The sequence below is a fragment of the Amblyomma mixtum genome, chromosome 4, assembly GCF_055824585.1.
Source record: "Amblyomma mixtum isolate Tamu chromosome 4, ASM5582458v1, whole genome shotgun sequence".
NCBI lineage: Eukaryota > Metazoa > Arthropoda > Arachnida > Ixodida > Ixodidae > Amblyomma > Amblyomma mixtum.
In genome coordinates, this window is record NC_143015.1 from 22,148,120 (window position 1) to 22,292,298 (window position 144,179).

The 144,179-nt window shown below is 49.0% G+C and overlaps 1 protein-coding gene and 2 pseudogenes across 1 annotated transcript; 1 reads left to right on the forward strand and 2 right to left on the reverse strand.

Annotated features, from left to right (window-relative positions):
• The first annotated feature begins 7,884 nt into the window (after window positions 1-7,884).
• On the forward strand, window positions 7,885-9,311 carry LOC149345850 (uncharacterized). Its single transcript, XM_089541210.1, has one exon. The coding sequence runs from the start codon at window positions 7,885-7,887 to the stop codon at window positions 9,235-9,237; it is 1,353 nt and encodes a 450-aa protein (XP_089397336.1). The 3' UTR covers window positions 9,238-9,311.
• Window positions 9,312-58,484: 49,173 nt separating this feature from the next.
• LOC149345851 (uncharacterized) lies at window positions 58,485-97,078 on the reverse strand (annotated as a pseudogene).
• A 36,116-nt stretch (window positions 97,079-133,194) lies between these two features.
• Window positions 133,195-136,896, reverse strand: LOC149345852 (uncharacterized; annotated as a pseudogene).
• Between the last annotated feature and the right edge of the window lie 7,283 nt (window positions 136,897-144,179).

Here is a 144,179-nt window from a genome sequence, read left to right on the forward strand (position 1 = left end):
TCGGATCGAACGTGTGAAGATGGCCGAGACTGGCGTCGGAGATATGGCGCTCGGAGATGACGACAAAAATGGCGGTTATCCGTCATGTAGTCGGTAAGGTTGGGACTTGTGGACGAATCGGTGCATAAGAAAAATTCATCGGGAAGACGCAGAGGCGAGCCGAAGACAAGTTCTGCCGGACTGCAACGAAGATCTTGTTTCATTTAGAACGGATGCTGAGCAGAACGAGTGGTAGGGGAGGCAGTCTAGTGGGTAGTGTTGAGTTGGGCTTTGAGGGATGTTTTTAGCGAACGATGGAAACGTTCGATCATGCCGTTGGCGATGGGATGGTAAGCAGCAGTTCTAATTCGGGAAGTTCCAAGTAAATTCAGAAGGTTATAAAAAGGGAACATTCAAACTGGGCACCACGGTCAGTAGTGATGGTCGAGGGAACCCCTTACCGGTAGACCCAGCCGGCGACGAATGTTCTGGCGATGGTGTCACTGGTGGCGTCAGGCAGAGGGAACGCTTCGGCCCAGCGAGTAAACCGATCGATGCAAGTAAGAAGATATGGATGTCCAGTGGACCCAAGATAGGTTGTCAAAACGGGCGGACGGCGGAGGGAGCGAGCCGAAGGGAGAGGTTGTGTGTTGCTGAGTTTTAGACTGCTAGCAAGCCAGGCAGGCACGGGCCCAGGCGCGCACGTCCTAGTTGTTGCCGGGCTAGGCGTAAGGTTTTGTGAGAAGATGCTGCGTGGCGCGAATTCCGGGATGGGAAAGGCCATGGAGGGCATCGAAGACAAGCCTACGAAAAGCAGAGGGGACCAAAGGACGCGGAGTGCCGGCCGAAGTGTCGCAGATGATGGGGACGGAGCACGAAGGGAGGAGAATTTTCATAACTTCCAAAAGGTCCATAACTTCCGAGTCATGCTGCTGCGCTTTTGCGAGAGCGGCAAAATCGATGTTCGGTGATGGAGCAGCAGAGGCGAGGGAAGCAGTAACACGCGACAGAGCGTCCGCCGAAGCGTCCTCAGGGCGCGGATGGGCAAGGAAGGCGAGGTGGGATTGTTTCACTTTGGCGGCCTGGAAAGAATCCAGAGCAGCTGAAGATCATGTCAGTTGTGCAGAGTTCGTTTTCTTTCCTTGAAGGATGTCTCTCAATGGTGTGAGGAGTGCAGCACAGTGAGGGATGAAACGGCGATGAAAATTGATAAGGCGGAGAAATTCATGGAGCTTGCGGATTGAGGTAGGCTGCGGAAATTCGTGAATGGCATGGACTTTTGATGGGAGAGGCCGGATGCCGGAGCGGTTGACACGGTGACCAAGGAAGTCGAGCACCGACTTGCCGAATTCGTATTTTTCTCTGTTGATGATCAGGCCGTAATCAGAGAGACGTTTAAACAGCTGCCGGAGGTGTTGCAAGTGTTGCTCTGTGTCGCGGCTGAATACGAGGAGGTCATCGATGTAGGCCATGCAGAAAGGTAGACCCCGTTTAACTGTGTCAACGAAGCGTTGAAATGTCTGCCCAGAGTTACGGAGGCCAAATGGCATGCGGAGGTATTCGCAGAGGCCGAATGGTGTAATGATTGCAGTTTTGGGCACATCGGATAGTTCTACAGGGTTTTGGTGGTAGGCTTTGACGAGATCGATTTTAGACAAAATTGTGGCGCCATGCAGCGCAGCGGTGAAATCCGCCCTATGAGGTGGGGAATAACGGTCCAGAACTGTAGCGTTGTTGAGAGCGCGGTAATCGCCACAGGGCCGCCACTCCTCTGGGGGTTTCTTCGGTACCATGTGTAGAGGGGACGGCCATGGGCTAGATGAAGGTCGGATAATGCCGAGCGCCACCATGTGTTCGAACTCGTTGCGGGAAATCTGTAAACGGTGGGCTGTAAGGCGGTGGACTCTAGCGTCTGTGGGCGGGCCAGTGGTCACGATGTGATGCGTGACCTGGCGTTTGACGGGCAGTAAGAAGTTGGAAGGACGGAGGGGAGAAGGGTATACATCCAGGAGGATCTCGTAGGCGGACCGGTGCGGGTTGGGTATACTGGCAAGCGGTTCTCGAAGACGGAGGCCCTGAACACAGAGGTCCGTCGCGGCGTCCACGAGACGCTTGCTGTGCATGTTGACCAGCAGACTGTAGCGGCGCAGGAAATCAGCTCCGAGGATTGGGTAGCGTACGTCCGCGACGAGGAAAACCTATCGGAACACACGTCGGAAGCACAAATTGAGTGTAACAGCATGTTCGCCGCACGTAGCGATGGGGGTGTGGAGCGATGGGCCAGAAAGCGAGAAGGTGATGATGTAAGGCTGCACGGGAGGATGCTCACCTCTGCTCCGGTGTCAACGAGAAAACGGAGGCCCGAGTTCTAGTCGCGAATGAAGAATAAGCGGCTGGTCCCTAGGGTGACACCACTTGCCTCTTCTAGTGGTGTTGTGGGAAGTTTCCCTGGCAGCGACAGGGTGGGGTACACCGACGCGCTGCTTCACCAAAGGTGCGGTGATACCAGCACTTAAAACACCTCGAAGAGGTGGGGTAGCACTGTATCGGCGAGGTGACGTCTGGAAACTGGAAGATGAGAGAGAGCGAGAAGTCGACAGTGCGGCGATTTGGTCGGAGATACGTGCGATCTGGGCGTGGAAGTCGTCACGGAGGCTCTGAAGGTCCACGCAGGAGGGAAGAGATGAGGCGGAGTGGCAGGCTGCGAGACTGCATCGAGAAAAATTGCGGAGTAGGAAACGTCCATGACGGAGTCCGCCACCTCAGCAAGCTTCTCCAAAGACAACCCCTGAGTGGGCACAAGCACCATGCGAACCGACGACGCCAAGCGCTGAAGGAAAAACTCACGCAGGGAGGCTTGGTAAAAGGTAGCAGCCTTGTCACCCAGGAGCTGCTGTGTAGGCAACTATGTATGCTTGCGGTCCCCTATTTCTTCCGAGGATATGAGCTGCTACTGGCGGCGATGTTCCCAGACGGCTGTTAGCTTGATGACCTCAGCAGCCAACGGGTCAAACGAGGCCGAGGCGGGCGGAGTTATGAGGAGGCCGCGGACTTCGGCATCAATCTCAGGTGGTAGCGACAGCGACGTGATGAGACTTATGCGCCTGGCTGGTGACGCGGCCAATAGTGAACTGGCTGTTGACGTGAGCGAGCTAGAGCTGAGTATCGGCGGCCGAGAACAGGGAAGGCGAAAGGACAGCACGGAGGCTGCGCTGGAGGATCCGTCCCCGGGCATGTCGGAGGCGTTGTCGTCGGCTTTGCCCATGTGACGGATTACTTTTCCTTGCGCCCCCTTTTGTATATTATCGCTGTTTGTGAAATAAACCTCAGTTGAAGTCCGGCGTTCGTCCTGTCTCGTCTACCTTCGTCCCTGTCTTTTTAGCCGCTGGAATGTATCACCACCAACCAACTAGCCCAACTTTATACGCTTAATGACATACTTTCTAGTACAATGGGCCCTGTGACCCCTCATTTTTTGTGTGTGAATCCTTCTTCGACGCTCGTCAATCTTCTAGCCGTGACCACTTGTCGTGCAAGGGAACTCACGTTTGCTCTTGACCACCACCTCGTTCTACCTGGCGTCAATTCGCTCTTCACACCGTGCTTTCCATCTGCGCGGCATGCTAGAAGGATGATGAAGGTTCTGCGTTCCGAGCTGTGGAGACAGATCAGGCATCTGCAAAACCAACTGCGCAGCTTCACCGCTTAGCACATGTCTGGCCAGAATGGTGAACCGCTTTTCCGGACGCTTACTCGTGAAGCCGCAAGGACTACGGATTTTCTGTGGAATGTGTGTCTTGCAAATTTGTGCGCCTTGAGGAAAGCACAAGTGCGGAAGAAATCCGCAGCTAACAAAGTGACCTGCATCGGTGAGTGTTCCTTGCCTGAAAAGGTCGAAGCAGTGCTAAGCCAAGGCCCAAAGTTTTGTGTTGAGCCTAAAGAAGATGCCGTGCGGTTCCTGTCCACTGTCAGAGATGTGGCGGCAGCAGCAAGCCCAGATGACCAGGATCGATGTATTGCAGAAGGAGTAGATTGCTTACGACATAGGGGCGTCGCGCTTGCCGCCAATCTCCCCGTTAGATCTACCGTTAATTACCTGATGAGCGAAGATATTTCTCTCTTGGTTGCGGACAAACAGGGTGGTTTTGTTGTAATGCCAAAAACATTGTTTACGCAAAAAGCAAATGAGGCAATGTGTAAAAATTTCGTTCCCAGAACAGCGTCGCTAGCTAAAGCGAAGAATATGGCTACTGTTTGATGTGAAGAACTCAACCTGGATTCACTAAGAAAGAGCATCAACGCTGCAGATGAAAAATCACTGTGTGTTTTCTTTTCGGCAAAAACACATAAAGAATGTGTACCGTTTAGGGCTATTGTGATAGAAAAAGGGTCTTGGCAGGGCAACCTGTCCAGGTTCCTGCAGAAGCACCTTAGAGATATTCCGCTAGAAGATCCGTTTCTGGTTAAGAATTCTAACGATGTTATTGATTATTTCTCTCGATCTGAAGCTTCAGGCAAAGAAATGTTCGCGTTTTCTATTGACATTGAAGAATTGTTCTATTCTGTACCTCATCCTGAACTTTTCCGCGCTGTAAGGAATTTTATTGAAGACACTGGGCCGGTGGCCTTTCAGAACAGGACAGGGTTATCCACCGACAACTTTTTAGAGCTTTTAAAGTTTTACTTGTCATCTACCTTTGTCACCTTTAATGAGCGCCATTTCATCCAAAAAGAAGGAGTGTGCATAGGCTCCTGCCTAGCACCACTTTTAAGTGATATATTTTTATCTAGTATTGACAAGCGTATTCAGGCGTCCCTTTACAACGCCAACGTGCAGAAAGTGTTTAGGTATGTTGACGACTACCTGGTGGTAGTAAATGTGATTGATGCTCAGGATAGAGGTATCGATGTGAACAACATTCTGGAAATATTTGCTAATTATGCATTCGGAATGAAGTACACTCACGAATTACCGCAGGAAGGTCGCATTCAGTTCCTTGATGTGTGCCTTATTTTTGAAGAAACGCGTGTGTGCTGGCAGTATAAGCCAGGGTCGAAGAAACAAATTCTGAACTATGATTCGGCCCATTCCAAGCTCGTGAAAAGAGCTATAGCAAAAAATTGCGTCCGGTCTGCTCTTGCCAAGTCGTGCGAACATCAAGTGTGTGACAGCGTCCATGCCCAACTAAGGCGATTGGATAAGGCTGGGTATCCAGGAGAAATTGTGGCATCTGTGGTGGAAACCCAGATTCGCGAGGTGAAATCTGGTGGGCGGTGCAAGCCAAGGGAAAATGCACGTACCAAACAGCGACCTGTCGTTGTGCCCTACTGGCATCAGGTCTCACACCGCCTCAAGAAGGTCGGCAACAAGTGTGGCGTGCGTGTAGTATTTTCGGCCCCGGAAAAGCTGGAACGCATGTGCCGCCTGGTGAATGACGCCAAAAAGAGGCCTATGTGCAAAATTAAGCACATCAAACCTCTTGTCCAATGTGAAGTTGGTGTTGTATACAGTATCCCCCTCGCCTGTGGCAGACGGTATATCGGACAGACGGGACGCTGCCTCAACGAACGCTTGCTAGAGCATCGCCGGACAGCTCATTCGTTATCTGGCGGAGGTCACCTAGCTGACCACATTCGCCGTTGCTCACACAAGCCAGCATGCAAGGCGTTTTTAGAGAGGACAAGTGTGATGCGCAGATTTAAGACTCAAAAGAGCCGAGAAATTTTTGAAGCGTTCAGTATTTTCAATGATAAAGAAAACTGCGTCAGCAGCCCTTCTGTGGCGCTACACAAAAAAGAAATAGATTACCTGAAGGCAAACGGGTGGATTCAGCCGGGTAGGCGATAAATAGTAGGTGCGCCGATGTGGAAAACATGAGTGGCATGGCAAAGGAGCCTTCTGTATTTTTTTTTTGATTATGGGTTAATCTTGTCACGGATTACTTTTCCTTGCGCCCCCTTTTGTATATTATCGCTGTTTGTGAAATAAACCTCAGTTGAAGTCCGGCGTTCGTCCTGTCTCGTCTATCTTCGTCCCTGTCTTTTTAGCCGCTGGAATGTATCACAATAGTACTACCAACCAACTAGCCCAACTTTCAACGCTTAATAAAGCCCATGGAGGGGCGGGTGTTCCAGCGGACGTCCAGGTCACCAGTTTGTCGCACCCGAAAAGTATGAGGCCGGCACGATGAAGCAAGTGACTGATTTTCTGGCCGGAGTGCTAGAATGTAAGATGGCATGCAGCCGAACGGCGTGTCCCGTCGGCACGAGAAGCGAGCTCCATAAGCAAACACGTAAAAGCGCAAAAAAACATGGACAGAGAAGAGACTTAGACAACACGAGGTCTTCTCTGTCCGTGTTTGTTTGCGCTTGTACGTGTCTGCTATGAACCAACTAGCCCAAAAGGTGTGTGCTCCTGAGCTCCATAAGAACCACCTTGACTAGGAGAAGACCTCAACACTCCTCCTTTGACGTCACCACACTCAGCCCGTCCACCTCCTTTTGAGGTGCCATCGAAAGAAATAAAAGCATGTTCGTGGGTATACCTCCAGAATTTATTTGCATCCAGTATAAATTGCGCACTGGCGTGATTTAAATAACTGAGGCAATTTCTTTCCACGTCAACTTCGACAATTGGAGCAAAGCTGACAATGGCCCCCACTAATCAAAATGCACTAAAGTATTTGGGACTAGAAAGGCGATGCGGCAGAAAAACATATTTCTCTTTTCAGTCTTTCACAAACAGCTGTACGCCGCCGCGGTGGCTCAGTGGCTATGGTGCTCGGCTGCTGACCCAAAAGACGCGGGTTCGATCCCGGCCGCGGCGGCTAGAATTTCTTTGGAGGAGAAATTCTTGAGGCCCGTGTACTGTGCGATGTCAGTGCACGTTAAAGAACCCCAGGTGGTCGAAATTTCCGGAGCCCTCCACTACGGCGTCTCTCATAGCCTTAGTCGCTTTGGGACGTTAAACCCCATAAACCAAACCAAACCAAACAGCTGTACAATTCATATCACAAATTTTATATTGGTTTCCACTACCACAGAATATCATTCGAACACACAACACTCACATCAATAAAATATGACATACATCAATCTCACTAGCTTCATAAGAAAAATCTGTTGAACTTCACAATTCTGAATAATGTTGAAAAATTCCAGAGAAGTCAAGACAACATAGCACGCAGTTCATATATTGAATGTATTATAGCATACTCATTCCTGAAAAGAGCACACGTCATTTTCACTTGAGGGTAACTAACTTTCTCTTTTTCCCATTATTCGTTTCTGTTTACCTAGTCGTTTTTGAAGGCTGCGTAATTCTTCAGCTGATTAAGGATGCTGCTGGATTAAGGATGTTCTTTAACATTGAATCTGGACTGTAACCAGTTGCACAGGTGTCAGTCTTCACTGTCACAGAGCAAATACTTCATCACACTTAGAGAGTGCAGCTCTCTGGTGTGTGATAACGCTGGTGATGCATGGTGTATCTGGGTGCCTTGTACGCGTGCGCATGCGCTGCGAGTGCAATATATTTCGTATGCTGTCCCTTGATTAAACAGTTGGAGTAAGCACCCGTGTTGTCGTCTGTATTGTGTTGTCTCCCCGTTGAGCAAAAAATCCTTTATCTCTCTGATTACTCTCGGCACGAAACATATTCTAATATTCTTTGCCTGCAATATATTGGCGCGTGCTCATTGGAGCGCGCCGACGATGAAGACGAAGTGTGCGTGTGTCGGTGGACGAAGACGAAGTGCATGTGTGGTTCGGACAGCCATCTTGTGAGTGCCCTGCTGTGCGCTGAACATCGCTGAAGCTGTGATCTGTGACGGTCCTGTCCTCGTTACATTTTTGGTGGAGACCTGCTGGGTACTTTCCAACATCTACGTGCCCCGAAGGGTGTCTATGAACACGGATTTGACTCCGATTCATCGCAGTGTGAGCCGCCGACTCCAAGGTCAGTCACCAGAGTTCGGCCCGTTATCCTATAAGACCAGGGCTCCAGCCGCGACGCGCAGGACTGACGCGGCACCTATGGCTAACAACGGAGACGCGGCAGCTATGGCTGACAACGGAAACTCAGCTGCTCATTTCCTGGTACTCCAGCCGCGAACGCCGCCGACCTTCCATGGCGAAGTGTTTGAGGACGCGGAGGACTGGCTTGACCAGTTCGAGCGCGTTGCCAGGTACAACGGCTGGGATGCGGAGCGGAAGCTGCACAATGTTTACTTCGCTCTTGACGACTCGGCGCGGACGTGGTACGAGAACCACGAGACAACGTTTCCTTCTTGGGAACGGTTCCGTAGCCAGTTGCTGGCGACCTACGTCAACACCGACCGTTGGGAACGAGCTGAGTCGGCACTGCAGTCAAGGAACCAGCGACCCAATGAGAGCGTCGCAATGTATTATGAGGACATGACACGACTGTTCCGAAGGGCAGATCCAAACATGGCCGAGGACAAGAAAGTGCGCCACCTGATGCGCGAGATAAAAGAAGAACTATTCGCTGGGCTTGTGCGAAACCCACCTAACACCACTACGGAGTTTCTGTCGGAGGCCACTACCGTCGAAAAGACCCTGCAACAACGCGCCCGCTATTACAATCGCGCCGTGAACACCGTATGTACTGCGGACTTTGCGCCAGCCTCCAGCGACTCCGCTGACACCCTGCGGGAGCTGGTTCGATCTATCGTCAAGGAAGAGCTGCACAAAATGCACCTCTCTGCCCAGTCGCAGCCGCAGTGTCCGTCGTTAGCACAAATTATCCGAGAGGAAGTGCAGCAGGCGGTCCCTGAACCTGTTGCCCCTGCTGCCCTTACACCGACGCCCCCGCGCCAGACGTACGCGTCGGTACTCCGGCAGGACTGCAACCTCAGCCCTTGGAGCGCAAGCCCATCTGCTTTCCAGCCGCGGCCCCCGCCTGTCCCTGTGTTGGCCGAATCGAGGCTGCGGAAGACGGACATGTGGCGGGCACCTGACCAGCGGCCCCTTTGTTACCACTGCGGTGAGGCTGGCCATATCTTGCGGTGGTGCCCTTATCGCCGAGCTGGAATTCGTGGATTTCATCCGCGAGTCCCCTGTCAGCTCAATGGCGAACGGCCCCGCGAAATTGAGGAGCACCTGTCAACGCGCCGGGATCACACTGATTTCCCTCGCCCTGACTACCGCCCACCAACCTCTACCCGCTATCGTTCGCCGAGTCCCCGTCCGTCGACAAGCCGTTTCAGCCGCTCACCGAGTCCTCGCCGGGGAAACTAGACCCAGCGGCCTGCGGAGGTAAGGCCGCTGACAAGCGAACAGCCGAACATCCTCCATCGCGTTCCCGACCAGACGACGGCTATCAAACCAGGACACGTGACGATCACAAAGGATGTGCAGCTTCGGGCTTACCGGTCGATATCGACGATTTAGCAGTTACGGCATTGGTTGATACGGGAGCGGACTATTCGATTATGAGCAACGAGCTAGCAAAGGAACTGAGGAAGGTTTTAACCGCGTGGACTGGGCCTCAAATTCGCACAGCTGGTGGGCACCTAATCACCCCTGTTGGCCGGTGTACGGGGAGAGTCACAATCGACGGATTTGTTTGTTTGTGACTTTGTTGTTCTACCTCACTGTTCGCGCGATGTCATTCTCGGCCTGGACGTTTTACAGACTAACGGCGCCGTTATCAATTTAAAAGAGCCGCGCGTGACGTTTTCGCCGACGCAAGCAATTGAAAGAGCCAACCCAGACGACACCAGGATGCCCGCCCTGCGTATTGCTGCTGATGACGTGACGGTGCCTCCGCGGTGCAGCATGATGGTCCCCGTGCAAAGTGACTCGCCCGGTGATCGAGACGTTATGGCAGAGAGAAACGCCAGCCTTCTACTCGAGAAAGGAATCTGCGCTGCAAGAGGGCTTGTTCACTTACGGGATCGCTCTGCGACACTCTTGATCACCAACTTCGGAACCGAGTTCCAGCGAAAGGAACGGCCGTCGCATACATTACCGACTTCGTTGAGCCCGCAGAAATATGTGCTCTGGAGTTACCGTCGCCGGACGGACGCGATGCAGCAGCCGTTCTGTCTGCCGTGGACATTAATTCCGGCTTGTCGGTGGGTCAGAAGCAGCGCTTGTTAGAGCTCCTTCGCGATTTCGCAGAGTGCTTCGCCATGACATCAAAGGTAGGGCGCACCCCGGTAGCCAAACACCGCATCATCGTCATCGAGGAGACTAGCCCCATATCCCAACATCCGTACAGAGTGTCGCCGATGGAACGGGAGGCTATACGATCCCAAGTGCAAGAAATGCTTGCAGACAACGTAGTCCAGCCGTCCACGAGCGGACGGCTTCGCCTGTGGTATTGGTGAAGAAAAAAGATAACACCTTGCGATTCTGCGTCGATTATCGGAAGTTGAATCGTGTCACGAAACGTGACGTTTACCCTCTTCCACGTATCGACGACGCCTTGGATCGACTGCGTGACGCTAAATATTTTTCTTCACTCGACCTTAAGAATGGCTACTGGCAGATCGAAGTGGACGAAAGGGACAGAGAGAAGACGGCGTTCGTGACACCTGACGGCCTTTATGAATTCAAAGTGCTACCCATTGGACTCTGTTCTGCGCCAGCAACCTTCCAACAAATGATGGACACCGTTCTTTCTGGGCTGAAATGGCAGACATGCCTAGTGTACCTTGATGACGTTGTCATTTTTGCCCCTAGCTTCGAGGAACACCTCAACCGGCTGCGAATGGTGTTACAGGCGCTCCGTTCGGCACAGTTGACGATAAAGCCACAAAAGTGTCACTTCGGTTTCGAAGAGCTCCGTTTTCTTGGTCACGTGATAAGCGCTGACGGAGTCCGTCCTGACCCGGAGAAGACTGCCGCTGTGGCACAGTTCCCGCGCCCAACCGACAAAAAGTCCGTTCGTAGGTTTCTGGGCCTCTGTGCCTATTACAAACGTTTCGTTGAAAACTTTTCTACAATTGCCGAGCCCCTTACAATGCTTGCTAGAGACAATGTATCTTTTGTGTGGCATGATGATCAGGAAGCTGCCTTCAACGAGCTACGCAGCCGCCTACAAACTGTCCCAATACTCGCCCATTTTGATGAACGAGCTGCCACTGAAATTCATACTGACGCCAGCAATGTTGGCCTTGGCGCTATTCTCGTTCAGTGGCAGGACGGCAACGAGAAAGTCATAGCGTACGCCAGCCGCTCCCTCGCGAAAGCAGAGGCAAACTACTCTACCACAGAGAAGGAATGCCTTGCGGTAGTGTGGGCGATTAGCAAGTTCCGACCATATCTCTATGGTCATCTAGCAGAACTTTTTGCTGGGCTAGTTGGTCCATTCTGACATTGGTGAAAACAGCGCGAAAGAAGAAACCCGAAGGCGAAACGAGGAAGTGACAGGAAAGAGCGCTGTTTATAAACTTTGTCGCATGTAAGCGGAATCTGGTAAATCACACCTTCCCTACACCTGACGAACATGTTGGCATGCTTTACGCCACAGGTTTGCTGTTTTGGCTTTTCGTTATTTATCCTGTGACACAACGTAGCTAGCTTGCAAGGGACAGAAAAGACTACGGGAATCTCATATTTATTTGCAACCTTTTTCAAATTATGTGCTACCCGGTGGGAATACGGGATAACGGCTGGCCTCACCCTCCTATTGCTTTCCTGAGTAACGTTTTTCTTCTTGCCTTTAACTTTCTGAAGCAGAGCTTCTGTCACTGCCGAAATCACAGTCTGCGGAAAACCTGCCTGTATTAACCGTGCGGTCTGCAGTTGGAAGCTCTCTTGCATGCAATGCTCGCATGGTCGTCAGGTGTAGGGAAGGTGTGATTTACCAGATTCCGCTTACATGCGACAAAGTTTCAGCGCTCTTTCCTGTCACTTCCTCGTTTCGCCTTCGGGCTTCTTCTTTCGTGCTGTTTTCACCAATCTCTATGGTCGCCCGTTTCGAGCTGTAAGTGAGCATCCTTCGTTATGCTGGCTAGCCAACCTCAAAGACCCTTCGGGACGGCTTGCGAGATGGAGCCTTCGGCTCCAGGAGTACGACATCACAGTAGTGTACAAGTCCGGCCGTAAGCACAATGACGCCTATTGTTTGTCACGAGCACCTGCCGACGTTGCTCCTGCCGACACGGAGGACGACTTCCCGTTTTTTGCTCTCGTCACGTCGTCCGATATGGCCCGGCGTCAACGGGCTGACTCAGAGTTACGTCCGCTCGTGAAGCATCTGGAGGGTCTTAACGTCACTGTTCCTCGGCTTTTCGTTTGAGGTTTGGGTTCCTACAGTCTCCGAGATGGTGTCCTTTACAAGAGGAACTTAGCCCATAACACAGAAAGCTTTCTTCTGGTTGTGCCATCCGAACTCCGTCCAGAAATCTTGCACGCCTGCCACGACGAGCCATCGGCTGGCCATTTGGGTGTTACGCGGACGTTTGCCCGCATTCGTGCGAAGTATTACTGGCCAAAGTTGCTCTCATCTGTCCAGCAATATATGAGGACCTGCCGTGACTGCCAGCGACGAAAGACACCGCCAGTTAAACCCGCAGGGCTTCTCCAGCCCATCCCACCGCCTACAACACCTTTCCAACAAGTGGGCATGGACTTGCTGGGCCCTTTCCCATTGTCTTGCTCTGGGAACAAATGGATTGTTGTGGTGACGGACTACTTAACGCGGTACGCCGAGACACAGGCGCTCCCCCACGCTAGTGCTGCAGAAGTGGCTCAGTTTTTTATGACATCCATCGTCTTGCGTCACGGTGCGCCATCAGTCGTCATCACGGACCGTGGAACCGCCTTTACGGCGGCATTAATGCAATCTCTCTTCGAACTTACCCACACCAATCACCGAAAGACAACAGCCTATCATCCCCAAACAAACGGCTTGACTGAACGCCTCAACCGGACGCTTGCAGATATGCTTGCTATGTATGTCGACGTTGAGCATTGCACGTGGGACGAAGTTCTTCCTTATGCAACCTTCGCCTACAATATGGCAGAACAGGAGACTACCCGTCTTACACCTTTCCAGCTGGTCTACGGACGGTGTGTCACTACCATGCTGGATGCTATGCTTCCCGCTGCTCACAACGACGGAGACATCGGCCCCTACGCTGACGTTGACACATTCGTCCAACGGGCTGAAGAAGCCCGCCAACTCGCAAGGTGTCGGATTCGACACCAACAACAACTCGACGCTGGTCGCTACAACCTTCGACACCGACACGTTCGGTACGAGCCCGGCGATTCTGTGTGGGTATGGACACCTGTACGCCGCCGCGGACTCTCCGAAAAGCTCCTCCGACGCTACTTCGGTCCATACGAGGTGGTTCGTCGTGTAAGTGATGTCACACACGAAGTTGTTCCGCGGGACATGACCTCCTTAACACGTCGGCGCCATCCGACCGAGACTGTCCACGTGGTGCGCATGAAGCCCTACCATGACAGGCTGCAACCCGCCGCTTTACCAGCTTAACAGCTCTCTGTGTTCTCTGCGCTCCGCCATCTATACCGAAAATTACCTTTGCCGTCCGTGTTCGTTTCCGGCGTCGGGCCGCCGCTTTGATGGAGGGGGTAATGGCGCGTGCTCATTGGAGCGCGCCGACGATGAAGACGAAGTGTGCGTGTGTCGGTGGACGAAGACGAAGTGTGTGTGTGGTTCGGACAGCCATCTTGTGAGTGCCCTGCTGTGCGCTGAACTTCGCTGAAGCTGTGATCTGTGGCGGTCCTGTCCTCGTTACAATATTGCCACGTATCATTGTAGTGTTCGCTCGTTCGCGAAGGCCGCAGAAAAGGGGTGTTATCATCTTTGTTCGTGACACGAGAAGCGACCGGACTTATCTCGATTGTTCACAGCCATGAACAGCTCCATCTACGTGTTTCTAGATTACTCTAGATGATCTCGACCTGTTATCTCGAAGTTTCCTTGCCGGCTTTAAATTGAACGATGCAGCGAGCAGCGGGCATTCGTAGTTCGACGACCGCCGAGCACGCCTGTTGCTTACGCCGCCGCCGAGTGATTCAGTTCTTTTGAGGGCGCAAGTCAGCCCAAATAAAGAGCTTCGTTTACAAGTATTTCTGGTGTCTTCCTGACCGCTGGACTGCCGTCACTACAACGTGACATCTGGTGGAGGCGCGGGGTATCCTTCCATGTACCGGACACCCCCAGCAAGTCGCGACGCCAGCCCTTCGAGTCATTCACCGCAGGACCTGAGTCCAGTCCACCGCGCAAGCCGACGTCTGCTAGGAGACGCACCTGAGTTCGGGATTCTGCCTGACCCTACCCGGAAACGAAAGCCAGCAGGAACGTCCACCATGAGCTTGCCCCAGCCGACGGCTCCAATCATTCTTCACCAGCCCCGGGTGCCACCAACCTTCGACGCTTCGCCTGGCGCCGACCCCGAAGAATGGCTGGAACAGTTCGACCGTGTGGCTGCCTTCAACAACTGGGATGATACTACGAAACTTAGGTACGTCTTCTTCGCCTTGGAGGGACCAGCAAAAATCTGGTTTGAGAATGAGGAAGCTAACCTCACGAACTGGGAAACCTTCAAGGAGCAGCTTCTAAAGACCTTCACGAACGTTGTGCGAAAGGAGAGAGCCCAGCAGCTGCTACAGTCTCGCATACAACACCCAAACGAGACCGTTGCTGTGTACACTGAGGAAATGAAGCGTCTCTTCCGGCGTGCCGACGCAAACATGAAGGAAGAAGAAAAAGTAAGGTTGCTCATGCGAGGAGTTAAAGAGCAACTCTTTGCCGGCCTCGTCCGAAACCCACCGAAAACTGTCGCGGAATTTGTAGAAGAGGCATCCACGATGGAAAAAACTCTGGATGCCCGAACCCGCCAGTATGACCGCCAGCAGCGCATTTTCTCAGCAAGCTGCCTGGACACCGCTAACAGCAATGACCTGCGGGATGTTATACGTCAAGTTGTGCGAGAGGAGCTCCGACGATTGCTGCCAACGGGAACGCAGCCGCAAATTTCATCGCTCACTGACGTCATCCGGGACGAGGTTCAACAGGCCTTGGGTGTGACGCCGACACCCACGCAGCCTCTGCAGCCGCCAGCCGTGACTTACGCCGCAGCTGTGCGCCTTCCTGCCCCTCGACGACGGGATCCAAGCCCCTATCGCCCTCAGCCAGCTGCGTTGGACCGCCGTCCACTCGCCCCAAACCGCCCGTCCTACGAGCGACGCGCGCAGCCGAGGAAATGCGACGAGCGGAGAACTCCCGACCAGCGCCGCCCACTATGCTTCCACTGTGGCGAAGCCGGTCACGTCCTCCGGCACTGCCCATACAGAAGACTGGGCATCCGAGGGTTCTCTTACGACGCTCCACGACCCCGACCCGGCCAGCGACCAGCCGAAATTGAGGAATTTTTGCGTCGGGAAGAATGCTCACCACCCCGCCACCTATCACGTTCCCCGTCGCCTTCGTCTCCGCGCTTCGTATCTCCGAGCCGAGGCTACGCTGTGCGTGGACGCTCCCCCAGCCCCCGAAGGTTACACTGAATAAAGCAGCCTCTGGAGGTGAGGTTGCTTCTAAGCGCAAGGACAAAGATCCTCCACCGACGATAACCCCGACGACCACCCCGACGACAACTCCGACGACACCTCCGACGACACCTCCGACGACAACTTCGACGACAACTTCGACGACAACTTCGACGACAACTTCGACGACAACTTCGACGACAACTTCGACGACAACTTCTACGACAACTTCGACGACAACTTCGATGACAACACCGACGACGACGACGACGCGACCAGACTTGACGCCTTTACCGCTGCCCATAGAAGTAACGTCGGAGTACGCCCACCGCAGCCTCACCACCCGACGAAGCCGAGATCGTACACCGAAGACCACGTGTAGCACGAAAACGCGAACAAGTGACCTTGAAGTTACGGTCGACGGTCACGCGGTTAGTGCCTTGGTCGACACGGGAGCTGACTACTCAGTCATGAGCGGGCCATTCGCTGTTCGACTCAGGAAAGTGACAACAATTTGGGATGGCCCGTTGATCCGCACCGCAGGTGGTAACCTGATTACGCCGTCAGGACGCTGCACCGCGAGAGTTACGGTAAATGGGAGAACCTATGCTACAACCTTCCTGGTTCTACAGCAATGCTCGCGAGACGTGATTTTGGGAATGGACTTCCTGAATGAACATCGGGCGATCATCGACCTTCGATCTAAGTCGATCAAGCTTTCCACGGAGAATGCCATACCTGCTGCGACGAACGCAACTCATCACGTTGCCTTAAACCAGGGTGTCGAACCGGAACCGAACCTGAACCCGAAACCGGAACCGAACCCGAATTTTCACCCGGAACCGGAGCCGAACCGAACCCATATTTTTTTCGCCATCTTGGAACTGAACCCGAACCGGAACGATTCAAAGGAACCGCTCCGAACCGGTTCGGGACTCGGTTCACCCCCACTTTATTCCAACCAGGCGCACATTTTTTTTTTTCGGGCAAAAAGAATAGCCTAGCGTGTAGGTTTACCCATCCGAGGCTGTCTGCGCTAGAAAGTGCGAAAATGGCCCCCAGTATAGGCGACAACAGAATTGAATGAGGTGTGGTGTCTGTAAAGAAACCCAATTGACGCTTCTGCAGTGTATTGGCACCAATTCTAGAGCATTTATTTATTTATTCGCATGGCCGAAGCATTACAGACAGGAGTGGGTAGTAATAAGAAACATACAAGACCAATATTGGTACAGCAAAATTAGAATATATAATCACTAACAACATTCTTAAGTAACTCGGGAGTTTGTAACGTTCGTTTTTTTCTACGTTTTGTCCTTGTCTTCCGCGCCGAACAACCCTCCCGCCGAAGCGGGAGGGTTGTTCCATTCCTTAGCTATATTGGGGATAAATGAGGAAAAATGAAAGTTGGTGCGACTGCTTGGCACTTCAACCTTGTACTGATGGTCGCCGAGGGAATAAATATATGAAGGCGGCAGAAGTAGCGAGTCTCTGAGATGAGGGTTATAAAAGTAAATTTTGTGAAACAGACGTAAACATAAACATAAATAGACATAGACATAAACAGACATTGTACGTCTGGTTTATATGAAATCTTCAGTTATTACTTTGCCCCCTTTACATGTTTGTGTATGGTCGTAATCAAATTGTTAGCACTGATCTAACTCAATAAAGGTCTATAGACACCAATTTTTTGCTTGCGTGTTTCCTTCTTTCAAACGATGCTTTCGACATTGGTGCTCATGAAGCACTCCGTGGTATTCGCCTACGACCAACAAATAAATTATATTTGAATTTCTTCTTGACGCTGTTCTGGTTTTATCAACACAGCGATGGCTCTGACGTGTAGTGGAATTCAGGTTACATTAGGCACGAAAAAAACGGCAATATAACTGCTAATATGTAGTTTGTTGTAATACTAGCCTATAAAGCACTCTGGTTTAAGTGCAGTAGTGACTCAAAACAATGTATCAGCGCTCATATCACAGTTTTCCTGCGCCTCACATGACCTACAGTTCAACTACACGTTATAGCACTGTTCGGTTGACGAAACCGAGACCGAAACAGCATGGGAAAATAAATTCTTTTCTGAATTATTCAGCGGCCGTAGGCGAATACTACGCGGTGATTCACGTATTCTATTATCTAGTGCATCATTTGAAAGAATAAAACACGCACAATAAAATTAGTGGTGCATAGTACATTAAACACCTATTGAGAATACTTTACTTTTCCGTTCTTTGCGTCATTTACCACAAATTTATGAAACGTTAGCGCAACGACCCAACAACGTTGTTTTGATAGATTTTGAGGAAAGGAAATGGCGCAGTAATAGTCTCACTTCTCGATGGACACCTCAACCGCGCCTTAAGAGAAGGGAGGAAGCTGGGAGTCAAAGAAGAAAGAGAGAATAGGGTGCCGTAGTGGAGAGCTCCGGCATAATTTGGACCAACTAGAGACCTTTAGCGTGCAGTGACACCCCACAGCACACGGGCGCCTTTTGCGTTTCGCCTCCTTCGAAACGCCGCCGGATTCTAACCTAGGTACATTGAATAATTAGCCGAGTGCCCTAAAGGCTGAGCCACCGCAGTAGGTAGTGCAACATTTACTTTTTAAGCGCTCGTTGTCTCCGACAGCTGACGACACTGAGAGTAGGGCGGCAGAAAGTTAGTCCCAACAATCCGCCTCACAGGTGGGCGATGGGGCGTGTGGGGGTACGGTGAAGGTTATTGAAAGTGCATTTTTACCAGTCTGTGCCCGGATGTGCTCCCACTGGGGTGTGGTGTGCATCAAGGGTGGAGGCTGCACGCACACACACGCACGCACGCATGCCCCCCTCCCCCCCCCCCCCCAAAAAAAAAAAACAGTGTGGTTATTTTTGGTAAAGGAGCCTATAATGTTAACGCAGTGAAAAAAACAACTAAAACAGTATTCATACTCCGAGTTGGATTTGTACTAGTGGCGGCGGAACAGAAAAGCTCCGTTTAGAGATGCCTTAGGCTACTCGGCCATGTCCTAGGCTTCTTGTTATCTTGGTTGCATGGCATATTAGGAACCTTTCTGACCCTCCTTGTGCCTCGCTTGATCTCGTCGATTTCAGAGATATCGGTAGAAGTCCTTAAGCCACCAAGACTCCCTTACTCCGCCCGCACATCAAAATTCCGGAACCAGTCAGGAGGCTGAACTGGCTCAGCATGTTCCTCCTGCGGTAAATAGCACTGTTCTCTGAACAGTGGCTTCGTTGAACGCGGCAGTTTTGCGTGTTCATCCATCACGCGGGTTTTCCACACGCTAAGTGGTCCTTAAACACGAAAAGTTCGCACGGAATTCCGGAGTCTTTTATCGCATACAGAAATGTTGTAGTGAAGTGCATTATTTCAATGTACTTTTAACAGACTGCTGAATTATGTGAAAAAAAAAACACAGCATTACAACAAAAACGATCATTTTGTGGCTCAATGATTTCTCGTTGCTCGCACAGGTAGCAGTTCACTGACCACGGCACAAACGCCTCCTTGGCGCGAAGGTACAGCCTAACGCGTAATGTCCATGTTTTAAGAGTGAAAAAGGTTTTACCGGCCGTTTGAAACTACACAGTCGAGCCCATTTATAACCAACCTGACGGTCACGCGGATTCCGTTCGTTATATCCGATGCTCGTAGTAAGTTGACTCTCCGTATAACAGCCAAAAATACTAGGGCCGCTAAAAGTGGCGTTTACTTCTTATAGAACTGAGTTACGCGTGCGCACTTGTGCAAAGCAGAGCCTGCAGCGGCTCTTTGCAGGCTATCTAGGGCAGCCATTTAATCCTCGTCGAGACCCTTCCTGCCAACTATCAAACTTAGGGACAATGTATTGGTTGAAGTGTCCATGGCAGCTGGTGGCACGCCGGCCACATAAATAAAATTCCTGGCAGTGCGGGAGGGCTCGTACTTGGTGTTCAACGTCTTAGAGCACGCGCCTCTGCGATTTTGTGGTCCGCAGGAACTTAGTTATCCGAGGAAACATCTCGCCAGCTATGGGTCAACGAAGCGTTTTCATAAATCTACATGCGTCTGGTCACGTGTGTTTCGAGCTTCTTGTTCCGTTCCTGGGCTCATGCAGCGACGAAAGTAGCGCGGCGCTCGTGGCACAGAGTGCATCAGTTGCACTGCCCGCTCTAAGACGCTGCCTGCACTTAGTAGCAGTGCAAAAGATGAAGCCGACTGGGGCAGGCAATGCATACCACGTGGCCAGCATGTCTAATAAGGGTTTCAAAATTCTCAAATCACTGCTGTTAGTTGATCCATGACCATGGTCAGTAGCTTCGCTTTCGGCGATGTCCCTTTACCACGCGCACCGCGCTTCTTCCACCTGGGATGCTTTGGCCAGCCAGCGAACACGCAGGAAATAATGGCCCTCGTAGGCCATCGACGCGGGCTTGGCCGGCGGTTACTTACTGCTTCAATAGAGTTATACCATACCGTTACCGTGTTTACGCTACCGTTTACAGTGTTTCCAGACGCCGGACTGCCCGGTTAGCGCTGCGCACTGCAGTGCCCCCTTTTATTGCATTTTTGGGTCGACCTATTCTTTCCTGGGCGGTGTCGTGTAGGTTGACAGGCGGTCTCTCATATCCGCGCTTACTGGAAGGACGATCACTACAACTCCGGGGGTAGTTTACGGCGCCTCCTCGTTCGCTATAACGGAGTGGTGCGGCCAAAGTTGTTCGCTGTATCTGCGACGAATTGCCATTGCCTTTAAGCCTATTTTAACGGTAGCACCATGCCCGTTCGTAATAAGCAAGCGTATATCTGCGGCCGTTATAAGTGCGGTCGACTACATCCACTGAATTCGCTTTAATACACAGGTATAAAAAGGCTAGGTTAGGCTGCAGATATATGGGTAGAGGAATCAATGACCGATCACAACCTTAGTTATTTCCCTTGTGGAGAGGTCGTACAGGTATTCTAAGAAAAACCGAACAGTGCGAAAACCGAATGTATTAGCATAAAGTTCTCTCACGACCATGTCCAGAAAAGACAGACGAGCACATAGTCGCCTATTTAGCACAGCGGCAACAAAGGGCTTGTTTTGTAGTTTTGAAAATAAATCCCCTGAAACAAGTTGGTGGACCAATAGTGTACGGCTGATTCACCAGACTCTTTTAAGGGTCCAAAAAATCTCTAGACGCACAGGCTCTCTTTGATATCGCCCCAGAAAAAGTTACAAAAATTCTATGTAGTGCAAGCATACGTTCTTCTAAGCAGAATGGTGCACTTACAAGAATGATGCAACGCAACATCCGAATGAAGATGTTACCAATTTGCATCCGTGCAGAAAAGAAGCGTTCTCAATCAATCCAAGAGTGTTTTTTTATCGAACTCTTTTTATCAGAACAAAAGACGTCGACGTCATCATAATAAGCTAAAGTTGTGATCTGTCTCTGTACTTGAGAGAAGCCACGATTAGCTGTGTTTTTGAAGATACTGAGCCATAGGGGCTCGAGATATATAAAGCGAGTCACAAAAGGCGATATCGAGGAGGTGATTGAATTAAAATATGTTCGGTAAGCTCTGGATGGGGAGAGCCAGTGCTCCCAAAAGGCTCTCGTTGGGTGGGGGATGAGCGGTTGAAGGGTTCTCGCATATTCCCGTGCCATGCAGGAAAGGATGGTGGGGAGGTGACTGGCAAGTCGGTTTCGGGGTGACAGAAAGGTGTCTGTATACAGGTGCCGATACATGACAGCTTCGTTTCGGAATAGTGCGCGGGAACGCAGAGGCCGCGTGCGGGGGTCCTGTCGGCACCCGCGTAAGTGCACTGCGCACAAGAAATTCCTGACTGACTCCAGCTTCAGGATGACCAATCACTCGCGCGACGGGGTCTCCGAAAGTGCTCAAGCTGGTGGGTTTTGTAGATGCGAAATCCACTGGCTTTTCGCCTTATACCTAATCAGACGGATTATACCGTACACAACCTATATACATTAATTTCGATTTCATTGCATGTTTCGGCTCTTGCCATAAATACGTCTTTTTGCCACGGACAAAAAACAAAGTGGGTAAAATGAGAACATATTGCATTACACAAGTTTTTGCATTTTTATTTTATATATCGATGTTCCAGAAAAAAACTAAACAGCATAAAAAGGTTCATTAAAGCCTATCTACGTTCTAATTTTTTTTTGTCCTGAACCCGTGTGAACCGGTTCAGTATGGTCCGAACCGGTTCGAACCGGAACGGAATGTCGCTCTGGAGCCGAACCCGGAACTGAACCCGAAAGGTGTGAACCCGAACCTGAACCGAACCCGAAAAAATTCCGGTTCGACACCCTGCCTTAAACGTCCTCGACGAAGCATTGAGCGTGCCGCCCCGATCGAGTGTCCTCGCCTGCATAGGTACTGGAGACGTCGAAACTGCCGAAGGCGTCATCGAGGGGAACACCCAGCTACTCCTGGATCGAGGACTCGCCGTCGCAAGGGGAGTCGCCCAAATCCGAAATGGCCAAGGCCAGGTGTTGCTAACCAACTTCACTGAAGAATACCGGCATCTAAACCAAGGCACGACGATCGCTTTCCTCGACGAGCTGGCAGACATCAGTGACGTATTTGCCCTACCCGACCAACCCGCAGAACCATCAGACCAAGGCCGTCAACCCACGTTCGACATCAACCCGGCATTACCCCGGAGCAGACAAGACCAAATACGCAGTCTTCTTCAAAGGTACAGCGATTGCTTCTCATCAGCATCGAATGTGCGACGAACCCGGCTTCCCAAGCACCGCATTGTCACAGACGAACACGCCCGACCACTGCGGCAGAGCCCCTACCGCATATCGCCGATAGAACGCGATAGAACGCATATCGCCGATAGAACGCCGCAAGCAAGTAGAGGAAATGCTACGTGACGACGTCATCCAGCCATCAAGGAGCCCCTGGGCAGCACCAGTTGTCCTAGAGAAAAAGAAAGACGGCACCCTTCGCTTCTGCGTCGATTACCGCCGCCTGAACAGCATTACGAAGAAGGATGTCTACCCCCTCCCCCGCATCGACGACACACTGGATCGGCTATGCAACGCTAAGTACTTCTCATCGATGGACCTGAAGAGCGGCTACTGGCAAATTGAAGTCGACGAAAGAGATCGCGAGAAGACTGCGTTCATCACGCCAGACGGACTCTTCGAGTTCAAGGTGATGCCATTCGGCCTCTGCTCTGCCCCAGCGACGTTCCAGCGAGTAATGGATACAGTGCTCGCAGGCTTGAAGTGGCAAATTTGTCTAGTCTACTTAGATGACGTTGTTGTCTTCTCCACAAGCTTTGAAGACCACCTCAGAAGGCTTCGGACAGTGCTGGAAACAATCAAGTCTTCAGGCCTAACACTGAAACCAGAGAAGTGCCACTTCACCTACGAGGAGCTGCTGTTCCTTGGTCACGTCGTAAGCAAGGATGGAGTTCGCCCAGACCCTCAGAAGACGGCTGCGCTCGCACAGTTTCCGCAGCCTAATGACAAGAAAGCTATACGAAGATTTCTTGGATTGTGCGCTTATTACCGGCGATTCGTCAAGAACTTTTCGCGCATCGCTGAGCCTTTCACACAACTAACCAAGGCGGACGTGCCTTTTAAATGGGAAACGCCGCAAGAGGAGGCTTTCAAAGAGCTAAAGCGCCGATTACAGTCCCCTCCTGTGCTCGGGCACTTTGAAGAAAACGCCGAAACCGAAATCCATACCGATGCAAGCAGTGTGGGCTTAGGAGCGGTGCTCGTTCAGAAAAATGGTGGAGATGAAAAAGTTATTGCGTACGCTAGCCGTTCACTGTCGAAAGCCGAAGCCAACTATTCGACGACAGAGAAAGAATGTCTCGCCATTATTTGGACCACGTCGAAATTTCGCCCCTACCTGTACGGACGACCATTCAAGGCTGTGAGCGATCACCATGCTCTGTGCTGGCTAGCCAATTTGAAAGATCCCTCCGGCCGCCTTGCCCGTTGGAGCCTGCGTCTTCAAGAATTCGACATAACTGTAGTCTATAAATCTGGCCGCAAGCATTCCGACGCAGACTGCTTGTCGCGAGCCCCCGTCGACGCAGCAAGCGAAGAAGAAGACGACGACGCTTTCTTAGGACCGGTAAGCGCCAGCAGTTTCGCGGAGCAGCAGCGCTCGGATCCTGAATTGCAAAGCCTAGTTGATTACCTGAAAGGCAAGACCGCATCGCCTCCCCGAGGGTTCAAGCGCCAACTGTCGTGCTTCGTCGTTCACAATAATGTCCTCCTGAAGAAGAACTTCGCGTCCAACAGGACAGAACATCTTCTTGTCGTGCCCAAGAAACTTAGGCAAGAAATTATGCAGGCATGTCATGATGAGCCGACTGCGGGGCATCTCGGGATTGCTCGCACGTTGCACCGCATCCAGGAGAAGTACTATTGGCCGCGGCTAGCTACCGACGTTTCCCATTATGTGAAAACGTGCCGTGAGTGTCAGCGACGCAAAACGCCTCCGATTAGACCAGCCGGACTCCTGAACCCCATACCACCGCCAACTAAACCCTTTCAGCAAATCGGGATGGACCTCCTCGGCCCCTTTCCGATTTCATCATCAGGTAACAAGTGGATCATCGTGGCCACCGACTACATGACCCGATACGCCGAAGCAAAAGCGTTGCCTAATGGTACCGCAACAGAAGTCGCAAAATTTTTTATCGAACAAATTCTCCTGCGACACGGCGCCCCCGAAGTGCTCATCACAGACAGAGGGACGGCATTTACAGCGGAGCTGATGCAAGCCATTTTAAAGTATAGCCAGACAAGCCATCGGAGGACAACTGCCTATCATCCGCAAACCAACGGACTGACAGAGCGTCTGAACAAGACCATCGCAGACATGCTCTCCATGTACATCGACGCCGAACACAAGACGTGGGACTCTATTCTGCCCTACGTGATCTTCGCCTATAATACTGCCGCCCAGGAGACTACCAGGTTTACTCTATTCCAGCTGGTATACGGCAGGAAGCCCACGACAACACTCGACGCAATGCTTCCGCACGTTTCCGACGAAGACAACCTCGACGTCGCCGCCTACCTTCATCGCGCCGAGGAAGCCCGAAGACTTGCGCGGCTTCGCTTTCAAGACCAGCAGCACACCGACGCCCGACGCCACAATCTGCGCCGACGAGACACGCATTACAAGCCAGGTGATCGTGTTTGGATATGGACGCCAGTTCGCCGCCGTGGATTGAGCGAAAAGTTGCTGCGACGCTACTTTGGCCCGTACAGGGTTCTCCGTCGCATCGGTGACCTCGACTATGAAGTCATCCCCGACGGCACGACAGCATCTTAGCGACGCCGCCAACGCCCGGAAGTCGTACATGTCGTACGCCTGAAGCCATATTATGAACGCTAAAGGACTCGAAGTTTCATTCTCCGTGTTTATTTTCATTTTAAAGCATCGAGACGATGCTTCTTTGGAAGGGGGGTAATGCCACGTATCATTGTACTGTTCGCTCGTTCGCGAAGGCCGCAGAAAAGGGGTGTTATCATTTTTGTTCGTGACGCGAGAAGCGACCGGACTTATCTCGATTGTTCACAGCCATGAACAGCTCCATCCACGTGTTTCTATATTACTCTAGATGATCTCGACCTGTTATCTCGAAGTTTCCTTGCCGGCTTTAAATTGAACGATGCAGCGAGCAGCGGGCATTCGTAGTTCGACGACCGCCGAGCACGCCTGTTGCTTACGCCGCCGCCGAGTGATTCAGTTCTTTTGAGGGCGCAAGTCAGCCCAAATAAAGAGCTTTGTTTACAAGTCTTTCTGGTGTCTTCCTGACCGCTGGACTGCCGTCACTACAACGTGACAATATTGTAGCACAATGTTGGTGCACAGCACCACATGAACGACACAAGGCTGTGGAAATTTCAAGCCGCCTCTGCTCATATTATCAATCAGCACATGCTCACTGCGTTCAAGCTCACTCTCAGTAATTGTGAACAAATCACAGCATTCACTGCAAGGCTGGTGCTTCAAAGCAGCATAGGCACAGTAGCCAGCGATCTACACCAATGCCGGCATGTCTTCTCGGGGCTTCTTTGGTAACAGCTTCTTAGCTTTGTTATATTTGTCGATCAGCATTTCAGCACACGGCTCTTTGCAGGTGTGAGTAAATGCTGGCATATCTGGCAAGATCAGTGTGTTCTGGAGGCGGATATTTGCCTCAGCTTCACCTGTATTTTATGACTGCACTTTGTTAACGCTGTTTTATTGATTCTACTCTATTGACTGCATCTTGTTCTTGCTGGTCAGCGTATGCCACAAGTTTGATGTTGTGTCCACTCCTATCATGGTCCAGGTTGGACCGATGGTATGTACAAATAAATAAATAAATAAATGCCTAGGTGGTCGACACATTGTAATGAGACCCACACAGCTTCCGGTACTTTCCAAACCGAGCTTCGAGGTGATCGATTTGAAATTTTCCAAGGAGAACGTACGTAAAATCTAGCTCCTCCAAACAATATCTTCACACCTCGATCAAGGCGTATGCGGAAAGCCGGAGAGCTGAGTGGGACTCCTTTCTCAATGCACCTGCGTGCACACACCTGTATACTTTTCTATTCGTCGAGCCAGGTAACAAATGCGTCAAGGAACTGCAGCTCCTCACCACTGATTTCACTCACTGGTGCTCACCACACATCTCTCAATCTGTGTCCCTTACGGGGACGATGCTTCACCGTCACACAATCAGGTAATTTAAATCTGCAGTACCATCTGCAAGCTTCAGATGCAGGGTTTCGCCTCTTATCCTCAAAGCAGATGAATCGAAAGAGTTGAAAATTTGCACCACAAGTTTCATGTTGTGCCTCTCAATATTTGTGGGAATTAATGATTTATACGTTAGCTCAAAAGCCACTTTCACAGTATCACTTTGTTCAGCTTCATGTGGTTCCACAGGGAAAAGGTGGGTAATATAGACATTAGTCAGGATTTTTTTTGGTTTAGCCAATTGTTTCTGATAGATTTCAGCAAAATGTACTGAGTCAACAATATGAAAGAGTAGCTGCTGCGGATTATCTCTATGGGGCATACAATTTCGAGCTTCTGGGCCTCACTGGACGCAACCATTACTTTCCGATTAACGGAAATATTGTCTGTGATGACTGCAACGATATGAAGATTCGCTTCTTCATGCCTCAAGACTACTTGTTTACAGTTTCATGCAGTTCCTCCACAGCAAGTTCTGACACTGGAAGGATGTGTGCAAAGTCTCTGAACGGTGACAGGAGAGACTGCACCATAAATACATGCGCTGTCTTAGCAGGTTCTTAACAGTTCGCAGCAGCCCCTGTTATGCTGCATCTTTGTATTCAAAGAACTGCAGTAAGTGTTTTTCATCTACCATTAATGTTGCATTTATTTCAAGAGCTTTCAGCAGACTTGCCCTCCTTTTCAAATACCTTAGGAAGCTACTCAAGTAACACTTGTTGCTGGGCTGGTTGGTGTATTATTCTTCGTACAAAAGCTAGCGCAAAACACGACACACACAAGAAAGGTAGACAGGACAACGCGCTTAAAGCGCGTTGTCCTGTCTACCTTGTCTTGTGTGTGTCGTGTTTTGCGCTAGCTTTTGTACCTTAGGAAGCCCTTTTCATTTTACTCCTTTAAAGGACTAACATCATGTGCACCACAGACACGCTTGATTGTTGCTGTATGAGGCAGCACTAACTTTCCACTTCTCCTCAGAAACTTGCAGCCATGCGGTGAAGCAAGTGTACAAAATGCTACTCAGCACCAAATGTTCCGCAGTGTTACAAATGTTCCATGTTCCAAATGTTCCGCGAACAGCATTGTTCCTCTTCATGAGGAGATGACAGTGCTCTTTGAGGAGCATCACAGCGCCCACCTTTTCCTCCTCCAGAAGGTCTGCACTTGAAATGACTTCAAGAAATGAGATCACCAGTTTCAGTGAAGCCTTTCCTTTGCCCACTTGTGATTTCCCTTTCCTCGATTTTCTTCGATTTTCCTCGACATTATCCAAGAGCTGAACAAGCACGTGGAAATCGTGGATATAATCCGGGATCTCAAAACACTTGTCCGATGTCAAGACACAAGCACAGACGACACAGTCACTGACACACAAATCTCGGGAGCATCTGTTGTCACTTTGACGTCAAACGCTCTAGAGGTAACTAGCACGAAGGTTGATCTAATTTTCAGTGACTCCAAAACGGCCATCTGCAATTGCGCGAGGGGCAGGATATCGGCTGCGGCATCTCGGCTTTTGAGCCCAGTCAGCCGTGGAGGTATCACAGAGGTTGAGGTAGCGTGGGCACCGACCCACTCCGGAAACCCGGGAAACGGGGTGGCTCACGCACAAGTTTGAGGTTTCGTCAACCGAGCACGTGAGCTGCCTGCTCCGGGAGCGTTCACGAGAGTTGGGCTGGTTGGTGTCCTTCCATGACATTACAGAGCACTAAAAGTTGAACTGAAGGATTTTCCCGCCGCCGGATAAGACATTGGTCAAGGCAAGGAGGAGGTGAGTGTTTAGAGAAGACTCCAGACGAGATCATTCATTAGTCCTGATATACTCAGCGATATATATCCGCAAGAGGTAACGCCGCTGTGTAAATGGTGTAGGGACCCAGCGGCTTATGGTCATATCCTGTGGGAATGCAAGAACGAGCTGCCCCCTGTGGCACGGCTGTAAGATCCTTCTCTTGAGCACTTGGAGGCCGTGTTGGCCAGCTCAGACCAGGCCGTCCAGGTCCGGGCCGCCCAGGTCGCCGCCAGTCGAGGACTGATGGCCATCTAGAACGCAACCATCTACAGGCGCTTTTGACGAAATAACGTTTTTTCCTCCTCTTCCTCCTTAGCCAGCTACTAACATTACATACTAGAGTAACTGAACAACTTCAACAATACAACACTTGATTACAGCTAATCAAGTATTAATTATGTCTGCAAAACGTCCACGTAAACTTATTAAAGTAAAAAGATAGTTTTATTAGCCTAGGCTACAGGAGGTCTCAAGATTTTGGACGGCAAAATAATATCTTAGGTATACTTCTTTAAGACGTCAAAACGGCTTGGTGCAGATGACTTTTAGATCTCCGCTAGCACCTTTCCTTTGTCGTGGGTTGTCTCCCGATATTTCTGTGCACTCCATATCTCCAGTGCGCTCTGCATCGTCGAAATGCGCTGTAGTGCGAAAGCACTTGCATCCGCACTCTCTGTGCTTCAACGATGTCTATGTGAAACTTCTGAGTTGCAATTGCAACTAGTTCACTGGGTCAATGGAAATCTCATTCGCGCTCAGAGTACGCGGTGGAGTAGGCGGTTGTCCACCGGCATGCGGGAGACAATTACTGTGCCGTTTCCCTCTCCTTAAATACCAGTTTTCAATTTTGCAAACTTTGTTCATTTTGATGAAAGGAAGGGTGCATAACCTGGGTCAGTGGACACCTCAGTTGTGCTTTGAGGTATATGGCGGTGGGGTACACCAACAAAAAAATGTGCTTTCGCACAATATCTCGCGCTTAGCAATGCAAAGCCGCCAGGCATTTTTTTTTTGCAATCCGTTGTTCTCTGTCGACAGTTGGTTCTTCACAGCATACCATCAATTGTGACGTTTACTAATAAATGCAAGGATGCATTTTGTAGTAAATGTAGTAAATTTATTCCTCGCCCTAGTTTCCCACCATGGTGACCAGTTGATTGAAGTAATCGGCGTCCAACAGCTCCCCGCTTCCTGCAACAGAGACAAAAACTCATTATCATGCTAAATCCGAGTCCACGTTTTGCTGTTTTAAGACAACAAAATCTAAACAAAACACGTCACGGCATTCAAATGACCCGCCGTGGTGGTTCAGTGGTAAGGCGCGCTCGTCTACCTAGCCGGTGTACCCGGGTTCGAACCCGACCGCGGCGGCCGCGTTTCGATGGAGGCGAAACGCAAGAGGCGCCCATGTGCTGTGCGATGTTATTAAAGATCGCCAAGTGGTCGAAATTATTCCGGAGACCTCCACTACGGCGCCTCTTTCTTCTTTGACATCCACCTTCCTCCCTTCACTTACGGCGCGGTTCAGGTGTCCGCAGACATATGTGAGACAGATACTGCGCCATTTCCTTTCCTCAAAAACCAATTTAATTTAATTTAATTCAAATTAATGAGAGAGCTCAATCTATTTTTTATCGCGTCAGAATCTTAGTGACTGGAAGACCCACATGGCGTCTGAAACTGGTACGGAAATTTCAAAGCCAGTGGAAAAGACCCGGCGTGTAAAAGAGGCGAGTGCCGCATCTCTGCGTTTGCATTGCCTCCCTTGTGTGATCACAAAATGAACAAGGGAGGGGAAAACCTCAGTTTGCTAGAGCCAACGAACGTTTCGACAAGGGGACTTGTCTTCGTCTGGGCAAAGCGTTCATCATCGGCAGGGATTATAAGGGCCTTCGCTCCGAGGAGGAAGGCCCCGGGGGTGGGGAAGGAAAGCGGTGTGGGAGGGGATGCGTGTCAGGAAGGGGAGGGAGGTGAATCATCATTCGCTAGGCTGCAATAGTGCAACAACCTATATCCGGGGGGTATGCAATGAACAAAAGGCTTTGAAGGGGCTGCGACGGGGGGGGGGGGGAGGCGCAGGGGTGAACCTGCAAAACTCAGATAAAAGGATTAGTCAGCGTGGTACAGGGAAATGATAACAAGGGAAAAAAAAAGAGGGGGGGGGGGGGGGCTGGCACTGGAAGGAGAAAGGAAGGGGGGCATTTCCAAGGAAGGACTAGGCAGGGGGGGGGGGGGAGGGAATGGCTCGTTTTCAGAGAAAGCCAAAAAGTGGGGGCAGAGGGGGTAACAGGAGTGTCATGGTTTCCGAGAACTGGTAGCAGGGGATTAGGGGAAAAAAAAAGAAAAAAAAAAGGTGAACAAAGGAAGAGGGTGACAAGGCCGGAAATGGGGTGGAAGATATGACTTGGGAAGGGTGCAAGGAGCGACAATATACTTATGTGAGGTTCTAGGAAATAGTCTGACCACGTGCAAGACATTTGTTAATTTAAAATTATGCTGACCCTGGAATGTACCTGAGAGATTCCAGGTTTCCTTTGGACATGTTGATCCCTGTTGGTTGCAGTGTTTTAAATTTGTGGATTAGGAATGCTTCTCTGTATTTTCTGTCCCTAGTCGATTTGAAGCCTGACTGAAGAATGAACAATTTGAGTTCGTCGAATTTGTGATGGCGTTGATTAAAATGGGTCGACACTGCCTTCTGTTCATTCCGTGTTGTGTCAGCCCGGTGCCCGTTTAATCTGGCACTCATTGTTTGTCCGGTTTCTCCGATATATTGTTTCTGGCAGTAGGAGCACTGGAGCATGTAGATAATATTGGACGATGTGCAGTCAAAACTGGTCTTTATATCGAAACTGAAATCGCTTGCCGTACTTTTAACCGTAGTGTCCCTTTGTAAATGTTTGCATGTCTTGCATCTGGGTCGAGAGCATGAAGTTACTGTCGGTGGTGGTTTCTTACTGAGCCTAGCATGCACCAGGATGTCCCTCAGGTTTGTGTTGCGTCTGTATGTTACCCTTGGTGCGTCGGGAAATATTTTCTTGAGACCGTCGTTACCAGTTAAAATGGGGTGGTATTTCCGCAGGATATTGTTTATGTTTGGAAGCGCGTTTGAGTATTTCGTTATAAGTGCAGGAGGTCGTTGACTGTTAGCTTTTGTTCGTTTTTTAAGAACTACATCTCGTTTCAAAGTGGTTGCTCGTTGGAACGCATTATTAAGGGTTGCCTGTGGATGGTTTCTGGTGATTAGTGTGTTTTTTAGCGAGTGGAGGTGTTTCAGGTAGTCATCGTCGTCGCTACATATTCTTCTTAGTCTCGTTGCCTGTCCTACGAATATACCTTGTTTGCAGTGTCTTGGATGATGGCTAGTGAAATCTAAGTATTGTTGTCGGTCAGTAGGCTTCCTGTAAAGTGTGGTTTTGAGCTTGCTATTTTCTAAATGGACAGTAGTGTCAAGGAAATTGACTTGCGTTTTCGAGTTACATACATCTGGACAGTTTAACAACCGCCCTCCAATTTCGATACAGACAAAAGATGCGTATTTTCCGCCGCAGGACACTGACAGCAACATTGTCGATATTTCCAAATCCCTAAGTGATAGCGACAAACGGATTCTGAAGCATGGCCTTACATTTTGTCCAACTAACAATAATTTTAACGAGTATGAACTTCACAGAGACCTCACAGAATTTGCGCGAAGATTGCGAATTAAGGAATTCTTTGCCGAAAAAGCAAACACCCCAATTACTAACCTAGCTCTTTCCTGTAACACGTGGTCAACACGTGCTCACCCTACTGCAGTAACCAGCCTTAATCCCATCCCTCTCAAAGCCGAAAGCACGTGGACGCCGGAAGCGCAGCAGAGTCCCGAATTAGACTTGTACATTAAATCTGTCTCGAAAGAAATTATAGACCAAACAAAGCAAGCTCGAAAACGCAGAAACGTTACCCCAACGGAACAGGCTACTCTGAACCACTTAGCTTCTAGAACCGATATAGTCATTAAACCTGCAGACAAAGGAGGTAGCATAGTTATCCTGCCAGCCGAAAAATACAAAAAAGAAGCTTTTAGGCAACTTAACAACCCTTGTCATTATAGGAAATTAGATTCAGATCCCACTTCAGAGTTCTGCAAATTGATTCTGAACAAACTGGCAAACTTACTATCAAGAGAACTAATCACGCAGTCCGATTACCACTTCTTAAATCCGCTAAACAAACAGGCAGGACGCTTTTACCTACTTCCCAAAATCCATAAGGTTTCCGCAGAAGACTTGTTTACCGCAGATATCCCCGGCAGACCTATCGTTTCAAACAATAACACGCCCACAGAGAACTTATCAATTTTCCTGAACAACTATCTTGCAGATATTCCCACCCACCTCCCTTCCTTTGTCGAGGATACACCGCACTTTCTCCGCATAATAGAGTCTCTGAATGACGCTTCCATTATCCCAGCAGATAGCATACTTGTCACACTTGACGTCGCCGCTTTGTACACAAATATTCCCATTAATGAAGGTATCGACGCCCTCTTAAAAATTCTAACTCAAAGTCCTCACCCGCACGAAACTGAAGTGTACCTCACGCTACTTGAATTGGTACTAACACTCAACTACTTTGAATTCAATTCTTCTTACTACCTTCAAGTATTTGGAACAAGCATGGGCACTCCCTTCGCACCCACCTACGCGAACATTTTTATGGGGCTACTAGAATCTAAACTTCTAAATTCATTTCTAAAAAAACCACTCATATACCTGCGGTACATAGACGATATTTTCATGATATGGGAGCATGGGGCTGAGACCCTGAAGGCATTCGTCACACATTTCAATTCATTCCACCCCAGCATTAAATTCACCTTCAACTCCTCGAAAACGCAAGTCAATTTCCTTGACACCACTGTCCATTTAGAAAATAGCAAGCTCAAAACCACACTTTACAGGAAGCCTACTGACCGACAACAATACTTAGATTTCACTAGCCATCATCCAAGACACTGCAAACAAGGTATATTCGTAGGACAGGCAACGAGACTAAGAAGAATATGTAGCGACGACGATGACTACCTGAAACACCTCCACTCGCTAAAAAACACACTAATCACCAGAAACCATCCACAGGCAACCCTTAATAATGCGTTCCAACGAGCAACCACTTTGAAACGAGATGTAGTTCTTAAAAAACGAACAAAAGCTAACAGTCAACGACCTCCTGCACTTATAACGAAATACTCAAACGCGCTTCCAAACATAAACAATATCCTGCGGAAATACCACCCCATTTTAACTGGTAACGACCGTCTCAAGAAAATATTTCCCGACGCACCAAGGGTAACATACAGACGCAACACAAACCTGAGGGACATCCTGGTGCATGCTAGGCTCAGTAAGAAACCACCATCGACAGTAACTTCATGCTCTCGACCCAGATGCAAGACATGCAAACATTTACAAAGGGACACTACGGTTAAAAGTACGGCAAGCGATTTCAGTTTCGATATAAAGACCAGTTTTGACTGCACATCGTCCAATATTATCTACATGCTCCAGTGCTCCTACTGCCAGAAACAATATATCGGAGAAACCGGACAAACAATGAGTGCCAGATTAAACGGGCACCGGGCTGACACAACACGGAATGAACAGAAGGCAGTGTCGACCCATTTTAATCAACGCCATCACAAATTCGACGAACTCAAATTGTTCATTCTTCAGTCAGGCTTCAAATCGACTAGGGACAGAAAATACAGAGAAGCATTCCTAATCCACAAATTTAAAACACTGCAACCAACAGGGATCAACATGTCCAAAGGAAACCTGGAATCTCTCAGGTACATTCCAGGGTCAGCATAATTTTAAATTAACAAATGTCTTGCACGTGGTCAGACTATTTCCTAGAACCTCACATAAGTATATTGTCGCTCCTTGCACCCTTCCCAAGTCATATCTTCCACCCCATTTCCGGCCTTGTCACCCTCTTCCTTTGTTCACCTTTTTTTTTTCTTTTTTTTTCCCCTAATCCCCTGCTACCAGTTCTGGGAAACCATGACACTCCTGTTACCCCCTCTGCCCCCACTTTTTGGCTTTCTCTGAAAACGAGCCATTCCCTCCCCCCCCCCCCCTGCCTAGTCCTTCCTTGGAAATGCCCCCCTTCCTTTCTCCTTCCAGTGCCAGCCCCCCCCCCTCTTTTTTTTTCCCTTGTTATCATTTCCCTGTACCACGCTGACTAATCCTTTTATCTGAGTTTTGCAGGTTCACCCAGCGCCTCCCCCCCCCCCGTCGCAGCCCCTTCAAAGCCTTTTGTTCATTGCATACCCCCCGGATATAGGTTGTTGCACTTTTGCAGCCTAGCGAATGATGATTCACCTCCCTCCCCTTCCTGACACGCATCCCCTCCCACACCACTTTCCTTCCCCACCCCCGGGGCCTTCCTCCTCGGAGCGAAGGCCCTATATAATCCCTGCCGATGATGAACGCTTTGCCCAGACGAAGACAAGTCCCCTTGTCGAAACGTTCGTTGGCTCTAGCAAACTGAGGTTTTCCCCTCCCTTGTTCATTTTGTGATCGCCAAGGACCATCTACCGCACCCTCTCTCTACCATGGACTTCAGTCAACGGAAGATGACGGAACAAGGTAAGCCTCTCCCCCTTCTTTCATTGGCACATGTAGCGTTGATAGGTGATAGTCAATACAAGCACATCCACAATCACTTTCCTCCCGGAGAACATGCACCATACATTAGGTTTCAGAGCGGCGCCAAAACCAATGACATAAGGAAACTGATAGCCGCTGCACCACAGAACATCACGCACTTCGTCATTCACTGCGGGACTAATGACCTGAAACACAGCAGTGCGGAACAGACCATTGAGGCCATGAATACACTGGTACACGAGGTCCATGCCAACAGACCAAACACGAAACTGCACTTGACAACCGTGCTTCCTAGGGTAGTCAACCTGCACCACAGACACATGCCACAATTCCACCAACTCGCAGCTCACGCACAGGACTCGTTTAAGCTCAACAATTTTTTGCTGGACATGGAACATTACCAAAAAGACGTTGAAATCATCCACCACGCTCAGATCCATCATGACCCCGAGGCACTCCTGGCCAGAGATGGACTTCACCCTAATTTTTTTGGCGTCCAAGTAATGGCAGACAACATAAAGTACCGGCTGAGAAACACATTTAGGCGGACGCTACAGCCCACTCATGCTCCCTCTCATACTCTGGCCAACACTCAACAACAGACCACCCACAAAAGAGACAACACCCCTGAACGAACACAGCCTGCCCCCGCTAGGACCCAGGACACCTCCACACAGTTCACTCCAGAGACTCGCGACGCTGGCACACAGACGGTAACCGTGGATCCCACACCAGCGGAACAGCACGTAGGAATCACACCGAAAGTAGCCACTAAACAACAAAGCGACCACTTCACACAGACACCTAAGCGATTAGTGACGCACACTAGCACCCAGATTGTCACCGACGCGGACCTCGACACCGATACCACCCCCAAACAGAAGTCCCCTAAACACACAACACCCGTCAAGAGGTCCACTCGGCACAAGCGCAGATGACTCACATCTGGCAGCACCAATCGCCCCGAACCCAAAAGACGAAATTTCCTGGTCGCCAGAAAAATAGCCACTAAACAAACTAACTACCGATTCCACCTACACACTTACAAATCCTACTCGCAGCGCAGGACAATACCCAAAGGACTTCGAGTTAATGTTAGGTGCTCCCTCGGTGCGCTCAGGCCTGAACTCCTCGCTCGATGGGAAAAGATTTCAAATGACGCATCCCTTTCATTCATAGCTATTTTAAAAGAACATTGTCAAGAGCAGTTAAATTCCCTCGATGATCAACTTAGTAAGATAGAACTAAATTCGGGCGAAAGCCAGGCACTAGCAGATTTTGTAGCCAGAAAGGAACGCAAGCTGCACGATAAACAGCAGCATAAACAAATTAGAGATAAATTTCCGCTAGATACGAATACATCTGGACAGTTTAACAACCGCCCTCCAATTTCGATACAGACAAAAGATGCGTATTTTCCGCCGCAGGACACTGACAGCAACATTGTCGATATTTCCAAATCCCTAAGTGACAGCGACAAACGGATTCTGAAGCATGGCTTTACATTTTGTCCAACTAACAATAATTTTAACGAGTATGAACTTCACAGAGACCTCACAGAATTTGCGCGAAGATTGCGAATTAAGGAATTCTTTGCCGAAAAAGCAAACACCCCAATTATTAACCTAGCTCTTTCCTGTAACACGTGGTCAACACGTGCTCACCCTACTGCAGTAACCAGCCTTAATCCCATCCCTCTCAAAGCCGAAAGCACGTGGACGCCGGAAGCGCAGCAGAGTCCCGAATTAGACTTGTACATTAAATCTGTCTCGAAAGAAATTATAGACCAAACAAAGCAAGCTCGAAAACGCAGAAACGTTACCCCAACGGAACAGGCTACTCTGAACCACTTAGCTTCTAGAACCGATATAGTCATTAAACCTGCAGACAAAGGAGGTAGCATAGTTATCCTGCCAGCCGAAAAATACAAAAAAGAAGCTTTTAGGCAACTTAACAACCCTTGTCATTATAGGAAATTAGATTCAGATCCCACTTCAGAGTTCTCCAAATTGATTCTGAACAAACTGGCAAACTTACTATCAAGAGAACTAATCACGCAGTCCGATTACCACTTCTTAAATCCGCTAAACAAACAGGCAGGACGCTTTTACCTACTTCCCAAAATCCATAAGGTTTCCGCAGAAGACTTGTTTACCGCAGATATCCCCGGCAGACCTATCGTTTCACACAATAACACGCCCACAGAGAACTTATCAATTTTCCTGAACAACTATCTTGCAGATATTCCCACCCACCTCCCTTCCTTTGTCGAGGATACACCGCACTTTCTCCGCATAATAGAGTCTCTGAATGACGCTTCCATTATCCCAGCAGATAGCATACTTGTCACACTTGACGTCGCCGCTTTGTACACAAATATTCCCATTAATGAAGGTATCGACGCCCTCTTAAAAATTCTAACTCAAAGTCCTCACCCGCACGAAACTGAAGTGTACCTCACGCTACTTGAATTGGTACTAACACTCAACTACTTTGAATTCAATTCTTCTTACTACCTTCAAGTATTTGGAACAAGCATGGGCACTCCCTTCGCACCCACCTACGCGAACATTTTTATGGGGCTACTAGAATCTAAACTTCTAAATTCATTTCTAAAAAAACCACTCATATACCTGTTGTACATAGACGATATTTTCATGATATGGGAGCATGGGGCTGAGACCCTGAAGGCATTCGTCACACATTTCAATTCATTCCACCCCAGCATTAAATTCACCTTCAACTCCTCGAAAACGCAAGTCAATTTCCTTGACACCACTGTCCATTTAGAAAATAGCAAGCTCAAAACCACACTTTACAGGAAGCCTACTGACCGACAACAATACTTAGATTTCACTAGCCATCATCCAAGACACTGCAAACAAGGTATATTCGTAGGACAGGCAACGAGACTAAGAAGAATATGTAGCGACGACGATGACTACCTGAAACACCTCCACTCGCTAAAAAACACACTAATCACCAGAAACCATCCACAGGCAACCCTTAATAATGCGTTCCAACGAGCAACCACTTTGAAACGAGATGTAGTTCTTAAAAAACGAACAAAAGCTAACAGTCAACGACCTCCTGCACTTATAACGAAATACTCAAACGCGCTTCCAAACATAAACAATATCCTGCGGAAATACCACCCCATTTTAACTGGTAACGACCGTCTCAAGAAAATATTTCCCGACGCACCAAGGGTAACATACAGACGCAACACAAACCTGAGGGACATCCTGGTGCATGCTAGGCTCAGTAAGAAACCACCACCGACAGTAACTTCATGCTCTCGACCCAGATGCAAGACATGCAAACATTTACAAAGGGACACTACGGTTAAAAGTACGGCAAGCGATTTCAGTTTCGATATAAAGACCAGTTTTGACTGCACATCGTCCAATATTATCTACATGCTCCAGTGCTCCTACTGCCAGAAACAATATATCGGAGAAACCGGACAAACAATGAGTGCCAGATTAAACGGGCACCGGGCTGACACAACACGGAATGAACAGAAGGCAGTGTCGACCCATTTTAATCAACGCCATCACAAATTCGACGAACTCAAATTGTTCATTCTTCAGTCAGGCTTCAAATCGACTAGGGACAGAAAATACAGAGAAGCATTCCTAATCCACAAATTTAAAACACTGCAACCAACAGGGATCAACATGTCCAAAGGAAACCTGGAATCTCTCAGGTACATTCCAGGGTCAGCATAATTTTAAATTAACAAATGTCTTGCACGTGGTCAGACTATTTCCTAGAACCTCACATAAGTATATTGTCGCTCCTTGCACCCTTCCCAAGTCATATCTTCCACCCCATTTCCGGCCTTGTCACCCTCTTCCTTTCTTCACCTTTTTTTTTCTTTTTTTTTCTCCTAATCCCCTGCTACCAGTTCTCGGAAACAATGACACTCCTGTTACCCCCTCTGCCCCCACTTTTTGGCTTTCTCTGAAAACGAGCCATTCCCTCCCCCCCCCCCCCCCCTGCCTAGTCCTTCCTTGGAAATGCCCCCCTTCCTTTCTCCTTCCAGTGCCAGCCCCCCCCCCCCCCTCTTTTTTTTTCCCTTGTTATCATTTCCCTGTACCACGCTGACTAATCCTTTTATCTGAGTTTTGCAGGTTCACCCAGCGCCTCCCCCCCCCCGTCGCAGCCCCTTCAAAGCCTTTTGTTCATTGCATACCCCCCGGATATAGGTTGTTGCACTTTTGCAGCCTAGCGAATGATGATTCACCTCCCTCCCCTTCCTGACACGCATCCCCTCCCACACCACTTTCCTTCCCCACCCCCGGGGCCTTCCTCCTCGGAGCGAAGGCCCTATATAATCCCTGCCGATGATGAACGCTTTGCCCAGACGAAGACAAGTCCCCTTGTCGAAACGTTCGTTGGCTCTAGCAAACTGAGGTTTTCCCCTCCCTTGTTCATTTTGTGATCGCCAAGGACCATCTACCGCACCCTCTCTCTACCATGGACTTCAGTCAACGGAAGATGACGGAACAAGGTAAGCCTCTCCCCCTTCTTTCATTGGCACATGTAGCGTTGATAGGTGATAGTCAATACAAGCACATCCACAATCACTTTCCTCCCGGAGAACATGCACCATACATTAGGTTTCAGAGCGGCGCCAAAACCAATGACATAAGGAAACTGATAGCCGCTGCACCACAGAACATCACGCACTTCGTCATTCACTGCGGGACTAATGACCTGAAACACAGCAGTGCGGAACAGACCATTGAGGCCATGAATACACTGGTACACGAGGTCCATGCCAACAGACCAAACACGAAACTGCACTTGACAACCGTGCTTCCTAGGGTAGTCAACCTGCACCACAGACACATGCCACAATTCCGCCAACTCGCAGCTCACGCACAGGACTCGTTTAAGCTCAACAATTTTTTGCTGGACATGGAACATTACCAAAAAGACGTTGAAATCATCCACCACGCTCAGATCCATCATGACCCCGAGGCACTCCTGGCCAGAGATGGACTTCACCCTAATTTTTTTGGCGTCCAAGTAATGGCAGACAACATAAAGTACCGGCTGAGAAACACATTTAGGCGGACGCTACAGCCCACTCATGCTCCCTCTCATACTCTGGCCAACACTCAACAACAGACCACCCACAAAAGAGACAACACCCCTGAACGAACACAGCCTGCCCCCGCTAGGACCCAGGACACCTCCACACAGTTCACTCCAGAGACTCGCGACGCTGGCACACAGACGGTAACCGTGGATCCCACACCAGCGGAACAGCACGTAGGAATCACACCGAAAGTAGCCACTAAACAACAAAGCGACCACTTCACACAGACACCTAAGCGATTAGTGACGCACACTAGCACCCAGATTGTCACCGACGCGGACCTCGACACCGATACCACCCCCAAACAGAAGTCCCCTAAACACACAACACCCGTCAAGAGGTCCACTCGGCACAAGCGCAGATGACTCACATCTGGCAGCACCAATCGCCCCGAACCCAAAAGACGAAATTTCCTGGTCGCCAGAAAAATAGCCACTAAACAAACTAACTACCGATTCCACCTACACACTTACAAATCCTACTCGCAGCGCAGGACAATACCCAAAGGACTTCGAGTTAATGTTAGGTGCTCCCTCGGTGCGCTCAGGCCTGAACTCCTCGCTCGATGGGAAAAGATTTCAAATGACGCATCCCTTTCATTCATAGCTATTTTAAAAGAACATTGTCAAGAGCAGTTAAATTCCCTCGATGATCAACTTAGTAAGATAGAACTAAATTCGGGCGAAAGCCAGGCACTAGCAGATTTTGTAGCCAGAAAGGAACGCAAGCTGCACGATAAACAGCAGCATAAACAAATTAGAGATAAATTTCCGCTAGATACGAATACATCTGGACAGTTTAACAACCGCCCTCCAATTTCGATACAGACAAAAGATGCGTATTTTCCGCCGCAGGACACTGACAGCAACATTGTCGATATTTCCAAATCCCTAAGTGACAGCGACAAACGGATTCTGAAGCATGGCTTTACATTTTGTCCAACTAACAATAATTTTAACGAGTATGAACTTCACAGAGACCTCACAGAATTTGCGCGAAGATTGCGAATTAAGGAATTCTTTGCCGAAAAAGCAAACACCCCAATTATTAACCTAGCTCTTTCCTGTAACACGTGGTCAACACGTGCTCACCCTACTGCAGTAACCAGCCTTAATCCCATCCCTCTCAAAGCCGAAAGCACGTGGACGCCGGAAGCGCAGCAGAGTCCCGAATTAGACTTGTACATTAAATCTGTCTCGAAAGAAATTATAGACCAAACAAAGCAAGCTCGAAAACGCAGAAACGTTACCCCAACGGAACAGGCTACTCTGAACCACTTAGCTTCTAGAACCGATATAGTCATTAAACCTGCAGACAAAGGAGGTAGCATAGTTATCCTGCCAGCCGAAAAATACAAAAAAGAAGCTTTTAGGCAACTTAACAACCCTTGTCATTATAGGAAATTAGATTCAGATCCCACTTCAGAGTTCTCCAAATTGATTCTGAACAAACTGGCAAACTTACTATCAAGAGAACTAATCACGCAGTCCGATTACCACTTCTTAAATCCGCTAAACAAACAGGCAGGACGCTTTTACCTACTTCCCAAAATCCATAAGGTTTCCGCAGAAGACTTGTTTACCGCAGATATCCCCGGCAGACCTATCGTTTCACACAATAACACGCCCACAGAGAACTTATCAATTTTCCTGAACAACTATCTTGCAGATATTCCCACCCACCTCCCTTCCTTTGTCGAGGATACACCGCACTTTCTCCGCATAATAGAGTCTCTGAATGACGCTTCCATTATCCCAGCAGATAGCATACTTGTCACACTTGACGTCGCCGCTTTGTACACAAATATTCCCATTAATGAAGGTATCGACGCCCTCTTAAAAATTCTAACTCAAAGTCCTCACCCGCACGAAACTGAAGTGTACCTCACGCTACTTGAATTGGTACTAACACTCAACTACTTTGAATTCAATTCTTCTTACTACCTTCAAGTATTTGGAACAAGCATGGGCACTCCCTTCGCACCCACCTACGCGAACATTTTTATGGGGCTACTAGAATCTAAACTTCTAAATTCATTTCTAAAAAAACCACTCATATACCTGTTGTACATAGACGATATTTTCATGATATGGGAGCATGGGGCTGAGACCCTGAAGGCATTCGTCACACATTTCAATTCATTCCACCCCAGCATTAAATTCACCTTCAACTCCTCGAAAACGCAAGTCAATTTCCTTGACACCACTGTCCATTTAGAAAATAGCAAGCTCAAAACCACACTTTACAGGAAGCCTACTGACCGACAACAATACTTAGATTTCACTAGCCATCATCCAAGACACTGCAAACAAGGTATATTCGTAGGACAGGCAACGAGACTAAGAAGAATATGTAGCGACGACGATGACTACCTGAAACACCTCCACTCGCTAAAAAACACACTAATCACCAGAAACCATCCACAGGCAACCCTTAATAATGCGTTCCAACGAGCAACCACTTTGAAACGAGATGTAGTTCTTAAAAAACGAACAAAAGCTAACAGTCAACGACCTCCTGCACTTATAACGAAATACTCAAACGCGCTTCCAAACATAAACAATATCCTGCGGAAATACCACCCCATTTTAACTGGTAACGACCGTCTCAAGAAAATATTTCCCGACGCACCAAGGGTAACATACAGACGCAACACAAACCTGAGGGACATCCTGGTGCATGCTAGGCTCAGTAAGAAACCACCACCGACAGTAACTTCATGCTCTCGACCCAGATGCAAGACATGCAAACATTTACAAAGGGACACTACGGTTAAAAGTACGGCAAGCGATTTCAGTTTCGATATAAAGACCAGTTTTGACTGCACATCGTCCAATATTATCTACATGCTCCAGTGCTCCTACTGCCAGAAACAATATATCGGAGAAACCGGACAAACAATGAGTGCCAGATTAAACGGGCACCGGGCTGACACAACACGGAATGAACAGAAGGCAGTGTCGACCCATTTTAATCAACGCCATCACAAATTCGACGAACTCAAATTGTTCATTCTTCAGTCAGGCTTCAAATCGACTAGGGACAGAAAATACAGAGAAGCATTCCTAATCCACAAATTTAAAACACTGCAACCAACAGGGATCAACATGTCCAAAGGAAACCTGGAATCTCTCAGGTACATTCCAGGGTCAGCATAATTTTAAATTAACAAATGTCTTGCACGTGGTCAGACTATTTCCTAGAACCTCACATAAGTATATTGTCGCTCCTTGCACCCTTCCCAAGTCATATCTTCCACCCCATTTCCGGCCTTGTCACCCTCTTCCTTTCTTCACCTTTTTTTTTCTTTTTTTTTCTCCTAATCCCCTGCTACCAGTTCTCGGAAACAATGACACTCCTGTTACCCCCTCTGCCCCCACTTTTTGGCTTTCTCTGAAAACGAGCCATTCCCTCCCCCCCCCCCCCCCCCTGCCTAGTCCTTCCTTGGAAATGCCCCCCTTCCTTTCTCCTTCCAGTGCCAGCCCCCCCCCCCCCTCTTTTTTTTTCCCTTGTTATCATTTCCCTGTACCACGCTGACTAATCCTTTTATCTGAGTTTTGCAGGTTCACCCAGCGCCTCCCCCCCCCCGTCGCAGCCCCTTCAAAGCCTTTTGTTCATTGCATACCCCCCGGATATAGGTTGTTGCACTTTTGCAGCCTAGCGAATGATGATTCACCTCCCTCCCCTTCCTGACACGCATCCCCTCCCACACCACTTTCCTTCCCCACCCCCGGGGCCTTCCTCCTCGGAGCGAAGGCCCTATATAATCCCTGCCGATGATGAACGCTTTGCCCAGACGAAGACAAGTCCCCTTGTCGAAACGTTCGTTGGCTCTAGCAAACTGAGGTTTTCCCCTCCCTTGTTCATTTTGTGATCGCCAAGGACCATCTACCGCACCCTCTCTCTACCATGGACTTCAGTCAACGGAAGATGACGGAACAAGGTAAGCCTCTCCCCCTTCTTTCATTGGCACATGTAGCGTTGATAGGTGATAGTCAATACAAGCACATCCACAATCACTTTCCTCCCGGAGAACATGCACCATACATTAGGTTTCAGAGCGGCGCCAAAACCAATGACATAAGGAAACTGATAGCCGCTGCACCACAGAACATCACGCACTTCGTCATTCACTGCGGGACTAATGACCTGAAACACAGCAGTGCGGAACAGACCATTGAGGCCATGAATACACTGGTACACGAGGTCCATGCCAACAGACCAAACACGAAACTGCACTTGACAACCGTGCTTCCTAGGGTAGTCAACCTGCACCACAGACACATGCCACAATTCCGCCAACTCGCAGCTCACGCACAGGACTCGTTTAAGCTCAACAATTTTTTGCTGGACATGGAACATTACCAAAAAGACGTTGAAATCATCCACCACGCTCAGATCCATCATGACCCCGAGGCACTCCTGGCCAGAGATGGACTTCACCCTAATTTTTTTGGCGTCCAAGTAATGGCAGACAACATAAAGTACCGGCTGAGAAACACATTTAGGCGGACGCTACAGCCCACTCATGCTCCCTCTCATACTCTGGCCAACACTCAACAACAGACCACCCACAAAAGAGACAACACCCCTGAACGAACACAGCCTGCCCCCGCTAGGACCCAGGACACCTCCACACAGTTCACTCCAGAGACTCGCGACGCTGGCACACAGACGGTAACCGTGGATCCCACACCAGCGGAACAGCACGTAGGAATCACACCGAAAGTAGCCACTAAACAACAAAGCGACCACTTCACACAGACACCTAAGCGATTAGTGACGCACACTAGCACCCAGATTGTCACCGACGCGGACCTCGACACCGATACCACCCCCAAACAGAAGTCCCCTAAACACACAACACCCGTCAAGAGGTCCACTCGGCACAAGCGCAGATGACTCACATCTGGCAGCACCAATCGCCCCGAACCCAAAAGACGAAATTTCCTGGTCGCCAGAAAAATAGCCACTAAACAAACTAACTACCGATTCCACCTACACACTTACAAATCCTACTCGCAGCGCAGGACAATACCCAAAGGACTTCGAGTTAATGTTAGGTGCTCCCTCGGTGCGCTCAGGCCTGAACTCCTCGCTCGATGGGAAAAGATTTCAAATGACGCATCCCTTTCATTCATAGCTATTTTAAAAGAACATTGTCAAGAGCAGTTAAATTCCCTCGATGATCAACTTAGTAAGATAGAACTAAATTCGGGCGAAAGCCAGGCACTAGCAGATTTTGTAGCCAGAAAGGAACGCAAGCTGCACGATAAACAGCAGCATAAACAAATTAGAGATAAATTTCCGCTAGATACGAATACATCTGGACAGTTTAACAACCGCCCTCCAATTTCGATACAGACAAAAGATGCGTATTTTCCGCCGCAGGACACTGACAGCAACATTGTCGATATTTCCAAATCCCTAAGTGACAGCGACAAACGGATTCTGAAGCATGGCTTTACATTTTGTCCAACTAACAATAATTTTAACGAGTATGAACTTCACAGAGACCTCACAGAATTTGCGCGAAGATTCCGAATTAAGGAATTCTTTGCCGAAAAAGCAAACACCCCAATTATTAACCTAGCTCTTTCCTGTAACACGTGGTCAACACGTGCTCACCCTACTGCAGTAACCAGCCTTAATCCCATCCCTCTCAAAGCCGAAAGCACGTGGACGCCGGAAGCGCAGCAGAGTCCCGAATTAGACTTGTACATTAAATCTGTCTCGAAAGAAATTATAGACCAAACAAAGCAAGCTCGAAAACGCAGAAACGTTACCCCAACGGAACAGGCTACTCTGAACCACTTAGCTTCTAGAACCGATATAGTCATTAAACCTGCAGACAAAGGAGGTAGCATAGTTATCCTGCCAGCCGAAAAATACAAAAAAGAAGCTTTTAGGCAACTTAACAACCCTTGTCATTATAGGAAATTAGATTCAGATCCCACTTCAGAGTTCTCCAAATTGATTCTGAACAAACTGGCAAACTTACTATCAAGAGAACTAATCACGCAGTCCGATTACCACTTCTTAAATCCGCTAAACAAACAGGCAGGACGCTTTTACCTACTTCCCAAAATCCATAAGGTTTCCGCAGAAGACTTGTTTACCGCAGATATCCCCGGCAGACCTATCGTTTCAAACAATAACACGCCCACAGAGAACTTATCAATTTTCCTGAACAACTATCTTGCAGATATTCCCACCCACCTCCCTTCCTTTGTCGAGGATACACCGCACTTTCTCCGCATAATAGAGTCTCTGAATGACGCTTCCATTATCCCAGCAGATAGCATACTTGTCACACTTGACGTCGCCGCTTTGTACACAAATATTCCCATTAATGAAGGTATCGACGCCCTCTTAAAAATTCTAACTCAAAGTCCTCACCCGCACGAAACTGAAGTGTACCTCACGCTACTTGAATTGGTACTAACACTCAACTACTTTGAATTCAATTCTTCTTACTACCTTCAAGTATTTGGAACAAGCATGGGCACTCCCTTCGCACCCACCTACGCGAACATTTTTATGGGGCTACTAGAATCTAAACTTCTAAATTCATTTCTAAAAAAACCACTCATATACCTGCGGTACATAGACGATATTTTCATGATATGGGAGCATGGGGCTGAGACCCTGAAGGCATTCGTCACACATTTCAATTCATTCCACCCCAGCATTAAATTCACCTTCAACTCCTCGAAAACGCAAGTCAATTTCCTTGACACCACTGTCCATTTAGAAAATAGCAAGCTCAAAACCACACTTTACAGGAAGCCTACTGACCGACAACAATACTTAGATTTCACTAGCCATCATCCAAGACACTGCAAACAAGGTATATTCGTAGGACAGGCAACGAGACTAAGAAGAATATGTAGCGACGACGATGACTACCTGAAACACCTCCACTCGCTAAAAAACACACTAATCACCAGAAACCATCCACAGGCAACCCTTAATAATGCGTTCCAACGAGCAACCACTTTGAAACGAGATGTAGTTCTTAAAAAACGAACAAAAGCTAACAGTCAACGACCTCCTGCACTTATAACGAAATACTCAAACGCGCTTCCAAACATAAACAATATCCTGCGGAAATACCACCCCATTTTAACTGGTAACGACCGTCTCAAGAAAATATTTCCCGACGCACCAAGGGTAACATACAGACGCAACACAAACCTGAGGGACATCCTGGTGCATGCTAGGCTCAGTAAGAAACCACCATCGACAGTAACTTCATGCTCTCGACCCAGATGCAAGACATGCAAACATTTACAAAGGGACACTACGGTTAAAAGTACGGCAAGCGATTTCAGTTTCGATATAAAGACCAGTTTTGACTGCACATCGTCCAATATTATCTACATGCTCCAGTGCTCCTACTGCCAGAAACAATATATCGGAGAAACCGGACAAACAATGAGTGCCAGATTAAACGGGCACCGGGCTGACACAACACGGAATGAACAGAAGGCAGTGTCGACCCATTTTAATCAACGCCATCACAAATTCGACGAACTCAAATTGTTCATTCTTCAGTCAGGCTTCAAATCGACTAGGGACAGAAAATACAGAGAAGCATTCCTAATCCACAAATTTAAAACACTGCAACCAACAGGGATCAACATGTCCAAAGGAAACCTGGAATCTCTCAGGTACATTCCAGGGTCAGCATAATTTTAAATTAACAAATGTCTTGCACGTGGTCAGACTATTTCCTAGAACCTCACATAAGTATATTGTCGCTCCTTGCACCCTTCCCAAGTCATATCTTCCACCCCATTTCCGGCCTTGTCACCCTCTTCCTTTGTTCACCTTTTTTTTTTCTTTTTTTTTTCTCCTAATCCCCTGCTACCAGTTCTCGGAAACCATGACACTCCTGTTACCCCCTCTGCCCCCACTTTTTGGCTTTCTCTGAAAACGAGCCATTCCCTCCCCCCCCCCCCCCCTGCCTAGTCCTTCCTTGGAAATGCCCCCCTTCCTTTCTCCTTCCAGTGCCAGCCCCCCCCCCTCTTTTTTTTTCCCCTTGTTATCATTTCCCTGTACCACGCTGACTAATCCTTTTATCTGAGTTTTGCAGGTTCACCCAGCGCCTCCCCCCCCCCCCGTCGCAGCCCCTTCAAAGCCTTTTGTTCATTGCATACCCCCCGGATATAGGTTGTTGCACTATTGCAGCCTAGCGAATGATGATTCACCTCCCTCCCCTTCCTGACACGCATCCCCTCCCACACCACTTTCCTTCCCCACCCCCGGGGCCTTCCTCCTCGGAGCGAAGGCCCTATATAATCCCTGCCGATGATGAACGCTTTGCCCAGACGAAGACAAGTCCCCTTGTCGAAACGTTCGTTGGCTCTAGCAAACTGAGGTTTTCCCCTCCCTTGTTCATTTTGTGATCGCCAAGGACCATCTACCGCACCCTCTCTCTACCATCCCTTGTGTGATGTGGTTCATTTCTGCGCATGGATCAATCCGCCCACTCTCAATGGTGAGTATATCGTGCAGAATGCTGAAAACTGGTAGAATGGCATCTTTGGTGCACAAACGTTTTGTAAGAGCGCTTTACCAAGTAGCTAACTCTCAAGTAAAGCGCTGTCAAAGATCCACACATAAAAAGCAGTCACTTCGTGGGGTTAGCGAGGTGGCAAAGAGCCAGGTGGTTCTTTCAAAAAGCAGCATGTATCCTATAGTACGCGCTCAGGTGGTGATGACAATACAGTCGATTTGTTGCTAGCTTGGAGAAAACCAGCCAGTCTTCCACTGTATGTCTTACTCTTCCGTGACGCCACCTGAGGCTAAGGCATTATTCGAGCTACTGGCTGGCATCTAGCTACTTTTGATTCTCGATCCTGCACTGACCTTTCCTACTTGATGTGAGCTCCTTAGCCGTAGAATCCGTGGCCAAAGGCCTTCAGGCCGTATCCCAGGCCATAGCCGAGACCATGGCCATAGCCGAATCCGTGGCCATATCCGAGGCCGTAGCCGACGGCGACGGGAGCAGCTACAGCCACGGGTGCAGCGACCGCCTTCACAACGGGAGCGGCGACGGCCACGGGGGCAGCTACTGCGACCGGAGCGACAGCCTTCACCACGGGGGCGGCGACAGCGACAGGAGCAGCAACAGCCTTCACCACTGGGGCGGCGACGGTAACAGCGTGGCCGTAGCTCAAGCCATAGCCGACACCGTGTCCATAGCCGAGGCCGTAGCCGAGACCGTGGCCATAGCCGAGGCCGTAGCCGAGGCCGTACCCACCGTAGCCGCCAACAAAGCCAGCACAGGCGGCTGCAACAAGGCCAAAGAAGGCGACGACCGTCTGCAAGCGAACAAAAAGCGAACCAAGATGAGGCAAAAGAAAACACATATCGTTTAACACAGTTTTAGTATGCCTAGCTGCAATAAGCCGACGCGAGGCTGCATGCATACTATGGCGGAAATTAGCAGGACTAAAAATACATGAACCTCGGAAAACTCGCCCAAGTTTCCGCTCCTCCTGTCAAGAAACTATTAGCTTATATGGAACTTGTGAAAATATACCTTCCTCGCCCTGTCGGTAGCTACAGTTTACTCGCTTCGTCCCTGCCTCGTTGCTGATTCGAGCACACCCATGAAGGTTCCTCAAATGCAGCGCATCGAATATGCGGGGCGTGTGACAGCACCGGGCGCGGGTGAACTGTGAACATCTAGTGGAGAGTATGTTTTCAGCTGTAACCCGCATGTTTCGAGCATGCGTTTTTGAAAATAACCCTTCTGTAAAAATGCTCGTGTGGCGCTGCATCAAAAAATAAAATAAAGATACCAATTAAAAGCACACAAGAGGAAAAATCCCTGTATGCAGTTTATTTCTTAAGGAAAATTCTGTCATCATCATCAGCCTGACAACGCCCACTGCAGGGCAAAGGCCCCTCCCATGTATCTTCAATTAACCCTGTCCTTCGCCAGCTCCAGCCATCCTATCCCCGCAAATTTCTTAATCTCATCCGCCCACCTAACTTTCAGCCGCTCACCCATGCTACGCTTGCCTTTTTTGGAATCCACTCCGTTACCCTTTGGGACCAGCGGTTATCTTGCCTTCTCATTACATGCCCAGCCCACACCCATTTGCTCTTCATGATTTCTAATAGGCTGTCATTACCCTGCTGAAAAAAGTTCTATGATGTAATGTAATGCCTCAACAGAGGCCTTTAAGGGTAAAATAAATGATGATGATGATGATGATGCAATAAACTCATACAGTTTATCATTCACATATCATAGAATTATCATACAAATCATAGAAAATTATCATTCAAATATCATACATTTCTTTAAAATCATACAGTCATCATAGAGATGTCATAGAATATCATACGAATTGTATGATATATCATACAGATTGTATGATATCTTATGATGAATGATCTATTGCTTCATAGAACTTTTTTTCAGCAGGGTAGCCCGCATTTGTTCCCTGACCCACCCTGGCCTCTTCCTGTCCCTGTACACCAGTCATTTTGCTGTATACGTAGCTCGCTGCGATGTCCTCATTTTAAGTTGAACCCTTTTCGTTATTCTCCACGCTTCTGCCTCATACGTGAGTACCGGTAGATACAGCTGTTATATACTTCCTTCTTTAGTGATCTTGGTAAACTGCCATTGGTGATCTCAATGAACCTGCGAAATTCGCTCCACACCATTATTATTCTAGTTGCGCTCTCGCGATTGGGATCTGTGGCTACTACTTGCCGTAAGTAGACCCTTACCACTTCCAGCACTTCGCTACCAACTGTAAACTACTCTTCTCTTCCGAGACTGTTAAACATTACTGTGGCTTGCTGCATGTTAATTTTTAAACCCACCGTTCTTCTCTGCCTGTCTAACTCACTGATTATGCTTTGCAGTTCATGCCCTGAGTGATTTAGCAAGGGAAAATCACAGATTACTAAGGTATTCTCCATTAGCTCTTATCCCCAACTGTGCTTTCCTGAAACCAGTTCTATCCGATAATTCGACGGACTGCACAACATATCTTGTTGCGAAAGCAACACACCGACAGCCAAAGCGAGACCTCAAGTGGCCGCCGTAGCTAGGCTTACCTTGTTTCAATTGGCTGAAATGGCTGTGACGTCAGAGTGCGTGAATTTCAAGCGGGGCCAAATGTACTTTGGCTAGTAACCATACAACCAATTAAAGGGATCGTATAGTGATGGTCTAAGTTAGTGGGACTGAGTTTAGTTAATTGCTTGATTAACCAATTAGCCTAACTAACGATTCTAGTAAGACCAGATAAATAAAAATCCGAGTAGGAAATTGGTCGAGTTGGGGAATCGAACCAGGTTCTCCGGAGTGCGAGCCGAGCACGCTAACATCTCCACCATGCCAGCTCTTTTTTTTGTATTTATTGCCTGTTTTGACAGATTACAACAGATCACAAACATATGATCTGCGCTGCACTCTCAAACATCAAGCGCGGACATGTGTTTCACTCGCGTGAGAAAATCAAAACTGTTGAGGGAACGCAACTCTCCCATCAACTCGACAACTTTATCGCCAAAACATAGCTCCTTGTACACTTCACGTAGCTTAGACATGTTTTCTTTGAAGTAATCTAGGACAGACCGCGCATCTTCATCGCAGTGTCGTACAGCCATCCTGCTTCGCATAATAGTGTGCAGGCCAAGAAGGAAAATTACATCATATTTATAAAGATCGGCATCAACGTCCAGGAATCGTATCCCATACGGCGTCAAGGGTAAGCTATGGCACGCTGGAGCCCGTCCCAAAAGAACAGCCAGCTCGAGGGTTTGAAATGAACAAAGGCGCGTCTAGTGAATACGGTGTCTTCGTTCACTCCCATCATGCTCTCTTCCCTTCCGGCGAGGTTTAAGTGTCCACCAAGATATGCGAGATAGGCACCTTTCCTTTCCTCAAATACCAATTTACCGACGATAAAGGCATAGAGCCGAACGGACGATGGCATTCAGTGGACTCTGCGGCAGCGTTGCAAGACTGTCGCATTCCACTCTTAAAGGCGAAGCTTAACATCTAACCGCTTACACATCCAACACACATGCATACCAGAGGGGACGGAGAACATCCCGGTGCTGTGGCGCCATATGCTCTTGATCGCTCCGCTCCCGCGTAACATGGACATGGCTTCACATGAAGGCAGACGACAAGCGCAGGTTCGCACGCTTGAGAGGCAGTATGGATATAAAGAGGGCGTCTACTACGTGGACGTCACGGGGCCGTCGCCCACGGGATTCTTCACGGCTGCCGTAGTCCACCGGGGAATGAATGTCGATGGGCTATCTTTTTGCGCCCCAAATTCAACACGAGCGGAGGAAGTCGCAATAGCTCTCGCTCCCGCCCATCCAAAATCGAGAACAGTTATCACAGACTCTCGCCGGGCCTGTGAACATTATCTTGCAGCCGAAATATTCCCTCTTGCTCAGATTTCTTTTATGCGCACAGAAAGACGACACAATAAGACAAGGTAGACAGGACGGAGCGCAAACTTTCAACTGTTTTATTCCGGAAAAAGTACATGACATTTATACCAAAAAGAATGGATAGTCATCAGTGCCACGTGCAAGCCAAAACCCGGGAAAAGCACATAGGAAGGGCACAGGTGACTCACCTATTATGTAATTTATCTAAAAAGGCAAAATCTTTATCATATATTGTCACAGATGGTGCACTGACACATGAACTACCGCTTTTCCTTATATGGTAGGCCTCAGCCAATTCTCGCGCAAGCGTGTCAGTGCTCCTGCACAAGATGCTGGTGCCTTGGAGCGTTGCATCACACAGTTTTCGTGCTGTCTGTTTTTTATCGTTATCTTTTCCACACTCACTGATGTGCGCCGGCAGATGCGAACCGGTACCGTTCTTCAAAGACAAATTGTGTTCCCTTAGCCGCTCATTAACACATCGGCCCGACTGCCCAATGTACACCTTCCCACACTTCAACGGAATTTTGTACACTACCCCTTTTTCACACTTCACAAATTTATTAACATGTTTTATTTTGCAATCTGAATTGCGGCTACCATATGCGAAACTAGACGACACAGAGAAGAGAGTTTCCTTGGGGCCGAGGAAACCACGGGTACCTTAAACTTGTTAGCCACGCGCTTGAGGTTATGAGCCACTTTATGCTGATATGGGATGACCACAGGTTTCACTTTCTTTTTTGCAACTGCAACCATTGTCTGGTTCCTATTCCTTTCTTGTTTGATCTTCTTGAGAAGAGCTTCAGCAACTGAACTCACTACTATCTGGGGAAAGCCTGCCTGTTTTCGCGATCTGATCGTGAAAGCTTTCCTGCGCCATGTGACAACAGGATTTTCTTAGAGATGACTCAAGGCACATCAAAGCGATAGCACGTTTAACAGTTTTCGATTGCTTGGAATCGAAAGGCAACAATTTCTTCTGTGCACGCGGTTGGTACTTCCAGCAAAAGCCTTCGTCCTTAAGGGTTATTTTCAAGTCTAAAAATTGCAAACAGCTGTCATTGGCGAGTTCAAAAGTAAAATTCACTCCTTTGGAGAGTCGTCTAAAATTAGTTAGAATGTCCTCCACGACTTGTGGATAGGTCAAAGGTGATTGTTTCTTCTAAACAATGAAAAAGTCGTCTATATATCTAAAAAGCTTTAGCGTGCCACCGTTTTCAAGCAATTTGTCTTTGAAGAACGGTGCCGGTTCGCACCTGCCGGCGCAAATCAGTGAGTGTGGAAAAGATAACGATAAAAAACAGACAGCACGAAAACTGTGTGATGCAACGCTCCAAGGCACCAGCATCTTGTGCAGGAGCACTGACACGCTTGCGCGAGAATTGGCTGAGGCCTACCATATAAGGAAAAGCGGTAGTTCATGTGTCAGTGCACCATCTGTGACAATTTATGATAAAGATTTTGCCTTTTTAGATAAATTACATAAGAGGTGAGTCACCTGTGCCCTTCCTATGTGCTTTTCCCGGGTTTTGGCTTGCACGTGGCACTGATGACTATCCATTCTTTTTGGTATAAGTGTCATGTACTTTTTCCGGAATAAAACAGTTGAAAGTTTGCGCTCCGTCCTGTCTACCTTGTCTTATTGCGTCGTCTTTCTGTGCACATAAAAGAAATCTGAGCATGAGCCAGCTAGCCCCACAACGCATATTACTGGATTCCCTCTTGCCTCCCAAATTCTAAGACGCGCTCCAGCCGATCTAACTCGCACAAAAGTGATCTGGGCTCCTGGCCACCAGGGTTTACGAGGCAATGAGGCCGCTGATGCGGCCGCTTGAGCGCTCACACACCGGGCTCCTCATCCTAGCTCTCCTGGCTCAGAAGCTCATAAACCGCTTCTGCGGTTCCGCGAAATCCTAATTCATTATTGCGACAGCCACCGTCTCTACCCAGTACCTGCCAAGGGGCTGAGTAAGGCGGAGGAGCGAACTCTGCGGCGCCTGCAGACAGGAACTCTTCTCTGTCCTGCCACAGCAAAACACTTCGATCCGAACACAGATGGGCGCTGCCCGCACTGTGGAGAGATCTGCGATATCTTTCACATGGTGTGGGCATGTACTCAGAATCCTCACCTTCCCCCTTCACCCACCCCCACCCGAGAGGCATGGGAGACTGCCCTCCTCAACTGCTCCACACTGGAGTCTCAAAGGGCTCTAGTAAAGCGGGCGCGAGACAGGGCCTCGTCGTGCGGTGTCCCGGACTAAGGATACCGACCATGTAGCAGGGTTTTTTGGCCCTCAAACTCTCTTTGCATATTAAAGTTTTTCACCACCACCACCAATCAGTGACACGAGCCGCAACACCTCGCTTAAGGCTTCCGCCTCACCGCACTTTAGGTCAACAAAGTGTCCCCCTGAATTTCGAAGCCAAAAGCTTCACTACGAGGGTCGGAGCAAAGCTTCGCGTGAGCCGGTGCACAGATTTGCCAGTTCTGCGCATGCGCGATACCGAGTGACGTCACACACGGTGCAGGTGGCCGCAGCCGTCACCGCCGACTCCGTCGCCTGACCTTTTCACCGCAGCCGCGCGCTACTGCGCATGGGCGCCGCCGCTGCCGCAGCGCGCGCTACTCCTCCTCGTCACCGTTTGACCTTTCGATGCAACCGCGCGCTACTTAAAGAGAAACTGCGACGAGGCTGGGAAACGAACCAGGGCCCTCGGCATTTGAAGCGGAGACGCTACATACCACTTCGCCATGAATGCTCAAAGTTTGAGCATGAATAAAGACGCATTTAGTGAATGCATGGCTCTCATAAATGAAACAAACGAAGAAAATAATAAGAGTGAGTAAAAAATAAAAAAGACAATAATAAAAAAGAAATAAAGAAAGGAAAAGGAAGCATAAGAAACAATACAAATAAGAAAGTAAACAGAAATAAATAATGAAATAAAAATATAAAAATTAAAAAACAATAAACAGTAACAAAAAATCTACCAGAAAAACAACAAAAATAAAAAATTAAATGAAAGAAAATAAAATATGACAAATATAGAAACACAGCCCTGTCGTCAAACCAAGCGTAACTGAAGCTTTTCGCTTATGTATCCAGGCTTAACCGGAGCTAAGCCACTGCCAGTTTTTTGCTAGCATGTAGCTGCTTTTCTCATATGCGCGAGACAGTCCTGCATCTCCTGAGAAACCGCAGTTTCTCTGGACAGCGCCGATGTCGTGCGGTACCTCGGCGACAAGAATACTTTAGAAATTCTTTGCCGCCTCCAGGTGCGGCCGCAGGAGTTCTTTTTCAGTGCGAAAGCACTACTTCACGGAGTCAAATATAACCAAGAATCTTGTGGCCTCCCTGACCTTTAGGGTGAAGCAATCAAATAAGTATGACAGCGACTGGGTTTCGAACCCGCAGCGGACAGAACCGATTGGCTTCGCTGGCCACTGCAAGAAAGGAATACGCTATCACTGTAGCCGATCACACTTCGTGTTAAACTGCAACAATCTTCGGAAATGAAACGCCCGGCCCTGACGAGAGCTTCCGTATCTAGATAATTTTTGGACGTTTGTTCATACTTGGACACAAGCCAGTTTGTGTCCGAGCGAACACGTGCAGCCCACCGTACCTCGAACATTTTAGATCCGGTACTAATCACTTATCCCGCAAGTTTATCACTTATAGCCAAATTACGTGAAATTAGTCAGCACAAAGTTATTCACGCCATCTTTCAGTTTGCTCCTGAGCTGCGCCAGATGCATAAGAAAATATCAAACTTTATGATCGAGACAGTGATGATGATATCATCAATCAGCTTGCAGACTTTTTGCCCGAGTTTTAGCCTACACTACACAATCGTTACGCTACCCGCCTGGCAGCAGAAGCTGCGCGACTATATCGTTGCTAGTCGTCCAGCTGCGACGCTGCCCCTCCCCGGACGCCTGCGTGCGGACCCGGAGGGGCACTGGTCTTCTTCTGGCGGAAATAAAGTTTCTTCACTCACTCTGTTAATGATAATTAGTTGATATTTCCCGACAGGTTCACCGAAGTAACCAACAATTATACACTTCAGCAATACTTTGATTTGAGCTAGTTGGTTGTAGCATTACATGTTTACGCAAAAAGCGTACTGGCGCTTAAAGACGAAGACGAAAAAGGCGCCAGTCCTGTGTTGTTGTGTGCATTGTCTTCGTCTTTTAGCGCCAGTACACTTATTGCGTAAACATTTCATACACCTCAGATGTCCGTCCTTGCCAATAACCACAAACCGTGGTTCACCGTGAAACGGTTAGAAAGGAAGAAAAAGCTCCTTTGCGGAAGGGCAAAATTAAACAAAAGCACCTGCGCTTGGCATAGATATTACGTAGCCGAGGACGCCTACTATACTGCTATTGAACAATCGCTAAACAATCGTTCTTTAGTCTTGAATTGCCCCAAGCCCTTAAAAAGGACCCAAAACATTCTGGCAAATAATAAACCCATCGCACATCCATGCGATTACACTTACCGACACAGTGGGAAAGGTGGTCAGTGGTGCTCAATGTACTGAAACATTTAATGTTTTGTTTTCATCTATGTGTACTGATGAAGCCTGCGCGTCACCACCTTCACCACCTACTACTCTAATTCCCCCTTACCCAGCAGGTCCTTCGCTTATGATAGTAATTTGACTGAGAGAAAATGTGAAGCTCTCGTCACCAGCTGTCCTCGACGAAATCAGCTCGAAACTGTTAAGACACACTAACTTCACCACTGTTTAATACCTGCCAGTGTTGTTCACAAAAGCCATTGCTACAGGAAGCCTACCGAATGCCCGGAAAGTGGGGAAGGTCGTTCCGTTGCACAAATCAGGTGACAAGCAATCTACCCTTAATTATCATCCCATTTCTCTAACTAGTGTCCCTTCTAAAATCATGGAACTTGTCATTTACTTCCAAAATATGAACCATTTGCACAGTAACAAGTTTTTCCATCCTTCACAGCATGCCTTCCGCAAGGGCTTTTCTTGCGATACCCACCTCGCATTTTTCGTTCATGACCTGCATACTAATCTTCATCCTAATATCCAAACCGATCCCACTTTCTTAGATTTTGCAACAACCTTTGACACTGTCGCTCACGCAAGTTTACTTCTGAAGCTAAAGCAACTAAGTTTATATCGTAAAATTATTGCTTGGATCAAAACAAATTTGGTGTGGTTCAGCTCTGGTTCAGCCTGGTTGGTTGCGAAAGCAATACCATGTTATGCTTGGTCACATCCGCTTGGCTTCATTCCGTTTAGCTTGCCTAATCCCAGCTTCTGTACTGGATACAGCTCGTTTAACTGCTTCGGCTTCTCGTCGTTTCTGCAGTCGTTCTTCTCGTCGTTTTTCCGTTTCTTGGGAACGTTGCAACCTTTTTATTGCATTCTTCCCATCTTCCTTGGCTGCCGCCTTAGAGAGAAACTGTTCAGACGCAGTAGAGCAACTAGATTCAGATATAGACTCTTCGTCGGTGACTTCCATGGCGAGACTCCTCGAGGAGCGCGGCACGACCGGCTGCTCCTGGCTCCGGTGGAGAGAGCAAGCTGACGTCACGCGTCGCCATAGCAATGGAGAGGCTGACGTCACACCATCTGTTAGGCAACTCCGCGGCGCTGCGCGGAACCGCCACCGGCCCGCGCCTTCGTGGCGCTGCAGTCGCACCCAGCTTCACTTCTCAACTAACCGGTTAGGGGAACGGGCTGGACGAAGTACGCGGTGCAGCGTTGGCGTGTTTTGCGGGTGCTCGTTCACGGCGGATTTCAGCAAGCATGCCACCTACGGAGATTTAGTCTTCGCCGCATGTGTTAACATCAGCAAACGATGCCGACGTGCTGCGTTCCGGGCTGCAAAAGCGGCTACCGGAACGATGTTAACAGTTCGGAGCGCCATTTTTTCTGTGCCCCAAGCAATGAGACGCTTCGCTCGGCGTGGAACAGAGCGATTCCTCGTGCCGACCGGGAACTCTCTGCAAAATCCTTAAGGGACAGACAGTTGAGGTGCCACGAGGCAAGTGGACGCTTGCCGAGGGTGCGGTGCCGAAATTGTTCCCGAACCGTCCTTCGTACCTTTCGAAGCCGCCGGAAAAAAAAAACGAAAACGAAGGGAGCAAAACACTGCACAAGCAGGTCTCACGAGGTCACCTTCAAGTGGCGGTCAATGTGAAGACGCAGAAAAAATGCAAATCGTTTGTAGCTCAGGTTCCGGTCTGGGAGCTTTGAAGGAAGTCACTTTAAGTGATATGGAAGGCGTTCGGTTACCGTCGTTGTGGCGGATGCTGAGTCTCGAGGACGCCAATGGCAAATATGTCGTGTTTTTCACTCTGAAAACACAACAAAGGCTCCCGCAAATTGAAAAATGCTTCGCAGTGGGGACTGACAACAATGCCACGGCAAGTGCTCTCGGCCGTGTGGTCGCGGCATTCAAGAGCGTTAACATCCGCACATTGGATGACCTAGCGGCTCTAATAGAGAGAGTTGACGAGCTCAATGTCTGTCCGGGGCTAAGAGCACTGAAAGTTACAAGCTTTCCACGCAGGTGCAAGGTACTTTTTTCTGAAGCGATGTGCAAGCCATGCCAAAAGAAAATGAAAGAGCTGAAAATGCAGATGCTTCAGAAGCAAAAAAAGGCGTCGCACAGACAGAAAAGGATAAAAAATCTTCAAAAAAAAGCACTAAGAGCCGCATCTGCAAGAGTTTCTTTCATGGCCGAGGTGGATAAACTAAAGAAGCAGCTAGCAGGCCAAGAATCTGCGGCGATTGAGGAGGCACTGACCTCACTACCACCAGTCCAGCAACTTGCATTTCGGACGTCACTGCAGCAGGTGAAAGCAAAGGGCCCTCGAGGTGTCCGATACTCAAGGATGTGGGTAATGAACTGCCTCCTTCTTCGTATCGCAAGCCCAAAAGCTTACAACCTTCTGCGAAGCACGAAGCTGCTTCCCCTTCCAACGACCAGCCGCCTAAACCAAATTCTTTCTGGTGTACCTTGTGATTATGGGTACAACGAGGTTGCGCTTGAGTCCATCAAGGCCTTTTTCAAAGATGTACGTCCTGTGGAGCGGTGCGGCACTCTTGTATTGGACGAGATCAAATTGCGGGAGACGGTCGATTTTAACAAATCAACGTTGAAGTTTGATGGATGGAAGTCTGAACTCAACAGAAAAGGAGAGTGTTAAGAATAACACAAAGCTGTTTGCCTCTCAAATGACGACCGAATCTCTTCGAGTGACGCTAATGTCAGTCCTCGACATCGTAACTTGGCTACATGACAAGGGCGTCAGATATGTGTTGACTGCGAAGCTGAACCAGGACCCGTTAGAGGTAACCCTTATCGTGTTTCTTTGTTTTGAAATTACCATGTTTTGGCGACTGTGTCCAAAGACTGACCTCTTCTTTTTTGTAGCGCTTCTTTGGCGTGGTGAGAAGCTTCGGTGGTGATGAAGACCACCCTACAATCACACACTTTGGGCAAATTTTCAGGCTCCTGAGCCTTTACACACCATTAAAAATGGCACTGAAAGGCAACTGCTCCGGAGATGCTGATCCGGTTCTTGTGACTGTGGAGCAGACCCTTAGCAAAAAGAAGTTGGAGGCTTTGTCCCGAAAAGAAGATCGTCAGCGGAAGCTCGCCGCAATTATTAGCCAGATTGACCTGCAGGAGGAGGCAGACGCTGATTCCCTCCAACAGAGCGACAGCCGCCCTTTTGCATCTACACCTGTTCTCCACTATCTTGGCGGCTACGTTGCTAAGAAGTCTGCGAAGATGACGGACTGCAGTGACTGCCATGCTACTTTGGTAGCTGCATCAGATGTTCCACCGGCAGCCATTCTCACCGAACTTAGGTCATATGTGCCTGGCGCTCTGGAGAACCCCTCAGGAGCCCTAACTTGTATGTTGTCAGGAACTGAATGTATTATAGAGCGGCAAACAGAGTCTAACAAGGTGTTTGGTGACTTGTTCTGGACCATCCTAGGAGAGCTGTCAGAGAATACGCTCAGTCGTGTTGGGTGCCCAATGCACTTTCAGGAACTCAGTGCACGCATCATTCAGTTTTATTTAGCCACGCGCATGCATTTTTATGCTAGGTTCCTGGAGCAGCGGCGGGGATCCAGCCTTGAAGTAAAGGCAGCGAGGAAACGTGCCAAGCTGCTTTAGGTGTAAATGGCCCACGTGGGCTCAAATCATTTGGCCTAGATTATTTCCCTTATGATAAGGTTTATCTTAGTTATATACGTGGGCCATACGGTTGTTTTTTACTTCATTTTCTTTAATAAAATGTTCGCTGATTCACAACAAAGTTGTGCTCTTATTTTTGTGGGTCGCACATTTTTCTTACAATGTGGTCTATAACTGCTCCAGATCAAAGTGATTAGGCCACAGCACAAGACCCAGAAATCGCGCCGCGACTTCTGAGCTCTGCAATTGGCCCTGAATTGGTATCGGCATAAACAAGCGAACATGTGCTGGGAACACATTTGCTTCTGCCGCACGGGGACGCGAGACCAGCCCGTAAAGCATGAAGGATGGACCGACTAAGAGAGCTTCAGCGCTGTCAGAGAATACGCTCAGTCGTGTCAGGTTATGCCTGCACTTTCAGGACCCCGGTGCACGCGTCATTAAATTTGATTTAGCGACACGAGTGCATTTTTTGCTAGGTACCTGGAACAGCGCCAGGGATTTAGTCTTCCAGTAAAAGCAACGAGGAAACGTGACAAGCACCTGTATGTGGATACTGATTTTGCCTACTATCACAAATACCACAAGGAACAACGCGAGCGAGCGTGAAACGCACACAAGCTGCTCGTCTGCACGAACGCTAGGCTACGGCGGGGCGTCTGCTGTGGAGCTGGATGGAGCGGCGCCGCCATCTGGCGGCGGGCAAGGGAGTGGAGACACCGGCAGTAAGGGCGCAGGCGGAGAGTTTGACAACTGAAGCTTTGACAACTGAAGGAGACGTCGCCGCGCCGCGGCGACGTCTCCTCAAGGAGCAGGGGGGTCCACGGACCACGCGACGAGCGGTTAGACCTGGCGTATTATTGCTTACGCAATAAAACCACCCCCGTTTTTTTCGTTGACAACCACTAGTCTACCTCCCAGGTGTCCCACAAGGCTCTGTCCTTGGTCCTCTCTAATCTGTATTAACGATTTAACAAAGCATTTAGCATGTAACCTTTGCATGTTTGCGGGTAATTGCGTTATCTATCGCACAGTAACTAACATAACCCATCAAGTAGCTCTTCAAAATGATCTTAATACCGCTCATTGCTGTAGCGACCAATGGTTCATGAAGCTCAAACTTGTTCAAACAAGTTCAAACTTGGCTTCTCCCACCGACGCCAACTTCCCATCCTTTTTAGGTACGCTATCCACAATTCTGCTATCGAACTTGTACAAGCTTATGTATACCTTGGCGTAACCTTAAGCAGTGACCTTTCCTGGCGCACTCATAACACTAAAGTCATATCATCGGCAAACCGATCTCTTGGATTTCTGAAACGTCACTTACGTCATGCACTGCCACACGCGAAACTACTCGCCAAATAAACAGTGGACACCTCAATCGGGATTTAGGCTACGTGGCGGTAGTGACGGATGTGCGCTGCATGCGTTGGCATTGAAAACGTAGCGCCAGAAACGCGGCGCTGAAGTCAGGCCGTTGGCGTAGAGACCTTTTTACGCTCCGATCATTTTAAGGAAAGTAAGTGTGCACGCCTTAATCGAGCTTATAGGTAAGTGGGGTGATGAGAGAGAGATGTGGGCTGTATGCTTTAGCGCTGACAACAATGAGCGAACTCTCGCGATCAACCATTAACTACCCCTTCCAGCGTGGCACTGTGGGCGGGGACTTCAATGTAGAAATGAAGACAAACCCTTACCACTCAGCCACCGCAGTTGCTCAGTGGTTATGGTGCTCGGCTGCTGACCCAAAAGACGCGGGTTCGATCCCGGCTTGAGGAAGGAATATGTGTGAAAAATAAAGGCGCTTCTACTGAATGCATGGATTTCATAAATAAAAAAATCTCTGCCTCTCCCGTAACCGAGAGTAGAGTGAGCATGAAATGTTTACGGGCCTAATGTCATCTCGGTGGACACCCGAACCGCACCGTACAGGAAGGGAGGAACGCCACCACCCGTTCAGCGCGATGCCTTGCCATTTGGTTTTTTGAGGAAAGGAAATGGCGCAGTAATTCTCTGCCATCTCGGTGGACACCCGAACCGTACCGTAAAGCAAGGGAGGAACGCCACCACCCGTTCGGCGCGATGCCTTGCCCTTTGAACGCAGCGCTTCTCCCCCGGGCCCCTGTGCACCTGCGCAGCTTTGCTTCGATGCGCGAAGCCCCTAAGAGATCACGTACGACAACGAAGTGTACGTGGCATTTATGTGCTTTTTGCAGGCGTTATTAGAAATCGGAAATTATAATTCCGTGCATTATCAAACGCACAGCGCGACTGATATCTTGATAAACATTGAGAAGGCACTGGCAGCAGTTATTTTTTGTGACTCGTTTGGAGACCAACCGTTGCTTGCATGCCGGTCGCGTAGGAGGGCTTAGAGAGTCTCGTTAAATCTCGTTAAGTCTCGTACGGTGCCCGGATGTTCTCGTTTCAGAGCCCGGATGACTGGAATTCAGTGCCCGGATGATTCGATTTCAGTGCCCGGATGACTCGGTTTCAGTGCCCGGATGAGTGGATTTCAGTGCCCGGATGAGTGGATTTCAATGCCCGGATGAGTGGATCTCGGTCTCGGCGTGACGTCACCACACTGCCGACAACGGGGGCTAAAAGCATTTCATGCTTAAAAGTTGTCTGCAATTGTGCATACATGTCTTGCTCGAATTCTTTGTCTCTATCTATCGAAAAGCTCGAACAGCTGATGTGCTGCGCTCAAAGTTGGCATTAGGAAGTAACGTAATCGTCGTCAATATTTTTCCCCGAACAGCTATCATCTGGAAGTGCCTTTCCGACGTCACTGCTGCCACAACCTGCCCATCGAAGTTTGCGAAGAGTGCTCCTAATTACATTCAAAAATTGTGACCTTCACTTATGATATGCAACCCACCCCTTATGTAATACCACGAAATGAGTCTTTCAGGCGATAAAACGAAACGAGGCGAAACTCCGCGCTGTGAATTGCACTTCACCGCCTTCATCAACTTCAATCTGCGGCGTGAACAGATCATATGAGCTTAACCTCGACGAGAGATTAACCCTAGTCTAATATTGCCACGTATCATTGTAGTGTTTGTTCGTTCACGCTCAAAGCTGCAGGAAAGGGCTGTTATCATTTTTGTTCGTGACGCGAGAAGCGACCAGTCTAATCTCGATTGATCGCAGCCATGAAAGGCTGCATCTAGGTTTTCCCAGATTATTGTAGATGATCTTGTCCTGCTATCTGGAAGTTTCCTTGCCGGCTTTAAATTGAGCGATGCCGCGAGCAGCGGACATTTCGTAGTTCGACGATTGACGAGCACGCTTGTTGCTTTCGCCGCCACCGAGTGATTCAGTTCTTTTGTGGGCGCAAGTCAGCCCAAATAAAGAGCTTCGTTTCCAAGACTGGTTGGTGTCTTCCTGACCGCTGGACTGCCGTCACTAAAACGTGACATCTGGTGGAGGTACGGGGTAGCCTTCCAGGTACCGGACAACCCCTACAAGTCGTGACGCCAGCCCTTTGAATTATCCACCGGAGGACCTGACTCCAGTCTACCACGCAGCCTCTGGAGCCTCCAGCCATGACTTACGCCGCAGCAGTGCGCCGTCCTGTACCTCGACGACGGGACCCAAGCCCCTATCGCCCTTAGCCAGCTGCGCTGGAGCGTCGCCCTCTCGCCGCAACTCGCCCGTCCTACGAGCGTCGTACACGGCCGAGGAAATGCGCCGAGTGGAGAACACCCGACCAGCGCCGCCCACAATGCTTCCACTGCGGAGAAGCCGGTCACATTCTCCGGTACTGCCCATACAGGAGAATGGGCATCCGAGGGTTCCATTACGACGCCCCACGACCCCGACCCGGCCAGCGACCAGTAGAAATCGAGGATTTTTTGCGTCGGGAAGGATACTCATCGCCGAGCCGCCTATCGCGTTCTCCGAAGCCGTCGTCACCGCGCTAAGTATCTCCTAGCCGAGGCTACGCAATGCGTGGACGCTTCCCCAGCCCCCGAAGGTTAAACTGAATAAAGCAGCCTCTGGAGGTGAGGTTGCTTCTGAGCGCAAGAACTAAGATCCTCTATCGACGAAAACAGAAGACCATGCCCCCTACGACGTCGACGAACCCTACGACAACGACGACCCCTACGACGACGACGACCCCTACGACGACGACGACCCCTACGACGACGACGACCCCTACGACGACGACGACCCCTACGACGACGACGACAAAAACGACGACAAAAACGACGACCACACCGACGACGACGACGACACGGCCAGACTTGAAGCTTTTACCGCTGCCCTTACACCTTATTAGTATTCTCCGTGTTTAATTACATTATAAAGCATCTAGACGATGCTTATTTCGTAGGGGGGTATTGCCACGTATCATTGTAGTGTTTGTTCGTTCACGCTCAAAGCTGCAGGAAAGGGCTGTTATCATTTTTGTTCGTGACGCGAGAAGCGACCAGTCTAATCTCGATTGATCGCAGCCATGAAAGGCTGCATCTAGGTTTTCCCAGATTACTGTAGATGATCTTGTCCTGCTATCTGGAAGTTTCCTTGCCGGCTTTAAATTGAGCGATGCCGCGAGCAGCGGGCATTTCGTAGTTCGACGATTGACGAGCACGCTTGTTGCTTTCGCCGCCACCGAGTGATTCAGTTCTTTTGTGGGCGCAAGTCAGCCCAAATAAAGAGCTTCGTTTCCAAGACTGGTTGGTGTCTTCCTGACCGCTGGACTGCCGTCACTACAACGTGACAATATCGTCGCCGGACGTGCCCACCAAAACAAAACCAGAGTTCGCCAGGCTAAACACATGCTCTCCCACATGTACTCAGCTAGACGGCTTCAATACCATACCACTTATTAAGGCGAAAGCCTTTTATGGCTCATACTCGCGGTGTCCTTCCGTGCGCTGGAATCGTGCCAACTGTGGCTTGTCCTCTCCGCAGCGGCGCAACCTCCTCCCCCCCCCTTAGCAACCGGAGCGCCGGTGAGGAGCGCAGCTGTGCATAGCAACCGTGACGTCACACAGTAGCGGGAGAACGGGCGCGCGCGCGTTGGCGATGGCAGCTGCACCGCCGCTTCTTCGCCAGACGTCTCGTTGCAGTCGAGTGAGCGAGACACATGGCTCCGAAGCGGCCCAGTGATTCCGCGCCAAGCGGTACGGGGAAGCGGCAGCGTTCGCCGGATTCCCCCAACACCAAACGCCCGAAGAACAAGGAGGGAATGCGCATGCGACAACTGAACATGTCATCAGATGCGAAAGCAAGGGAGGCCGAACGGACGAGGCTTTTGCAAAGCATACTTTGCAATTTCCAAAGTGTCTTCGGTAATTTTTTATCTAACCGCTCGTCGCGTGGTCCTGACCCCCCTGCTCCTTGAGGAGCCGCCGCCGCGCCTAACAGATGGTGTGACGTCAGCCTCTCCGATGCTATGGCGACGCTTGACGTCAGCTTGCTCTCTCCACCGCAACCAGCCAGGAGGAGCCGGTCGTGGCGGGCTCCTCGAGGAGTCTCGCCATGGAAGTCACCGACGAAGAGTCTATATCTGAATCTAGTTGCTCTGCTGCTTCTTTACAGTTTCTCTCTAAGGCGACAGCCAAGCAAGATGGAAAGAATGCAAGAAAAAGGTTGCAACGTGCCCAAGAAACGGAAAAACGACGAGAAGAACGACTGCGGAAACGACGAGAAGCCGAAGCAGCTAAACGAGCTGTATCCAGTACAGAAGCTAAGATTATGCAAGCTAAACAGAATGAAGCCAAGCGGATATGACCTAGCATAACGTTGTATTGCTTTCGCAACCAACCAGGTTTCACCAGAGCTAAACCGCACCAATTTTTTGTTTACTCTATGTTACACAGGGGCCAGAGAAAAAAAAATTGGAAAGTGGGAAAATTGGTTTTTGAGGAAAGGAAATCGCAGTATCTTTCCCATTTCTCGCCTGACGCCGCCACCAGTTTTTTAATGCCATAATTTTCTACTCAAGTCGCTTTTGATACGCATGTGAAGATACAAGGTTGGTGAAGGGTTCTTAGGGCAATGGTCCCTCCTTTTCCTTGCCGATTTAAAAAACGAAGTGAGTGAGCAGTGGTATCACAGCATTAGATCAGTCGACTATTGCTGACCTCCTGTGTTTTAAGAGTCAGAAGAGACAAAATTGCTCTTGGTGCCGCGCAGTGCCAGTAAACGCAAGGACAATGAAATGAGCATTACGTGTAATTATTTATTTTAGAAAATCAATTTGAGAAAATCAGTGCTTTGGTATCTAGTGCAAATATACCATAAGCTTTATCGGAGCACTGTAATTTCGACAATATATATCTATCAGTTTGCCTTTGTGCGCTTTTACGTCTATTGGGAAGGTCAAATGGCAATGCAAAGGTAACACTTGAAACGCGATTTCAAGGAATTTCTTCAAAGCAATCGAGTGGCGCAGTGTGAAAAGAGGCATGTAAGCCAATGCGCTGTCTGCTGCTCGGTCGCAAAAAATTTGAGCAGAGGATTTTAGTACGTGCCAACACTCTAAATTTCGTTACTTCCCAACAAAACTGCATGACAGCTTTGAGGGCGGGAATATATTAGGGGTAAAAATGTGGGAGGGCAGCCAGTGGTGCCAGTCTGGTTCGATTAACGTTACTGCGCATGCGCCGACAAGAGTGAAAACAGCTCTAAATATCCTAAATATACGCTCTTCCCCGACCCTCTGATGTTTCCCGAATCCAGTCACAGTCGTGCGCTATTTACGCTTCCTCACAGTGACGCCATGTTAATGCGGGGCTGGGGTGCGCCCTGATTAGACTTTGCAACCGTTTTTTTCACCTTTCCAGCTCTCAAAGCAAAGAGAAAAAAAATATCCGCAATGCCGAGGGCACACTTACGAGGTTGTTCATGTTTGGAATGAGCGGGAAGCTAGTGTCTCCAGTGCTCTTGCGACGCGAACGCCGGCGTTTTTATAGACGCGGCGGCCGCTTCGGCGTGATGCAGAGGCGGGGCCTCGTGTTGTGAGTTATCACTTTGCATCCTTCTCCTCTGGAAGCCCATGAACCCGGAGACCCCCTCCGCTGTGACAGATACCCCTGAAGGCTTCTGGGTCAATCGCCACATCGTGAAACGGAGCGGGGACGAAGCCAAAGCGAGCCGTGGCGAGTCCCAGCTGATAGCAGTGCCAGGGCGGAGCCTCGTGACGTGGCGGCGGCCGGCCCCAAAAACTGAGCAACAGCAAATGTTCGGCGCGTTGCTGAGGCGGTCGCAAGCCCTCGCTGCAAAGAGTGCGAAGCGGCCCTTCCGATCACTCGGGACAACAGCGTCATTCGCAGACGAGCAAAAGCGAAATATCTGCTTGGGGGCAACAAAGAAAGCGCCATCCAAGGTTGGTTCGTGAGAAACCTCGCTGCCGCCGCCTGCGGCCTGCTCAGCACCACACAACCCGCGATAGGATCTCGCAGCGCGGACAGGCAATTATCCGGGCCGCTCTGTCCTCGTGTGCATTGGAAACGGCGCAGCGACGACAGGACCGGTTGCAAGTGGCGCCTGGGGCCGCACAGTAGTGCCGTGCACGGGATGCAGACTACGCAGTGGCTTTAAGGCTGCGCATCAGCACGAGCAGCGATTGCTTACTGACGTCTACGCCGCATGTTTGACGCCTGCCAAAGCCTTCATGCACCTTGCGGAGGCGGTTGATTCAGGACGTCGTCACTTGGATCGTTCTGCGCTCACACACCGAGTAGTTCGACATGTTTTTCTTTCTCCTTTGCCTGCACCAGATCCCACTGCAGCTAAGAAAACAATCTATTTATCGCATTGATGCGAGGCAGCTTTTGCCCATCGTAGAAACGCACGGAGGCCACGTACCACAAGCAGGCATCCCACATGCGCTTCCGAAATCTAGGGTGGAGCACAGTGCTCTTCCCTCCAGCTGCACGCTAATGACGAGCCCTTCTGTTGCATCCACACTGCGGCCACAAATTGTCGATAAGGAACGCATCAGAAGCCTGACGCTTATTAATTTGTTTCTCCGTGTTTTCTGCTAGCCACAGTGCCAATAATCATCCCAACTCAGTCATTCCTCATGTATCATTAGGCGGCCATTAGGCGGTCAAGGAGCTGCTGAGCTAGTATCGCCGCCGGCAGCGCTGCGGTTTCGCGACAGTGTCCCCTCGTGACTGGCCGCAGCCCCGGTCATTAACTGTCGCGGGTCCTAGTGGCTGCCCTCGATCTTGTGGCCTTTCCTCGCGAATGGAATCATCATTTTAATGCGATGGCTGTGCCGCTTCATCAAAACTTATCTGCACGATTGTGTCATCCAACAAAGGTAATAGGCGAAAGTGATTGAGTTAGTGCGTCATGACATTTGCTGTGGGAAAAATTTGGTTCATGAGTTCTAATTATTTAATTAATTACACCCGAAAATTACACTTGGACGTCGAAATAGCAGTGGACGTTGGTATGGTACATGGGGGTCAAAATAGAAACGGATGTCGATGTAGTATGGGGACGCTTTGCTTTCACGGTGCTCCACTGTTCAATTAATCGTTTATTTCAGTATGTAAAGTCAGCACTTGGCACGAGGCAAAAAGCAACCTCTGCTAAAAGGCAAATACAAGTGCGCTTATGACGAACAAGGTTGACTGAAACAGATATCTAGCAAATGGCAGCAATAATTATTACCAAAAGACAGTGCGGCTATTATAACACAGAGTGGCACAGTACACGCAGATACTTGGCAGCACTGTGGCACAGATTACTGAATAAAGCTTTTCCGGATGGCCGACAAAGCATAATATTCACTGGGTCACTGAATGACGCATTGAGGAACCTCGGCACAATATACCTTAACATACCAAATCCATAGTTAGTTCTGCATCTTGGTAGCGCAAACCTACACTACAATCTGATGTATGATGAGTGGAGACATGTAATTGGTACAATTTGAGAAATAAATGAATCACCTTTCTTTATCACTGTTTTATCACTTCGTGAAGCTTATAAGATGGCTCGCAATAAAGTCACTGCTGTGCTTAGAGGTGCCAGGCGAAATCACTTCCAGGGTAAATTTTCTGAATATAGAAATAACCCGTCCAAGACTTGGTCTGTGGTTAACGAATTAAGGGGTCGTCCCCGGAAAGGCGCATACCAAACTATTACTAAGAATTTCGGTCCACCATATATAACGCTAGCAGATCAATTTAATTCTTTTTTTCTCGTCTACTGCAGCAAGTTGGTCCGGTAATAGGGCTAGTTATTGTATGCCACAATCGGTGGTTGAGTCTGCCTTCCGGCCTGAGTGTACTGAAGATGATATTCGTCATATCTTATTCAACTTCAAACAGCGCAAGTCGGTTGGATTAGATGGTGTGTCTGTGGACGTCCTTCGCAAAAATTTCGAGGCCCTGAAGGATGTTCTTTTAGCAGTTATAAATAACATTATAGCCACACAAGTAATACCGCTTGGCCTCAAGGAAGCGCTTGTAGTTCCTCTTTTCAAAAGCGGACAGGTTAATGTTGTCACAAACTACATACTGAAAACTGCGCAAAAAACGAAGACACAGAACGAGAAGGCACCACACGGGCGCAGACTATCAACTGAATTTTTATTCAATGATGAGGCCTATATATGTATCTTCTACCCACAGTGAGACAGCACAAAAACACAACAACCGCGATAATCAACCCAAAACACAATCACCCACTGTCCCTTCGCGTGCACCGTGATGCACCCGTCAATTACACTTCCATAAAACTGCGCACAAACAAAATTCACGACAACCTTAACGGTCACGCTGATGTCACGCCAAAGACCCATATCGCCTGCTCGCCTTAAGAAATCTGGCCAAAAAGGTTATCTCCCTGTCAAGCAAGGCCACAGATGGTGATGCCACACAGGAATCCGAGTCTTTCTTGATTAGGTAAGCCTCCACCATCTCCCTGCATACCTGATCGCTATGTTTGAACAAGACGCTGGTCCTGTTCAAATGAGGGTAGCATTTTTCGCAACCCTTGCAATGCATGGCGATATTGGAGGAAGCCGCGCCCTTCAACGACCTACGATGCTCCGCCATCCGCTCGTTCACACAACGACCCGTCTGGCCGATGTACTTTTTTCCGCACGAGAGCGGCACTTCGTAAACAACTCCAGTGTTACACTCTGTGAACCTAGTTTCCTTCCTGTGCGCTACCAAACAACCAGTTCCAGCACGACTGCCCTCAGACTCTAGATTTTTACGCACAGCACTACAAATCCGCGCAAGCTTATTTTTGGCCGTGAAAATCACGGCTACTCCGTACCTCGCCCCCACTTTTTTGAGCCGGTGTGAAATTCCATGGACGTACGGAATTCCCACCACACGTCTCCGTCCCTCGTCCTGCTTGTTATTGGAACCACTACTCCCCTTGTTGGCCAGGATCCTTTCGGAGATCTGAGCCAACAACTGCTCCGGAAACCCGGCTTCCTTCAGCCTCTCCACCTGTGCCAGGAAGCTAGACTCAACTTTGTGGTTACAGGACTTCGCAAGGGACGCTTTTAAGCAGGACGTGGCTATACCAGCCTTGATTATTTTGGAATGCCCCGAGCTAAAGTTCAACAAAGGCTTCTTCGTTCTAGGGTGATATTCCCAACACACACCATTATCCAGGTACTCGATGCTGAGGTCTAGAAACTGTAGGGTATCCGAGCTGGGCATCTCGAAAGTGAATTTGAGGCCGCCACCAGCATCCTTGAACATTTTTACGACGTCCGGAACCGCCCTGGGAGAGTTTGACTTCAAAATGATCAAAAAATCATCGACATAGCGGAAAACTCTTAGCGCTTGATCACCAAGATCCTCCGCCAGTTCCTGATCCATCCTGCTCAGATAAATATCGCTCAGTACAGGTGCAACCCGGGAGCCGATGCAAAATCCCGAATTCTCGACGTACACCTTACTGCCCCACCCAACAAAGGTCGATTCCAAGAAAAAAGAAAGCAGTGCTAGGAAACTCTCAGTCGAAACACCGCATTCCGCTATAAACACCAAGGCGAGCAGGCGATATGGGTCTTTGGCGTGACATCAGCGTGACCGTTAAGGTTGTCGTGAATTTTGTTTGTGCGCAGTTTTATGGAAGTGTAATTGACGGGTGCATCACGGTGCACGCGAAGGGACAGTGGGTGATTGTGTTTTGGGTTGATTATCGCGGTTGTTGCGTTTTTGTGCTGTCTCACTGTGGGTAGAAGATACATATATAGGCCTCTTCATTGAATAAAAATTCAGTTCATAGAATGCGCCCGTGTCGTGCCTTCTCGTTCTGTGTCTTCGTTTTTTGCGCAGTTTTCAGTATGAATTCCTACCAACTAGCCCAGTTTACCGTTCGTACAAACTACAGACCCATTTCGATACCTTCCTGCATTGCTCTGACACTTGAAAAACATATTTTTCACGAAATGCAGAGCTTCATTGATGCCCACAACATACTGTCGCCTAATCAATACGGATTTACTTGCGAGCGTGGCACTAGGTTAGCATTAGATTAATTAACCGATTTCCTTAATAGTATTCTCCAAAGTAGTGCATTCGCTTGTGCATTATTTATAGATGTATCAAAAGCTTTTGACTCCGTAAACCATGAAATATTACTTCGTAAACTTCACAGCTATGGCTTCCGAGGGCCCTTCCTAACTTTCCTTCAAAATTATTTGCACGGTCGAATCCAAGTTTTCGGAAATATTAAAAGCAAACCTAGACAGTTGACCGCTGGAGTTCCCCAGGGGTCGATTTTAGCTCCCCTTTTATCCAACCTGTACGTCAATGATCTGAGTCAAGCAATTTTTCACTGTCGGGTGTTTCAATACGCAGATAACACGCTTTTAATATCTCTTTTTGACCGGAACAGCGCGCACTAAGACACGGGCAAGAAGGGAGACACGACACACACGAGCGCTGACTTTCAACTGGTGTTTATTGTTTGGAACGAGGTATATATACACAGTTCCAACAACACAAGGAAAACAACCATCCATTCATAGATTCATAGTCAATTCATGCATGTCACACTGAACAAGGACGATAACAACATTATCATTTTCCCTTCACTAAAAATGCCAATTCTTTTGAACTGATCGATAAAGAGGGGCTACTGACGCATGCGTCTTTAGACCAGGCGATGTGCGCTGCTTCGAATATTTCGCGTGTTAATTGGTCACTGTGTTTACTTAAAATTCGTGTGCTAGTGAAGTCAGGGTGGCAAGTTTTGTTTTCACAGTCTCTACAATGAATCCCGAGATGCCCTTTTACTGTGTTATGCACGTTATTATTGTGCTCCTTCAGGCGTTCATTGAGGCATCTCCCCGTCTGACCCACATACAGCTTGCCGCATGCCAAGGGAATGGCATACACTACACCTTCTTCACATGACACGAATCGATTTTCATGCTTGATGTCGCAATCTCTGGGAACGAAATCAGTATTAACCATTTTGCACATCTTCCCAAGCTTATCTGGAGCCGAAAATATAACCTTAACTCGTGCTCTATTCGCTATCTTCTTTAGTCTGTGGGAGAAATGATGAATGTAAGGTACAACAGTAATTTTTTCTTTTTCCTTCCGCGTCTCTGAATCTGCCTGCTTCCCTTTTCCATTTTTGCTCAAGCTACTGAGAATAGATTCGGACACTGATACTAGTAGCTGCTTGGGATAACCAGCCTTAACGAGCCGATCGGTTTGGAGAAGGAAACTATCTTGCATGGAGTGCATGCAGGATTTGTTAAGCGCGTTGTGATAGCATGACTTCACCACGGCACGTTTCACCAGCTTAGAATGAGATGACGTAAAAGAGAGCAATGGCTTTCTGCTTCGTGGCTGGTAAGACCAACACATGTGATGGTGCATTAATCTGAGTTTGAGGTCTAAAAATTGGATGACATTGTTTTCTGGCACTTCAGTAGTTAGTATGAGGGGATGAAGGCACTCAACAAAGTTAGCTTTGATCTGCGTAAAGAATGCGTCAAATTCTTCCACATTAGAGTCTATAAGAACGAGAAAGTCATCTACATATCGAAAACATTGTACAACCTTTGACCCTTTCAATTTTTCTTGAAGCATTCTACCCTTTTGTGCTAACAACAAGTCACTAAGCACGGGAGCTATGCATGACCCGATGCAAACTCCTCGTTTTTGCAGGTAAAACTCACCATCCCAGGAAATGAAGGTAGAAGTTAAATACACTTGAAGTAGTTCTAAAAAGCCTTCGGCGGATATGCCGTTCTTGTTTTGGAATTCAATTACTCCTTGCTGGTCAAAACATTCTTCTAAGCACGCGAAGAGCTCGTCATGTGGTAGTGAATAATATAGGTCCTTGACGTCAAAAGAGCAGGCCATCAGTCCCTTGTTCTTGTTAGTTTCTAAAAACTTGATTACATCCTGCGATTTTTTTACCTGAAAAGGATCGTCCAACGTGATCGAATTTAAGATCTTCTTTAGAAAAACGGCTACATTTTTCTGCTATGTGCCTCTCTCAGATGCGATCACACGAAACGGACACTCTGGTTTGTGGGTTTTTGCGCTAAAAAACACTTGTAAACTAAGGCCTTCACTTTTATCGGCTCTTTTCGTTAACAGGTCAAGGTTAAGTTTTTTGCACACTCTCTTGGCCTTAGCTTTAATTCTTTTCAGATTAAGGTTCTTGGCCACAGAAAACGAAGACAGAATAGCTTCCCTACCCTTCTTGACGTACAAATGGGAGGGTAGCACTAGGAATCCCCCTTCCTTGTCGGCTGGGAGCAAACGCAGCGAATTTCCCTTCAAATACGGTACCTTTTTCTTCTGCTGCAAAGAACCGAAGCCCCACCACATAGAAAGAAGAAATGGAAAGAGCTTTCTGATTTAGCGAACACAACGGCTGACTTCTTGTGGCACCAAACCCTTTTCCAGCTCCGGGAATCACCGGCCAGAAAGAAGCACTCGACAGAGAATGTAATCCACACCGCAGGGAACGTGTCGCTGCCTACGGAAGTGCGTCGTGTTCTCTCCCAGGGGCCGAAGTACGCCACGGAACCGAAAAGGTCGCCCGCAGAACTTCTGAGCATGGTGAGGCAGGTGTCCAGGTTGGCACCGGTGGCGGAATCCGATAGGTGCGTGTCTGAAGGAGTTGATGCGCTTCTGCGTTGCAAGGCCCCAGTGAACACCCGTCTCGGTTCGGCGAACTGTCTCGTATTTGAAGGGAAATTCGCTGCGTTTGCTCCCAGCCGACAAGGAAGGGGGATTCCTAGTGCTACCCTCCCATTTGTACGTCAAGAAGGGTAGGGAAGCTATTCTGTCTTCGTTTTCTGAAAAGAATTAAAGCTAAGGCCAAGAGAGTGTTGTTGAGTTTTGGCATCCCACCGTTGTCAACACTGTTGGGACTGGGTGTCCGAGCCAGGAAACGGTCGAGGCGACGGTGAGTCAAATGAACTTTATGTATAGTATGTACAAGGGCTTTTACATGATACAAGGACCAAGAGCACCACGGGCTAGCACAACGAAGAAGAGCGGCCCCGGCGGCGAGCGTAGCTCCGGCGTGATGGCTCTTCTGCTGCCCGTCTGCTGCTCGGGTTCAGCGCGGCTCCGTTTTTATAGGCGCTGGTAACGGTTACGGCAGCCAGCCGTTCAAATCCTCCAATCACTGGCCACCGTTCAAATTAGACCAATGGTCGAGAGGCGGCGGCCGATGACGCGAAGGAGGAGCCCGCACCGACGGAGAGGAGGGGAGGAGGAAGGGTCCGTGTCGGCGCCGGCGTGGCTGGATGAGTCACGCTGCATGTCGCGACTTGTCCGAGAAAGTCTGGGCCTGCTTTGAGCGCCGGCGGGCGCGCAGCGCTGGTTTAGACAGGCCCGCCAGCGAAATGTGGGCTCCGGCACTACAGCACCACCGCCGCCAGACAATGCGCCACGAAGACGAGCTACTTCCGCGTGGCTCGGATGCGGGCGCGCTCGTACGCCAGGCTCCTCCAAGTTCTCGTCCGGTGTTCAGCCGCAGGTAGCTCCAGGCTCCTTTCCATGAACAGGTCCGGCTCGTCAGGACAGGATCACTGCTCCGCAGCTTTGTCGCCCAGGTGACTGGATCAGCTTCTCTCGGTCCTTCGGAAGAGCTTGCTTCTCAGCATCGGTCGTTGATCGTTCTGCATGTTGCCAAGAACCGACCGACAACAGGCACCCAACACGAGCAAGTGCCTTCTGTCACCCGTCAATACACCAGACTTAAAGGTCACAAAAACTCCGCTAGCAATAGTTCTGTCCCCTTTTTGTTCCCTCTTCTACAAGAGACACATGTGGGATACCAGAACTCCAAAGTAATTAACTCAGACAAAGTGTCAAACACATGAAACTCTCGGAATGAAATGAATGCAAAATAAATTCGCTCTCTTGAGATCACTCGGCCAGAAGACACTCAGCTGAGGCCACAAATGAGGATATCAATTTTTCCCCGATCTACGAGCGAACTTAAAACAGCTGTTCGCGAAGAGACAAAATGTAGGTCATGAGGAGGCGAAGGCAGCCTTGCTTAGAACACACGGCTTAGTGCGTCTACGTTCGCGTTTTCCTCGCTTCTAACGGACGGTAAACGACACCCGCTACAGCGGAAACTAGTGACTGCCTTTTTCGCTGTGCTGCGCTTTTCTCTCTCTCTCTCTCTACTACCGTGGTAGCTAACGTCTCTGCCTCTTTCGCGGTAGACGCGCTGTTCTTTCTCTCTCTACTACAGCGGTAGCTAATGTCTCTGCCTCTTTCGCGGTATACGCGCCTTTCGTTCTCTCTGTACTTGTCTTTCCAGTTTCTACGGGAGCTACAGTACGAGAGCGATTCGCTTTCATAGCTGGCAACTTGTCCCTTTCTTTGCGCTTCGCGCGCCAGTCGCGACGTCCCATAGCGAGTGCGCAACGCTTCCGATGGGACCGTTCTTTCTTTCTCTCTGTTCGTGGGGGCAAGTCAGACCTTGCACGAGTCTTGACTTTCTCGCGCATCCGTTTGCCTTTCCGCTCGGTGTGTAGTTCTCCTCTACACGGCCTTTTGATTTCACGCCTACTAAATGGCGTTATCCTGACACGCGGCTTTCTATCGCGATTGCACTTGGCCGAGCGCTTAGACGGTTTCTTCTCTCTAACTTTCCTGCCCCTGTCACTACGGCCCCGTACAATCTTGCACTTTTTGAGCCGTCCTCGCGTTTTCCCTGTGCGCGCGTGCCGCTTTCTGTGGGAGCGCGGTTTCTCCCGTGACTGCAGCGGAAAAAGAGAGCCCGCATGAGATCACGTGCCTTTGCGCATCTTGCTCTCTCTGTGCTCGCGGCAAGATTCACCCCTGCCTCGCTCCTTTATTTTGAGCTTCTTGAGCAGCGCTCTCTTGTATCTCGGTTTGGTGCCTTGGTGCACTTTTCCGCGCGAATGTTTGCACGATTTCTTTTTGCAGTTTATTCTACTGCCCAGACCTATGTGCCTCGACACACTTATGTACCTCGCTTTGCGCGATAGTGATGCTTCGCACATTTCTTTAGCTCTGATTGCAACTCTAGTTTCAGAGCTAACAACGTGACTGACTTTACTAGAGTCATTTTGCCGGCGACGTTGGCGCTTCCGATGGTGGCAACCCGTTTCCGCGCGCTTGCCCCTTCTCTCTTTTCGGCAGCGCCCGTCTTTCTTATGCCTGCCTTTCATCTTTCGGCGGCACCACTCTTTCTTTTGCCTGCCTTTCATCGTCTTTCGGTGACAGCTCTCTCTCTTGAGCTTGCCTTTCCTCTCCTTTCGACGGCAGCACTGTTTATCCTGTTTCGCTATCACCTTGTGGCGATAGCTCACATTCCTTAACTGGCGGTGCCTTTCCTTCCGGTTGCAGCTTTTTATCGTGAGCTTTCCTTTCACTTTCGCCTGTGAAAGCACATTCTGCTTCCGTCGCCTAAGTTCCTGTTTTCTGACAATATCACTTTCATTGTCAGCCAATTCACCTGCGCTACCTGGCTCAGGCCTGTCTTTGGCGCCTTTGCTAATTTCCTCAAAGCTGCGCTCTTCCTGCTCAGCGTCTCTGAGTGCGCATTCGTCCTCATCTTTCTCGGAAGGAATGACGTCTACCGGCCCCATGTCGTCTGGAAGGTTCTGTTCTCCACTGTCGTCCAGCACCTTAGTTTCTTCAGGCGCAGACGTTCTAGTGTTTTCTACTGACATGAGTGCTGGTATACAGCTCTCGTCGTGCTCCTGACGCGTTTCAGCCAATTTCGGATGAGGGTCGGCTCTGCACTCAGTCGCGATGTTCCCGCTACTGCAGCTGCTTTCTGGAATGTCGCAAAGCTCAGAGCAGTGCGAAAGCACGGGACTCGTTTCGCATTCCTCGCCAGAGACACTAACGCACAACTCGGCGTCCGCAAACTCTACGTGCGCCTGCTTCCGTTGATCGTAAGTGTCGGGTTTCTGCATCTCTGCCGAACGCGCTGAACAACACGGTGTGCCGTCCTCATCTACTTCGCTTGCGTCGGCGCAAGTGTTTTCACTAATGTCCAGACGGACGTCCTCTCTGCCCTGTTCGGCAACTTCTCCTGCTTTCGACACGCTAGGAGATTCGCTTTCCGGTAACTCCGCCACAATCTCAATGGGCGAGACCTCTGTAAGTGCATCGTCCGATGCTGTGACTACCTTATCCGATGGTAGAGAGGTTCCCTCAGTTCGCGAATGCGAGGCAATTCCCACTGTTACAGCAGCAGTTACATCTGCCAAGTACGGACTACGTTCCTCTGTGCCGCACTGGCAGGGCTGCTCTACAGCGACGCACTCTACCTCTGTGTCCCGATCCTCCGAACCTTCCGCATTTTCGAGCCATTCTAAAATGTCGGCTTTAAACTGGTAGGGAAAATCGTAAACGATGGAGTGCTATTCTCTCGCAGGTACCTTTGGCGAAGGTCCAGCGGTGACACGTTATATTTCGCCAGTAAGAAGCTTTTCAGCTCATCGTAGTCCGCCAAGCCGCCGTCCAACAGGCGCTTGGCAACGTCATACGCTTGGCTGGAAAGCAGGGCTACCAACTTCTGTGCCCAACCATTCCGCTCAACGCGCTTTCCCTCGCAGACGCGCTCGAACTCCGCAAGATATTTCGCCATATCTTCAGCGATCACGAAGGGCTGCGGCCTGTCTCTCAGCTGATGACCGTTGTTCTTACGCAGAGCGAACAATGTTCTATCTCTGTCATAAAAGATCTCGTGTGCTTCAGACTCCAGGTCCATCAGTTTCTTAGCGCGAGCATGCCGTTTTATCTCAAGCTGCCTCCGTTTTTCTGCCTCTTCGCGCTCAAGCTGCTTCTGTTTTTCTGCCTCTTCGGCCTCACGCTCACGGCGTTCTTTGATCTCATCCCAGGCCTCATTGGCTTCCTCAGCCGTTACTTCCTTTGCCCGCATGATCTCAAGAATCGCATGCTTTCGTTTAGCGGGGCCCAAATCAATGCCCAACTCTTCACAAATTTCGATGAGTTCCTTCACTTTGAAGTTCTCCATCGCTCACAATAGCCTCTTGTAGTTTGCCCTTTTCTTAGAATTCCCTTGCCGTTCACTACTATAGCGCTACTAGTATGACACGCGCAAGTAATTCTTTCCAACAACGCCTCGTTTACTCCCTCTGCACCAGCTTTCGTTTCAAAGCGCTCCGACTTGGCTCGAAACGGCAAAGCTCTCTCCAGTGCAACACACAGCCCTACTCTAAACTACAATGTGTGCTAGAGCAGTCTGGCGAATTGAGGGGAAAACATCAGGCACTCACCGCGCCGAGGTAGCTGACGCCGGTCGATCCCGCAGCTGCCATCCACTGTTGAGTTTTGGCATCCCACCGCTGCCACCACTGTTGGGACTGGGGCATCCCACCGTTGTCACCACTGTTGGGACTGGGTGTCCAAGCCAGGAAACGGTCGAGGCGACGGTGAGTCAAATGAACTTTATGTACAGTATGTACAAGGGCTTTTACATGATACAAGGACCAAGAGCACCACGGGCTAGCACAACGAAGAAGAGCGGCCCCGGCGGCGAGCGTAGCTCCGGCGTGATGGCTCTTCTGCTGCCCGTCTGCTGTTCGGGTTCAGCGCGGCTCCGTTTTTATAGCCGCTGGTAACGGTTACGGCAGCCAGCCGTTCAAATCCTCCAATCACTGGCCACCGTTCAAATTAGACCAATGGTCGAGAGGCGGCGGCCGATGACGCGAAGGAGGAGCCCGCACCGACGGAGAGGACGGGAGGAGGAAGGGTCCGTGTCGGCGCCGGCGTGCCTGGATGAGTCACGCTGCATGTCGCGACTTGTCCGAGAAAGTCTGGGCCTGCTTTGAGCGCCGGCGGGCGCGCAGCGCTGGTTTAGACAGGCCCGCCAGCGAAATGTGGGCTCCGGCACTACAGTGTGCAAAAAACTTAACCTTGATCTGTTAACGAAAAGAGCCGATAAAAGTGAAGGCCTTAGTTTACAAGTGTTTTTTAGCCCAAAAACCCACAAACCAGAGTGTCCGTTTCGTGTGATCGTATCTGAGAGAGGCACATGGCAGAAAAATGTAGCCGTTTTTCTAAAGAAGATCTTAAATTCGCTCACGTTGGACGATCCTTTCCAGGTAAAAAAATCGCAGGATGTAATCAAGTTTTTAGAAACTAACAAGAACAAGGTTCTGATGGCCTGCTCTTTTGACGTCAAGGACCTATATTATTCACAACCACATGACGAGCTCTTCGCGTGCTTAGAAGAATGTATTGATCAGCAAGGAGTAATTGAATTCCAAAACAAGAACGGCATATCCGCCGAAGGCTTTTTAGAACTACTTCAAGTGTATTTAACTTCTACCTTCATTTCCTGGGATGGTGAGTTTTACCTGCAAAAACGAGGAGTTTGCATCGGGTCATGCATAGCTCCCGTGCTTAGTGACTTGTTGTTAGCACAAAAGGGTAGAATGCTTCAAGAAAAATTGAAAGGTTGTACAATGTTTTCGATATGTAGATGACTTTCTCGTTCTTATAGACTCTAATGTGGAAGAATTTGACGCAGTCTTTACGCAGATCAAAGCTAACTTTGTTGAGTGCCTTCATCCCTTCATACTAACTACTGAAGTGCCAGAAAACAATGTCATCCAATTTTTAGACCTCAAACTCAGATTAATGCACCATCACATGTGTTGGTCTTACCAGCCACCAAGCAGAAAGCCATTGCTCTCTTTTACGTCATCTCATTCTAAGCTGGTGAAACGTGCCGTGGTGAAGTCATGCTATCACAACGCGCTTAACAAATCCTGCATGCACTCCATGCAAGATAGTTTCCTTCTCCAAACCGATCGGCTCGTTAAGGCTGGTTATCCCAAGCAGCTACTAGTATCAGTGTCCGAATCTATTCTCAGTAGCTTGAGCAAAAATGGAAAAGGGAAGCAGGCAGATTCAGAGACGCGGAAGGAAAAAGAAAAAATTACTGTTGTACCTTACATTCATCATTTCTCCCACAGACTAAAGAAGATAGCGAATAGAGCACGAGTTAAGGTTATATTTTCGGCTCCAGATAAGCTTGGGAAGATGTGCAAAATGGTTAATACTGATTTCGTTCCCAGAGATTGCGACATCAAGCATGAAAATCGATTCGTGTCATGTGAAGAAGGTGTAGTGTATGCCATTCCCTTGTCATGCGGCAAGCTGTATGTGGGTCAGACGGGGAGATGCCTCAATGAACGCCTGAAGGAGCACAATAATAACGTGCATAACACAGTAAAAGGGCATCTCGGGATTCATTGTAGAGACTGTGAAAACAAAACTTGCCACCCTGACTTCACTAGCACATGAATTTTAAGTAAACACAGTGACCAATTAACACGCGAAATAATCGAAGCAGCGCACATCGCCTGGTCTAAAGACGCATGCGTCAGTAGCCCCTCTTTATCGATCAGTTCCAAAGAATTGGCATTTTTAGTGAAGGGAAAATGACAATGTTGTTATCGTCCTTGTTCAGTGTGACATGCATAAATTGACTATGAATCTATGAATGGATGGTTGTTTTCCTTGTGTTGTTGGAACTGTGTATATATGCCTCGTTCCAAACAATAAACACCAGTTGAAAGTCAGCGCTCGTGTGTGTCGTGTCTCCCTTCTTGTCCGTGTCTTAGTGCGCGCTGTTCCGGTCAAAATGAGTTACCAACTTGCCCAAGCATCTGTTTTAGTATCTCGTCATACTAATTATCATAAAGCCGTGGCTGAATTACAAACTGACATTGTAAATATTATCAGTTGGTACCGTAACAACTTAATTTCTATTAACCAAAATAAAACTAAATTAGTCTGTTTTCACGATCCGCTGAAATCTGCTTCTGTCATCACTCCAGTGTTTCTTCATTCTCCTCTGTGTAACAATTGCTCTTGCTCTCCTATTCCATACCTCTCAAGTGTCAATTATCTCGGTGTCCATTTCGATTCTAACATGTCCTGGAACACTCATTTGGCTAACGTTTGTGAAAGGCTGCGCAAAATAGCCTGCCTGCTATATTCTATTAAAGCACTATGCCCAATTTACATAAGGAAAACAACAGCACATGCATTGGCGTACACTGTGCTGCGATATGGAATTTGTTCTTTTTATTTCTGTTCAGTGTTTTGGCGCAACAAAGTGAATTCTTTACTAAAATCTATAATTCGGGCTGTGGTGTATGGTGTGCACATTACTAATAATTCCAATCTTGTTTCATGCTCGCGCATGCCTTCGTTTGAAAAGTTTGAAAAGTATTTATTTGAAGTGTGTCCCATACACTTCAGGAAGGAGGCCAAAAGGCGTGGTGCCTGACGAGGGCCTTCCTCCCTGGGGGTAAGCAAACTGCATTCGGCACATACACACACAAAATAAACAATTACAATAAATGTAGCGGTCGCCATTACACTTGCTGGCATGTTAAAATAAAAACAAAGGAAAAACTGTACAACAATATTAAGGTATCTTCAAAGTTGTTAAGATGCGTGCTGTTGGGTTACAGGGGAAAAATATATACAATCATGTTACCTGTTATCAATTTACAATATGTCACAGGATGTACCGCTTAGTCATGCAGTCAACAGTGCAATCACTTTTCTCGTGTATATTTTTTGAGTTCTGCATTGATGGAGGAGGTCATGAAAATTTCTGTTTTCATTCAAAAAGGTAGTCATTTGATATCTAATTGTTTGGAATCCGTAATTTGTTCTTGCTTTTGGTGCTCTTATTGTCATGTGTCGAAGGGGAGGTGCTTGGGTTTTGTGGTAATTTTGTGGTAATTGTGCTGTGTCATGTGCTTGGGTTTTGTAGTAATTCTGGTGTTGCAAAAAAATTAGTTTCAAGATGAAATCTGTTATATGTTTCAAGTGCTAGCCGAAGAGTTTTTAATTGAAAAATTGTCAGTAACCCCCAAGCTGTTCCACCACGGGTTCGTGCTATCCAAGTAGCGTAGATTAGCAATTGCTCGTATGGCCTTTTTCTGTAGTAAAAACAAAGCATTTAAATTAGTCTGTGTTGAGTTTCCCCATATAAGTAAACAATAGTGAAGATGTGAATGAATTAAACTGAAATAAAGTTGCTTTTTGAGCCATACTGGTAATAGAAGCCTAAATTTGTTTAGAAGGCCCACTGATCGCGAAATATTTTTTCTTACTTGATTAATATGGTCAGTCCACAGCAGGTGTTCATTAAATATAACTCCAAGGAATTTTATTGACTGTACTCGTTGTAAAACATTTGAATTGTATAATATGATTGGCTCATCATCTATGACTTTATTTTTAGCTATGAATATTACATACTTCGTCTTCGTGATGTTTAGTTCTAACCTGTTGACCCTCAACCATAATGTAAGGTTTTCTAACCAGAGATTTGCTCTACATTCTATTGCTTGTAAACTCGCGTCATGAAAAAAAATATTTGTGTCGTCAGCGTATAAAACTGTTTCGGAGGAAGGAAGAATATTAACAGAAGAATATATATTAACAATGTCATCAATGTGAACTAGGAATAGAATAGGACCCAGTATTGAGCCCTGTGGCACACCAGTGCGTATAAGGCCGCGGCTTGAAGGTATGTCGTTAATCATTGTGAAATGTACTCTGGATGATAAGTAGCTCTGAATAATATTAAGTGCGGAACCTCGTATCCCATAGAATTGTAATTTGCGCAGTAAAATTTCGTGACAGACCGAGTCGAAGGCTTTTCTAAAGTCAAAGAATAGCCCAAGTGTAAAAATTCTCTTTTCTATATTGTTAATTATTTTATCCTTTATGTGCAGTAAAGCTTTTTCCGTAGATTTCCCTTTGTGAAAGCCATATTGTTCTTTCGCAATAGCTCCGGTCTTAATGAAGTACGAAGTAAGGCGGCTATTGATGACTTGTTCAGCAATTTCTGAGAAGACCGGCAAAACGGATATTGGGCGATAATTGTTAGGATCATTATAGCTTCCTGTCTTATGTATCACACAAACTCTTGCTATCTTTAATTTATCTGGAAACCTGCCTTCTTTGAGCATTTGGTTGCATATATGAGACAACAAAGGTGCGATAATATCAGATACGGCTTTCACTACCTCACCCTTGATGTTATCAGCTCCAACGGAACAGTTATTTTCTAGACGCATTATATACGAAGGGATTTCGGCTGTAGTTGTTGGGGTTAGAAGTATCGAAGGCTTTGTTATGCCTTTAAGATATGACATTGGATCAGTGCATGTTGTTTGCGCAGACTGATTTTCACCAACCGTCAGGAAGTGTTCGTTAAACATGTCAGATAAGGGACGACCTCTGAATGGTACGCCATCTACCACAATCTCTACTGGAGTTGGCTCGGTTCGTTTTGATACTAAATTGTTGTATGACCTCCATGTCTGGTTAGGGGCAAGTTTATTAGCGAACGCTTTTGCGTAATATTCCTGTTTTGCGGTTTTTAGATCAGTGTTGAGCTTAATCCTTACTGCTTTATGCAGTTTAGTATATTGATGTCCTTGTGCTTCAAAAAATCAGCAAAGAGATTGTGTTTTTGCCTTATTCTTTTGTACAGCTCTTTCGTAACCCACGGTTTCTTAGACTTTTTGTACCTAGAGCGGCGGACCAGAGGAAAGGCTTCATAATAGGCATCTTGAAATTTTTTTTCAAAGACATCGTAACAGCGACTAGGATCTTCTTCATTAAAAACGAGTGACCAGTCCACCTCTGAAATCATGCGTCGAAAGCAATTTATAGTTTCGTCATTAATTTTTCGCTAGAAAGTGTTAGCTGCGCTATTTGAAAAAGTTATCCTCGAATGGGGCAAAAAGACAAAAAATGGAAGATGGTCGCTCACATCGCAGGCCATCACACCCGACTGGACATCATTTGGTAAGAAATCAGTGAAACATAAATCGAGAGCAGTTCTGGTACTACTGGTAATTCTTGTTGGCAGGTTTATAACATTTGCACGGCTGTAGGTAGACATCATACCAATAAAATTCTTAGAAACTGTACTCTCAGTCAATATATCTATGTTAAAATCACCCACCACGACAACAGATTGGCTATGTCCTGTAAACGAGTGAAGTACACTGTCAAGGTAGGAAATAAAGCGTTCAACTTTACCAGACGGGGGTCTATAAACAAGAATTATAATAACACCACAAGGTTCGGCAACAAGTACCTCAAAATCACAATCAACAACGGAAAACGACTCTAGGGAGGCGTGTGATACGCCATCACGAAAATACAGAGAGACACCGCCCCCTTTTTTGTTGTCTCTGAACAAACACACATTAGAATAGTCTTCAAATTGAGCAACGTCAGAAGAATCAGTGAACCAGGTTTCTGTAAATGCTAGAACATCAAATTTGTGGTGAAGTAAGTTCAGATAAGCGCCAGCGGCATCTCCTTTGTTTCGAAGACTTTGTGAGTTTAAACAAAACAAAGAAAGAGGCGTATTTGAATGGGAAGGCAATCCCATTACTGTATCGTTCAATTCATGTACCGCGTAGTAACTGCGGTTTTGTGAAGATGCTTCGTAATCCATACTGCTAGAAGAGATAAAGAACAACCGAAGAAAACTGAGTTGATGGACGCTCACGCCTCCGAATCATCACTTTCAGCCTGCTTAGTTTCCATGATATTACACAGATGTGCCTCACATGAAATCCGCAGAATTGGTTCTCCTGGGCCCTTGCGGACCATCACCTTTCCATTCTTCTGCCACGTGAAGCAATAACCCGTCTGTTGTGCCCTTGTGCGTGCCAGCCACAAAAGATGCTTGTTTCGACTGGTAAGGTTATCGCAGAAGCGGACTTCTGATTCACTGTCAACCAGTTGCTTACTCTTGCTCTTCCAGTTCTCTTTTGTTTTACGAGAAACGAACCGCACTAGAATGGGAGCCTTTCGCCCTTTTCTTGTGGAAAGACGGTGAATGCCATCAATGTCGTCTTCAACAAGCGAACTAAGGCCAAGGGAAGCAGCCAACTCATTGATTTTAGGCAAAAGGTTTTCATTTTCCTCCCATTTGACCCCATGAATCTCGAGATTCTGCCGTCTACCATACTGTTCAAGTTCGTTAACTTGATCCTTTAAATCAGAAATCTCCTTCGCACAGACGGAGTCTTCCACTGCTGTAATACGCTCCTTGATGTCTGTTAGTTCACGGTCCTGCTTAGTTAGGCGCTGTAGCGCTTCATCATACTTATCCGACATGTGTTGGACAGACACTTGTACATCAGTCACTATTTGCTTTAACTCGGGAAGTGCATTCATCGCCTTAACTAAATGCATCAGAAGGCATAGCTTTTTTTCCATATCTGTCACGACGCCCATTAGTGCCTGTTGAGAGAGCTCCTGCTGTTCGTTATTTGAACAGCTATGCGCAGGGGAGGAGCCACGTGAGCGACATTGATCTCTGGACGGTCGAGAAGTGCGCTCTGACGCCACTACACATCTCCGACATTTCCACTGCGCAATGCTGCTATCGGCCTTTTTGCTTTTGTAGCTTCTGGCTGTTAGACCTGAACATGCTTTTCCAACATGGTAGTTGAATTCGCACGCTACACAGGTTACAAATGGGTCATCGGGTGGGATAGCAGCATGGCAGGAAAGACAAGGGTCAGGCTAGTCTTGAGCCGTATGATTAGGCATGGCTATCACTAAGCAACAGCACCCGGCAGCAGCAGCAGCAGACGATGCAATAGAAAAAAATAAAGGAAGCAAAGTCACCAACCTACGAAGTGGAAGAAAAGCGTCAAGCGCCTTCCAAGACAAGCGTCGACGATGTGCTACTGCTGCTACTGCCGAATGCAAATGCGGAGCAATGATTCCCAGTATCGCCGAAGAAACCTCGGTAGTTCGAACGTGGTTGCTGGGGCCAATGGGAGCAGGCCAGGTTTCCCAGATGATACGAGGAGATACGGTCCGCAATCTTCGAAACCGTGCGTCGTTGTCAGCAGGAAATTCTTGAGATGCAGCGCAGCCCCAGTGGAGCCATGCGCCAAAGGTTGAACTTGAACGGAGGCCCAGCCGTAAAACTGCGAAGTGGAAGAAAAGCGTCAAGCGCCTTCCAAGACAAGCGTCGACGATGTGCTACTGCTGCTACTGCCGAATGCAAATGCCAGGCTATTCAGGCTATTATTCAAAGAAACTGTGATCCTTATGTATATATGGAACAATGAGTTCTGCCTCCCGTATGTCCCCGCCAGAGCATTACGTCCACGCGACCGCTTTACCTTGCCCACAGTACGGACAAGATATGGTAAACGTGTCCGTGCCTTTTATGTACCTGATGTGTTGAACGACCTGCCAGATAATGTTTTATCTTTCAGCACTCGGAAAGAAGTGAAATCTGCTATCTTGGATATGTATGTGTAATTTTGTTTCTTTTCTTTTTTTTCTTCCCGTCCTTTCTCAATGCCTTTTCTTAGTTTCATTCTTTGTGCAGTATTGATTAACTGTATTGTATTAACTGTATTAACAGCATTGATTAAGAGTGCAGCGATGGTGTAGAGGTAGAGCATCCGCCTCGCGTGCAAGAGGACCGAGTTTCGAACCCCGATGCCTGCGCAATTCTCCACCGGATAAAAAAAAAAAAACTCCGCGTGTCGATGGAATTGCATAACCAGGCTTGGAGTGCGGCCTGATTTCGGTGACCAGAACCGACAACACACTTCCTCACCAGAACAGGATTTGGCCACCCTGGTGTAGTACTTGGCCACAACCTTCTATGAACAAACCATTTAACCCTCGGCCCTCAGTCCCCAGCGGCTGCGGAGCAACTGACCAAGGCGGCGGTCAGATCTGTGACGCAGCGGAGGGTGCTAGAATCTCTGGCTCCGGACAGGCCGCCATTGGAAACTGAACCTGGCAACGTTTAACGCAAGAACCTTATCAAGTGAGGCTATCTTAGCAGTGCTGCTGGAAGAATTAGCCGGTACTAAATGGGATGTCATAGGGCTTAGTGAGGTTAGGAGGACAGATGAGGCGTATACAGTACTAAATGGTGGGCATGTACTGTGCTATCGTGGATTAGCAGATAGGCGAGAACTAGGTGTGGGATTTCTCATAAATCAGGATATAGCTGGCAACATCGAGGAGTTTTACAGTATTAACGAGAGAGTGGCAGCTATCGTAATTAGGCTTAATAAGAGGTACAAGCTGAAGGTGGTGCAGGCCTACGCGCCTACATCAAGCCATGATGACCAGATAGTTGAAAGGTTCTATGAGGATGTGGAATCGGCAATGACCAAAGTAAAATCACAGTACACTGTACTGATGGGCGACTTTAATGCAAAGGTAGGTAAAAAGCAGGCTGGAGACAAGGCGGTAGGTGAATATGGCATAGGTTCTAGGAACAGTAGGGGAGAGTTATTAGTAGAGTTCGCAGATAGAAATAATTTACGGATTATGAATACCTTCTTCCGCAAACGAGCAAACAGGAAGTGGACGTGGAAGAGCCCGAATGGTGAGACTAAAAGTGAAATAGACTTCATACTGTGTGCACACCCTGGCATCGTAGAGGATGTGGATGTCCTCGGTAAAGTCCGTTTCAGCGACCACAGAATGTTAAGGTATCGTATTAGCTTAGATTTGAAGAGGGAACGGAGGAAACTGGTGAAGCGAAACGCTATTAACGAGTTAGCATTAAGAGGGAAGGTAGAGGAATTCAGATTGTCGCTGCAGAACAGATTTTCCGCTTTAACTGAAGAAGACGACCATAGTGTTGAAACAATGAATGATAATCTCACAGCTATCGTTACAGAGTGCGCCGCAGAAGTAGGTGGTAGGATGGTTCGACAGGATACCAACAAGCTATCTCAGGAGACTAAAGATCTGATTAAGAAACGTCAAAGCACGAGGACTCCACAGACAGGATAGAACTAGCAGAGCTATCTAAGTTAATAAATAAGCGCAAGGTAGCCGACATAACAAAGTTTAACATGGAGAAAATCGAACATGCTCTATGGAACGAAGGTAGCCTAAAATCAGTGAGGAGAAAACTGGGCATAGGTAAAAACCAGATGTATGCGCTAAAAGAGTTCTACACAAATCTATACAGTAGCGAATGTAATCATCAAGTTACTGAGGGAGGCAGTCGAGCACAGCAATGGGACATCCCGCCAGTAACGAAGGAGGAAGTAAAGAAAGCCTTAGGAGCAATGCAAAGAGGGAAAGCAGCTCGTGGGGATCAGGTTACAGCAGATTTGTTGAAGGACGGAGGAGATATTGTGCTACAAAAACTAGGCACCCTGTATACGCAATGCCTTGTGACCTCGAGAGTACCAGAAGCTTGGAAGAACGCTAACATTATCTTAATTCATAAGAAAGGAGACATCAAGGACTTGAAGAATTACAGACCGATCAGCTTATTGTCCGTTGCCTACAAGGTCTTTACTAAGGTAATCGCTAATGGAGTCAGGACAACCTTGGACTTTAGTCGTCCAAATGATCAGGCAGGCTTTCGTAAAGGATACTCGACAATAGACCACATTCACATTATCAATCAGGTGATAGAGAAGTGCGCAGAGTATAACCAACCCCTATATATAGCCTTCATTGATTACGAGAAACCATTCGACTCAGTGGAAACCTCAGCTGTCATGCAGGCATTGCGGAATCAGGGTGTGGAAGAGTGCTATGTGAAAATATTGGAAGATATTTAAAACGATTGCACAGATACTATAGTTCTCCATAAAGTCAGCAATAAAATTCCAATACGGAAAGGTGTCAGGCAGGGAGACACGATCTCGGCAATGCTCTTCACTGCCTCCTTACAGGAGGTATTCCGGGGACTGGAATGGGAAGAGTTGGGGATAAGAGTTAATGGAGAATACCTGAGTAATTTGCGATTAGCTTATGACATTGCCTTGCTAAGCCACTCAGGACAAGAACTGCAAAGCATAATCAATCAGCTAGACAGGCAGAGTAGAACGGTGGGGCTAAGAATTAACATGCAGAAAACCAAAGTAATGTTCAATAGCCTTGCAAGGCAACAGCAGTTCACAATTGGTAGCGAGGTGCTGGAAGTAGTAAGAGAATATGTCTACTTAGGGCAGGTAGTGACCAGAGATCCGGATCATGAGAGGGAAATAACTAGAAGAATAAGAATGGGGTGGAGCGCGTATGGCAGGTTCTCTCAGATCATGAATGGTACCTTACCAATATCCCTGAAGAGAAAAGTATATAACAGCTGTATCCTACCGGTAATCACCTATGGGGCTGAAACGTGGCGGCTAACAAAGAGGGTTCAGCTTAAGTTAAGAACAACGCAGAGAGCTATGGAAAGGAAAATGATAGGTGTAACGTTAAGAGATCGAAAGAGGGCAGAGTGGATGAGGGAACAAACGCGGGTTAATGACATCCTAGTTGAAATCAAGAGGAAGAAGTGGGCTTGGGCAGGGCATGTAATGCGAAGGCAAGATAACCGCTGGTCCTTAAGGGTAACGGAGTGGATTCCAAGAGTAAGCAAACGTAGCAGGGGACGGCAGAAAGTCAGGTGGACGGATGAGATTAAGAAGTTTGCGGGGATAAAGTAGCGGCAACTAGCAAAGGACAGGGTTAATTGGAGAGACATGGGAGAGGCCTTTGCCCTGCAGTGGGTGTAGTCAGGCTGACGATGATGATGATGATGATGATGATTAACTGTGCCGTTCTCTGGCTTGCTCCATTCTGCCGAGCACTGCCCCACAGGCCCATTGTTGGCTTGGGCAGGCTCGTATGTGTACTATGTAATTTTTTCAAATAAACAATTTTTATTATTATTATAAAAAAAGTAAATCTGTAGTCAAATAATTTGTTGGCAGGTACAATATTATTATGTAGGTAAACGTGGCTAGTTAGCGAATCATACCACACGTTGACAATTGCGCGAAGCATTTTCTTTTGCAATGTTTGCTGTTTTAGGCCGTCAGATACCCTGGTGTTGCCCCCGGGAAGGAAACAATAGCTTAGGTGGGAACAGAAAAATGCATAATACAAAGTAATTTTAGTTTTTGATCTGTAAAGTATGCCTGTTACGCAACGTAATTCCGACGATTCTAGAAAGCGTTGATGCAAGGTTATTAACATGTGGAAACGAAATGGAACCTGTTCAGCGTGAAACTTGCTACTCTCATTGACAGATTCATACCCGTCATCAGTATCCCTTGCACTAACACAGCGCCTTGGTTTAATAGGCATCTACGTCGCCTTAATAACAAGAAAAAGCGCCTTTACAGACAAGCCGACAAGAACAGACACTCCGAATCTTGGCAACGGTACAAACTATGTGATAAGGAATATCAGTCTGAGCTGATATCTGCACGTAGGCACTTCTTCACACATGATCTACCGGCAATGCTAACAAACAATCCACGGAAGTTCTGGCAGATAATAAACCCCGCTAATCATCCTGACATTACTCTTACCAACGCGGAAGGCAGCAGTGTTCCAGTGGCCGAATGCGCCGAACTTTTCAATAACGTATTCACATCCGTTTTTACCCTTGAAGATCTCCCTCTACCTCCTATTTCTGTCAGCACTTCTAATACATCAATATCCGAAATATTTATCAGTGAGACCGGTATCTTATCCTTACTAGGGAAGCTTAAAACAACATCAGCATGAGATCACCTTGGCTTTAATAACAAAATACTCAAAAATTCATCTGATGGTATTCATCGCATCTTGTCCGCTATTTTTTCACAATCTCTATCATCAGGCGTGATTCCGCTGGACTGGCGCCTAGCTAAAGTTGTGCCAATTTTCAAGTCTGGCGATCGTACCTCACCACTAAATTACCGACCCATTTCATTAACTAGCACTGTTTGCAAACTTCTTGAACACGTAATTCACTCGCAGGTAATTAACTATCTTGAAGAACATAACATTATCTTTAAATATCAACATGGGTTCCGTAAAGGCTACTCATGCGAAACGCAACTTGCCGGATTCATTCAAGACATACATTCATCGATTGATGCTGGCATTCAAGCAGACTCCATATTTCTTGATTTTTCTAAAGCTTTTGACAGAGTACCTCACAACCGGTTATTAATGAAACTAGCACTGCTTAATATTCACCCTCTTGTCATTGCATGGGTTAAAGATTTTCTCTTTTCCAGGTCTCAATTTACAACTGTCAATAACCACAATTCGTCTTTCAGCCAAGTACACTCTGGCGTCCCACAAGGAAGTGTGCTTGGCCCCTTACTTTTCCTAATATTTATCAACGATTTACCGGATTCCATTTCTTCCCATATCAGACTTTTTGCTGATGATTGTGTAATTTATCGCAAAATTTATTCTAACACCGATTGCCAATCCCTTCAATCTGACCTGGATTCAGTAACATTATGGTGCTCAACCTGGCTTATGCAACTTAATCATTCAAAAACTAAATTGATGTCTTTTACTAACCGAACGTCTCGAATTCAAACAGCATACTCCTTAAATAATAGCTCACTCGAGCTAGTCACCACGTATAAGTACTTAGGACTTCACCTTCATTCAGACTTAGCATGGAACCACCATATTAACCTTATGCTTCCATCTGCTAATCGGTCATTAGGTCTCTTAAAACATAACCTAAAGCATGCTCCTCCTTACCTCCGTGCTCATGCCTATACCACTCTAATTCGACCTAAAATTGAATATGCCTCGGCTATTTGGGACCCTTACCAATCTTACCTAATAAATAACATTGAATCATTGCAGAACCGCGCCGTTCGTTTTATTTACTCCGATTATTCACGTAACACCAGCGTCACAGCTTTAAAGAAACGCGCAGGTCTCCAGGATTTATGTCTCCGCCGCAAAATTGCACGACTATCACTTTTTCATAAACTTTATCATCATCCATCACTTCATAACGACTTTTTTCTTTGCCTCCTTCGATTTTTCACCGCCGCGATCATCCCTTTAAAGTAAGGCGTTTCACGTGCAGAACGTTTAACTACGCGCATTCATTCTTACCACGCACAATATCTGACTGGAACACCCTGCCTTCACATATCGCAACCACCACTCATCCTGATAAATATTTTAAACTTATATCTTCAATAACTACTGCTTAACTTTTCGCATACATCGTTATTTTATTTGTTCAAGGCTTCCTTTTTTGCAGGGTATGTTACTAAAATGATTCATTGCATTAGTCTTATGTTTGTATAATTTTAATACTGCAGCAATCTTCGTTCTTTGCCGCGCTACCATTCTTTTGATTCTTTTGCTTACTTATGTCATGCAAAGTGTCTTATTTGTGCTTTTGTTTTGATTCTTTTGCTTACTTATGTCATGCAAAATGTCTTATTTGTGCTTTTGTTGTTTGTTTTATATTTGCGGTTTTGTTTTATTCTGTTCAATTGCCTGTGCCCCCCCCCTATGTAATACCCTCTCGAGGGCATTTAGGGGTATTATGTATAAATAAATAAATCAATATAAATAAATAAAATTGTTTGCCTGACTGATGTGCATTATCTGTACCTCTCTACGCGCATGCTCTCCGTTCCCTTCCATATATCCCCTATCCACCAGCATGAATAAACAGTTGGTAGTTAGCGCTCGTGAACGTCTCTGTGTCCCTTACTTTGTCCCTTGTCCGTTTTTTTGCGCTGAATTCTATTTAACATAACTTTTTGAGTGCTCAGCCCAGAAGACTTGTGGAACGAAGGTGTTCAAATGTAGCTTGTTTTCCTCTAAATCGATGTATCTCGACGAGTTAAGCACGTATACGTGCTTTTCACGTAGATCTGAGCGACTGCGTTTTTGAGTGCACAAACAAGAAGATGTATGAAACGAAGGTGTTCAAATTTACCTAGTTTCAAGAGTGTGAAAAATTGCCCCAAGAAACAAAGTTTACCCAAACGCCGTGATTAGCACCAACAAAATGATAATAATGCGGTGAATACACATGAGAGACGAGCGTCACAGAATTCGTGCTTAACCACAACAAAAATAATGTCAGTACCTGGACTAGAAATGAAAGTGTTAAATACATAATAAATCGTTATGCAACTGTCATCATAGTAGATTTAAAAAACAATATTTTCGATGCAAAAGAGTTCACAAGGAAAAGAAAAACAAACAAAGAAAACATTGCAGGAAGATTTAGCCAGAAAGGCAGGAGAGTTTGCCAGGGCTTTCATTAATTCCAGCAGACAAGGTGTTAAATTTAAATATTAGGTAGGATTCACAGGCTTCCCTGTCGTAATGTGTCTGGAAGCCAGATTGGAGTATGGTGGCCGTGAAGTTTCCAAATGAATGGCCTTTTGTCGTTACGTGTCTTGAAAGAGGCAGATCTGGCAGTGATCTTATGTATGCTCTGTGGTTATTTATTCTCAATCGGAAAGGAGTTTCAGTTTGCCCGATATACTGAGCACGGCACACACCGCACTCGAGGAGGTAGACTACGTTGCTGGTGTCACAGTTGAAATCTCCTCGAATTTTGAATGAGAAAGACTACGCTGTGCTGCGAGCTTCTGTGACCTTATTCATCATTGGACAAAGTTTACAGCGCGGTTTATTGCAAGGTGTGCACCCTGAGACTTCACCGTTGTCTAGTTTCGAGGAGGTTACGGCATCTTTCATATTTCTTGCCCTCCGATATACGACACGGGGTGGTTCGGGAAGCAAGCGCTTCATTTTGTCGCTCTGAAGGAGAATGTTGTGATGCTTTCTGAGAATAGCGTTAACATTCGGTGCTGTTGGAGAGTATGTTAATATCAGATTAGTTGGGTAGTTCGTCTGCGCAGTCTTGGTGTTATTTAGCATTGTACGGCGGTCTTGTACTGCAGCTTTTTCCAAGGCATCGTCGATGATAGGCTTCGGGTAGCGCTGTCGGACCAAATCCTTGCGGAGTGTCTCACAGTTAGAAGCGAAGTCCTCTTCACGGGAGCAAATGCGTTTAAATCTGAGAGCCTGGCTATATGGTATTCCTTTCTTGCAATGATTTACGTGGCTACTTTTAAAATGCAAGTATTGGTGCCTGTCCGCTGGCTTCCTAAACACGGAGGTGACAAGCTTGTTTTGCGAGATCTGAAGTTTGACATCCAGAAAGTTGATCGTAGTGGTTGAGTAGGTGTGGGAAAAAGAGATGCTTCTGTGAGCATTATTAAAGTTAGCGATGAATTTGAGTAGCTCTTCTTCACCATGGCACCATATAAGAAATATGTCATCTATAAACCTTCTATAAAAAAGGGGTCTTAAGAGACAGCTCTCTAGGTATTCAGTTTCCAGATCATGGAAGACAGTTGGGCTAGTTGGTGTGAATTCGTTAATGACTGCGACATTGCAACTAGCGTGGAAACACAAGGACAGCGACACAGGAAATCGACGGGACAGCACGCTAGACTTCAACTGACGTTTTGATGCACACATAACAGATTTTTACACTTCTATTCGGCGCATGCTCAGGAGACTGTACCCCCGCCCCCTTCTCTTTATCACGAAGCAGGTTGTCAAGCAAACAGTAAATATTTAAACCAAATTGACGCGCAAGTTTTTCGACAGATAGATTAACTCTTTTCTCGTGAGGGCTACTGAGGGTGTGCTCACGCACTTGTCCCCTGCCTTATCAATGCAAAATGCTTCAAATATCTCCCTATCACCCTGCCTATGAAGCCGCCTCAGCACTCTCGTGTGGCTAAAGAGTGGAACGCATTTTTCTTCATTTCCGCCTGTTGTTTTGACTTTGCATTTGCGGCAATGTGCGGCCCAATGGCCACCCGCCATCAGACCTGCGACTGTAGTCCGGTGTTTTCGTAGCCTTTCGTTCAGGCACTGGCCTGTTTGGCCAATATAACATTTACCACAGGTCAGTGGGATAAGATACACCACACCGATGGTGCAGTTCACAAACCGCCTGGCGTGTTTTGTTGCGCAGGATTTTGCCTGGTAAGCATTGTTGACCATTCGGCACATCCTACACAGCTTTTGTGGGGCAGTCAAAACGACAGGGATGCCGCACTTTCCCGCGGCCTTTTTGAGGCGATGGGACAAGTTGTGCATGTAGGGCACAGGCACCGGACGTCCCCCCGGGCCGTCATTGCAGCAGCCTGCTGTCTTGCGTCCCTGTCGGAGCTCTTTAATAAGGCTCTCAGCGACAGACGCCAGTATGCTGTCAGGGAAGAGCCGCTCTTCAGAAGTCTTGTGAGCACAAAGTGAACGTGAGTGTTGAGCAGCAAGTGCTCCGTCTGCGTAGCGCTGGCTTCCCTGACAGCATACTGGCGTCTGTCGCTGAGAGCCTTATTAAAGAGCTCCGACAGGGACGCAAGACAGCAGGCTCCTGCAATGACGGCCCGGGGGGACGTCCGGTGCCTGTGCCCTACATGCACAACTTGTCCCATCGCCTCAAAAAGGCCGCGGGAAAGTGCGGCATCCCTGTCGTTTTGACTGCCCCACAAAAGCTGTCTAGGATGTGCCGAATGGTCAACAATGCTTACCAGGCAAAAACCTGCGCAACAAAACACGCCAGGCGGTTTGTGAACTGCACCATCGGTGTGGTGTATCTTATCCCACTGACCTGTGGTAAATGTTATATTGGCCAAACAGGCCAGTGCCTGAACGAAAGGCTACGAAAACACTGGACTACAGTCGCAGCTCTGATGGCGGGTGGCCATTTGGCCGCACATTGCCGCAAATGCAAAGTCAAAACAACAGGCGGAAATGAAGAAAAATGCGTTCCACTCTTTAGCCACACGAGAGTGCTGAGGCGGCTTCATAGGCAGGGTGATAGGGAGATATTTGAAGCATTTTGCATTGATAAGGCAGGGGACAAGTGCGTGAGCACACCCTCAGTAGCCCTCACGAGAAAAGAGTTAATCTATCTGTCGAAAAACTTGCGCGTCAATTTGGTTTAAATCTTTACTGTTTGCTTGACAACCTGCTTCGTGATAAAGAGAAGGGGGCGGGGGTACAGTCTCCTGAGCATGCGCCGAATAGAAGTGTAAAAATCTGTTATGTGTGCATTAAAACGTCAGTTGAAGTCTAGCGTGCTGTCCCGTCGGTTTCCTGTGTCGCTGTCCTTGTGTTTCCACGCTAGTTGCAATGTCGCAGTCATTAACGAATTCACACCAACTAGCCCAACTGTCTTCCATGATCATACTCCTTTCTAGTACATTGGGCCCTGTCCTTCCCAACTTCCTTCTTCGTGACCCGTCAACGACCTATGTGAACCTGATCGCCATCGCAACGTGCCGTGCCAGGATTCTTACCTTTTGCGCTCAACAACCGTCTGGTTCCCTTGGAGGTCCAAGCCCTGTTTGCTCCATGCGCCCCTTCCGTTCAACATGCAAGACGCATCGTCAAAATTATGCGGTCAGAACTATGGCGACAAGTGAGGCACTTGCATGTGTGCTATGGGTTTCTACGTGGACACAGGCCACCACCCACCGCGGGTTCGAGCTTCGCGCGAGCCAAGGGCCCCGATCAGCCGTCACCACACACACTGGGACACCGCTGCAGCGCACTCAACCTCCGCTGGGAGGAGAGCGATTCGCCGCAAAGAAATAGGCCTCCAAGTTCACAAAGGAGACGTTTATTCACATCGTCCTCTAGCTGATACACACACACTCAATAGTCACCCCGTCCCGGGGGCGCGCGAGGAGCAAGGCTCCGCTGCGCGCACGAAGCGACTCGAGCAATGTGCGCCGCTAGCACGCCGCTGCAGGAGAATGTCCCCGCGGCAGTGCTGTGATCTCTCTCTCGTGTCGACCGTTGGGCCGGTTGCGAGAGAGAGTGGGCATTCAACGCAAGGTACGCCTGTCAGAGGTCGCTGGACCCCGCTGGACAGGCTCGAGCCGCTGCAGGTCAGAGGACACGTGCGGGCGAGCTCGAGTAAGCACTGGTCCGAGCGGCAAAGCCGGCACGGACAAACAGTAACGTACGCACCTTACGCTGTCTCGGAGAGATCTCTCTCTCTGGGCCCCGCTCGGACGGTCGCGGGGTGCGCGGCCGCCCAGCGGATCCCGACTTCCCGCCAAAAGGCGCCAATGGCAAAGGCCCTTGGGGAGCCGGGGCGGAGCTGTGGCTAAATGACAGTGATTAGTCACCCAGCCGCCTCTCCACCGCCTGAGGCGGGAGCAAGGGAAAGAGGAGAAACAACGCGGGAGGCCGGAACAGCCGCGCAAAGGCGACGGCGGAAAGCCAGCATTCCCACAGTGCCTACGTGTCGTCACCTCGTCTCAAGTGAGTGTACATCGAGACTGTGAGGCTGTGCTTAGGACGAGAACTCGTGAGGCTTCAAATGTTTGCGAATTTTTGTGGAAGCAGTGCTTGCCGAGCTTAACTACTTGGAGGAACTGTAGCAAGAAATTGCCTGCTATGGCTGCACCGGTAACTAGTATTGGTTTCGAGAAGCTACCTAATAAGGTCGAAGAAGTGTTAAAACTTGGTCCAAAATTTTGCATTGAGCCCGAAGAGAACCCTGCCTCTCTTATAGATATTGTAAGGAACATAGCGAACCGTGCTAGCAGTGAAGAAAAGTGTAGGTGTGTGTCAGATGCCGTCGACTGTCTTCCCTCAGGTCCCTTAAAATCTGCAAAAAAATTACCGGTCAAAAATACGGTAGAGTTCTTAAAGAGTAATTCACTCACTTTGCTTGTTTCTGATAAAGAGGGCGGTTTTGTTGTTATGCCTAGGTCAGTGTTTGGTGAGAAAGCAGCCGCAGCTATAAGCAAGAATTTCGTCCGCGTTATGAGCCATCCTTCTAAAGTGAAGAAAAGAGCGTCAGCCCTATGCCAAGATATGAACCTTGAAAAACTCGGAAAAAGTATTGGGGGCTCGGAAAGGGATAGGTTGAGCTTGTTTTTTTCGGCTAAGACCCATAAGGAAGGGATTCCTCTTAGGGCAATAGTTACTGAAAAACACTGCTGGCAGGGAGAGCTTTCCAAGTTTCTACAAAAACACCTTAACTTGTTGACTCCGGAGGACCCGTTTTTAATTCGGAACTCCAATCAGGTAATATACTTCCTTTCGAGACAGGAAAAAACCTGTGATGCGTTTTATGCCTTTTCCGTTGACGTAGTAGATCTTTTTTACTCTATACCACAGACACAACTCTGCACAGCTGTCAGAGAGCGAATTGAAGCGCTGGGTGTGAGTGTCTTCCAAAATTCATCTGGGATCTCAGTAGATAACTTTTTAGAATTGCTTAGCTTTTACCTTTCTTCTACACTTGTTGAGTTTGACAATGCTTCTTACTTGCAGAAGCAAGGCATATGTATTGGTTCGCGTATTGCACCGGTTTTAAGCGACTTGTTTTTAGCGTCTATTGACAAAGAAATTTTTTCGCGTCTGGACAAGACTTTTGTTGCAAAATTTTTTAGATATGTTGATGATTATCTTGTTGTTTTAAAAAGTGTGACGCCTGATGGAAGAGATGACATTGTGCAGAGTGTTTTTAGTGTTTTCCAAAAATGTGGTAAGGGTCTGAGTTTTACTCGTGAGGTTCCTGATGAGGGTTGCTTACGTTACCTTGACCTCAGCATTAGCTTTAGTAGTAGCTCAATATGCTGGACATACTTCCCTCGTTCAAAAAAGCCTGTTCTTAGCTATAATTCGGCCCATTCGAGAACCGTAAAGAGAGGGATAGCACTGAACTGCCTAAGAGCCGCTCTTCAGAAGTCTTGTGAGCACAAAGAGAACGTGAGTGTTGAGCAGCAAGTGCTCCGTCTGCGTAGCGCTGGCTTCCCTGACAGCATACTGGCGTCTGTCGCTGAGAGCCTTATTAAAGAGCTCCAACAGGGACGCAAGACAGCAGGCTGCTGCAATGACGGCCCGGGGGGACGTCCGGTGCCTGTGCCCTACATGCACAACTTGTCCCATCGCCTCAAAAAGGCCGCGGGAAAGTGCGGCATCCCTGTCGTTTTGACTGCCCCACAAAAGCTGTCTAGGATGTGCCGAATGGTCAACAATGCTTACCAGGCAAAAACCTGCGCAACAAAACACGCCAGGCGGTTTGTGAACTGCACCATCGGTGTGGTGTATCTTATCCCACTGACCTGTGGTAAATGTTATATTGGCCAAACAGGCCAGTGCCTGAACGAAAGGCTACGAAAACACCGGACTACAGTCGCAGCTCTGATGGCGGGTGGCCATTTGGCCGCACATTGCCGCAAATGCAAAGTCAAAACAACAGGCGGAAATGAAGAAAAATGCGTTCCACTCTTTAGCCACACGAGAGTGCTGAGGCGGCTTCATAGGCAGGGTGATAGGGAGATATTTGAAGCATTTTGCATTGATAAGGCAGGGGACAAGTGCGTGAGCACACCCTCAGTAGCCCTCACGAGAAAAAGAGTTAATCTATCTGTCGAAAAACTTGCGCATCAATTTGGTTTAAATCTTTACTGTTTGCTTGACAACCTGCTTCGTGATAAAGAGAAGGGGGCGGGGGTACAGTCTCCTGAGCATGCGCCGAATAGAAGTGTAAAAATCTGTTATGTGTGCATTAAAACGTCAGTTGAAGTCTAGCGTGCTGTCCCGTCGGTTTCCTGTGTCGCTGTCCTTGTGTTTCCACGCTAGTTGCAATGTCGCAGTCATTAACAGTTTCCAGAATGCCCATAAATATATTGGCATAATTAGGACCAATTTTTGTCCCCATTGATGTGCCACTAATTTGCACATTGTGGTCGCCATCAAATTCAAAGTTATTCATTTCCAGAACCAAATGCAGAAGTGTTTCGAGGGTCGTGCCATCCACTGGTCTTTCCAGCTCTGAACCTCTGTAAGCTTTAGCGACCGCCGTGATCCCATCCGAGTGGGGTATGTTGGTGTATAGGAACGCGACATCGAGGGTAACGAGTATGCTGTTTTCTGGAATGAACAGATCAATTATGTCAGAAAGAAAATGAGTTGTGTCTTTGACAAACGAAGGAAAAGTTGGTGGTATGTCTCTGATTAAGCTGTCGACAAAACTGGAAATTTTTTCTGAAGCGGTTCCTATTCCGGAAATAACTGGTCGTCCTGGATTATTTTCCTTATGTATTTTTGGCAGAAGGTAGAACCTACCGGGGATGGGAGACACCGGAAGCAAAGACTTGGCGATTTTATCAGTTATTTTGTTCTCCTTTACGAGGTCTTCTAGAGTGGTTTGGACCAGATGTTTGAAATGTGAAGTTGGGTCGGAAGCTACAGGTTTGTAAAAAGATTTGTTGCTGAGCTGCCGCTCTGCCTCATTCTTGTAGTCTGTGGTATTCATGACGACAATTGCACCACCTTTGTCTGCGGGCTTTATAATTATGTCGGACCGTGTGGCGAGAGACTTCAAGGCAATTTGTTCCTTGTGTGAAAGATTTTTTCGGCAATATGAGCGCCTTTTATATTCGGACAGTACATCACTGTGCACGGCCTTTATGTAGAGATCGAGACATTTTTCGCGCTGTGGAGGTGGAGTCCAGTGCATAGTTGATGGAAGAGATGGCCCAGCGTCTTTGTTTTGAGACTTATTATCATAGTACTCTAAGAGCCTAAGGCGACGGGCAAAATTATCCAAGTCTTTGTAAAACTGGAGCTCATTTAGGTTTCCGCTGGCAGGGCAAAAGCTCAGGCCTTTCGATAGGATGCTCCGCTCTTCGTTGGATAGGTCTGAATCTGATATATTAACTATATAGACACCTTTCCATGCTTGTTCAACATCAGAACTATGTTCACTGTTAGCAGGACCTTCGGCTATTTTTATTATTTCTCGACTCTCGGTAGGAACAGCAATACCGTCTCGGCTGAGTTTGTTTTGTTTTTTGGCAAATAATAGGCCACTTTTTTCGGCTTTGAAGTCTTCCAAAGTGCGCAGCTCGTTGTCTGTCAGAAAATTACATTCAAAAAATTCTTTTTCTTGTTGCAGCAAACGATTAAGGCAAGATTCATCATGTTCAATCACGACAGTCAAAAGCCCAATAGATGCGTCATTCAAAATCTCCCTCCATTTTGCCACGTGGCTTGGTGACAGTTCTGACACGGCTGGTTTCACATATATCCTTAAACCCTTTGGTACAACATTATGTCTCTTGTAAGAAGTTAAAGTGCTATAGAAGGTTTATAGATGACATATTTCTTATATGGTGCCATGGTGAAGAAGAGCTACTCAAATTCATCGCTAAATTTTATAATGCTCACAGAAGCATCTCTTTTTCCCACACCTACTCAACCACTACGATCAGCTTTCTGGATGTCAAACTTCAGATCTCGCAAAACAAGCTTGTCACCTCCGTGTTTAGGAAGCCAACGGACAGGCACCAATACTTGCATTTTAAAAGTAGCCACGTAAATCATTGCAAGAAAGGAATACCATATAGCCAGGCTCTCAGATTTAAACGCATTTGCTCCCGTGAAGAGGACTTCGCTTCTAACTGTGAGACACTCCGCAAGGATTTGGTCCGACAGCGCTACCCGAAGCCTATCATCGACGATGCCTTGGAAAAAGCTGCAGTACAAGACCGCCGTACAATGCTAAATAACACCAAGACTGCGCAGACGAACTACCCAACTAATCTGATATGAACATACTCTCCAACAGCACCGAATGTTAACGCTATTCTCAGAAAGCATCACAACATTCTCCTTCAGAGCGACAAAATGAAGCCCTTGCTTCCCGAACCACCCCGTGTCGTATATCGGAGGGCAAGAAATATGAAAGATGCTGTAACGTCCTCGAAACTAGACAATGTTGAAGTCTCAGGGTGCACACCTTGCAATAAACCGCGCTGTAAACTTTGTCCAATGATGAATATGGTCACAGAAGCTCGCAGCACAGCGTCGTCTTTCTCATTCAAAATTCGAGGAGATTTCAACTGTGACACCAGCAACGTAGTCTACCTCCTCGAGTGCGGTGTGTGCCGTGCTCAGTATATCGGGCAAACTGAAACTCCTTTCCGATTGAGAATAAATAACCACAGAGCACACATAAGATTACTGCCAGATCTGCCTCTTTCAAGACACGTAACGACAAAAGGCCATTCATTTGGAAACTTCACGGCCACCATACTCCAATCTGGCTTCCAGACACATTACGACAGGGAAGCCTGTGAATCCTACCTAATATTTAAATTTAACACCTTGTCTGCTGGAATTAATGAAAGCCCTGGCAAACTCTCCTGCCTTTCTGGCTAAATCTTCCTGCAATGTTTTCTTTGTTTGTTTTTCTTTTCCTTGTGAATTCTTTTGCATCGAAAATATTGTTTCTTAAATCTACTATGATGACAGTTGCATAACGATTTATTATGTATTTAACACTTTCATTTCTAGTCCAGGTACTGACATTATTTTTGTTGTGGTTAAGCACGAATTCTGTGACGCTCGTCTCTCATGTGTATTCACCGCATTATTATCATTTTGTTGGTGCTGATCACGGCGTTTGGGTAAACTTTGTTTCTTGGGACAATTTTTCACACTCTTGAACTCTGTTATTTTGGGCGCCTCTATTATCTCGCGTGCCATTTGTATTTATTCTAATATTGTTGTTGTGGTATTCCTAAGCGGTGTTTCCTGTAATGAAATTTGCCTTTTTGGTACACTTTCTAACACTCTGGCGCTGCCTTTAATTTAATTTGTGGGCTTTTACGCATTTCCCCACATATCCTCTGCTAAAGAATGCTACAAAAGTGACACAATTTTGTGTATATTCTGTGTATTCATGTCGCCTCTGCGTGTGTGTGTTTTTGTTCCTTTCGGCCATCGTAGTGCCATTTTCTGTCTTTATTTATACTTCTTTTTTTCCCACTCCAGTAAAGAAGGAGCCTATCCATGTGGTTCTCACGTGCGACCCTCATGTGGTTTTGTTTCCTTCGGCCATCGCAGTGCCATTTTTTGTCTTTTTTGTCTTTACTTATTCTTTTTTTCTACTCCTGTAAAGAAGGAGCTTTCCATATGGTCTTCATATGCAACCTCATCTGGTTTTGGGGGTCCGCGTGCCACCCGTGGAGACACTTAGCTCAACCGCAACCTGTGCGTTCTCGTGCTTTCTTCTAGAGTCGCGCGGGGCCACACAGAGGTGGCTAGAGGCGATACTTACGCACACAATTGGCAGGCACTTGCCTTCTTTTGTTAACCACCCCTACGCTTTTTTTTTTCCCTTAACTAGTCGCGTGCCCGCCCAGGCCCACCACCCTCTTTCACCTCTTTCACGGCGGCGCCTTTGCTGGCGCACCTTGACGTTTGGGTTTCGTGTCTCGGCTGTCTTCCTCTTTCCCCTTTGATTTTTTCTCATTTTTCTTTTTCAAGCCCTGTGTGTGCTATGTTCACTGCTATAAGAAGACCCTTCCATGCACTGTATGATCATTCTTGAAAAAGACCAGTCCCTGGTCGAAACGTTGAATAAATCTGTTAAGTTTTTCAATGTGAATTCCCCAACTTATTATATATATATGTATATATATATATATATATATATATATATATAAAGTTTATTCTAACGTGTGTCAACCGAATCACTTAAATTCTCCATCCGGTCTTCACCCCCGTCTTATATATATATATAGAAGATAAAGTCACCAGAAATTGAAAAACATAAGATTTAATTCACGACGTTTCGGCTGGAGGACCAGCTTTTTTCACACTCGTAAAAGGCTGGTCCTCCAGCCGAAACGCTGTGTAATAATTCTTAAGTTTTTCAATTTCAGGTGACTTCATCTTAGATCATTCAGCTGCCAGGAAATAATTTTTGATATATATATATATATATATATATATATATATATATATATATATATATATATATATATAAACATAATAAGGTGGACACACAGTAGAAAAACAACTTTATTCTAACGTTTCGACCAGGGTCTGGCCTTCGTCAGTCCAGACCGCAGTCGTGGCCTCGTGGCAGAGCGCCCGCCTCGGCTTCGGGAGGTGATGGGTTCGACTCCCGCCACCGGCCGGGTACCCACCGGTTTTCTCGAAATGGGTACAAGCTATGGCCCGGCCTGGTGCTCGGCTTACTAGGGCTACGTTGCTTGGGAAAGGAGCCTGCGCCTTCAAATCCCGTCACTGTGGGCAGAGAGTCGTGTAGACAATATATATATATATATATATATATATATATATATATATATATATATATATATATATATATATATATATTGTCACGGACGCCGGTAGGACGTTCTATTTCTGGCAGAACAGTACCTGGCGAGCACACTGGGCAAAGCGCAGCCGGCAGGCCCTAGCACCGAGCAGAAGAGGACGAAGTCCGGCGCGCGACAAAGGTCGAAGACAGATCGCACGGGGGCGCCGGTAGAGTGATGGCTAAACTAAGTGCGGCATTGCCCCTCCCCTCTTGAAAGGCATCGACTCGATGCCTGAAAGTGAAGGGGAGCCACGTGTGGGTGTTAACAGAATCCCAGGCACCGAACGTGGTGAGAGTTGTCCTAGCGGGCATGGTATGGCTTGAGTCTTGCGACGTGCACATTTTCGGATGTCGGCGGGCGTCAGGAAGAATGAACACTCCCTTGCGGGCACACTTCATACGTAACGTCGCTGAGTTTGCGGAGTACCTTGTAGGGGCCGAAGTAACGGCGCAAAAGCTTCTCGGAGCGACCGCGCAGACGGATGGGGCTCCAAACCCACACTTGATCGCCAGGCTGGAAAATGACTTCGCGGTGACGGAGGTTATAGCGGTGAGCATCGACTTCTTGCCGCACGCAGGTTCGTTGCCGAGCCAGCCGGCGGGCAGCCTCTGCATGGCGAACGAATGCATCAGCGTCGGCAACGGATGGGCGTGCAATATCGGGCAACAACATCGTGTCCAACATAGTCACGACTTCACGACCGTGTACCAAACGAAATGGCGTGAACCCCGTCGTCTCTTGAAGGGCAGTATTGTAGGCAAACGTGACGTACGAAAGGATTTCGTCCCAGTTCTTATGGCCATCGTCGACGTACATATAAATCATATCAGCGATAGTCTTATTGAGGCGCTCGGTTAGGCCGTTGGTTTGAGGATGGTAAGCTGTGGTCTTACGATGACTTGTGCCACTGAGCCGCATAACTTCCTGAGTAAGCGTGGACGTGAACGCTGTGCCTCGGTCAGTTAAAACAACATAAGGGGCGCCATGGCGGAGGACTATGCTGATGATGAAAAAGTCAGCAATTTCAGCAGCAGTGCCGCGGGGAAGGGCTTTCGTCTCACAATACCGGATGAGGTAGTCGGTGGCAACCACAATAAACCGGTTACCCGATGATGACGTGGGAAATGGGCCCAGTAAGTCCATGCCGACTTGGTGGAAAGGAATTCTCGGAGGAGCAATGGGTTGGAGCAAGCCAACCGGCTTGAGAGGTGGTTTCTTCCGACGTTGACACTCGCGGCAAGTGCGTACATAACGCTTGACAGACGCAGAAAGCCTGGGCCAGTAATAACGGTGACGAACTCGTGCCATCGTTCGAGAAAATCCGAGGTGGCCGGAAGGAAGCTCGTCGTGGCATGCCTGCAAAACGTCAGTGCGGAGCGCCGTTGGAACCACGAGCAGGTAACCAGAGTCCGTCGGGCCGTAATTTCGTTTGTAGAGGACGCCATCTCGCAAGCAAAACGACGACAAGCCACGCACAAGCGGCTGGTCGGTTCTGGTCAGTTCGGGCTCGGGTTGAGCCGGCGGCGGAGTCTAGGTCGCCTCGGCCAACGACGAAGGCGAACAGAAGGCGGCGATGCTCCACGGACCAGGATGACGATGTACCCAGCACCTCCACCAAATGTTACGAGGTGGCAAGCCTTGAAAAAGGACGACATGATGACAGATGATGATATGATTTAATGGCCGTGGGCCTAGCGCGAGCGCTCCGTCCCGCCACTGCCCTCTTCTTCGTCTTCGTAACAATATGTACAAACAAAGGAAGGGGATTGAGGGGCTCGTTATAAATATCAGAGAAGCCAACAGCCACAGCAACCAAGAGACACTGGCGATTTTAATTAATTTATCTATTTTTTGGTGTTGATCAGTTTAGAATATTACTGAATATGTTATCGCTTAGAGCTAATAGATTAGAAAGCCGAAGAAAATACAACCACATGCCGCCGGTAAGATCCTAACCGGACGCGTAATTCAGAGCCCGTGGGTTCGGATCCCACCGACGGCATGTGGTTGTTTTCCATCACTGAAGCAGCCGCCATTGAGAAAACCTTGGACGCAGGAGCCCATCATTTTCCTCAACAGCCCGAAGTGCCTCGACTGCCCTCTCGGATGGCACAGCATTCGGAGGCAACCTGCGGGATGTTATCCGCGAAATTGTACGGGAAGAGCTGCGTCGCCTGCTACCATCTTCCAACCAGCCTCAAGCCTCGACGCTTGAGGAAATCGTACGCGAAGAAGTGCAGCATGCGCTGGGCACCCTGTCATCTCCGCCTACAGCTGAAGCTCCAGCATTAACCTACGCCGCTGCACTACGCAGTCCTCAGCCCCAACGCGAGAGCCGAAGTCCGCTTCTTCGACGTGAACCAGCTGTTCGCGAGCGCCGTCCTCCTTCCCCCGCCCGCCCATCCTAAGACCGACGCCCAAGCCCCAGGAAGTGCGACGCCTGGACGACTTCCAACAACTGCTCACTGTGCTTCCATTGCGGCGAAGCTGGTCATATACTTCGCCACTGCCCGTACAGACGCATCGGGCTGCGAGGTTTCGCCATCGACGCCCCTCGACCGCTCCCCGGCCAGCGACCACGGGAAATTGACGACTACCTGCGTAGACAGGAGTAAGTGTCTTCAAGCCGTTTTTCCCGCTCCCCATCGCCGTCCACAGCACGATTTGCATCACCGGAACGAAGCTACGCCACGGCTGTCCGAGGAAGGTCCCCTAGACCTCGTAGGGGAAACTAAATAAAGCAACCTGCGGAGGTCAGGTTGCTTGCCGAGGAAACGACGAAGATCCTCCATCGACCACGCCGTATGAAGACTGTGCACCAACTACGCCGACGCCGAATACAATGAAAACCTCGACCACGACGCGAACCACCTTCAAAACGACGCCGCCATCAAGAAAAGCTTCGGCCAAACGCCCCATCTCCGATTCACATATCCGACGAAGCCATAACCCGACACTATAGTGAACTAGAATACTTTCTAGTGGCGCGACCGGCGGCTGCTGGGGCCAGCTCGGGTGAAGCGAATTGACACTGACGGCCGGCAGGGGCGCTGCTGCGCCTTTTCCTAGCCTCCGGCGCGCACGTTGGCAGGACATGGCAATGCGGTGTGTGGTTTCGCTCGCTTTGCGCGCGCGCTGTTACGCAGATAATTTCACTTCAGCGTTCGTATCTTGCTGCTAAGTAGTGATAGCAGTGAGCAGGAACTTTGTTGCACCAATGACAGGAAATTTGACGAAGCTCTGGCGATAAGAAGAACTGATTCCCACTGTTTTGCGCCAGGTTGCCGCACCGGCTATCCTGGCGCGCCAAAAGCATCGTTGTTTGCCGCACCAATATATGCCGGATAGCTTCGGTTGAGTATCATTGCATTGGGTAAATTTAAGTCTTAATTAGCTGCCAATAAAAAGTTACTTGTGATTCGATATTGAACTTCATGCTGCAGTTTCAAGACATATATCGATGGATAGCTTATTTCGAGTACGATTGAAGTGCGCTAATTGCAGGTCCTAATTAAGTTCCGTTAGATAATTATGACTAAAACAAATTCGCGATACAGCAGCAACTAATATCGTTTAAAAGGTCTCAACGAGTAGAATCCAAAAACAAATGAAAACCACGCAAAACCGAGCTATCCCTCATCTATCTTGGTTGAACCATGATTAAACCACTGCCACTTTGTTGTTTAGCTAAATCTGGTATTAACGTAACAATTTGAATGGTTCTTAGCTGTACATGCATCTCATTGTAAGATTGCTCTTGCAGGACCATTCATTCATGGTGTTATTCAAGTCATGACATCACGCTTTCCAGCTGAAGCATTGCCTCCTCTGCATGAGCCGAGAAGTTGAATTCTTTTCTGTCGTTTCTGTCAGAGTGGGAACGCCACACAAATGGGCAGCGAGGCTTTCTAAGTCAGTCCGCAGTAACTGGACTGCGTGTAACACTATGCAGTACCTTATCGCTGTTGAAGTAGTCAAGTAATGACAAGCAGGGTGAGCCATGACCCCGTGGAACATCTTTTTGGCATCGTCAGGCAGTCATCAGGATGCAGTACTCATCCTACACTTCAGCAATTCATTGCTCTTGCGCACTCTGTGTCAAGAGGAAACTGCGAGCCCGCTGTTCTAAGTTCACTCTTGAATGCAGATGCTGGTGATCAGGACACTTGCTCTGGGAGGGAGAAACTGATTGACATATTTCTCGATGCCGGAAACTTGAACGCGGCCGACGCACTGCTCACAAAAGCTGTGCCTGACCATTCTTCCGTTGTTGTGGCATCAAGCGACAGCAGGCTAACCTTTTAAATTGCTGGTTACGTCGCGCGAAAGTTCGTTGCTTGGATGCCCTGAGCACGCTCAAACCATAGCTGCAGAAATAACTGCATTTTACCTCACAACTCGTCTGCATTTCTTCACGAAGAGCATTAACGGAGCCAGCGACAGCAGGCGTCTATGTTGTGTGCGTCCTTGTCCCGTTTTGCGCTAACTCACATACCGTGTCAAAGCGCCGCGTTGACTTAGCGCCTGTGTTGTGTGCGTCTTTCTCGGTACCTTGTCCCGTTTTTCGCTACCTCACATACCGCGCGTCAAAGCACCTTAAATTGAATAGGTGCTGAACAAGTCAATGGCAGGGAAGTTGTGGATTTTCGCAAACAAGATTTTTTTGTTATCATTTCTGCACTGAATTCAGTTGCAAATAAAAGCTTCATATGGTGTTCATGTGTACATACATCAATTTAATAATTATTACTAAATCAACAACACCACCAAAACTCACATCATAGCGGTAAATAGATCATATTTACAAGCGCGTTGACTTCTCTAAACCATATATGAGCTCAAAATGCAGCATCAAATTTAGCTTAAACGGTTTACTTCTGAAAGGGGGTGAGGAATAAATGACGGTGGGTACACACTCTAAATGGCATTGCTTTCGGGTTTTGATCTTCAAACCACAGTAATGGTCGCGCAAATAATCTGCTCCTCATGTGATGCTGACCGCTTGGTATCCTGCGATGGCGTTTCGCGCCAGAAAATCACTCTGGAAGTTGGAGTTAAGTCAACGACGCGACAGTAGGAACGTTGTATCCTCGCTTAATTACGTGGTTTTCGGACACGCGTTTTAATCCTTAAGAAGGCTAGTCATTGTAACTAACAGGTGGAGAACAGCAAGAAAGAATAAATGAGCGATTATAATTAGTAAATGAGCTGAAAAACGCAAGATAACAGACGAACTTTTCAACACTCCGCGAATTCCCGTGCCTAGAAAAAGTTGCGGTGGCGCCATCTGGTGGCGTCTGTTGGAAAATGGCTTGCTTGCGCCTCGCCGCTCGCGCCACTAGAGAGTATTCTAGTTCACTATACCCGACACCGAGGACGACGTGCAACTCCAGAGCCAGGACATCCGACTTAGAAGTGGGTATCAACAGCCGGAAAGTCGACGCTCTAGTCGACACAGGAGCTGATTATTCGGTGATGAGGGGACCATTCGCTGCGCAGGTGAGGAAAGTAACGACCGCTTGGGACGGCCCAAAAATTCGCACCGCAGGGGCCCACCTCATTACACCATTAGGACGATGCACAACGCGAGTGACTCTCATGTGACATACCTATCCCGCGACCTTCGTAGTGCTACGGCAACGTTCCCGCGAAGTGATCTTAGGCATAGATTTCCTTAATGAGCATCAAGCGATCATCGACCTGCGATCCAAGATGATCACACTTTCCACGGACGAGGCCATTCCGTCGATGAGAACTCCGGAACATCACGTTGCGCTTAGTGTCCTGGAGAAACAAGTGAGTGTCCCACCCCGCTCAAGCGTCATCATCACCGTAGGCGCCACGGAAGCGAATAACACTGAAGCCATCATCTTGGGGAACATGCAGTTGCTTCTCGACCGAGGAATTAGCATCGCAAGTGGCATCGCACATTTCCGCAAAGGACAAGCCGAAGTACTGCTGTCTAACTTCAGCGAAGAATACCGGCACATTAACAAAGGAACGAGGATTGTTTTCTTCAACGAAATATCCGACGTACAAGACTTCTTCGCCCTCTCCGACCCATTCGCAGAAGATTCCCTGACCAAGATAACTCGCCCACTTTCGACACAAACCCAGCCCTGCCCCAAACAGAAAAGAGCAGATCCGCAATCTCCTTCGAAGCTACAGCGGGTGCTTTTCGTCATCTCCGAAGGTCCGACAAGCGCCGATTGCCAAACATCGCATTATAACCGACCAGCATGCCCGGCGTCTCCGCCAAATCCCCTTCCGAGTGTCGCCGAGAGAACAACAAGCCATCCGGGATCAAGTGGAAGAAATGCAACGCGACGACGTTATTCACCCTTCAAAGAGCCCCTGGGCGGCACCTGTTGTTCTAGTGAGAAAGAAAGACGGCGCACTGCGATTCTGCGTTGATTGCCGCCGCTTGAACAACGTCACAAAGAAGGACGTCTACACCCTCCCCCGCATCGACGACACACCGGGCCTGTTTCGTCTCGTTGTCCAGTGAAGTGACGCATGCCAGTGTGAAGGGAACAATGCCCTGCTGTTTATTCAGCGAGCATATTTAAAGAGAAATAGTGGCAAGGGGGTTAAGAAAGAGGGGACATAATATCAAGTCAGGGCGAGGGCACAGCGCTATCTTGCGCACGCAGGTTGCGATACGATACATCCTCCTCCGTCACAGTTTTTCGCAGCACATTTAACGCTGGTGGCTGATTTGCTTGAAGTTCTCGTCGTAATGAAGGCGGTCAAGCGGCTTTCTCACACGTGCGGACCGGCGGGGTTGCTGGGGCGCCGGACTGGTGTCTCTGGTCGGCATAACCGGAGCCGCTGGTGCCGGTGGTAGGGTTGACGACTCTTCCCGGGCTAAAATGCTGTCATCGCTAGATTCATCGCTGTCTGAGGCCTCAGTGTCAAACTTCTCCTTTGTTGCCAGTAAATGTTGTCGATTGCGCCGCAACGTCTTGCCATCATTGGTTTGCACGTAGTAGGAGCGAGGAGCTGCCGCTGCAGTTACCTTGGCCTTGCGATCCCACGTTGTCCCCTTAATGCGCACGACGTCGTCTTTTTGAAGTGGGGCCAGGCATCGGGTGGCGTGACTCGCCTGCTCATGTTTCTTGACCCGTGTAACAGCCTGACGTCGAAAGTCTGGCAAAGTCGTGCGCAGGGTCCTCCCTTGGAGCAGTTCGCCGGGCGACCGGCCGTCTTCCAATGGGCTTGATCTGTAATTGAGCATACCAAGCCAAAAGTTTTCATTCGCCTCTGTGGTTTTCTTGAGGATACGCTTTACTACTTGCACTCCCTTTTCGGCCAGCCCATTGGACCGAGGAAACATCGGGCTTGACGTAACATGTTTGAAGTCGTACAGCTCAGCGAAAAGAGCGAACTCATGGCTGGAGAACTGTGGGCCATTATCTGTGCATACCTCCATCGGGATTCCGAATCGTGAAAACATGGCCCCAAGTTTTTCGATGACGCCGGATGCCGTTTGGTCGCAGAGCTCCTCGACATCTGGAAAATTCGACATGGCATCGTAAGCAATGAGGTAGTATTTTCCGCCATATTGAAATATGTCGACACCAACGCGGTACCAGGCTTGGGTTGGAGTGGCGCGGAGCATCAGTGGCTCTGATGGTTGGTTATAAGCATACTTTCTGCAGGTTGAACAACCCTCAATCATTGATGCAACGTCACTGTTGATGTTTGGCCAGTACACCAGCTGCCTTGCCCTTGCTCTGCACTTCGCAATGCCAAGATGCCCAGCATGAATGCGTTTCAATGTCTCGGCCCGCATGCTTCGAGGTATAACGACCTTCGTTCCTTTAAACAGTATTCCACCCACTACTGAAAGTTCAGCAGCCACAGATTTGAGCGGACCTTCAACCGTGACCCCGTCTGCGAGGTTCTGCATCACCACTTTGAGATAGGTATCAGCTCCCGTCTCACGCGCAAGTAGTGCAGCTGTTCTGTCACTCACCAGTGCAGACAAAATGCTGATGGCATGGACTTCAACATCTTCTGTCTCCGAGTGGCTGATGTCAGCAGGACCCGCCGACCTTGAGAGCATGTCTGCCAACTGCATCTGTTTACCCGGAACAAATGTTAGAGCGTAATCATATTTCAACAGTCTCAGGAAAAACCGCTGCAATCTCGGCGGCATGTCTGCTATGGCCTTTTTTGATATATTTATTAGCGGCTGATGGTCACTTTCAAGCAAGACTGGGCGACCGTATGTGAAGTGGTCAAACTTCTCACAGCCAAATACGAGAGCCATCGCTTCTTTTTCGATCTGTGAATAGCGCTGTTCACACTCTGTCAGTGTTTTCGACGCGTAAGCGACTGGCCTCCAATTTACGCCGTGCCGCTGTAGCAGAGCTGAACCGATGCCGTTCTGTGACGCGTCTGACGTCACTTTTGTTTCTTTCTGTGGGTCAAAAATTGCGAGTAATGGTGCCTTGGTGAGCGCGTCGCATATATCTTTCCACTCTCTCTCGTGATTGGCCGTCCATTCGAATAAAACATTTTTCTTTAGAAGAGAGCGGAGAATTGGTGTTCGCAGAGCTAGGGATGGCAAGTACTTGCTGAAGTAATTTACCACCCCGAGCAACCTGTGTACTGCCTGTTTGTTTTGTGGTTTTGGCATGTTCCTTACGCTTTCGACCAGGGCCGGACTAGGGCTTATTCCTTCGCTGCTGATCACGTCGCCTAAAAATGCTATTTTTTCGGCGCCAAACTCGCATTTTGCAACATTGAATGTCAGGCCTGCAGCTTCAGCTGCTTTTAGTGCACATCTTAGTCGTTCATCGTGCTCTTCTCTGGTAGTGCCCCAAATGAAAACGTCATCCACGTACACCCGTACTCCAGGAACACCGTCAAAGACTTCATTCAGCGCCTTTTGAAACACCTCGCTGGCGGACGCGAGCCCGAAAGGAAGCCGGAGAAAGCAGTACCGGCCGAAGGGCGTTGCGAACGTACAAAGTTTCGACGACCGCTCCTCAAGCGGGATCTGGTGAAAGCCCGCATTTGCGTCTAGACGAGAAAAGAACTTAGCTCCCGCTAACTCCGCCTCGATATCTTCCCGACGCGGCATCTGGTAGTGCTCTCTTTTCAGGCTGTCGTTGATCCTTCTCGGATCCATGCACACCCTCATTTTTCCGTCTTTCTTGCGTGTAATGACTAGTGGGCTTACCCAGTAGGTTGGGTCGCTGACCTTTCTGATGATTCCTTCTTTCTCCATTCGCTGTAGCTCAGTACGCAATGGCTCCTGTAAGGCAATGGGCACCCTCCGAGCAGCTTGAACGACGGGCACAGCGTCCTTGCGCAGCAGTATCCTGTATTCACGTTGTAAGCACCCAGTTCCTTGAAAGAGCCCAGGGTACTCCCTAGCCACTTCATGAGAAGAGGTCGAGGTGACAGTGTCCACTGTGCGGCGAAGTAGACCTAGCAGCTCGCTGGCTTGAAGTCCCAAGATGGCCTGGTGGTTTTTCTTGACTATGAAGAATTCAGTGCAAATTTTTCGTTCACCTACTTGCACCGGCGCTGAGCACGTGCCGCAGTGTTTGATGATACCACCTCCGTACGACCGCAGAACGGCACCACTGGGCTTCAGTGCACCTGCATTTAACGTCCGAAAGAGTGACATAGGTACAAGATTCGCCTGGGAGCCAGTGTCGACCTTGAACGTCACCTCCTTGCCGCCAAATTTGGCCTTCACACACCAGTCGCGGTTGCTTATGACACTGCCAATGGCTATGTCCAGAACGTCAAAATCGTCACCTTCGTGCTGTACTTCTTGAACGTGGGCATTCGCTCTGCAGCACGATGCGAAGTGGTTGGGCCTGCTGCATGAATAGCAAGTCTTGCCATAGGCAGGGCACTGTCGTGGGGCGTGAGTGCGGTCGCATCGACTGCACCTGGAAACTCGCCTCGAGAGCTGTTGTAGCTTCACTCCGGTTCTACTCGAAGAGACAGCGTTGATCTCGGACAGTTTCTTTGTTCGACTCCAGAACTCGTTCTGACGTGCTGATGTTTCTGCCGCCTTGCACAAATCTACGGCTTTTCCCAGAGTTAGCTTCTTTTCCCGCAGCATTTTTTCTCGCAGTTTTGGAGAGTTCGTGCCGAATACAATTTGGTCGCTAACCATATCGTCTGCACTTGTCCCAAAGTTGCAATTCATGGCCTGCTTTTTTAGGTCGCGAAGGAACTGTTCGAATGGCTCTGCTTCGCCTTGGATCCGTGAACGAAACACATACCGTTCGTGTACTTCGTTCTGTTGCTCGACGCAGTATTCCTCGAACTTCGCAATGACGGTGGCGTAGTCTTCTCTGTCTTCCCCGTCGGCAAACAAAAAATTATTGAACACTTCAATTGCATCCTCACCGGCCACGCTAAGGAAGAGTGCAGTTTTTGCTGCTTCTGATGCTGGCTTGCTGGCAGTGGTTTTTTCTGCTTCTGATGCTGGCTTGCTGGAACTGGACGTTGCTTGCAAAAAGAGTTCAAATTTCTGTTTGAACTTCCAACTTCGACCGCCGTCTCCTGTTAGACGCAGTGGTTCTGGCGGCCTTAGGCGCTCCATTTCTTGCTTCCAGCAGCACGCCGCCGGCAGCCGTTCCAGGTCCTAGGTGCAGGGGCGTTCCTTAGGCCGAGCCTTATCCCACTTCTGACACCATGTTTCGTCTCGTTGTCCAGTGAAGTGACGCATGCCAGTGTGAAGGGAACAATGCCCTGCTGTTTATTCAGCGAGCATATTTAAAGAGAAATAGTGGCAAGGGGGTTAAGAAAGAGGGGACATAATATCAAGTCAGGGCGAGGGCACAGCGCTATCTTGCGCACGCAGGTTGCGATACGATACAGGGCCGGCTCTGCAACGCCAGGTATTTCTCATCGATGGACCTCAAGAGCGGCTACTGGCAAATTAAGGTCGATGAAAGAGATCGCGAGAAGACCGCATTCATCACTCCAGATGGCCTCTACGAGTTCAAGGTGATGCCGTTTGGTCTCTGTTCCGCACCAGCGACATTTCAACGAGTAATGGATACAGTGCTGGCAGGCCTGAAGTGGCAGATTTGTCTGGTATATTTAGATGACGTCGTTGTCTTCGCCTCGAGCTTTGAAGAGCACCTGAAAAGGCTTCGAACAGTATTAGACGCAATCAAATTGTCAGGCCTAACTTTGAAGTACAGAAGTGCCGTTTTGCCTCTGAAGAGCTGCTGTTTCTAGGCCACATTGTTAGCAAGGAGGGACTACGGCCAGCCGCGCAGAAAACCGCTGCTATGTCAATGTTTCCACCACCGGCCGATAAGAAAGCTGTGCGCAGATTCCTCGGACTGTGCGCGTACTACCGACGATTTGTGAAGAACTTTTCGCACATCGCCGAGCCACTGAGCCACCTGACAAAGGCAGACGTGCCATTTAAATGGGAAGCGCCGCAAGTGGAAGCCTTCAAGGAACTTCAGTGTCGTTTGCAGTCCCCACCGATCCTCGCGCACTTCGATGAAAACGCCGAGACTGAAATTCATACCGACGCAAGTAGTGTGGGCCTAGGCCCTGTTCTCGTTCAGAAAAGTGACGGAGTGGAGAAGGTCACCGCGTACGCTAGCCGTTCGCTGTCCAAAGCCGAAGCTAATTATTCGACAACTGAGAGGGAGTGCCTTGCCATCATCTGGGCTACGTCGAAATTCCGCCCCTACGTGTACGGATCACCGTTCAAGGTGGCCAGCGATCACCACGCACTGTGCTGGCTCGCCAGTTTGAAGGACTCCTCCGGGCGCCTCGGTCGATGGAGCCTGCGGCTCCAGGAGTTTGATGTAACCGCCGTTTACAAGTCCGGACGCAAGCACTCTGACGCCGACTGCCTGTCCGAGCCCCTGTAGATGCACCGCCGCCAGACGACGATGAGGACGCGTTCCTGGGACCCATCAGCTCCAGCTCATTTGCACAATAGCAACGCTAGGACCCCGACTTATTAAATGCCTCATCGAATACTTGGAATGCAAGGTTTCTTCACCCCCCTCCTCTTTCAAGCGAGGATTGTCTTCCTTCTGTTTACAGAACGATATCCTCGTGAAGAACTTTGCAGCGAACAAGAGAGCCTACCTCCTTGTTGTACCTGTAAGTCTGCGCGGAGAAGTTCTTCAGGCCTCACACGACGAGCCGACAGCTGGGCATCTCGGGTTTTCTGCACCCTCCGCCGCATTCAAGACAAGTATTACTGGCCCCGACTGTCTGCCGATGTCGTACATTATGTGAAAACCTGCCAAGATTTCTCCTTGTTGTACCTGTAAGTCTGCGCGGAGAAGTTCTTCAGGCCTCACACGACGAGCCGACAGCTGGGCATCTCGGGTTTTCTGCACCCTCCGCCGCATTCAAGACAAGTATTACTGGCCCCGACTGTCTGCCGATGTCGTACATTATGTGAAAACCTGCCAAGATTTCTCCTTGTTGTACCTGTAAGTCTGCGCGCAGAAGTTCTTCAGGCCTCACACGACGAGCCGACAGCTGGGCATCTCGGGTTTTCCGCACCCTTCGCCGCATTCAAGACAAGTATTACTGGCCCCGACTGTCTGCCGATGTCGCACATTATGTGAAAACCTTCAAGATTTCTCCTTGTTGTACCTGTAAGTCTGCGCGGAGAAGTTCTTCAGGCCTCACACGACGAGCCGCCAGCTGGGCATCTCGGGTTTTCTGCACCCTCCACCGCATTCAAGACAAGTATTACTGGCCCCGACTGTCTGCCGATGTCGCACATTATGTGAAAACCTGCCAAGAAATCTCCTTGTTGTACCTGTATGTCTGCGCGGAGAAGTTCTTCAGGCCTCACACAACAAGCCGACAGCTGGACATCTCGGGTTTTCTGCACCCTCTATCGAATTCAAGACAAGTATTACTGGCCCCGACTGTCTGCCGATGTCGCACATTATGTGAAAACCTGCCAAGATTTCTCCTTGTTTTACCTGTAAGTCTGCGCGGAGAAGTTCTTCAGGCCTCACACGACGAGCCGACAGCTGGGCATCTCGGGTTTTCTGAACTTCCGCCGCATTCAAGACAACTATTACTGGCCCCGACTGTCTGCCGATGTCGCACATTATCTGAAAACCTGCCAACATTTCTCCTTGTTGTACCTGTAAGTCTGCGCGGTGAAGTTCTTCAGACCTCACACGACGAGCCGACAGCTGGACATCTCGGGTTTCCCGCACCCTTCGCCGCATTCAAGACAAGTATTACTGGCCTCGACTGTCTGCCGATGTCGTACATTATGTGAAAACCTGCCGAGATTTCTCCTTGTTGTACCTGTAAGTGTGCGCGGAGAAGTTCTTCAGGCCTCACACGACGAGCCGCCAGCTGGGCATCTCGGGTTTTCTGCACCCTCCACCGCATTCAAGACAAGTATTACTGGCCCCCACTGTCTGCCGATGTCGCACTTTATGTGAAAACCAGCCAAGATTTCTCCTTGTTATACCTGTAAGACTGCGCGTAGAAGTTCTTCAGGCCTCACACGACGAGCCGACAGCTGGACATCTCGGGTTTTCCGCACCCTTCGTCGCATTCAAGACAAGTATTACTGGCCCCGACTGTCTGCCGATGTCGCACATTATGTGAAAACCTGCCAAGATTTCTCCTTGTTGTACCTGTATGTCTGCGCGGAGAAGTTCTTCAGGCCTCACACGACAAGCCGACAGCTGGACATCTCGGGTTTTCTGCACCCTCTATCGAATTCAAGACAAGTATTACTGGCCCCGACTGTCTGCCGATGTCGCACATTATGTCAAAACCTGCCAAGATTTCTCCTTGTTGTACCTGTAAGTCTGCGCGGAGAAGTTCTTCAGACCTCACACGACGAGCCGACAGCTGGACATCTCGGGTTTCCCGCACCCTTCGCCGCATTCAAGACAAGTATTACTGGCCTCGACTGTCTGCCGATGTCGTACATTATGTGAAAACCTGCCGAGATTTCTCCTTGTTGTACCTGTAAGTCTGCGCGTAGAAGTTCTTCAGGCCTCACACGACGAGCCGACAGCTGGACATCTCGGGTTTTCCGCACCCTTCGCCGCATTCAAGACAAGTATTACTGGCCCCGACTGCCTGCCGATGTCGCACATTATGTGAAAGCCAACCAAGATTTCTCCTTGTTGTACCTGTAAGTCTGCGCGGAGTTCTTCAGGCCTCACACGACAAGCCGGCAGCTGGACATCTCGGGTGTTCTGCACCCTCCGCCGCATTCAAGACAAGTATTACTGGCCCCGACTGTCTGCCGATGTCGCACATTATGTCAAAACCTGCCAATATTTCTCCTTGTTGTACTTGTAAGTCTGCGCGGAGAAGTTCTTCAGGCCTCACACGACGAGCCGACAGCTGGGCATCTCGGGTTTTCTCCACCCTCCGCCGCATTCAAGACAAGTATTACTGGCCCCGACTGTCTGCCGATGTCGCACCATATGTGAAAACCTGCCAAGATTTCTCCTTGTTGTACCTGTAAGTCTGCGCGGAGAAGTTCTTCAGGCCTCACACGACGAGCCGACAGCTGGGCATCTCGCGTTTTCTGCACCCTCCGCCGCATTCAAGACAAGTATTACTGGCCCCGACTGTCTGCCGATGTCGCACATTATGTGAAAACCTGCCAAGATTTCTCCTTGTTGTACCTGTAAGTCTGCGCGGAGAAGTTCTTCAGGCCTCACACGACGAGCCGACAGCTGGGCATCTCGGGTTTTCTGCACCCTCCGCCGCATTCAAGACAAGTATTACTGGCCCCGACTGTCTCCCGATGTCGCACATTATGTGAAAACGTGCAAAGATTTCTCCTTGTTGTACCTGTAAGTCTGTGCAGAGAAGTTCTTCAGGCCTCACACGACAAGCCGACAGCTGGACATCTCGGGTTTTCTGCAGCCTCTATCGAATTCAAGACAAGTATTACTGGCCCCGACTGTCTGCCGATGTCGCACATTATGTCAAAACTAGCCAAGATTTCTCCTTGTTGTACCTGTAAGTCTGCGCGGAGAAGTTCTTCAGGCCTCACACAACGAGCCGACAGCTGGGCATCTCGGGTTTTCTGCACCCTCCGCCGCATTCAAGACAAGTATTACTGGCCCCGACTGCCTGCCGATCTCGCACGTTATGTGAAAACCTGCCAAGATTTCTCCTTGTTGTTCCTGTACGTCTGCGCGGCGAAGTTCTTCAGGCCTCACACGACGAGCCGACAGCTGGACATCTCGGATTTTCAGCACCCTCCGCCGCATTCAAGACAGGTATTACTGGCCCCGACTTTCTTCCGATGTTGCATATTATGTGAAAACCTGCCTTAATTTCTCCTTCTTGTACCTGTAAGTCTGTGCGGAGAAGTTCTTCAGGCCTCACACGACGAGCCGACAGCTTGGCATCTCGCGTTTTCTGCACCCTCCGCCGCATTCAGGACAAGTATTACTGGCCCCGACTGTCTGCCGATGTTGCACATTATGTGAAAACCTGCCATAATTTCTCCTTGTTGTACCTGTAAGTCTGCGCGGAGAAGTTCTTCGGGCCTCACACGACGAGCCGACAGCTGGGCATCTCGGGTTTTCTGCACCCTCCGCCGCATTCAAGACAACTATTACTGGCCCCGACTGTCTGCCGATGTCGCACATTATCTGAAAACCTGCCAAGATTTCTCCTTGTTGTACCTGTAAGTCTGCGCGGAGAAGTTCTTCAGGCCTCACACGACGTGCCGACAGCTGGACATCTCGGGTTTCCCGCACCCTTCGCCGCATTCAAGACAAGTATTACTGGCCCCGACTGTCTGCCGATGTCGCACATTATGTGAAAACCTGCCAAGATTTCTCCTTGTTGTACCTGTATGTCTGCGCGGAGAAGTTCTTCAGGCCTCACACGACGAGCCGACAGCTGGGCATCTCGGGTTTTCTGCACCCTCCGCCGCATTCAAGACAAGTATTACTGGCCCCTACTGTCTGCCGATGTCGCACATTATGTGAAAACCTGCCAAGATTTCTCCTTGTTGTACCTGTAAGTCTGCGCGGAGTTCTTCAGGCCTCACACGACAAGCCGACAGCTGGACATCTCGGGTTTTCTGCACCCTCCGCCGCATTCAAGACAAGTATTACTGGCCCCTACTGTCTGCCGATGTCGCACATTATGTGAAAACCTGCCAAGATTTCTCCTTGTTGTACCTGTAAGTCTGCGCGGAGTTCTTCAGGCCTCACACGACAAGCCGACAGCTGGACATCTCGGGTTTTCTGCACCCTCCGCCGCATTCAAGACAAGTATTACTGGCCCCGACTGTCTGCCGATGTCGCTCATTATGTCAAAACCTGCCAATATTTCTCCTTGTTGTACTTGTAAGTCTGCGCCGAGAAGTTCTTCAGGCCTCACACGACGAGCCGACAGCTGGGCATCTCGGGTTTTCTGCACCCTCCGCCGCATTCAAGACAAGTATTACTGGCCCCGACTGTCTGCCGATGTCGCACATTATGTGAAAACCTGCCAAGATTTCTCCTTGTTGTACCTGTAAGTCTGCGCGGAGAAGTTCTTCAGGCCTCACACGACGAGCCGACAGCTGGGCATCTCGCGTTTTCTGAACCCTCCGCCGCATTCAAGACAAGTATTACTGGCCCCGACTGTCTGCCGATGTTGCACATTATGTGAAAACCTGCCAAGATTTCTCCTTGTTGTACCTGTAAGGCCCGTTTCACATGCATGCGATTCTCGCCTGCGACGCTGCGAATTCTGTCGGTCTGCGACTGGGGAGGGCCGTCGGTCTAGCCGCAGACCAACGCCGCAGACGGCGTGCGACCAAGTTCCGTCCGGTTGCAATCCAGTCGCAGCGTCGCTGTGTTCGCTCTGCGACTGACCAATGGGCAGCGCCGAAACGGCACGCGACGTGACGTCACGCGGGAGCAGCTGCCGCGGCATGTGCCGCGGCCACGACCGGTTTCCAGGCGCGCGAGCGAGAGCGCACGTGCGTCGAGTCGAGACCGGCCGCGGCAACAGCCTGACGTCACGCGCCGTCTCGGCGTGGGGTCACGTGGGAGCTGTTCCCGCGGCGTAAGCAAAACTGTTTATTCTAATCAAAACATACGAAATATTGCCTTGCATCTAAAAACACGCTGGTCATAACATAGTCAACACCTTCCGTGCAGCGTTTCTGTCGCGTTTAATCGTGGGTTGCCTATTCGAACATCGAGCAACCTTGCGTGTCCCTCCGACCGAATTCGCTGGGTACGCGTTGCATGTGAGAGCACTGTGCGAAAATCGCACTGCGGCGTCACCGACTAGGCCGACTATTTTCGTTCTAGTCGCAGCATGTGAAACGGCCCTAAGTCTGCGCGGAGAAGCTCTTCAGGCCTCACACGACGAGCCGACAGCTGGGCATCTCGGATTTTCTGCACCCTCCACCGCATTCAAGACAAGTATTACTGGCCCCGACTGTCTGCCGATGTCGCACATTATGTGAAAACCTGCCAAGATTTCTCCTTGTTGTACCTGTAAGTCTGCGCGGAGAAGTTCTTCAGGCCTCACACGACGAGCCGACAGCTGGGCATCTCGGGTTTTCTGCACCCTCTATCGAATTCAAGACAAGTATTACTGGCCCCGACTGTCTGCCGATGTCGCACATTATGTGAAAGCCAACCAAGATTTCTCCTTGTTGTACCTGTAAGTCTGCGCGGAGTTCTTCAGGCCTCACACGACAAGCCGGCAGCTGGACATCTCGGGTGTTCTGCACCCTCCGCCGCATTCAAGACAAGTATTACTGGCCCCGACTGTCTGCCGATGTCGCACATTATGTCAAAACCTGCCAATATTTCTCCTTGTTGTACTTGTAAGTCTGCGCGGAGAAGTTCTTCAGGCCTCACACGACGAGCCGACAGCTGGGCATCTCGGGTTTTCTCCACCCTCCGCCGCATTCAAGACAAGTATTACTGGCCCCGACTGTCTGCCGATGTCGCACCATATGTGAAAACCTGCCAAGATTTCTCCTTGTTGTACCTGTAAGTCTGCGCGGAGAAGTTCTTCAGGCCTCACACGACGAGCCGACAGCTGGGCATCTCGCGTTTTCTGCACCCTCCGCCGCATTCAAGACAAGTATTACTGGCCCCGACTGTCTGCCGATGTCGCACATTATGTGAAAACCTGCCAAGATTTCTCCTTGTTGTACCTGTAAGTCTGCGCGGAGAAGTTCTTCAGGCCTCACACGACGAGCCGACAGCTGGGCATCTCGGGTTTTCTGCACCCTCCGCCGCATTCAAGACAAGTATTACTGGCCCCGACTGTCTCCCGATGTCGCACATTATGTGAAAACGTGCAAAGATTTCTCCTTGTTGTACCTGTAAGTCTGTGCAGAGAAGTTCTTCAGGCCTCACACGACAAGCCGACAGCTGGACATCTCGGGTTTTCTGCAGCCTCTATCGAATTCAAGACAAGTATTACTGGCCCCGACTGTCTGCCGATGTCGCACATTATGTCAAAACTAGCCAAGATTTCTCCTTGTTGTACCTGTAAGTCTGCGCGGAGAAGTTCTTCAGGCCTCACACAACGAGCCGACAGCTGGGCATCTCGGGTTTTCTGCACCCTCCGCCGCATTCAAGACAAGTATTACTGGCCCCGACTGCCTGCCGATCTCGCACGTTATGTGAAAACCTGCCAAGATTTCTCCTTGTTGTTCCTGTACGTCTGCGCGGCGAAGTTCTTCAGGCCTCACACGACGAGCCGACAGCTGGACATCTCGGATTTTCAGCACCCTCCGCCGCATTCAAGACAGGTATTACTGGCCCCGACTTTCTTCCGATGTTGCATATTATGTGAAAACCTGCCTTAATTTCTCCTTCTTGTACCTGTAAGTCTGCGCGGAGAAGTTCTTCAGGCCTCACACGACGAGCCGACAGCTTGGCATCTCGCGTTTTCTGCACCCTCCGCCGCATTCAGGACAAGTATTACTGGCCCCGACTGTCTGCCGATGTTGCACATTATGTGAAAACCTGCCATAATTTCTCCTTGTTGTACCTGTAAGTCTGCGCGGAGAAGTTCTTCGGGCCTCACACGACGAGCCGACAGCTGGGCATCTCGGGTTTTCTGCACCCTCCGCCGCATTCAAGACAACTATTACTGGCCCCGACTGTCTGCCGATGTCGCACATTATCTGAAAACCTGCCAAGATTTCTCCTTGTTGTACCTGTAAGTCTGCGCGGAGAAGTTCTTCAGGCCTCACACGACGTGCCGACAGCTGGACATCTCGGGTTTCCCGCACCCTTCGCCGCATTCAAGACAAGTATTACTGGCCCCGACTGTCTGCCGATGTCGCACATTATGTGAAAACCTGCCATAATTTCTCCTTGTTGTACCTGTAAGTCTGCACGGAGAAGTTCTTCAGGCCTCACACGACGAGCCGACAGCTGGGCATCTCGGGTTTTCTGCACCCTCCGCCGCATTCAAGACAACTATTACTGGCCCCGACTGTCTGCCGATGTCGCACATTATCTGAAAACCTGCCAAGATTTCTCCTTGTTGTACCTGTAAGTCTGCGCGGAGAAGTTCTTCAGGCCTCACACGACGTGCCGACAGCTGGACATCTCGGGTTTCCCGCACCCTTCGCCGCATTCAAGACAAGTATTACTGGCCCCGACTGTCTGCCGATGTCGCACATTATGTGAAAACCTGCCAAGATTTCTCCTTGTTGTACCTGTATGTCTGCGCGGAGAAGTTCTTCAGGCCTCACACGACGAGCCGACAGCTGGGCATCTCGGGTTTTCTGCACCCTCCGCCGCATTCAAGACAAGTATTACTGGCCCCGACTGTCTGCCGATGTCGCACATTATGTCAAAACTAGCCAAGATTTCTCCTTGTTGTACCTGTAAGTCTGCGCGGAGAAGTTCTTCAGGCCTCACACGACGAGCCGACAGCTGGGCATCTCGGGTTTTCTGCACCCTCCGCCGCATTCAAGACAAGTATTACTGGCCCCGACTGTCTGCCGATGTCGCACATTATGTCAAAACCTGCCAATATTTCTCCTTGTTGTACTTGTAAGTCTGCGCGGAGAAGTTCTTCAGGCCTCACACGACGAGCCGACAGCTGGGCATCTCGGGTTTTCTGCACCCTCCGCCGCATTCAAGACAAGTATTACTGGCCCCGACTGTCTGCCGATGTCGCACATTATGTGAAAACCTGCCAAGATTTCTCCTTGTTGTACCTGTAAGTCTGCGCGGAGAAGTTCTTCAGGCCTCACACGACGAGCCGACAGCTGGGCATCTCGCGTTTTCTGCACCCTCCGCCGCATTCAAGACAAGTATTACTGGCCCCGACTGTCTGCCGATGTTGCACATTACGTGAAAACCTGCCAAGATTTCTCCTTGTTGTACCTGTAAGGCCCGTTTCACATGCATGCGATTCTCGCCTGCGACGCTGCGAATTCTGTCGGTTTGCGACTGGGGAGGGCCGTCGGTCTAGCCGCAGACCAACGCCGCAGACGGCGTGCGACCAAGTTCCGTCCGGTTGCAATCCAGTCGCAGCGTCGCTGTGTTCGCTCTGCGACTGACCAATGGGCAGCGCCGAAACGGCACGCGACGTGACGTCACGCGGGAGCAGCTGCCGCGGCATGTGCCGCGGCCACGACCGGTTTCCAGGCGCGCGAGCGAGAGCGCACGTGCGTCGAGTCGAGACCGGCCGCGGCAACAGCCTGACGTCACGCGCCGTCTCGGCGTGGGGTCACGTGGGAGCTGTTCCCGCGGCGTAAGCAAAACTGTTTATTCTAATCAAAACATACGAAATATTGCCTTGCATCTAAAAACACGCTGGTCATAACATAGTCAACACCTTCCGTGCAGCGTTTCTGTCGCGTTTAATCGTGGGTTGCCTATTCGAACATCGAGCAACCTTGCGTGTCCCTCCGACCGAATTCGCTGGGTACGCGTTGCATGTGAGAGCACTGTGCGAAAATCGCACTGCGGCGTCACCGACTAGGCCGACTATTTTCGTTCCAGTCGCAGCAAGTGAAACGGCCCTAAGTCTGCGCGGAGAAGCTCTTCAGGCCTCACACGACGAGCCGACAGCTGGGCATCTCGGATTTTCTGCACCCTCCGCCGCATTCAAGACAAGTATTACTGGCCCCGACTGTCTGCCGATGTCGCACATTATGTGAAAACCTGCAAAGATTTCTCCTTGTTGTACCTGTAAGTCTGCGCGGAGAAGTTCTTCAGGCCTCACACGACAAGCCGACAGCTGGACATCTCGGGTTTTCTGCAGCCTCTATCGAATTCAAGACAAGTATTACTGGCCCCGACTGTCTGCCGATGTCGCACATTATGTCAAAACCTGCCAAGATTTCTCCTTGTTGTACCTGTAAGTCTGCGCGGAGAAGTTCTTCAGGCCTCACACGACGAGCCGACAGCTGGGCATCTCGGGTTTTCTGCACCCTCCGCCGCATTCAAGACAAGTATTACTGGCCCCGACTGCCTGCCGATGTCGCACGTTATGTGAAAACCTGCCAAGATTTCTCCTTGTTGTACCTGTACGTCTGCGCGGAGAAGTTCTTCAGGCCTCACACGACGAGCCGACAGCTGGGCATCTCGCGTTTTCTGCACCCTCCGCCGCATTCAAGACAAGTATTACTGGCCCCGACTGTCTGCCGATGTTGCACATTATGTGAAAACCTGCCATAATTTCTCCTTATTGTACCTGTAAGTCTGCGCGGAGAAGTTCTTCAGGCCTCACACGACGAGCCGACAGCTGGGCATCTCGGGTTTTCTGCACCCTCCGCCGCATTCAAGACAACTATTACTGGCCCCGACTGTCTGCCGATGTCGCACATTATCTGAAAACCTGCCAAGATTTCTCCTTGTTGTACCTGTAAGTCTGCGCGGAGAAGTTCTTCAGGCCTCACACGACGTGCCGACAGCTGGACATCTCGGGTTTCCCGCACCCTTCGCCGCATTCAAGACAAGTATTACTGGCCCCGACTGTCTGCCGATGTCGTACATTATGTGAAAACCTGCCAAGATTTCTCCTTGTTGTACCTGTAAGTCTGCGCGTAGATGTTCTTCAGCCCTCACACGACGAGCCGACAGCTGGACATCTCGGGTTTTCCGCACCCTTCGCCGCATTCAAGACAAGTATTACTGGCCCCGACTGTCTGCCGATGTCGCACATTATGTGAAAACCTGCCAAGATTTCTCCTTGTACCTGTATGTCTGCGCGGAGAAGTTCTTCAGGCCTCACACGACGAGCCGACAGCTGGGCATCTCGGGTTTTCTGCACCCTCCGCCGCATTCAAGACAAGTATTACTGGCCCCTACTGTCTGCCGATGTCGCACATTATGTGAAAACCTGCCAACATTTCTCCTTGTTGTACCTGTAAGTCTGCGCGGAGTTCTTCAGGCCTCACACGACAAGCCGACAGCTGGACATCTCGGGTTTTCTGCACCCTCCGCCGCATTCAAGACAAGTATTACTGCCCCGACTGTCTGCCGATGTCGCACATTATGTCAAAACCTGCCAATATTTCTCCTTGTTGTACCTGTAAGTCTGCGCGGAGAAGTTCTTCAGGCCTCACACGACGAGCCGACAGCTGGGCATCTCGGATTTCCTGCACCCTCCGCCGCATTCAAGACAAGTATTACTGGCCCCGACTGTCTGCCGATGTCGCACATTATGTGAAAACCTGCCAAGATTTCTCCTTGTTGTACCTGTAACCCCCGAATGCAGAAATCTAACTTCACTCGAACTTGACTTCCATCGGTCTCAAGGCAGCTCCATCCTGTTTCATAAACGAAACTTGACTTGAAAGGCGACTTGCGATCGACTTGGCTCGATCTCATTCGGCCCAACTTTCAAGTCGGCTTAGGGGCTAGCTTGACGCTGACTTCGTCGTTCTTTCCAATATGGCCGCGTACCGAACGGACGTCGCGCGGAGAGTAGCTGCGTTCGAGTTCGCGTGCCATGCCATGGACGTTGCGTTTTCAGAGGCCCATCGGTTGCCGAAGATCCCCCGGCCAGCGTTAGGCGATCGGGGGAACCCCATGGAGCTGTATAACGACGAGCAGTTCCTCGCCCGCTATCGCTTCTCGAAGAGCGCCGTGCGGGAGCTGCTCACCTTGCTGCCTCTGCGCGAGAGTCCCGACAACAGGGGACAGCCCGTGCCTCCGATGCTGCAGCTGCTCCTGGCGCTAAGATTTTACGGGGCCGGCACGTTTCAGACTGTGACAGGGGATCTGGTGCGGATCTCGCAGTCTACAGTGTGCCGCGCAGTTGGCAAGGTCACTTTGCTGATTGCCCAGCACTTGCGCCCGATGTTTGTGCACTTTCCAGCCGTCTCGCAGCTGGGAAATCTGATGCGGGACTTTTACGACATCGCCGAATTCCCTGGTGTAACCGGCTGCATTGATTGCACCCATGTCCGCATCAACAGCCCTGGAGGCGCAGATGCGGAAGTGTACCGAAACCGCAAGGGCTATTTCTCCATCAATGTGCAGGTGAGCAATGAAAATTGAAGTTCTCTGAACAGTTACGACTGTTCAGCTCACGCGTATTCATTCGTGCAGTGCACGTGCTGTCATTTTTCTTCTATCCCCGCTGTGCTAGGAACGTACTACAATCACAAGCATGCTTGCCCGAAAGACGCGGGTTCAATCCCGCTACGGCGTCACTACGGCGTCTCTCCTAGGCTGAATCGCTTTGGGACGTTAAAAAAACTTCGAAAACAAAAGTATGCTCCCGTCGAGCGCTGGCAGATAGCGAAATATGTCTCTTTGGAATATGCGATCGAGGTCGAGCATTTTCTTTTGAAGAAAATACTGCGTTATAATGTAGCATCGTTCTCCATGAACAGAAACACTGTACGTCGTTATTCCTTTCTTTTTTTTACATGGTTGCGCATGAAAGCGGGTTTCGCGAGTGTTCAGAACTGCGCGTTCTTAGCGATAGGCTGTCGTATCAACAGTTGCATTACGAGTTGAAGAAATAGAAGGAGCCATGTGTCTGCTTGCTTTTGCTGATTGGTCTTATTGCTGGTTTTGTACAGGCTGTCAGCGGACCCCAGCTGCAGTTCTTTGACGTTGTTGCCGACTGGCCAGGCTCCGTCCATGACAGTCGGATATTCGACAATTCCCGCCTGCGGGTACTGTACGAGGAAAGTCGGGTGCCTGGAGTCCTGCTGGGGGATGCTGGCTACGCATGCCACCCTTTCCTAATACACCGCTGTCGGACCCTGGCCCAGCAAATTCGCCGCAAGGAAGGTTAGTTAATATGTTGCCAATGTCATTGCATGACAAAGTTCAATCATCCCGCAGAGGCACCTTGAGTCTCAAGGTGATGGTGTTTGGTGCCACCACACATCTCAGTTGTCCACACATTAATCATGTGCCCGAGATTGGAAACAGAAAGACGACAGCACTTCCCAGAACTATACACATTCCAAATACAAATGCACCCCTCTTTATTCTTAGGTGATGCTTGCATGTTTTCTTTGGATATGGTTCTTAAATTTTTAGCTCATGTAGGCTTTTCACAAGATATCTCTTATTCCAAGTAACCTCAGCCCCTCCTCATTGCTGAGCAGAAGGCTGAGCTTAGCCTTAACTGTCAGATGCCTTGCCCTTCTTGCTGGATAGAGGACTGTGGCTTAGGCTACCTGGCTTCATATTGTTACGGGGTAGTTCCCTCCACCTCCACCAAGATGTTACGGGGTAGTTCCGCTTGGGATCGTAGACAGGGTGGACACGAAAGACAGGGCTTTCAAACGACAGGCGTTTACTGCAGGCACCAGCCGACACTGCTCGACCGTCGTCGTCTTCAAAACTCACGAGCTTCGTCTTCGTCTTTCCTGATGCGCATATCAGTGCATGCACCGCCTAATGCAACAATATTTTACATACCGCAATTCTGGCCTCAATTTTTAGGCGCTATACATCACTTAAGGCCATTCCACCTGACTTTACACCCTCTGGACGCACTATAATCATGCGCATACTCACTACTCTTTTAGGCCCTATACACCCTGTTTTGCTTTTAACACGTGTACATATTTTAACCTCAGCCAGACAAAGACATTGTTTTTGGCGCTCTTTGGCCGTAGATGCCCTTGCCCCAAAAAAAACTGATCATCATCACAAAGATCGACCACACTTTCTAGCTGTGGCATTAAACCAACTCAATATTCCTTTATCTATGCAGGTACCAGAAAGCCCACATCAAAACTCGTAATGTGGTCGAGCGAGCCTTCGGTGTCTGGAAGCGGCGCTTCCCTTGTTTGGATATGGGGCTCCAGCACAAGGCGAAACAAGCTGCAGTAATAATCACTGCCTGTGCAGCACTGCATAACTTTGCGTGCTCGAGGAAGGAGCCGCAGCCTCCTATTCGGACTGCTCCCGCCCAGAGTGCTCCACTCGACCGCACCAGCACGACAGCAGCAAGGCGGCCACAGCACCTGCCACCTGCTGATGCCGTCACCGACAGCTTATCAGGAATGCAGGCACGACGGGTGCTCATCCAGAAGAGCTTCACCTAGGTAAATATAACAGAGAAAGGCCGGCTAGTTGGCGACTATTACTAGAATGTATCTTGGGACCGTGCAAAAAGACAGAGCGTGGCACTTCAACTGAGTTTATTACACAGGTGCGTCACATTTATACATTCATCGCAATCACAAACTAACCTAACAAGCGACCATCACATGACACTGTTGTGCTGCCGTGTGCGGTACAGCATATTATCTAGACATGCAAACTAATGACCACACAAGTGCATGGAGGTTTTGCTGACACAAGAGCTGGATTCCTTCTTAATACAGTAGGCTTCGTACGCTTCTCTACTTACTTTAAATGCAAACTTTTTGAAGACGAGGCGGGCAACCACGGCAGTGGTGACAATAGTTCGCCACATGCCCACCCGCCGCCAATGCGCCTACTCCTGCGTGGTTCTCCTGAAGTCTGACGTTTATACAATTTCCAGTTTGCCCATTGTAGCTTTTGCGAGGAAGATTGTGGTATTAAGCACGCAGACAGATTCGCCCCGTGCATGAGCGGGGTCGTTTATCGAATGAATACCCCTGTCCTGTGGCAAAAGCTACATTGGACAAACTGGAGACTTCAGGAGCACCACGTAGGAGTAGACGCATTGGCGGGGGGATGGGCATGTGGCCGACCGTTGTTGTCACTGCCGTGGTTGCATGCCACGGTTCCACGAAACGACAGTCTTAAAAAAATTTGCATCTAAACTGAGTCGAGAATTGTATGAAGCTTACTGTATTAAGAAAGAATCTGGTCTTGTGTCAGCAAAACCTAGGTTGGCTTGATAAACAGTTTGCATATCTGGATAACATGCTGTCCCGCACAAGGCAACGCACCAGTGTCATGTGATGGTGGTTTGTTAAGTTTTGAGATGGATGTATAAATGTGACGCACCTGTGTAATAAACTCAGTTGAAGTTCCACGCTCTGTCTTGCTGGTCTCTTCCTCATCTGTTGTCTTTTTGCTCGGCCCCAAGATACATCCTTATCACATAGGTAAGAAATACACGATTCGCTACATTCTCTCATGCATATTCAATCAAGCATGTTTATAATGCACAGCTGGTCATGCTACCCATATGCCTACTTTTGTGCAGGAACTAAGAAATGCTACAATTTTTTCTCAGCTTGGGAATCTTTTCAGTTGCGAGCTTGTTGCACTAACAGGGTGCTACTCTTCAAGTTCAGGGTCCTGAATTTGTTGCTATGGCGTTCTGTTTCAAATGCTATTTTTCAAGAACGCTGTATTGATCTTGCAGGAGGTGAATACCACTGCGTCCGTCCACTCTTGTCACTACATGGACGTGGAGGCTGCCTGGAAAAGCTCTTGTCTGTGACCCTGCTGCTGAGGATATTAGTGGAGCTCAGTTCATTGTTTTAAGAACTGCTGCCTCGGTGTATTTGCTTACACATATTTGGTTTGGTTTGTGGTGGTTTTAATGTCCCAAGGCGACTCAGGCTATGAGGGACGCCGTAGTGGAGGGCTCCGGAAATTTCCACCACCTGGGGTTCTTTAACGTGCACTGACATCGCACAGTACACGGGCCTCTAGAATTTCGCTGGGATCCAACCCACGTGTTTTGGGTGAGCAGCCGAGCGCCATAACCACTCAGCCACCACAGTGGGGCAGATCAGTTTGTGTTATCACTTCAAAGTTGTGTTTTGGGTGAGCAGCCGAGCGCCATAACCACTCAGCCACCGCAGTGGGGCAGATCAGTTTGTGTTATCACTTCAAAGTTGTGTATTTTGCCTTTTCAAGGGATGTGTGTTACGAATCAGCTATTAAATGGTACCCTTTTTTTTGGCTAGTGTAGAATTCAAAAGAAGCGATGAGTGTATTGTTTTTATTTGGTTTGGATTGAAGATGGTGTAGAACAGCCAATCCTTCAGCTGTTAAACTGGAGCCTTCTTTTCAGGGAACTAATGCGCGAGCGGTTGGTAGTGTACTGTCGCTCTCTCTTGTCTGTGTCCAAAGTGGGAGTTGGTTGGCAGTTGTCATGGTATGGCGCAAAAGGTTGATTCTTTTGGTCTGAAATGTGCTTCCCGACATGATTCATACACCTCTTCTAGCTCAGTCTCTTGCGACAAAGGTGCATAACGGGCAGCAACTAGCACTGAGAAAGAAGTAAAGTCTACTGCAGCATATGTGCCAAGAGAAGTGCAGGCATTGCTATGTCATGGTGAAACGCACCAAAATACAGTTTGCGACCTGTGAGCATTTTGAATTTCCGAGTGTAAAGGTAATGGTAGTACACTGAACTCCTGTATCTCTTGCAGAAGCTACACAATCTGTCTGCAAGTAGTTGCACTCAACAGTCTGTTCTTGAGCCAAATGCACCTGATGTTTGTTAGCTGCCTTGACCTATGTCACAGTCGTGGTGGACCACTGAAAAAAAAATTTATGACCCCTGTAGTCTTTGCGACATTTTGTTTTGTGGTTCAATGAACAGTTGGTGATATGACTATGCAGTTAGTTCTAGCTTAGAAGTGTTTTAGTGAAATTATTTACATGCAAACACGTAGCCTAGTGTTTTTTTATTTGTACCTGCAGGTACTCGTTCGCTGCAGTTGCGCCCACCTTCTTGGAATAGTACCAATTCCACTCGAGGAGAATTCGCATCTCTTGAAATTGTTACAGGCTTTGGGGGTTCAAAATAGCAGAACATGAGTGCCATCAGCAAGTGCTTGGTGACGTATGCTTCTTTTAAGTCTTTTCCGTGCCTTGTGCAGGTTGTCGCAGGAATGTGGTGCCCATGTTTTCAAGGATTAAATTACTTCAGCATAGTGGCATTGCATTGACTCGAGCTCTGGGCCAACCTAGTAGAGAGCATAGGAGGAACCACGTTCTTTACGGGTTTAGGTTTTTGTGTAGGAGGCCTTAGGTTAGGCGACACAGCATAGATAATAGAACTAGGAGAGAGCAGTGTTGGCCTTTGTGCACTTATGGTGTTGACTCTTCCATGAGCAGAGATTGTTGCGACTTTTCATACATGGAACCTTTGCCAGTGTGGCCTAAATTTTCCCTACCAATTGGTTTTGCAAGCCGTGCCAGGGGAGGATTTTCGTTCCAAGAGCAGCCAGATTTGTAGCATACAGCAGTGCATACTTCCGCGAATTACTGTTTGAATACAAAGACCCACAAGCACCATGTAGCCATAGCAGCAGGAGGAGGAGTACCATTCCTCCCACTGAGTCATGTACTTGAAACCATACGGGTGCCAATGAAGTGACGTTATGAGGATTTGCCACATACTATTCGTGCAAGCATTCAGACAGCATTCCAGTTTCTTTCACTTGTAGGCACTATTTTATTCTGGTGCCTCTCGCAGCCTGCGAAGCTGTTCTAGTTTTATTTCTTTTTCGATTTGGAGAATTTCGATTTTTAGTTTTTTTTCCTGAATGTCCAAAACTTTCTTCTCCCTACGTTCTTCGAGAAGACTTTGGTGGTCCTCCCGCATCAGCTGGAGGCGCACCGCATGCTCTTCTCGCAGTAGAGAGGCTCTGACATCATTCTCGTCTGCCAGAGACCTCTCCAAGAGGGCCATCCGCCCTCTCGGAGCCCTGCCACCATCGCCAGTGGCCACTGCTTCAGCAGCAGTTCAAGCGTCAGCTCCAGAAGCAACTGCAGCTGTGCTGGGAGCATCGCCAGGTTCTACAGGTGTACAAAAGGCACCGCTCTCCTGCTGAGTTGCTTCTGGAGCTGCCGCACTTGGGCCAACAGGAGCTGTTGATGGCTGCTCCTCGTCAACAGGAGGAGCTTCCCAGTCTTCCTCTGTAATAAACAAAAAGTAAAAATTAGTGGGAAAATAAATCTAAGCTAACAATGCATTATCCTCCTACCTCAATAGAGCAAACTGTTGGGTCAGTAAGTAAACAGACATTATAACGAAACCTTTATAATGTTCCTTAGAAGTAAGTGAGGCATCAGTTGCCTTTCTCAGCACCAAATAACTGCCATTGCATCTTGGGGCGATGGTTTAGGTGTTCTGTTTTGGTCTGTTATATTCTTCGCAATTTGCTCTGAGCCTCATGGCCTCACTTTTGTGTTTTTTCTGCTAATATGCTAATATATAATTTGCTAATATAGTCGTGCTGGCCCAGAGTTTTTACACATGTGGTTATTCTTTAATTCTGTGCTTGCACCTTTTTGTTCTTTCAGTGGGTTTCGTTATTTTTAAATTTTTGTACATTTCCAACTTAGCATTTGTGTGTTTCTCTCTTCCGTCCTGTGTTTTTTGCAAAGGTTTCCTTATAATTACTTTCAACCTCCTTAGCCACATATATGCGATACCAATGCTAAGGTGGGGCATACAAGAAAAGTGAAGAATACTGCAGCCTGTGGAACAGCCTATAATGGGTGTATGTAAGCTACTGTACAAAGCTGCTATTTCTCGTGTCTCATTATAGGAGTCCTGAATCAGTCACTGCAAACTGTTGCACTGTGGTTGTATTACATTGGCAGTGCCATTCCTATAGCGAGTATTACAATTTCTTTTCTGTTTAATATAGTGCATTGTACAAATAAAGTATGTACAAGTGACAATTGAATGCTGTGTTGTGCAACAAATTTTTATTCTTGATGCTACCGCCATAAATATTACTGCACAGTTTGTGTACACACTGCTGCCACTAGTGCTATTTTCAGTCTGCACTAATAAGCACATCTGTAGGCAACCAAATTCAGGGCTACAGAAAACACTCCTCAAGTAAAACCTGTGCAATGCAAAACACAATTTGCTTTCAAACTAGCAGCCAAATTCCAAAGGTATTTCGAGCATTGCACAGAGGCAAGCTGCAATATTATTCAGAACGAGAATGTTGTTAGCTTATCCCTCAAGCACTACCATGTACAAGTGCACACAAATATGAAAATATGTGGAGTGCATGCATAATGGAACTGCATGAAAGTTGACATTCGTTTAAAGAGATGCAGGAATGCCCAGCCGGGCTCAAAAACACGAAATAAGCAGGTGAAAATGTCATAATGAATGCAGTTCAGGTTGCAGCACGGAACAAGGTTGCTACATCAGTGTCCGACGGTTGACTCGCCTCCTTTCACTACAGAAAAACAGCACACCACTTACATGCGTGAGCACCACCAAGACAGAATGCCTTCGGAGTGCTGTCCAACAACATGCAGCTTGGAGCAGGTCATCCTTTTGCATTGTCAACCAATGCAGCCTTGATCTGCACAAACATTCAGCCAACCCCGTGTACAGCAGCTTCCAACAGTGTTGCTGTAGCTGAACCCTATAATCCTCACAGTAGATTAAAGGCAATAAAAAAATTAAAGCAGCGTCACTTGCAACAGTGCACACTGCCATGCAAAGTGCCCTACCTGCATAGTGGTATTCCATATCGCCTGGTCCATCGACCATTGGCTGCAGGAGCCTAACAACAGGCAAACTTGCCACTGGCAAGAGGCCAATGCCCCTGTCCGAGTCTGTTTCATTGCCAGCACGCGTGGAAATGTGGCTGGCAACAGCCAGCACTTGTTCAGTTTGCGGGCTTATAGCGCACTCTGCTGGCCCTCCCCCTGAAAAGAAAACAAAACATATAGCACAGAGGGAACCTAGCTTTAATAGATGTAAAATGTGCCATTAAAATACTGTTTTTTTAATGAAGTCCCATACAAAAGCAACCGAAGGCACATCAATGCGTCCGGTGTTGTTTTCGCTCCATTTTTGTGCCACTAGTCCCAATAGTGTCATGAACGAGTAAAGGTAGGTTGCTTTATGCACAGCCTTCCGGATTTTCAATAGTACCAATCAACTCTCAATCGCGCAGCTAGTTTCCTCATGAACATAAAGTTCGCCAGTGTTGACGCCGTCTGAACTAGGTCAGCGGTACGAATCGTCCGTTGTCTGTTCGCTGCCGGCGTGACGCGAACGCTCCATCGCATGGTACTGCCCGCTCACCGTCTTCTATATAGCAGAAATCTGTGCTTTCGCACTGACTCGAGTGTAGTAAACATTCTCCGTAGTTTTTATGAAACAAGGAGGCTGTAGAGGATACTGCTTACGCATTATTTACACGATGAAAGCAGGCTGCATTTATCTGCATTCGTAAATGCAGCAGGGCACACTTCGCGGAAAGCATGATTACGCGCCAATTTGCGCGTTATTATACCGTTCCTAAAACTATGCATTCCAGCACACGCTGCTTACGCAGACCAAGTAGAATAATCGCGCCCTTATCCATGGCACACGAAACATGCAGGAACAAGCGTTAGTAAACGGCCTGAAAGCTGCGCTCACCTGTCTTATGGCAATCCCTCCGTTTCCTCGCATCCTCCTCCTTCGACTTCTGCTTCATATTGTTCCAGCATTTTTTAAGCTGGTGAGGGTCGCGTCGGGTCACTCCGTGGTTACTATTAAAAATTTTTGCAACTTCTATCCAAGTCTCGTTTTTCTTCGCCAGAGAAGACACATCCGTCTTCTTGCACTCGAGTATGTGCTGATGCGCCTTCACCAGCGCCGTTAGGAGCTCTTTTTCCTCAAATGTGAAGCGAGGCGCTGGTCTCCGCTGAGAGCCCGAGTCTTCGCAGTGTTGCGACATTTCGCGATTTCTGCTCACGTGGATAAGGTTGATAAACAAGCCTTGCTGGTAGGCCAACGTGAACAGAAAAGAAACAACGTAGAAAAAAAGTGGCTACGGCTCAACTAGAATTGGCTCAATGTGGGACACGTTGCCAACCAAAGACGTCATTCAAGCGAAAGCGGCCGGTAGCACTGAAATGTGGTTTTATTGTTAGCATTTTTCTGCAGAAGTCACTCACACCTAGTGCCTGTTTATGATTGCTGAACGAAACGCGTGGTTTTATACGAGAAAAACGTGCGTTATTACAATAGAATGTTGAATACTCTCTTCCCCAGACGAGCAATGCGCCCTCGCGTTCAAGCACGCACTTCACTTGACGAAGCAAGTCAGGTTGAGCGTCTATGAAACACGAAACCAAACTTGGGGGTCCTGAAGTCGACTTGATGCTTCAAGTCGGCTTACCGTAGTCAGCTTCAAGCGCGATACAGGTTCGAGTGAACTTACATTTCTGCATTCGGGGGTAAGTCTGCGCGGAGAAGTTCTTCAGGCCTCACACGACGAGCCGACAGCTGGGCATCTCGCGTTTTCTGCACCCTCCGCCGCATTCAAGACAAGTATTACTGGCCCCGACAGTCTGCCGATGTTGCACATTATGTGAAAACCTGCCAAGATTTCTCCTTGTTGTACCTGTAAGGCCCGTTTCACATGCATGCGATTCTCGCCTGCGACGCTGCGACTGGGGAGGGCCGTCGGTCTAGCCGCAGACCAACGCCGCAGACGGCGTGCGACCAAGTTCCGTCCGGTTGCCATCCAGTCGCAGCGTCGCTGTGTTCGCTCTGCGACTGACCAATGGGCAGCGCCGAAACGGCACGTGACGTGACGTCACGCGGGAGCAGCTGCCGCCGCATATGCCGCGGCCACGACCGGTCTCCAGGCGCGCGAGCGAGAGCGCACGTGCGTCGAGTCGAGACCAGCCGCGGCAACAGCCTGATGTCACGCGCCGTCTCGGCGTGGGGTCACGTGGGAGCTGTTCCCGCGGCGTAAGCAAAACTGTTTATTCTAATCAAAACATACGAAATATTGCCTTGCATCTAAAAACACGCTGGTCATAACATAGTACACACCTTCCGTGCAGCGTTTCTGTCGCGTTTAATCGTGGGTTGCCTATGCGAACATCGAGCAACCTTGCGTGTCCCTCCGACCGAATTCGCTGGGTACGCGTTGCATGTGAAAGCACTGTGCGAAAATCGCACTGCGGCGTCACCGACCAGGCCGACTATTTTCGTTCTAGTCGCAGCATGTGAAACGGCCCTAAGTCTGCGCGGAGAAGTTCTTCAGGCCTCACACGACGAGCCGACAGCTGGGCATCTCGGATTTTCTGCACCCTCCGCCGCATTCAAGACAAGTATTACTGGCCCCGACTGTCTGCCGATGTCGCACATTATGTGAAAACCTGCCAAGATTTCTCCTTGTTGTACCTGTAAGTCTGCGCGGAGAAGTTCTTCAGGCCTCACACGACGAGCCGACAGCTGGACATCTCGGGTTTCCCGCACCCTTCGCCGCATTCAAGACAAGTATTACTGGCCCCGACTGTCTGCCGATGTCGTACATTATGTGAAAACCTGGCAAGATTTCTCCTTGTTGTACCTGTAAGTCTGCGCGTAGAAGTTCTTCACGCCTCACACGACGAGCCGACAGCTGGACATCTCGGGTTTTCCGCACCCTTCGTCGCATTCAAGACAAGTATTACTGGCCCCGACTGTCTGCCGATGTCGCACATTATGTGAAAACCTGCCAACATTTTCCTTGTTGTACCTGTATGTCTGCGCGGAGTTCTTCAGGCCTCACACGACGAGCCGACAGCTGGGCGTCTCGGGTTTTCTGCACCCTCCGCCGCATTCAAGACAAGTATTACTGGCCCCTACTGTCTGCCGATGTCGCACATTATGTGAAAACCTGCCAAGATTTCTCCTTGTTGTACGTGTAAGTCTGCGCGGAGTTCTTCAGGCCTCACACGACGAGCCGACAGCTGGACATCTCGGGTTTTCTGCACCCTCCGCCGCATTCAAGACAAGTATTACTGGCCCCGACTGTCTGGCGATGTCGCACATTATGTCAAAACCTGCCAATATTTCTCCTTGTTGTACTTGTAAGTCTGCGCGGAGAAGTTCTTCAGGCCTCACACGACGAGCCGACAGCTGGGCATCTCGGGTTTTCTGCACCCTCCGCCGCATTCAAGACAAGTATTACTGGCCCCGACTGTCTGCCGATGTCGCACATTATGTGAAAACCTGCCAAGATTTCTCCTTGTTGTACCTGTAAGTCTGCGCGGAGAAGTTCTTCAGGCCTCACACGACGAGCCGACAGCTGGGCATCTCGCGTTTTCTGCACCCTCCGCCGCATTCAAGACAAGTATTACTGGCCCCGACTGTCTGCCGATGTTGCACATTATGTGAAAACCTGCCAAGATTTCTCCTTGTTGTACCTGTAAGGCCCGTTTCACATGCATGCGATTCTCGCCTGCGACGCTGCGAATTCTGTCGGTCTGCGACTGGGGAGGGCCGTCGGTCTAGCCGCAGAGCAACGCCGCAGACGGCGCGCGACCAAGTTCCGTCCGGTTGCAATCCAGTCGCAGCGTCGCTGTGTTCGCTCTGCGACTGACCAATGGGCAGCGCCGAAACGGCACGTGACGTGACGTCACGCGGGAGCAGCTGCCGCGGCATATGCCGCGGCCACGACCGGTCTCCAGGCGCGCGAGCGAGAGCGCACGTGCGTCGAGTCGAGACCGGCCGCGGCAACAGCCTGACGTCACGCGCCGTCTCGGCGTGGGGTCACGTGGGAGCTGTTCCCGCGGCGTAAGCAAAACTGTTTATTCTAATCAAAACATACGAAATATTGCCTTGCATCTAAAAACACGCTGGTCATAACATAGCCAACACCTTCCGTGCAGCGTTTCTGTCGCGTTTAATCGTGGGTTGCCTATGCGAACATCGAGCAACCTTGCGTGTCCCTCCGACCGAATTCGCTGGGTACGCGTTGCATGTGAAAGCACTCTGCGAAAATCGCACTGCGGCGTCACAGACTAGGCCGACTATTTTCGTTCTAGTCGCAGCATGTGAAACGGCCCTAAGTCTGCGCGTAGAAGTTCTTCAGGCCTCACACGGCGAGCCGACAGCTGGACATCTCGGGTTTTCCGCACCCTTCGCCGCATTCAAGACAAGTATTACTGGCCCCGACTGTCTGCCGATGTCGCACATTATGTGAAAACCTGCCAAGATTTCTCCTTGTTGTACCTTTAAGTCTGCGCGGAGTTCTTCAGGCCTCACACGACAAGGCGACAGCTGGACATCTCGGGTTTTCTGCACCCTCTATCGAATTCAAGACAAGTATTACTGGCCCCGACTGTCTGCCGATGTCGCACATTATGTCAAAACCTGCCAAGATTTCTCCTTGTTGTACGTGTAAGTCTGCGCGGAGAAGTTCTTCAGGCCTCACACGACAAGCCGACAGCTGGACATCTCGGGTTTTCCGCACCCTTCGCCGCATTCCAGACAAGTATTACTGGCCCCGACTGTCTGCCGATGTCGCACATTATTTCAAAACCTGCCAAGATTACTCCTTGTTGTACCTGTAAGTCTGCGCGGAGTTCTTCAGGCCTCACACGACGAGCCGACAGCTGGGCATCTCGGGTTTTCTGCACCCTTCGCCGCATTCAAGACAAGTATTACTGGCCCCGACTGTCTGCCGATGTCGCACATTATGTGAAAACCTGCCAAGATTTCTCCTTGTTGTACCTGTAAGTCTGCGCGGAGAAGTTCTTCAGGCCTCACACGACGAGCCGACAGCTGGACATCTCGGGTTTCCCGCACCCTTCGCCGCATTCAAGACAAGTATTACTGGCCCCGACTGTCTGCCGATGTCCTACATTATGTGAAAACCTGCCAAGATTTCTCCTTGTTGTACCTGTAAGTCTGCGTGTAGAAGTTCTTCAGGCCTCACACGACGAGCCGACAGCTGGACATCTCGGGTTTTCGCACCCTTCGCCGCATTCAAGACAAGTATTACTGGCCCCGACTGTCTGCCGATGTCGCACATTATTTGAAAACCTGCCAAGATTTCTCCTTGTTGTACCTGTATGTCTGCGCGAAGTTCTTCAGGCCTCACACGACGAGCCGACAGCTGGGCATCTCGCGTTTTCTGCAAACTCCGCCGCATTCAAGACAAGTATTACTGGCCCCTACTGTCTGCCGATGTCGCACATTATGTGAAAACCTGGCAAGATTTCTCCTTGTTGTACCTGTAAGTCTGCGCGGAGTTCTTCAGGCCTCACACGACAAGCCGACAGCTGGACATCTCCGGTTTTCTGCACCCTCCGCCGCATTCAAGACAAGTATTACTGGCCCCGACTGTCTGCCGATGTCGCACATTATGTGAAAACCTGCCAAGATTTCTCCTTGTTGTACCTGTATGTCTGCGCGGAGAAGTTCTTCAGGCCTCACACGACGAGCCGACAGCTGGGCATCTCGGGTTTTCTGCACCCTCCGCCGCATTCAAGACAAGTATTACTGGCCCCTACTGTCTGCCGATGTCGCACATTATGTGAAAACCTGCCAAGATTTCTCCTTGTTGTACCTGTAAGTCTGCGCGGAGTTCTTCAGGCCTCACACGACAAGCCGACAGCTGGACATCTCGGGTTTTCTGCACCCTCCGCCGCATTCAAGACAAGTATTACTGGCCCCGACTGTCTGCCGATGTCGCACATTATGTCAAAACCTGCCAATATTTCTCCTTGTTGTACTTGTAAGTCTGCGCGGAGAAGTTCTTCAGGCCTCACACGACGAGCCGACAGCTGGGCATCTCGGGTTTTCTGCACCCTCCGCCGCATTCAAGACAAGTATTACTGGCCCCGACTGTCTGCCGATGTCGCACATTATGTGAAAACCTGCCAAGATTTCTACTTGTTGTACCTGTAAGTCTGCGCGGAGAAGTTCTTCAGGCCTCACACGACGAGCCGACAGCTGGGCATCTCGCGTTTTCTGCACCCTCCGCCGCATTCAAGACAAGTATTACTGGCCCCGACTGTCTGCCGATGTTGCACATTATGTGAAAACCTGCCAAGATTTCTCCTTGTTGTACCTGTAAGGCCCGTTTCACATGCATGCGATTCTCGCCTGCGACGCTGCGAATTCTGTCGGTCTGCGACTGGGGAGGGCCGTCGGTCTAGCCGCAGACCAACGCCGCAGACGGCGTGCGACCAAGTTCCGTCCGGTTGCAATCCAGTCGCAGCGTCGCTGTGTTCGCTCTGCGACTGACCAATGGGCAGCGCCGAAACGGCACGCGACGTGACGTCACGCGGGAGCAACTGCCGCGGCATGTGCCGCGGCCACGACCGGTCTCCAGGCGCGCGAGCGAGAGCGCACGTGCGTCGAGTCGAGACCGGCCGCGGCAACAGCCTGACGTCACGCGCCGTCTCGGCGTGGGGTCACGTGGGAGCTGTTCCCGCGGCGTAAGCAAAACTGTTTATTCTAATCAAAACATACGAAATATTGCCTTGCATCTAAAAACACGCTGGTCATAACATAGTCAACACCTTCCGTGCAGCATTTCTGTCGCGTTTAATCGTGGGTTGCCTATTCGAACATCGAGCAACCTTGCGTGTCCCTCCGACCAAATTCGCTGGGTACGCGTTGCATGTGAGAGCACTGTGCGAAAATCGCACTGCGGCGTCACCGACTAGGCCGACTATTTTCGTTCTAGTCGCAGCATGTGAAACGGCCCTAAGTCTGCGCGGAGAAGCTCTTCAGGCCTCACACGACGAGCCGACAGCTGGGCATCTCGGATTTTCTGCACCCTCCGCCGCATTCAAGACAAGTATTACTGGCCCCGACTGTCTGCCGATGTCGCACATTATGTGAAAACCTGCCAAGATTTCTCCTTGTTGTACCTTTAAGTCTGCGCGGAGTTCTTCAGGCCTCACACGACAAGGCGACAGCTGGACATCTCGGGTTTTCTGCACCCTCTATCGAATTCAAGACAAGTATTACTGGCCCCGACTGTCTCCCGATGTCGCACATTATGTCAAAACCTGCCAAGATTTCTCCTTGTTGTACGTGTAAGTCTGCGCGGAGTTCTTCAGGCCTCACAGGACAAGCCGACAGCTGGACATCTCGGGTTTTCCGCACCCTTCGCCGCATTCCAGACAAGTATTACTGGCCCCGACTGTCAGCCGATGTCGCACATTATTTGAAAACCTGCCAAGATTTCTCCTTGTTGTACCTGTAAGTCTGCGCGGAGTTCTTCAGGCCTCACACGACGAGCCGACAGCTGGGCATCTCGGGTTTTCTGCACCCTTCGCCGCATTCAAGACAAGTATTACTGGCCCCGACTGTCTGCCGATGTCGCACATTATGTGAAAACCTGCCAAGATTTCTTCTTGTTGTACCTGTAAGTCTGCGCGGAGAAGTTCTTCAGGCCTCACACGACGAGCCGACAGCTGGGCATCTCGGGTTTTCTGCACCCTCCGCCGCATTCAAGACAAGTATTACTGGTCCCGACTGTCTGCCGATGTCGCACATTATCTGAAAACCTGCCAAGATTTCTCCTTGTTGTACCTGTAAGTCTGCGCGGAGAAGTTCTTCAGGCCTCACACGACGAGCCGACAGCTGGACATCTCGGGTTTCCCGCACCCTTCGCCGCATTCAAGACAAGTATTACTGGCCCCGACTGTCTGCCGATGTCCTACATTATGTGAAAACCTGCCAAGATTTCTCCTTGTTGTACCTGTAAGTCTGCGTGTAGAAGTTCTTCAGGCCTCACACGACGAGCCGACAGCTGGACATCTCGGGTTTTCCGCACCCTTCGCCGCATTCAAGACAAGAATTACTGGCCCCGACTGTCTGCCGATGTCGCACATTATTTGAAAACCTGCCAAGATTTCTCCTTGTTGTACCTGTATGTCTGCGCGAAGTTCTTCAGGCCTCACACGACGAGCCGACAGCTGGGCATCTCGCGTTTTCTGCACCCTCCGCCGCATTCAAGACAAGTATTACTGGCCCCTACTGTCTGCCGATGTCGCACATTATGTGAAAACCTGCCAAGATTTCTCCTTGTTGTACCTGTAAGTCTGCGCGGAGAAGTTCTTCAGGCCTCACACGACGAGCCGACAGCTGGACATCTCGGGTTTCCCGCACCCTTCGCCGCATTCAAGAGAAGTATTACTGGCCCCGAGTGTCTGCCGATGTCGCACATTATGTGAAAACCTGCCGAGATTTTCAGCGACGAAAGACCCCACCAACCCTACCAGCAGGATTTCT

Excerpts from the sequence above, each read along its gene's own strand:
- LOC149345850 (XM_089541210.1), top strand. The coding sequence starts at position 7,885 with ATGAACACGGATTTGACTCCGATTCATCGCAGTGTGAGCCGCCGACTC.